The sequence below is a fragment of the Salmo salar genome, chromosome 06, assembly GCF_965601325.2.
Source record: "Salmo salar chromosome 06, fSalSal1, whole genome shotgun sequence".
In the NCBI taxonomy this organism is placed as follows: Eukaryota; Metazoa; Chordata; class Actinopteri; order Salmoniformes; family Salmonidae; genus Salmo; species Salmo salar.
This window is the reverse complement of record NC_138296.1, coordinates 70,380,161-70,524,339: the sequence shown is the minus strand read 5'-3', so window position 1 is coordinate 70,524,339 and position 144,179 is coordinate 70,380,161. Positions and strand designations below refer to the sequence as shown.

Here is a 144,179-nt window from a genome sequence, read left to right as displayed (position 1 = left end):
GTCACTTGAACAAGGTAGGTGGTAAGCACTGCATGGCATAGCAGCACAATCTGAGACTCTGTCCAATCTGAGACTCTTCCCCCCCCCCCCCCCCCCCCCCCCCCCCCCCGGACAACCTAGCTATATCTCTCCTGTCTCCATTTGTCCCTCCACAGAAGTGGTGGCCCAGCAGCAGGCCCTGGAGGTGGTGGTGCAGGGGCTGTCCCCTGAGCAGCAGGTGGAGCTGAGGAACCAACTGGATGAGGTGCTGACCTGTGTGTCTTCCCTCCGCTTCGAGGTGGCTGAGCTCAGGACCGGCCTGCAGGACATCGCCCAGCAGATTATCCAGGATGTCAAGTGAGTGGTGGTGGCCACATGGGTTCACCAAGTGGACACTGAATCTAGGATATATCATGTTTCAGGTTTTTTGTTCAAGACATGTATGTTGAATGTCTCTTTGCTGCTCTGTGCAGGAAGGGTGTTGAGGATAGCCAGAGGGCACGCAGACGCCGCCACATCATCAGCCATCGGGAACGCACTGACTCCATGAGCTCCAGCTCCATCTATTTCTCTGCCAGTCAAGGCGTGTATGGTGGGGAGACCAGCGAGGGAGGGTAAGATCAGCATGGACTGCAATCACTGCATGGGATAGATAGCATTGTAAGAACATGAGCATAGGGCTATTAGTCCAAGAGCCACCCACCAAAAAAGGCTTAAGAAAAGGCATTCTGTGACCCAGAAAACAACCTCAGTTTCAACATCATTACATATATAATTTTATGAATATGAACACTGTGTGGTTCAAACTTGTAAAAGTTGCACGTTAAATATTAAAGCAAAGGTACAATTTTGAAATCATAGTGCATTTTGGGTAATTTCCCCTAGCAGCAATGAGGTTGCCATGTTACACCTTGGTTGTAATTGTTACGCACATTTTGTTGTCCATGCTTGCAGAAAGCAAGGTATGTACCGGACCTGAGGAATCCGAAATAATACGAGATAAAAAGCTGTTTAAGCTGCTAAATTGATTTTTCTCAGATGCCAGAACAGGGCTTTATGTAGCTGTTGTGACCTTAAATGTTTTGTGAGCTGTATTATTTAGAAAACGTTGTGCTGTCTTTAGTTTGGCTAGCAGGCAAGACAATGATGTCCCTTGTAGGCTAAATACACCTGCCAAAATGTCTTAGATTAACTGAGAACCACTGTATATGGTTAAAACATTTATTTGTTTTGGGGTTCAACTGGATCAGTAAAGGATCGGTAACGTGTTGCTTGAGCTTATGCAAGGATGAGCACTGATCTCACATGGTTCTGTGAGGCTGTGTGCAACAAAAGTAACCAAGGTGAAACGTGGCAATGTCGGAACATTGCTAGGGAAATTACACAAGATGCGCAATGATTTTGCGACAAAAAATCTTCACTTTTATTAAACATAACTAATGTGCAACTTTTACAAGTTTTAAACAGTGTTCATATTCATAACATTACCTATGTAATGTTTTTGACATTTTGCAGTTTTGTTTCCTGGGTCACGAAACAACACCATTTTGGTGGGAGGCCCTTGGACTATACTTTTGTAGCGACCTTAACTGTCTGCCAATACTGTCTCAGGTACTCCACCGCCAACGCTGAGTCAGACTACACGGATCGGGACACGGATCGGGAGACCGACAAGGAGGCGGAAAGAGAGCCGGATGAGGAATCCGATGAGGACAAGAGCTGTGCCACGACCATCACTCTACGCCAGGAGGACTCCCAGGAGGAGGGAGAGGAACCACAGGAGGAAGACGAAGATGATGATGACGAAGAGGAGGAGATGTTGGAGGTGATGGCTGAAGTGCCAAGTGGGGAGTTGGCATTACTCCTGGCCCAGAGTGATATCCTTCATACGGGTGACGCTAGGCTGAAGGCAGAGGGCTTCCATCTGCTCCTTGCCAACAAGCTACAGGTCAGCCCAAATGAAAGGAGCCTGAGAATGTGGATCTTTTGTGGCAAATTTTGTTTTCATGTTGCTGAAGTTGTTAAAATATTTTTTGGTTCAGTCTAGCTACATCTGTCATATTTTTTGTTTTTTTGTGATACCAGTATGGCGACAGCAGGGAGTTTCTATGGCGACTGGCCCGTGCCTACAGTGACATGTATGATTCTACCGAGGACAAGCAGGAGAAGAAGTCATATGCAGAACAAGGTAAAGAAAACATTTGATTTTGTAGTGAACTCTCACTTTAACACGCACTGTCAGATGGTTTGCTTTTGACCTTTGATCTATTCTCCACAGGTCGTGAAGAAGCAGAGTTTGCTCTAAAGAAGAATGGCCTGAATGCGGAATGTCACAAGTGGTGAGTCACTGAAAACCATCAGATGTTGTGCTGACCCTTTACAAAGTGGTAAGGTATATATTTTTTATCTCTTTCAATACTCCACAGGTTTGCTGTTCTCACAGGCCTTACCTCCCAATACGAGACTATGCATAGCAAACTGAAAAGCAGTCACATTCTAAAGGTGTGTTTTTCTAACTCTATTCAGAATCCTATTGGAATAATGTCATCCAAGTCCTCCGTTCATAAAGTCATCTATATCAGAAAACAATTGTGAATGTCAAGATCTGCACTTTCCTAAAATGTTGTAAACAGTAAACAATGAAAGTGACTTTTGTATGCACTATTCACCCTTCCTTTTCGCTAGGAGCATTTAGACCGAGCGATTGCCCTTAGGGACGATGACCCACTGTGTTTCTACCTATTGGGGCGCTGGTGTTATGAGGTAAGCAGAACAAGCTTTTTATCCCAAATCCTTATCTTGGGACTTGACTTAAAAACAACAACCATACAACCAGTCCTATGCTAACTAAAACGTGCCGCCGTGTTCCCTATCCTTTTTCCTCTGTAGGTTTCCACTCTTGGCTGGCTGGAGAGGAAGGCGGCAGCTGCCTTGTATGACAAACCACCAACATCTACTCTCGACGACGCCCTTGGAAACTTCCTCAAGGTACTTAATCAGTTGCCCAAAGCCAAATCGACTGCTAGCCTCTATACAGAAGAAAAAAATAATTGAAATGTTTTGTCAGTTTCATTTTTTTATTACACCTTGTTTGATTTCAGGCAGAGGAGCTGAACCCAGGATTCTCCAAGACAGTGAGACTTTACATCGCCAAGGTATTGGAAATACAATTCTGTCGACAAGATCAATTAAACAGTGAATTTCTCCAGTTTGTAACTAGTGTAAAAGTTTACTTTTCTGATCCTCTGATTGTCCTCTTGGTTGATTTCTAGTGTCACAAGGAGCTGGGGAATGTGTCGGAGGCCAAAAACTGGGCCCTGTTGGCGTTGAAGATGCCTAGTGGCTCCAGTGAGGTAAGCAGACATTTCTTTGAGATGGAGACGAGCACACCTGGTTAACTTTGCTAGGCAGCACTTACCTTTCTTTTCATTCTTTAGGAGGAGGATAGTGCTAAGTTGGAGGCAGAGCTGGGAGCCTTGATTGACAAAGCGACTGAGCTCTCTCTCGACGGTGGGGACAAATAGGGCAGGACACAGCAGTTGCCACTGGATGACCATTGGCAAACTAGTCCGCTCATCACAGGCCACCCAATCAGCTGTGTACTAGAAACATCTACCGACAACTTTCCCTCTCAGTACGCCAAGTAGATATTCAACTTCCTATGTCACTGAATCGATATGGAGTGAGCTATTTATATTGCAGTCACATGACCACTCAATTGAAGTCAGTACCTTTTTCAGAATGATCTTTGCCTTTCACTTCCTTTTCACAAATTTACTTAACATGTTATGTTTTCAAAGCACTTTCATCTAACCGGTACTACTGTAATTTAGCATGTTTGTTTCTTGCTAGTGTTGTTGACCAAATGTGTGCATTGTGTGGAGAGTAACTTAGATCGGACTAATCCCCCTGTACAAACATCAGCCCTACCGTTGTTTAGATGGTGTTGTGATACAATGTTGACAACTTATCCTAAATGTAAAATCAAATTGGATCAAAACATGTCCTGACAATCATTTGGCCTCACAGCTCATATAGATAGCATGATTATTATAAGATTTAGTGCATAATGTTTCAATGAACTAAGCACAAGCCCAGTCTTAAGTCCATGTAATAGCATTTTAGAAGAAGCATGGACCCTTAGGTTATCTACTTTATTTAATTCCAGAGTGTTATGCTGCCTTTGATTTGTTTGAGAAAATGTTTACCTTTTATTTATTTTTGTTTGTTAAAGATAACGTTTACTTGGCACTCATTGCATTTATATTCCTCCATTTGTTGGTTTCAAGAGGGCAAGTTATCGCTTAACATTCAAATACACATTCCTGTAAGTGAGATTGTGTTCGCAGTCAACTTACCTGGTAAAATAAAGTCCTTTAATGGATGTCATGTTGTAATCTTTCCCTGTGACAGTTGTGAAACTGGCCTGGTTTGAGAAGCTTTTTACTGTACTGATCCCGATACTATAGGAAGGATTTACTTGCAGTATATTCATGAGGACTTCAGTTAAATGCATTCATAAAGTTAATCTTTGTTTATCTACTGTCATACGGTAAGCTGTCGCCAAAAAGGATCAACAATTCTTTGGTATTTGTTACTGGTCATTAGTACAATTGGGAAATGATAGTGAACAAATTAAGTCAATTCAAATAACTTCAGATGTAGACCAGAGACAGGGTATCCTAATGATCAAATGTTTTAATACAAAGCATCTTATACAGAAAGTATAGTTCTGTACTGGTATGTTTACTCACATCTGCTCTTAATAATAGAATAGATCTGATATACAGTGGGAATGTCAAATCCAAGCAATGGTTGTAATGAAGAACACTTGTAGAAAACCCAGACATCCTTGAAAAACCGAAGTCACAATAACACATTTGTTAAATAATAAGTTCATATCCTCCAGTGGACTTAATACAAGAATTATCTTAAGTCTATTGGGTTGGTGAAAAAAATGTCCACACATTTCTGTGAAGCTGAGCTCCCTCTGGTTCTCAAAGCTTCATAGGGCCATACAGATCTGTATACAGTGTTGGCCTAAGCATGTGCATCACTGAGTTTCTCAGGGCAATAGGCAACACTCCATGCAAAGTACCCATTATGGCCAGCATCTCCCATATTAGCCCTTACCTGAGGGAAGTGTACACAGCATAAAAGAGCTGCCATTGTGTAAGTCTACAGTGGCGGGTGAGGGGCATGGCCTCATGAAATACAGCCATGCTCTCACCCCCTGGCATGGTTCCAGCTGAGCTCAGTCCTTGGCATCACCCACCCCGTCTGCGTTGATGGCAAACATGGCTTCAGACTCAGGGAGGCAGGGCGAGTCATAGATTTTGCAGATCCTGGTCTCCCCACGGCCTTTCCTCAAGTACAGTCTAAAAACAAGCAGAGGTTTAGCTAAATTGCTCTAGAACACCAGGGGCTTAACAAGTGGTATGCTATGTTAGAAAGCATTCGAACGTAACAGACGGGGAACAGAATGTAAAAAACTGATCCCCATTCTTTATTCTGCAAAGCCCAATGGAGCTACTCACCGTGTAGTTGACGCATGTGCCATGATGTTGCCCCCGATGGGTTTTTTAGGGTCTGCCGAGAACATAGCAGCACCGTCTACCTGGGCCACCACCTGATTGGTTATCACTACGGCAACGCCAAACTGACAAGGCGAGAGAGACAAAGTTTAGCATTATGACCGTACTGTGAAGAGTTGTGCACACACATAATGGGCCCATAAAGTAGAGTTCAGAACATTACTGACAAACGTATTTTATTAGATCGTCACCAGAGTCATGGATAAGGAATTCAGCAAACAGACAAAGCCCCTGTAATTCTAACCCTGGCCTTACCTCATCTGCTAGCCTCAGCAGCATTCTCAGGAAACGTCCCAGGTGGCCTTGCCGTGCAGCGAGCTCTCCCCTCCCTGAGTAGTCTGTCCTGTAGAGGGCCATGGCACTGTCCACTATCAGCATGGCATACCTGAGAGAGAAGGGGCCATATGGTTAGAGACCTATAGCGTTGCAGACTGGGTGACCAGAGGGTAGTGGCCTTATTCCAGATCACTTCAATTCATGTCATAAACAATACTATCAATATGGAAGGAAAACAAAGGAATGTGAGAAATAGAAAAACATTTGAAGGATCAGAACCCTCAGGAACCGGGTTAAGGGAGGGATAGAGAGATCGAGGGGAGGCAGGGATGGATGGAGGGGAGGGGGGGAGAGTATGGATAGAGGGGGGAGGATGGATAGAGGGGATGGATGAGGGATAGGGGGAGGGATGGATAGGGATGGGGGAAGGATGGATGGATAGAGGGGGGAGGATGGATGGAGGGGATGGATGAGGGATGGGGGAAGGATGGATGAGGGATGGGGGGAAGGATGGATGGATAGAGGGGGGGTGGTCTGACCTAGACTCTGCCATCATGGCTGAGGCTTGGTAAAGCAGCTGGGTCTGGTGGTCTGTGTTAAAGGCCCTAGCGTAGGCTACGTTGTCCAGAACGTCACTCCCAACAAGTCCATACCTAATAAAAAACAGAACATTCTAGTGTGGTACAGTTTTCTGAAGGAAGTACTGCATGTACTATGGTAACTCTCTGAACAGACATAAATTGATGTGTGTTATTCCTGTAGTGGAATAGTGTTCCTCCAAATTTCACTCTGTCAGTGTCATATAACCCAGTAGTTACTCCATTGTTATTATGTTGGTCCATGAGAAAACTCACCTCTCTGCTACAGCCAGTAACCTCTCTGGTCTGAAGGTCCCCTCAGTGTCAATGTACATGGCTTTGCCCTCTCCACCACCCTGGTCAATGGGCAACTGAGTTGGGGGAAAACATTACAGAACAAGAACGCAAACAATGTCCTGAGAGTGCTATTGTCATAAGATGTCAGCAGATGTGATTGGGATGAGATAGGAGTATACAGCCAAGTCTACCTTTGTTAGTGCTAAATAATGTCATGGCAAGTACCTGACAGGTGACTGCAAGGGTGTGGCACAGTTGCGTCTTTCCTGTGCGGAACTCTCCAAACATCTCTGTGATGGAGCCCGTCTCTATCCCACCTGAGAGAGAGTGAGAAAGCCTTTCATACCCATGATAGTGACAAATAAAAATGGGCAAGTGGAAAAACAGTCATGACTAAGGTTCTAAGTAACTGGTAAAGAGACCCCATCCTCACCCTGTAACAGCTTGTCCAGCTCTTTGGACCCAGTGGAGATCTGGATGATTTCAGCTCGGCGTTGGTGGAACTCTGTTGCTGTGGTGAAGCCCATGGGCACTAGTTTGGCAGCTTCAGCCTGAAGGAGTTACCATAGAGGTATAGGAACATCATTCAGTCAATAGCAGGCCTAATATCAGCTGTGGACAACCCAAAATGAGCAGAAAATAAAAACTCAGATTGGTAAATGAAGGTGACCTAACCAGGACTTTGTCTGCTTTGGCCTCACTGATCCCCTTGATGTTGAGCAGCTCCTTCTTGGGGGCATAGGCCACTGCCTCAATGGTGTGGAACCCTGCATCCTCCAGCTTCTTTAGGTCACTGGCACTGATGCCACATTGCTGTGTGGAGACATTGCAAATTACACTACCATCATGCATTTGACGTTTAGATATTTTAATATTGATCATCAGGTCTGCCTAGTACAGGGAATATCCTCAGTCAATATCAGCCAAACACACATCTAATACTGTACCCAGATAAATTAGTATGGGCATAAATGCTCCAACACCTACCTCAAGTCTGCTCAGTGGCTGTGGTCCAAAGCTCTCCTCCTCTACCTCTGCCTCTGCCTCTGCCCTGGCCTCGCTTCTCATAGCCATCTTTTTTTATGGACAGGCGAGGTATGTCTGTTAAGTTCATAAAATAAGTTGTTTTCACAGAGGATGAAACTGAAAGGCATATAGTCGTTTCCTTCTGTGTTAGTTACTGAGGCGCACTCATATGCTATTAAACTTGATCAAGACAGGGTTGTTTCCTTGTTGGAATGGAATCCAAAATTATTCTAGTTAGTTAGTTTACACAACTGGAAATTGCAACTGACTTGCTAACTTAGTCAAGTTATTGATGACTTTTGCGCATCTTATCATCACATAAAAATGTACTTGAACATATAAGACTTAACTAGATAGGTGTTGTAGTGATTATATATATTTTTTACTAACGTTAAATACTGGACTTGAACAGTCTTTGAATATGACCGATATTGTGTTATGAAACGTAGCTAGCTTACGCTATTTGTTCAGCTCAGCCAACAATGAAATGGTCTAGGACTTGGCTTACGTGTACTTCACTAACGCTAACTGAGTTATCCACATTTCGCTCAAAATAGTCGCTAGCTTATGTTAATTTAAAGTGATGAATAGGATGTCCAATGTTACAATAACAGCGTCCACTTACCACCAGTTTCTCTTGCTTTCCTTGAACAAAAATCTCCCGCTCGCAAAATCAACTTAGCTATTGAGCGTGCTACGTAAATACGCTGTCCTTTCACTCGAGGGCTGGGTTTTCACTAGTAACCACAGCCACAAAGTTGGTCAAAACAAAATTCGCTCTTTGGTATTAATTCAAGGTTAGGCATAAGGCTAGAAGTATGTGAGTATGGTTGGGGTTAAAATCAAATTTTAAGAAGAGAAACTGTAGAAATATGCGGGATTTATGACTTTGTGTCTGTGGTAACTAGTGACGACCAGAGCGCTGGGATTCTTCTTCATCTCTAATATAAAAGTGGTCCGCAAACAAACGTTAGAGGTGCATGCCGCCATCTACTGTACCCGGGTGTAAAGTCAATCACAGATCACAGATATTAGAATTGAAGTAACCAAACATTAAATGTCCAATGCAGCCTTTTTATGACAATATCAAATAATTTCTGGGTAACAATTAAGTGTGATTGTTTTTCAATTAAAATCGTCAAATAGAAACAAAAATAGCTTCTGCGCAAAGACGAATTTCTCAACAAAGAATTTTGCTAGGACTGTCTAGGAGTGGTCTGAGTGGGGAGGGGAAAACTAGCTGTTATTGGCAGAGAGGTTTGGAACTCTCTTTCTTATAGACCTATTAACTAATTTACCGCCTGGTAATATCACCAGGCAGGCCAAAACTCCATCCCACCAAAACAGGCTGAAATTTCAGGTGGTCCTTTCAAACAGCTCTTACACTAAAGGGGCATAATTGTCCTTTTCACAATTTGTCAGTATTATTCCAACCTCATTCTGTAGAAATATATATAAAACACAGGAAAATCACATTGTTGACTGCACTGGGCCTTTAAGAAAACCTAACCCTCCTACTCCTACCTGATCCTGCACTACTAAGAAAATAAAAAAGAGCCCTACTAACTTCTAACAAACCCTTCCAACCACATCCAACCTCAATAACCCTACACATGAATCTTTCCCTCTCTTCCACATACAACAATACAATAGCACATGCTCCATAGTTTCATCAACCATATACACCGGCCGTACAGAAACCATTCACATGCTTGACAACCAAATGTAATTACATGTTTAATGTACAATGTCCTAGGCGCAACCAAGCAAACACCACCTCTTCCTTCCTAAACTGACCTTTGAATCTTGGTCCACCAACCTTTCTTTGGAGGGCATATAAATGCCGACGTTTGGCTCGGAGTCCCAACTCTTCTGCCACAAAAAATGGCTCTGATCTTACATTTGGCCTCACCTCTACCCAGTGGAGCATGAATATCAATTTTAACTTGTGTTAAAGCCCTTTTAGCTATATATTTTAGCAACAAGATATAAGATAAACAGAGTAGCAGCAGCTTGTATGTGAGTGAGTGTGCTTGTGTGTAGAGTCAGTATAAATGTATGTGCATATTATGTGTGAATGAGAAGATGATGGAGTGTGAGTGTGTAGGACCCTGTGACTGTGCATAGAGACAGTTCAAAAATAAAGATACAAGGTTAACTCAAATAGTCCGTGTAGCTATTTTGTTAGCTATTAAGCAGTGGTGTTTGGGGTTAGAAGCTATTCAAAAGCCTGTTGGTGTCAGACTTGAAGCACCGGTACCGCTTGCCGTGCGGAAACAGAGAGAATAGTCTATGGCTTTAACGATTTTCCGGGCCTTTCCTTCCACCCTGCCTGATATACACTATACACAAAGGTGAGTGGATTCTGCTATTTCAGCCACACCTGTTGCTGACAGGTATATAAAATCGAGCACACAGCCATGCGATCTCCATAGACAAACATTGGCAAAATGGCCTTACTGAAGAGCTCAGTGACTTTCAACTTGGCACCGTCAACAAGTCAGTAGGTCACATTTCTGCCCTGCTAGAGCTGCCCCGGTCAACTGTAAGTGCTGTTAGTGTGAAGTGGAAACATCTAGTAGAAGCAACAACGGCTCAGCCACGAAGTGGTAGGCCACACAAGCTCACGGAAGGGGACCGCCGAGTGCTGAAGCGTATAAAAACGTCTGTCCTTTGTTGCAACACTCACTACTGAGTTCCAAACTGTCTCTGGAAGCAATGTAAGCACAATAACTGTTTGTCGGGAGCTTCATGAAATGGGTTTCCATGGCCGAGCAGCTGCACACAAGAATAAGATCACCATGCGCAATGCCAAGCGTCGGCTAGAGTGGTGTAAAACTTGCCGCCATTGGACTCTGGAGCTGTGGAAACGCCTTCTCTGCAAAGGGAGGACCAACTCCATATTAATGCTCATGATTTTGGAATGAGATGTTCGATGAGCAGGTGTCCACATACTTCTGGTCATGTAGTGCAGATGTCCTGGATGGCAGGGAGCTTGGCCCCAGTGATGTACTGGGCTGTCCGCACCACCCTCTGTAGCGCCATGCGATCGAGGAAGCTGCTATTGCCATACCAGGCAGTGATGCAGCCAGTCAAGATGCTCTCAATTGTAGAGCTGTAGAACCTTTTGAGGATTTGAAGGCTCATGCCAAACTCCTGATGAGGAAGAGGCGGTATCACGCCTTCTTCAAGACTGCGTGTGTTTGGACTATTTTAAGTCTTTAGTGATTTGGACACAGAGGACCTTGAAGCTCTCCACCTGCTCCACTGCAGCCCCGTCAATGTGGATGGGGGAGAGCTCGCCTCCCATTTCCTTTGGGCTAGGATTTGAAAGTGTTGGGTTCTTTTGTACCTCAATGGCTGGGTTGCATCTCTAAATCAAATTCCTCACCGTGTTTCATTCCCTTGATCTGCACCATTTAGAATCTTTCTCTGCACTGATCTGAAAAAACACAGCGTATATGGAAACAAGCAAAATTCAATGGGCAAGGAGCACTATTATAGCCTATGCTGTTGCTAGTCCTACTCATTACAAATCAGAGACGATGAAGAGGAGACCACTTTAGACTATTGAGATGACGCCATATGAGCATACCAGTATGTCAATGTAATGATCCTGTTGACTTTCCATACTATGAAATAATTTCGGTATGATTGTCAAAACAATATAACACGATCTGTTTCCCCCATTTGCTCATAGAAAGGGTAATGAAGAGCCAAGTTTACAGATATAACTGTTATCCTACAGGGGAGAAAACATGAGTAAAAGTTGTATTAATTGTCAATCATTATTAAAATGTTAAGACAAGGTGTTATTCAAGCGCTTTTCAGTTGTCAATGTAATTCACTCTATTGTTTGATATGTAAATGCCAACTTTTACAATACAAGATAACTATTCCTCCCTTAAAAATGATACAATAATTATCAAAATGTACAGTAGACAACATTTAAAACTATCACATAGATTACATAATGGGGTGTTTCATGAGCTGAAATAAAAAAATCCCTGAAATTTTCCATACGCACAAAAAGCTTATTTCTCTCAAATTTAGTGCACAAAGTTGTTTACATCCCTATTATTGAGCATTTCTCAAGACAATCCATCCGCCTGCCATGTGTGGCATATTGTCTGTGAAGGGGTGGGTGGGGCTGAGGAGTATTTCTGTTAGTAAAAATCCCTTTTGTGGTGTAAAACTCATTCTGATTGGCTGGGCCTGGCTCCCCAGTGGGTGGGCCTATGCCATCCCCGGCCCACCCATGGCTGCACCCCTGTCGAGTCATGTGAAATCCATAGATTAGGGCCTAATGAATTTATTTAAATTGACTGATTTCCTTATATGAACTGTAACTCAGTAAAATCTTTGAAATTGTTGCATTTCTATTTTTGTTCAGTGTACATATTTTCATTCACCACATGGAATATAGCACCATTATTGACTGGAGCTGGTCTCACAGCAGACATTCATACTCTTGATGATCTTGATCAAGTAGTTCTTGGCTGGTGTTACTGATGATACAATGTCCTCCACCTGGTCTTTCCTGTATAGAAACAATGAAAAGAGTGTTACAGTTGTTTAAGGTGCCCTGATGCAACAAAGTACAATCAATTGCCTAGAAACAGAAGTGTGCAGGAGAAGATAAACCTAAGTCTTACGTTGTGTTTCCAATGTGATTTTGTCAGTTCTGCACATGAAGGAGACAGATGGGGTAGGTGGAGGTAACAACTACGGTCATCTCGAACTTGGTAAATGTCTTCAGATTAGAAAACAGGTTTCGAACTCTGATAAAAAGAAAAATGTTTTCATTCAGATATCTATTATATGTATCTATATATAGGAAATGTCCGAGAACGGTCAGTCCCATTTCAGTCAACATACTCTGGTGGTCTGATATGAGGGTAAATGTTCTTTCTATGAGTTGTATTTCTACATTATGGTGTGTGATCCATCTATAATGGCGCCGGAACAGATGCCTGCCGTTTTACGGTCCCCTAACCAATTGTGCGTGTTTTTTCGCATTATTTCTAACTTATTTTGTACATAATGTTTCTGACACTGTCTCTTATGACCGAAAAGAGCTTCTAGATATCAGGACAGCAATTACTCACCCCGTACTGGAAGAATACATTTTTTTTCCTTTAACGAGTCGGACGTGAAGGATTTATTCCAAACACCCGACAAGGCTCTCATCCACGTCATTCACAGAAGAAAGAGACATAGATATCGGTGACATATGTCTGGGTGCCTTGTAAGGATCCGACGGCGAGTGGGTAATCTGCCTTGGAAAATATTTTCCTCGTCATCGACCCTCTGAGGGGAATGTGTCCAAAGTTTCTGATAATTCTGCTTCACTGCTAATATCTGGAAGCACTTTATTATCAATGTTGTCCATCAGGGTGTTGCTCCTCAGTTCATGAGTGCTACCCAAGCAATTCTTCAGAAGTTTCCCAAAATCAGTCACACTATTGCACTCAGTCTGGTTTAGTTCTGACGGTTTGGCCCTTTGTGGGAGTTTAGGCAGGAAACCACCAAATGACATTCGTGATGTAAGGCTTTTACTCTTCCAGTTCAAAGTAGTAGTCATATTAGGTTTGACATTGTGAATAATATGGTCTGCCAATTCAACACTTGCTGGATTCTCAGTCATTAATCCCATGGTTTTAGACCCGTAATCTATAGCTGTTCAAGATTCTGTCTTTACACTGTGTTTGTTGGAAATCCTCGCCAGCTGAGATGAAGGTGCAGTGCAGCTACCCATCACTACAGTGGATTCATTTATCATGCGGCTCATAAGATTAAGTTTCAACTGGAGATCGGCCAAACTCATTCGCCTGGTCTTTGCCTTCTTTGAAGGTACATTATATTTTGAGACTGAAGAGGCAATGAGAGATCTGTCTGGTTTGTTAGGAATACAGAAGCAGTCTTTGTCTTTCAGATCAGGATCATTTATGTCTGCCAATCCATTAAAGTGTTCTCTAAGGTTAGTGGGGATTTCTCGAAGTTGACCCTCAGGGAGAAACAAAGAAATTGCCTTTGTGGTGGATGAAGGGCTCTTCACATCATCATTGGTGGATGCATCATGTTGTTCAATTTGTGTTAATCCATTTGGATTCAATTCCAACAGTCTGGCTCCTTGTCAGTTCCATTTAATCAGAGCCAGAAGATGTTACTACTGCAGACGCTTTCAGCACCTAACTGAAATGTAATCCCACCACGTGCACTCTGCTCTGAGGGAGGAACTATCTGCAGGGTCCCACTCACACTGGATAAAATGTTTCCTCGCACTGAAAGGGTCATGAAGCCCCATCTTGATATTGTCAGACTCAATAACACCGGTCTGACTTCTTGTCATATCCATATAATCTGAATCCAAAAGACTGATGTTGATCGGTTTTGTGACCCACTCCAACAAAATGATTGCCCTTTTCTCTATTGAAATTCGTCTTTGAGATGGTGGACATCCTAGCCAAAGTCTCATTCCCATTGGCAGAATGACAAACATTTTCCCATATCTGTGCAGTGAGAGCTTGAGTCATCTCCATACCATTGCCATCTTCCCCGAGAAGTGTTTTAGTTGAATCCAATGTGCTGACAGATCTTCCTTTACCACCTCGGAGTGAAGGCGTTGTGACACCAAAACATCTGGCGTAAATGACCCCAGTTTGGCTCCTTGTGAATTCCATGTCATTGGTACTAAGTTCTGCTCTATCCTGGCTCTCCTCAAACCTCTCCTTTTGGTTTTTTATTATGTGGAACAATCTGCCCGTGGTCTCATCTGTCATGTTCAGACAATTTCTGTGATCTATAGACACAGTGAGAGATTTGGTCATGTCGATACCAGTCATCCTCTGATAGATGACTGGCTCTGTTGGAAGCTGACATGAAGGAGATACCTTTCCTAGTAGGGTTTTGCATGCAATTGACCACAATGAGGCTTTTGGTGTCGATGGCAACAGTTTGACTTCTAGTTATGTCCATGTCATCAGGATCCAATATGGCTACAGAAACACTGAATCCTCTGAATTTTCCCTGATGCAGAGCCCTCTCCACACTGTGAGCATCATCTGAGAACATGGCAGTCTCCATATGGATGGCACTAAGGATAGACCCAGGTTAAAGTTGGTACTGGGTTTGCTAAGAGAAGGCCTCTCCATCACACAAGAATTGGAATCAATTACAACAGTTAGGCTTTTTGTGATTTCCATGTCATCTGGATCAGAGGATGCAGGTTCCCATACATTACAACTTCTCTGTCCTAAAGTTATCTCCATGTTGGCCCTTCGATCAGAATGAAAGGACATCTCTGTTGTGGGGAACAAGCATTGGAGTGGCTCATTGGTCGCTGTATGGCTGTTGGCCACAATATTTCCAGTGAGGTCCTCGGTCATATCCATACCATTACAGTCTTCTGTAAAAAACACCTCTCTGAGAGGATTTCATGCAGGATAAACTGTTCCTTGTATTCCCTAGTAAGGGGATTTCGATTAGGCCTACACTTTTGAAATCAAAGGCAACTGTTTGACATCTTGTCATCTCTATGTCATCCCAGTTTGGGCATGAGGTGATATGAAAGGTCTGTTGATTTGGCTCAAATGAGATTCTGTTTTTCTTGGGAAACATCCAGGGTGATGATTCACCTTTCTTGGTCAGAGCACACACATTCTCCTGGAGAGGTACATTGAGAGCTGCAGTCATCTCCATACCATGGTCATCATCTGAGAAGATCTGGGTTTAATTGGGATCTGATGTGAAGACCACACTTCTGCTTTCAATGTTCCAAAGGGGATTTGGGCCTATCATCCCAATGGCTTTGAAGTCAATGGCAACAGTTTGGCTCCTGGTCAACTCCATTTCATTTGGATCAGTAGAGACAGATACCTGGCTGAAAGTGCTTCCCCTAAGCCGTTGCTCTTCAGACCTTACAGTTTGTAGACACTGAAATACTCCTTTGCCATCTATCAAAGTTGTATGGCTTTTTGTCAGATCCAACTGATCCAGTTCAGTTTGCATCGTAGATGTATTCATGAAGTGAGGACCTTGCCTTTTAGGGCTAACTGAGGCCACTGTACAGTCTCTCCGCGTTGTCGACAAAGCTGGAACCTGATTCTCTTTATCAACTCTAGACCTGCGCGCATTAAGCGCAGCATGGAAACATTTGTTGTCCGTTTTTTCTGGATGCGATACAGCTCTGTGGAATGCCATTGTAGTTGAGGATTTGGGAGTTTGATTGCCCCTGGAGCCACAAGACTTTCTTCTGGATCTATATCTCTGACTGAGGTGGAAGAGTTTTTAAATAGGGCACAATTCTCTGTTGAGTCCTGGGAACACACAGTCTCACTTTTCTTAATTGAAAAAGTAAAATGTGTCAATAAAACCCAAAACACAGCTAAATGAAGCACTAACCTTTGACGATCTTCATCAGATGACACTCCTAGGACATTATGTTACACAATACATGTATGTTTTGTTCGATAAAGTTCATATTTATATCCAATAACAGTATTTTACATTGGCGCGTGATGTTCAGAAAATGTATTCCCACCAAAACGTCCGGTGAATGTGCACATCAATTTACAAAAATACTCATCATAAACGTTGACAAAATATATAACAATTATTTAAATAATTATAGATAAACTACCCCTGGATGCAACCGCTGTGTCAGATTTTAAAATAGCTTTACGGAGAAAGCACATTTTTCAATATTCTGAGTACATAGCTCAGCCATCACGGCGAGCTATTCAGACACCCGCCAAGTTCGGGGCAACCTAAACTCAGAATTAGTATTAGAAATATTCTCTTACCTTTGCTGATCTTTGTCAGAATGCACTCCCAGGACTGCTACTTCCACAAGAAATGTTGTTTTTGTTCCAAATAATCCATATTTATGTCCAAATACCTCTGTTTTGTTCGTGCGTACAGATCACTTATCCAAAGGCATAACGCGTGAGCGCGGAACCAGAGACGAAAAGTCAAATGTTCCATTACCGTACTTAGAAGCATGTCAAACGCTGTTTAAAATCAATCTTTATGGTATTTAACGTAAAGTTGCGATAATATTCCAACCAGACAATAGCGTATTCATTCAAGGAGAAAAAGAAGGAACAGCGTGCTCGCGTGACCGTGCATATCCAATCCCTTTGTTGCCAGGCAGACCACTCAGTAACTGAGCTCCTATACTCTGCCCAGTGACAGGAGAATGCTCATACCACTTTCTGAAGGCTTTAGACAGCCTTAGGAAGCCTTAGGAAGTGCAACATAACCCCACGGATACTGTAGTTTCGAAAGGGACTAGAAAGAAGAACTACAATTCTCAGATCCTCCACTTCCTGGTTGACTTTTTCTCAGGTTTTTGCCTGCCATATGAGTTCTGTTATACTCACGGACACCATTCAAACAGTTCTAGAAACTTCAGAGTGTTTTCTATCCAAATCTACTAATAATATGCATATTCTAGTTTCTGGGCCAGAGTAGTAACCTGTTTAAATTGGGTACGTTTTTCATCCGGCCGTGAAAATACTGCCCCCTAGCCCAGACAGGTTAATGAATTTGTAAGTACCTACAGTACCAGTCAAAAGTTTGGACACCTACTCATTCAAGGGTTTCTCTTATTTTTTTAAACTATTTTCTACATTGTAGAATAATAGTGAAGACATCAAAACTATGAAACAACACATATGGAATCATGTAGTAACCAAAAAAAGTGTTAAACAAATCAAAATATATTTTATATTCAATGTAGCCATCCTTTGCCTTGATGAAAGATTTGCACACGCTTGGCATTCTCTCAACCAGCTTCATGAGGTAGTCACCTGGAATGCATTCCAAATAACAGGTATGCCTTGTTAATTTGTGGAATTTCTTACCTTCTTAATGCATTGGAGCCAATCAGTTGTGTTGTGACAAGGTAGGGGTGGTATACAGAAAACAGTCCTATTTGGTAAAAGACCAACTCCATATGTGACCCGTTTCAGGAAACTATGCGTATGTCACAATTCACTAATTCACAGGAGAGCCGTTTGAACGCAAAGTGTTTTTTGGCAGAAATGCCTTCTCAAACATGTGAACGAATACAATTTCAAAATTACAAGCTTAGTTGGTTTAGCCACAGAAAAAAACAGCAACCTTCCTGCTAGGCATGATTGGCTGAGATAATGAGTGGGCTGGACATGCCGAGAGATGAGTTTGGATTGGTTTACCATATAACACGCTTCTGTCTATTTGAGCTGGTCAGTATGTTTTGGTAATCCTGTCTAATGCAGCTTATTTAAAAACATTTTTTTTAAATGTATTGTGTAGTAAAAATGCATAAATGTTACTCTTCACTTTCTGGAGGACCAAGTTATGTGGAATTTGAGTATGATAGCTAAGGAGATGGAGAAAACACCTGTCTCCGATTACATCTTCAAACTAAGGGCAACCAAGGCATCCGTGACAGCAGACGCATCCATCTATGATGTATACGGGTAAGCATTGTAATGTCATGAGTTGTGATGATGGTTCATTATTTAGCTAACTAGCTAGCTACATGTCTTAACAAAAGACTCCGCTATGCAAGTATCCATTTCAATAGAATGTCACTGCAGCAACTGTTGATAGACATTTGTTAGCTTCCTGCAGATTCATGCAGGGTAGTAACGTCATGAGTTATGATGTTCATTGTTTAGCTAGTTTGCTACATGTCTTAACAAAAGACTCCACTATGCAAGTAAACATTTCGGGTGAATTTGTAAATTCAGTCGGGCCATCTACTCCGATTCAGAGCACTCTCGTCTGAGTGTGCCAGAGCACAGAATAACTGATGAATTTACGAACACTCAACACCCGTTGAATATGGCCGGTGTCAGTAAACGTCGGCAGAAAAGCTAATAAAATTTTGCCAGCAGCACAGTCACTAACACTCAGGATAACATGAAAACAACCTAACCAGCTCTGCTGGGGCGAGTACAATGGTCAGAGTGGGGTGGCTACAGCCAACAAGTGCTCAGCCTGTGGGAACTCCTTCAAGACTGTTGGAAAAGCATTCCTCATGAAGCTGGTTGAGAGAATGCCAAGAGTGTGCAAAGTTGTCATCAAGGCAAAGGGTGGCTACTTTGAAGAATCTCAAATATAAAATCTATTTGGATTTGTTCAACACTTTTTTGGTTACTACATGATTCCATATGGTGTTTCATACTTTATGTATTCACTATTATTCTACAATGTAGGAAATAATAAAAATAAAGAAAACCCCTTGAATGAGTAGGTGTGTCCAAACTTTTGACTGGTACTGTATATAAACATTGGATAAATGTAGCTGTGCCATCTGAATGTCCAATTTAAAGAACCATTCCATTTTTCAGTCATAGCTTACCCTATTTCTTCGGTGTGAAATATGGAGGGGAGCATTCAACAATGTTTCTATGTCTACATTCACAAATGGAAGGCAAAACAGTTTAAGGCATCTTGGTCACAGAGTGCATTATACAGTGTATACCTAAGATATCAGAGAATCTAGGCCTACCTGTGATTGGTTGAGCCCCATCCTCAATGGAACCCATATGAACGCTTATGTTTTCTGCCACTCTTAAATAAAATTGTGTCAGTAGTAAACACATGAAAAAACACTGACATTTATGAAAGGTTGGATAAAATGAAAGTATTTAACGTGAGCAAGAAGTGCTGGTGGTGTCGGAACCTACGACTTTTAAGTAAAGAACTAACTTAACGTTAGCTAGTTAAGTTGCTCACATAATAACGTAAATGTATCATTTGCCACATACATACCTTAGCAACTTGTTCTCAAACAATTGTAATACGTTAGCTAGTAGCCATCAAAGTTGTTGTTGGTTTTGAATTTAACCGCCCTCCCTTGAGCATGCGCAGTCGGATCAAGTTCTTCAAACTGTCTGGTTTGTGTGGATACAAACGTTATACTGCGACCTCCTGGACGTCAATAAATCTTCATCCACTTTTACAACAAAAGCTGTATAAGCAAGTTTGACTCCACTTGTTATTTTAGCCCTACGTATATGAAGGTAAAATAATGTAATAAGTGTATAAGCATGTAAAGTATGATTTCCACCAGTGGCGGTCAATGCCATTTAAGATGAGGGAGGACTGTCACATTGGATGACTGTCATTCATATTCCATTCACCCAGTTCAATGTAATAGCAATAGGTTTAGGCTACAACATGATACTAACATTTTCCCTGTACCCATAATGAGGTTGCTACAACCTAGCCTATGAATGAAAGTTTACAACGTAGGTGCACACAGGTCGAGAGACACGTTTCAGGTGACAGACAGTAACGTTTGTTTATCCATGTTTGTTCACTTTACAAGTCCACTTTACTTAATGCATATCCAAGGTTGACGGGTGCTAATTCTCTGGAGAGTTCTGTGAACATCAACAGTCATGAACATGTAATTCGGAACAGCACCATCTTCCCGAATTGATAACTTTGACATAATATGAAATCTGATGGGCCCCTTAACCCCCATAAAGTCAGTCAAACATGTTGCAACTATTGACAAAAGGGAATATTAATCATGAATATAGAGAACGTTGTTCCATGTACAATAGATTGAGGAGTGTTCATTAGAAAAGTGGCGGTGGATTTCATGTGGATGATAGTCATGTATAATGATAGATGTTAGTCATTCTAGAGAATAATTTTAATTGAAATGTAGTCCACTCCAGATCAGTTAAACATTCCCATTTACAAAATACGTCTGAACAACTCCAACAACACTCACTGTTCTTGTTAATGACTATTGTCTCACATTAATCAGGACAGCCCTGATCAACAGTCACAAAGTGCTTTACAGATACTCAGCCTATAACTCCAAAGAGCAAGCAAAGCAGAAGCACAGTGACTACCTGGTTGAGCTTGATTAGCATGGGTCCGGGACAAAGTAGCATGCACAGTGAAATCAGGCCAGGGGTCCACAGCTGCAGTCGGAACTCCAGGAGGGGATACACAGAGAGAAGGGGGATTAGTGAAGGCATGCCTACAATCACTCAGGGCCCATAGGGTCAGGTCCCATCAGTCCATATCATTTGATCCATTATGATCTAAAAGGAAAAACCGATCCTAGACATGGCCATCATGGAAGGAGCCTACCCAACAAAGGCAGAGTTGTGTTTGGCAGATCTGAAGGAGGCACAACATTATTTGAATGACAATTCAGTCCACTTGACAATTCAGCAAAATTCTGGATTCTTCATGCTGATGATTTGTACAACTTAAGACATATAGCATTACAGTACAAATAGATGAAAACATAATAATATGGAAGGTAATACAGATAGGTGTTGTCAAGTAATAATGTTACTGCAGATGGCTAGCTCTGTCCATGCTTTTCCTAGAAAATGTCCATCTGATATTATAGTTGATTTTGTTCTAGCTCACCAAAGCAGGCATTTCTCCTCCTCGCTGGTCTGCAGATGCATGATCATGATGTTGTGGCTGTAACATTTAATAGACATTACACCAGAACAACTAGCTAGCTATATCAGATATACATTTTCATGAAAAGCAGCTCATAGCTAGCCAATAAAATGTATATTATTGCATTGGTTCGACATTGATATCTAGATATCTAACTAAGATAAAAGGTGAAATCTCAGATTTGATCTCTGTAACAGTTTGCTGTCATCTCATCTGGGTACTGCAACAACCCAATTGAAGCAACTGCACATCTAATCTTCTCCCCATCCCCTCTTGATTCTACAGGGAGCTAGCCTATTCTCCTCAAAACATCGCTAGCAAGCTAGTCATTTTACCCCTATCTCCATTAATAAATTACCTCGACTAACCTGTACCCCCGTACATTGACTCGATACCGGTACCCCCTGTATATAGCCTCGTTATTGTTATTTTATTGTGTTCCTTTTTACATTAGTTTATTTAGTAAATATTTTCTTAATTATATTTCTTGAACGGTTAAGGGCTCGTAAGTGAACATTTCATGGTAAGGTTGTATTCGGCGGATGTGACAAATAACATTTTATTTTGGTTTGAGCTAACGTTAGTCAACTTCAGCAGAGATCTCATCTTGCTAACAAGAAAAGCCAACCAACTACACACCAAATATTAGGTCTGACCCCATTTAGTCAACTGGTAGATTGTTTGGTTGATATGCTGTTGGTCGAGTGAGATTTTTTTTGTCAAGCAGTTGCTCGGCTGGTTGTTGTCTTTGATGATCTTTTTGGCCTTCCTGTGACATCGGGTGCTGTAGGTGTCCTGGAGGGCAGGTAGTTTGCCCCCGGTGATGCCTTTGGCAGACCGCACCACCCTCTGGAGAGCTCTGTGGTTGCGGGCAGTGCAGTTGCCGTACCAGGCGGTGATACAGCCCGACGGCATGCTCTCAACTGTGCATCTCTAAAAGTTTGTGAGGGTTTTTGGGGCCAAGACAGATTTCTTCCACCAAAACTCACGGACCAGGCAAGGAGGGCATTAATCAGAGAGGCAACAAAGAGACCAAAGATAACCCTGAAGGAGCTGCAAAGCTCCACAGCGGAGATTGGAGTATCTGTCCATATGACCACTTTAAGCCATACACAACACAGAGCAGGGCTTTATGGAAGAGTGGCCAGAAAAAGCCATTGCTTAACTTAAGGATCGGTGTCCCGCTAGCGGGACAACTTCCTGTGAAACTGGAGGGAGCGCAATTCAAATAAATAATCATAAATATTATGGATTTTAAACATTTAGGGACATAAGTGTCTTATATTGGCTGAAAGCTTAAATTCTTATTAATCTAACTGCACTGTCCAATTTACTGTAGCTATTACAGCAAAAACATGCCATGCGATTGTTTGAGGACGGCGCCCCACATCAAAATATTTTTCCACCGGCACAGGTTTCATACATTCACACATAACGATTAAATATTCACTTACTTTTTGAAAATCTTCCTCTGATTTGTCATCCAAAGGGTCCCAACTATAACACGTACTGTCGTTTTGTTAGATAAAATCTTTCTTTATATCCCAAAAAGTCTGTTTAGTTTGCGCCATCGACTTGAGTAATCCACTTGTTCAACTTGCAGAGAAAGGAATCCAAAAATCTACCCGTAAGCTTTCTTTCAACAAGTCAAAATATGTTTCTATTTACTCCTCAGATACCCTAAAATGTAATCAAACTATAATATTTATTTCAGAATATGTTCAATAGGAAACCGATTTTAGCAGGTGCGTAATGTCTTCATGGACCACGCAAACATGAATTTTCAAGACAGTGTCCTTCTACTAAAACTGCTATTTCTTATTCCTTTTTTAAGTTACAAGCCTGAAACCTTGAGTATAGACTGCTGACCCCCTGTGGAAGCCATATGAATTGCATCCAGGGAGCTAATTTTCAATATGACTTGTCTCTTGCATTTCTAAGAGGATGGTCTCTCAACAAAAAAAAAAACATTTCCGGTTGGTTTTTCTTTGGATTTTCTACTACCATATCTATTGTGTTATATTCTCCTAAAATATTTTAAAATTTCGACAAACTTCAAAGTGTTTTCTTCCCAATGGTACCAATTATATGCATATCCTGGCTTCAGGGCCTGAGCTACAGGCAGTTTACTTTGGGCACGTTATTCAGGCAGAAAGTGGAGAAAAAAGGGGCCTAGCCCTAAGAAGATTTATTAAAGAAAAAAATAAGCAAACACGTTTGGTGTTCGCCAAAAGGCATGTGGGAGACTCCCCAAACATATGGAAGAAGGTACTCTGGTCAGATGAGACAAATATTTTGCTTTTTGGCCATCAAGGAAAATGCTATGTCTGGCACAAACCCAACACCTCTCATCACCCCGAGAACCCCATCCCCACAGTGAAGCATGGTGGTGGCAGCATCATGCTGTGGGGTGTTTTTCATCGGCAGGCACAGGGAAACTGGTCAGAATAGAAGTAATGATGGATGGTGCTAAATACAGGGACATTCTTGAGGGAAATTTGATTTATGTATTTTTTTTAACCTCTTCATATAGTGGTTGGCAGGATAATATTTATGAATAATTTAAAACAAACTTCATTAATTTTGTTAATAAGTAGGTACACTAGCTGGAAACGGCAGATTTTTTTTTAATGGAATATCTACATAGGCGTACAGAGGCCCATTATCAGCAACCATCACTCCTGTGTTCCAATGGCACCTTGTGTTAGCTAATCCAAGTTTATCATTTTAAAAGGCCAATTGATCATTAGAAAACCCTTTTGCAATTATGTTAGCACAGCTGAAAACTGTTGTCCTGATTTAAAGAAGCAATAAACCTTCTATAGACTAGTTGAGTATCTGGAGCATCAGCATTTGTGGGTTTGATTACAGGCTCAAAATGGCCAGAAACAAACACCTTTCTTCTGAAATTCGTCAGTCTATTCTTGTTCTGGGAAATGAAGGCTATTCCATGTGAGAAATTGCCAAGAAACTGAAGATCTTGTACAACGCTGTGTACTTCTCCCTTCTCAGAACTGCGCAAACTGTCTCTAATCAGAATAGAAAGAGGAGTGTGAGGCCCCAGTGCACAACTGAGCAAGAGCACAAGTACATTAGTGTCTAGTTTGAGAAACAGATGCCTCACAAGTCCTCAACTGGAAGCTTCATTAAATAGTACTCGCAAAACACCAGTCTCAACGTGAAGAGGCGACTCCGGAATGCTCGCCTTCGAGGTAGAGTTCCTCTGTCCAGTGTCTGTGTTCTTTTGCCATCTTAATCTTTTATTTTTATTGGCCAGTCTGAGATATGGCTTTTTCTTTGCAACTCTGCCTAGAAGGCCAGCATCCCGGAGAAGCCCCTTCACTGTTGACTTTGAGGCTGGTGTTTTGTGGGTACTATTTAATGAAGCTGCCAGTTGAGGTGTCTGTTTCTCAAACTAGACAATATTGCTCAGTTGTGCACCGGGGCCTCCCACTCTTTCTATTCTGGTTAGAGCCAGTTTTCACTGTTCTGTGAAGGGAGTAGTACACAGTGTTGTACGTTATCTTCAGTTTCACACAATCTTTGACAGCCATGAGCTCACATTTATTCATGTTAAGACATGGACCAGCTGCTTTGGAAAAGTAAATCACAAATCACTTCGCATTGAAGCAGTGCGTCCCCTGTCGGAATCACTGATGTAAAAAAAAAAAAAAAGAAAGGCCCCTACGTAATTTCCTGTGTTGATATAACGTGATACGGAAGTGACGTGACCAACATTTTCAAATTGTCTGGCGCGTTCATTGAGCTAGCTGTAACAGAACGGGCGCTTTCTAAAGTAAGTTTTTCTGTTATCATTGAGTACAATATACGGGAAGAAAGCTGATTAGTGTAGTAATAAAACAAAGCTATGTCAGAATATTACCCATTCAGTGTTTTATTCTGTGGGTGTGGAGGTGTAAATTTGAGTTAAATAGCTACGTCTTTCCCTCCTGACAGTTCTGGAGCTGGGATAACGTCACTCTTTTCACACCACTTCGATACAGCTACAACCGGAAAGGATTTTAATAGCAGGTAAGGAGAACATTTTCGCTAACCCTTTTCCAAACCTTAACCTATTTCTCCTAACTTTCTACGTGAATTATCCTAACCTGTTACGAAAGTCACTTCCGGTCGTAACTGTATTGAAGTGGCGTGAATTTATATTTGAGTTCATAGCCAGTCACTAGCCAGCTGTTGGCTTGTTGTGTAATTTGGATATATTTATTGCTAAAAGTTACCATTTTCGTTGCAACACAGTTTGATGGCATCGAAAATTCCTAGATGCGGACAGAATACGTGTAAGTTATTTTCCCTTCAGTTTCTACATTCACACAACTCGCCTCCACCGCAAGCCTCCGGGATTACAGTGTTTTCGGTGTTTGTCTTGTCATTCAACAAAAAATGCAACTAGTAAGCATATTGGTTCATAGCCTGGAAACCCGATATTGAATTCTAGGTCGGGCAGAAATAAGCCTTTGGCTCAGGACAATTCCCCTCACAAACCTCCACAAGCCAGAATATTGACTAAAATTATATTTTAACTTTACCGGTTGTCCGTGCAGTTTGTCCTTTTGCAGATAGAATGTGAGGCATATCCACATGAAAGTATAATTACTTTTTCCCCAATACTCTGGTAGTACATTCAGATTTCTATAACCTGCAGCCCGCGCATAAAAAACGTTCATGTTGTGCACGTGTTTACACGGTTAAGTTGAATTTAATTATGCTTTCCTGTGGATGTGTCTCCCATTCCTATTTTCAAAAGTACCAATCGCAAGTACTGGGAAATTAAAACTTTCCTGATCAAAATGCTAGTTTATGGCTCACGTTGAATACAATGAAATTCAACATCTGTCTCCAGGCTACTTGGCTAATTTTAATTTCGCATTTTGTTCTTTACCTATATCAGGTGTGCGACCTACTGGCAGTGCTGCAGAAATGAAGAGGGCGGCCAATAAATACGTTTTCAAAGAGACTGCTGTACCGTCAGACTTCAATTTCTTTCCAAAAACTGCTACTTTCAAGCCTCTCAGTGAGAATGTACCAAGGTGACTAACTTTCAATTTACAATGGGAAGATAACATCTTGCCTATACATAGTCTTAACAAAGGCTATCTACCTTCTCTTTTCTTTCCAGAAAGAATGTTGTAGCCAAAGTGCATAAAGGGTAAGATACTCTTTTATAAGTTGGGAGAAATACATTTGACAATTACATTCTCATAGCATTCAGTCTTTGTTTTAATAGACCTTCCACCAGATATGGGCAGCAGTCAGAACTCAAGAGCCATAATCAACTTTTACTGGAAGCCAATGAAGAACTGCAGAAAAACCTTACAGAAACACAGGCAAGTTCGTTAAAGGGATGATTCACTATGTTCCAAATGTAGGCTATATGTGAACAAAATGCACTAGGGTTTTTCAATGGGCTATTGAATGGAATGTCTTAGGAAGGAGAATAGTCACTGTTCTCTGTTTGGTTCAGGGCTGTATTGTGCACTTTCACTGTAGTCTGTTATTTTGTAAACAACACAAGCCTTTTTAATTTTGCAGCAAAAAGTTGCCCAGCTGGAGCAACAATACAGTGACCTCCAAGGAACCAATGCAGACATCCAGAAACAACTGAAGGACTGCCATGTGCTACTAGTTGCTGGAAATATTGATCCAGGTAATCATTAGATGACAGGAATTGGTTCACCCTTACAGGTTCAGAGTGTTTATTTGGACAGTTTGGTGAGCTTTCTAAAGATTGCTTTAACCTTTCTTCTGACTTTATTCCTCAGTTTTGGGAGAGAAAATTGGAAAAACTGCACAGCAAAATGAGGATCGACAAAGAGAGGTGGTGGTAAGGTCTTGTTTTTTCAGCCATATTGTTGAACTTCAGTCTGATTACTTGGACTCAAATGTTACTCAGGTCCTTGTTTGCAGGAATCTGGCTTTGTAATTGTGTTTAGTGATTTCTTTCAAATGGATCTCTCCCAACAATGCAGAACGTATCCCAAGATCTGTTAGGTGAACTGCGGACATTTGGTGACATGGCAACAGAAAAAAGTGCACAACTAACAGTAAGTTCCATATGTTTGATTGAAATTAAAGCAGAATTGCCAGTAATCCTGTATGCCAGTCTGTCTAGAGCTGGTTTGCAATTAATTTCCAGGACGTTCAAAAGACCATGAAGGCTCTCACTGATTCTCGGGAGCGTCTGGTGCAGGAGAGGGAGAATTTCTCCTTGGAAGTTGAAGAAATGGAAAAGGCTCTTGAGGAAGCAGAGCAGCTCTTATTGGAGTAGATATTGTATGTGTCTTTGATTTTAATGTAAATGTAATAAACATTGTCTTTCAACTAACTTTGATAAGTAATTTTGATCATTACTACTTGCAAAAGTTGTTTTCACTTAGTCATTTTATTCATCTAGAAGACTGCACATTTTAAAAGCGATTAAACTGTCAGTGTTATTTTGCTTGACTTTTTATTTTTTATTGATTTCGTTCTTGTATATTAAACTTTTCAATGTATCCCATGGTAATTCAGGGCCGTTTCTTGTAAAGGGGAAAAAAGAAGCGATTTCTCCAAGTTTTTGCACAACTTTTATTTTGAAATTCGTTAAACTAAAGCTGCCTACCGGAAGTTAGACGCAAGTCTGCACACACTGCTCGCAGATTGACTACACTAACCCAATAACCCTTTTTTTTTGTCGGGATAGACTGAAGTAAGAAACCATAGCTACATGCGTTCTTTTGTATCTTAAATATCTGTGTTGAATGACTGCATAGCTGGCAATTTACTGTCTTGATCTAGATTACCTTGCTAGCCTAGATTGCCATTGGGCATTTCTAGCTATCTGTAGTTAATGTAATGTAGGTGTCCTGGATTGATGGCAGTCAGGGCACAATTATGGTGCATTCGACAGAGCGTACTGCCCTGTAGGGTCTTGCGGCCGGTGGAGTTGCCATGACGCAACCTAACAGATGCTGGTTAACTACCTACCAGGGATGTGTTAGGGAGGTAGGCAAGAATGCACTTCTATCTTGGTTATTCCTATGCGGTGCCATTCCGACAACATAAAACAAAAAAGATTCTTTCAAAGGACAATTGACTTTCAAAAAAACGTATTCGTAAAGCTCAGGCATTTAAACAGGGTGGAACCTAACAGGGACATTTTGAGCCTAAATTAGATATAAATGTGAGTGCGCAAGATTTAGCTAGCATAATGGTGAACACTTGAACAGGATTAATTTATCTATCGAACAACATTTAAAAAAAAATAAGTAGCCTAACTGGGTGGACATTTGAGCGGGACATGGACTAACAGGTGACAAATGGATACAACTGTGTTTTATAATTATTTAGCTTTGCGCCATAGTTTTCCCAACAAAGAAATTATGACACTTCCTGAATGTGGTGTCATTGTAGGAAGGGGTTTTCTTAAATGGAGAACTACTACAAACTAACAGGGTGCAAAGTCATATCGGGGACATACAGAAAATCTTGAAATAATACAATTTGTATTGATAATACTAACTATAAAAGAGATTTTAAACATTTATTGGCTTCTATTTCTTGTGGCACTTGATTAAATAGCACCTGGAGAACCGCCTACATCCACTGAGACATGGGTTTAAATTGAGATCCATATTTGGTGTTAAGGTAAGGACAGTTGACCTTATTTAAAGCATTTTGTAATCCACATTTTACACCAAATAACAACTGATATTCCATTGGGACAGAAAAGGCACTGCCTAGTAGGAATGACCCAGTTATCTAAGCCAGGGTAAAATTGTAGAGGCAAAGATAACTAGCTAGTTAACCCTTTTCGTCTGTGGTAGAGGGAATCTTTACTTTAATGAATTTAGTTTGTTATATAAGTCGAGGCCACCATCCAAATGCAACTTTGCCTATATTGTGTGGCTAGCATTGCTATCTTAGTTTGCTTCCTAGCTATCCACTTTGTCATGGGTAAAATGGCTATAGCCTATTGCATTTGCCACAGTCTCCAAATGTAGACTTGGCTAAGCTAGAAATGTCAGACATGCCAGTAAATCATTTGTGGATGAGACTGATGTGCCAATGCCTATTTTGTAAAATTATATGCTGGTTTTTGGCAGGAATACATGCTATGGAAATGCCATATAATCACTTACCCAGTTTATAGCCTATGCCAATGTCAAACTTTTTCAGTTGTATGTGTTCTCTTAAATGTCTTCAATGGGTTTTTCATTTGCAGTGCATTCGGAAAGTACTCATGCCCCTTCACTTTTTCCACATTATCTTACGTTACAGCCTTATTCAAAATTTATAAAAATTTATGTTTTTCCTCATCAATCTATACACAATACCCCATAATGACAAAGCAAAAACAGGTTTCTATTCTCTCATTTATTGCAAATAAAAAAAACATATCTTATTTCCGTGAGTATTCAGACTCTCTGCGATGAGACTCAAAATTGAGCTCCGGTGCATCCTATTTCCATTTATCATCCTTGAGATGTTTCTACAACTTGATTGGATTCCACCTGAGGTAAATTCAATTTATTGAACATGATTTGTAAGGGCACACACCTGTCTAAATAAGCTCCCACAGTTGACAGTACATGTCAGAGCAAAACCAAACCATGAGGTTGAAGGAATTGTCCGTAGAGGGCTGAGATAGGATTGTGTCAAGGCACAGGTCTGGGGAAGGGGGACCTTCAATGCTGCAGAAATGGTTTGATACCAAGAACACAGTGGCCTCCATCATTCTTAAATGGAAGAAGTTTGGAACCAACAAGACTCTTTCTAGAGCTGGCCAAACTGAGCAATTGTGGGGGAAAAGCCAGGGAGGTGACAAATAACCCAATGGTCACTGACAGAGTTCCTCTGTGGAGATGGGACAACCATCTCTGCAGCACTCCACCAATCAGGCCTTTTATGGTAGAGTGGCCAGACTGAAGCCACTCCTCAGTAAAAGGCAAAACGGCCTGCTTGGAGTTTGCCAGAAGGCACCTAAACACTCTCAGATCATAAGAAACAAGGTTCTCTGGTCTGATGAAACCAAGTGGGAAATCTTTGGCATGAATGTCAAGCGTCACATCTGGAAGAAACCTGGCACCATTCTTACGGTAAGAAGCATGGTGGTGGCAGCTTCATGCTGTGGGTATGTTTTTCAACAGCAGGTACTGGGAGACTAGTCAGGATCAAGGGAAAGATGAATGGAGCAAAGTACAGAGATCCTTGATGAAAACCTGCTCCAGAGCGCTCAGGACCTCAGACTGGGGTGACGTTTCACCTTCCAACAGGACAATGACCCAAAGCAAACAGCCAAGACAACGGAGGAGTGGCTTCGGGACAAGTTTCTGAATGGCCCACCCAGAGCCGGGCTTGAACCCTATCAAACATCCCTGGAGAGACCTGAAAATAGCTGTCCAGTGGCGCTCCCCATCCAACCTTACAGAGCTTGAGAGGATCTGCAGAGAAGAATGTGAGAAACTTCCCAAATACAGTTGTTCCAAGTTTGTAGCGTCATACCCAAGAAGACTCGAGGCTGTAATCGCTGCCAAAGAGGCTTCAACAAAGTACTGAGCAAAGGGTCTGAATATTTATTAAAATAATTCTGTATGTTTTTGGTGTGTGGGGGGGACAATTTAATTCATATTAGAATAAGTCTGTAATGTAACAAAATGTGGAAAGTCAAGGGGTCTGAATAATTTCCAAATGCACTGTATCCCTTTGAACCTGCTCTTTTCACATTATCATAAAGCAGTGACATCCCTTTCTCTCTACAGCCATTTGTTTTTAACAGCTGCATGTAGGGTCTGAAAGGGGAAGAAGTTTTAATATCCATTCACCCGCTAACTTGGCTTGAAGTCATTATTCTTGTTCCCTGTTGGTTTCCTACATTCCTCATACATTGTCCATTGCTTCCAATTCTTTATCAATACAAACGTTTGAAGAGAGCGCTAATTTTCACGACATCTCTGACGCACCACCCAATGCCTCCAAAATGACCTTGTTTGGCCCTAATGAGAGGGAGAGAAGGAAGGGTGAAACTTGATTTAATGTAATGCTGCCTCATCCTGCTTTCTGACAACATAAATCACACAAGAATGGCTCTGGCTGTGAGGGTCAGCTCTGGTATGTCTATTAGTTATATGTTGCTGTGCTAGTAGAAAACACAGCTTGGCCATTCTAATTGTGGGGCACAGTTAGTTGGGTGCCCCACACTAGTTTGTTGGTGGAAGTGTTTCTATTATTAATCCAGTTCTCATGCCTACTTTACATCATATGAATGTGACCAACAGCTCCCTAGCTAAGAGGGTTTGCTGTTCTGTGTGGGGAAATAAGGCCTAATGGTTGAGAGTTTGGGTCAGAGAAAAAAAGTAATGAAGCATAATTATCACACAACACATCTTTTTCCGAGCTCTTTCCCAAATATGACTAGGGATGGGAATTGCCAGAGGCCTCATGATACGATATTACCACGATACTATGGTGTTTATACGATATCTATTGCTATTTGATGTTCCAAACATATTGCTCTCTATATATCAGCTGCTGAGAGACAAGAAAGAGCCATGAGAGAAATTAGTTTTAATCAGTCATAGATGTAAAGTGCTGAAAACTAGTTGGCTAACTGGAAGAACTAACTAGAGGACAAGCTATGAAGGAAAAATACTTGGTGCAAAAATAATATTCCGATATGTAACTGTATCAATGTTATCCCCATCACAAAATAATCTCCAGGTACAAGATGCTCTTCAATAACATTGAAACTGGGTTTCTATTTTGGGCAACATCTTTGTTAGGCTAAACTCATGTGTATGAATACGAATCTAACTTTGTAAAGAACCAGTGAGAAGGAACACATGTTTTTGTTGATGCAGACATTGAGACATGAGCCTTTCTCTATGGCCTCTTTCCCCTTAGGGCCTAGGGTAGAGGAATGGTTCTAGTACAGCCATGTGGCTTCTCCTCGCTCCCCACATCATTAAAAGAGAATCCCTGAGTCTGAGGCCCAGGAAGCCCCAGTCAGTCTGTTTGCCCATGCACAGACGCCTCAGGATTTACTATGGGAGTAAATTATACAGTCTTTCTCCTGGGGTTGCACACTATCCAGTTCCCGACACTGTTGGTGGATGACCCCATTTTTCACCCCCTCTAGATAAAGATGTTAGGATGAGAATGGCCAGCCTATTTCATCACAGACCGATAGTTGAGAAAACAGAATGGGGTAGGCCTAAATTTAGATCCTGCTCTCTGAACATAATTCTGAAAACTGGGTCTTTGGGCATGGGTAGGCTTACTTTTGTCTCCACTTCAGTCTCTGAAAGAGCTGGAAAGGAAACAACCAGCATCAGCTGAGAAACAAAACGAGTGGATTCTGCATGCAACTCAATGGATGAAGTGGTTTAGTTTCTTAAATGGCCAACATTGAATTCTTATATACATCTAATGTGAAACGGTAGTGATAATGGTTGCAATGCTTTACATAAAGTGTTGTTTTTGCAGTTGAACTTAGGCTATATCAGCTTAAATATGTGTCTTAAGAGGAATGCTGATCCCTTCTTTTCTTCTAGAGATGTTCCCTTATTTTCTCATGTCACTGAAATATGTATTGTACAGTATTTTTGTTATATAGCCTAGCCTTCCAACCAAGGTTGGAGTGCTCCACAGAGAATCCCAGAATACTCCACTGATTAGAACTCTACTTTGTCAATGTCATGTTTTTATCAGGGATTCAGGAAGCCAGTGGACTGAGATCATATGCTGTCAGAACTGGAGGCCAGAGCCCGGAGATTAGGCTACATTCTGACATGGTCTGAGAATTCCCAGTAAGTACCTTTTAATAAGTTAGACACTCCCCCTTGCATGTTTCACATTAATGCACACAAGCCAGTCATGACCTAATAGAGGTCCTAAGGTAGGCTTAGACTTCACAACATTGTTTTATTGTTTAGCGTAATGGAGTATGTTTGTATTTTACTCCTGAAAATGTCATGAATGTTGAATGTTTCATTCAAAATGATAGACTTCTGGAATGGTCTCAGATGATAGAATCCACACAGAATTGAGCAGTTTTCAACAATTCCCACAAGGGGGTGCTCAAATGCTAACTAAACAAAAGAGAGTGAGTGTGTAAGAAGCTATGGTAGAAGGAAAAACACTGCTATGATTTCATATTTCTGGTTGGGGGGAGAATAAATAATTTGCCAAGCTTTGCCAATATTTTTGGCAATTGCATCCTCAACCAATGCATTTGTATTTTTCTTACTTGTTCTTTATGAACATCAAGTTAACTGAACAAACAAAATAAAAATGCGGATAGAAAAACAGATGTGTTCAGCCCTGAGTATTTTATGGAGAAAGGGACAAAAAAAAATGTATCTGCAAAAGGCATAAACTCAGAGATATACTCATGACTGGCTGTAGGGACTGTGAGGGACTTAAGTGAGAGGAGGGGAGCCCATCCTGGCTGGTGGATAGGATAGGGGGGTTAAAGTTTTCCAGACTCAGATACTGGAGGTGGTCCTCAGGGAACTGTGACCTGTTTACTGCCCCAGGCCTTAAAATGCTGCATCCAGGCCACTGAGGCCTGAGTGTCCAGGTGCTATGAAGAAAATGTGCAAATGATGAAGTATGTCAAAGGATAGCTTGTTTTTTTATATGTTGGAAGATGGATTGTGTCTTATTGTGGAATGTCAAACATTAAAATGCCTGTAGTATAATCAATGAATGCATGTTTCAATTATCAGAGGGGGAGTAAATCACCACCAGAGCCACTTATTCTGAAGATTTGTAAGACCAAAAGTTTTGTTTTGAATCTGCTTATCTATTTAATCCGTCAATAGATGTTTTATGAATAACTAATATATCCCGGTGAAACGCTTATGGTTAAATTGAGCAGTTCAGGGCTTTGGAATGGCTCATCCTCATAAAAGACAACTGCAGCTTTGTTGACTGCTGTGTGGACTGTGGCCTTGACTGTAAATTCCTCTTGAGTTTAGCATGCTTGGCCAGCTCCAGCTCAGAATACATATAGACTGTTACTGTTCCTCTGTCTGGACTATCTGAGTGCTGTCCTCTCCTATAGGAGGAGCATCTCGGAATGGTCTCTTTCCAAACCCTGTTCCACCCCTGCCATCCTCGGACAACTGGGATGGACACCTGCTGATGGCCTCATTTTTTTACTGCTGTGTGAATATGCCCCAGTGGCGATCTGGAGCTATCAGCATTCTCAGGAACCTGTCTGCTGAATGTGCTCTTACTGTAATTTGAAATATAAGAAAAGGCTCTGGTGGGTGTCTGTCATTTTCAGTAGGCATCCCATTGAAGTTTAACTTCATTTGTCTAGTTTTGACATCTTCCATCTAGTGGTGACATGGGTAAAACGGACTGGTTGGTTCCACTAAAGGCTTGACTACACTCTTACCGTCTATAACTCATCATTGGCTCTTTCATTTAGATGAGAGAGAGACAGGCGAATCTAACCCCTGCTCCCACTTGAGTCATACACATTGCCTTCTTTAATCTCCCTGTAGAGACGTCAAACTGAAACAGGGCTTGGATTAACCACTTTGTCATTGCCAGGCCCAATGCTGTTGAAGTAAAAGTCATAGTGTAATGTAGAGTTCAGTATTTTGTGTAGTAGAACTGATTGGAATAACTACTGAAATATCCCTTGGTTATTGGAAATATCAAGAATGAGTAAGATTGCATGACTTCATCTGTCAGATGGGACTGAGATTGGAGTAGTTCAGTTGTATATAGGCCTTAGTCAAGTCGTCCTGAAGTTCCCCTGTAAGTTCATGACCCTTCAACTTCAAGCCAGTGGCTCTGGAGGCAAAGCCTACTCTTAGTGATACTTTGACCTCAGCAAAGTAGCTATTGACTGCATGACAAATACATACAAAGTAAGTTGAACGGAAGTCTTAAGTCTGAATCATTTCACCATTCTTTGTAGAGGCTCTTGTCCTGTGATTAAATACAGGTTTGAAGGTAGTGGAACTGGATTGATACATTTTATATCTGATAGTATTATATTCAACTGCCACTCTTTATAGCTGTTTTCCTCTCCTGTCCTAAATGTGGAAGAATTCCAAAGTCCCTTTAACTGCTTTCACATCGACTTGTCTTTAACCTTTCGTTACAGTTTAATGAATTCCTCCATCAAATCTAGTCTGAAGTTTACGACATTCATTTCTACACACTGTCCTCATTACTGAGAGAGAGAGCACCATCTTGTCACCGTCACCTCACTCACCCATAAACCTGTCCTAGCTTGATGATCTCTGTATTAAACTTCCCTTAGCATTCACCTGGTACGATGGCATGTGTGTCGTCAGCAGGCATGCCGGTGGATGGGATGGATCCTGGCATCTACCAGGCTGTACATCACACCAGCTCTATCACTGGGCTTTATGGAGCCCATAATTGAAGCCAGGCTGCTGATAGAGGCTGCTTCTCTGAATCTCCGCTTAGATGGGAGAAATCGATAGTGCGTGCTGTTCCTCAAAAGCCATATGTTAAATATTACTGACTTAACCATTACACTCTGTTCTCAGCTATTTGACCTGGGCCCACAAGATAAAGCAGAGAGAACAACGCATGGCTCTGTCTTTCGCGTTGCCCGGTTCTGCTATCTCAGTCTGCAGCGCAGCTGTCACTGTTTGCATATTTGATATACTGGGGATGCTGAAAAGGAACAGGTGTTGAGTATTAGTTCCATTATTTTATTTCCCCAAAAATGTGGACTGGAGTCAATAGAGTTGTCAGAGCACATTATTGTAATATATGGCAATCTGACTTTTAAATTGACCATTGCTACAAACCATCACCCTCCCCTTTTCTCCAGGAAAAAAGCGGGGAAAATAAATAATGCAGTTCAGGTGGACTGACCTCAAAGAGAGATCAGAAAGATGTGACTCTCTTTGAACCATTTTTTTTTTTTTACGCTTTCAATACGTTTTATATTGATTCCCTGCATGAAATATTCTACCTAAAACTCCGGTAGCAGATATTCTGCTATTTACATTCTTTCAAAGTTCTTGCAAACATATTGGATGTGCAGTAGGTTATTGTTCCAGTATGGAAAGAGCTCTAAAGTGATTTGTCATACTGTACTTGTAACATCTTAATAGGATCATTGACCTCAATGACCTGTGGTCTCACACACACACACACACACACACACACACACACACACACACACACACACACACACACACACACACACACACACACACACACACACCCATACATACATACAGTGGGGGAAAAAAGTATTTGATCCCTTGCTGATTTTGTACGTTTGCCCACTGATAAAGGAAGGATTAGTCTATAATTTTAATGGTAGGTTTATTTGAACAGTGAGAGACAGAATAACAACAAAAATATCCAGAAAAACGAATGTCAAAAATGTTATAAATTGATTTGCATTTTAATGTGGGAAATAAGTATTTGACCCCCTCTCAATCAGAAAGATTTCTGGCTCCCAGGTGTCTTTTATACAGGTAACGAGCTGAGATTAGGAGCACACTCTTAAAGGGAGTGCTCCTAACCGCAGCTTGTTACCTGTAAAAAAGACACCTGTCCACAGAAGCAATCAATCAATCAGATTCCAAACTCTCCACCATGGCCAAGACCAAAGAGCTCTCCAAGGATGTCAGGGACAAGACCTACACAAGGCTGGAATGGGCTACAAGACCATCGCCAATCAGCTTGGTGAGAAGGTGACAACATTTGGTGCGATTATTCGCAAATGGAAGAAACACAAAAGAACTGTCAATATCCCTTGGCCTGGGGCTCCATGCAAGATCTCACCTCGTGGGCTTGCAATGATCATGAGAACGGTGAGGAATCAGCCCAGAACTACACGGGAGGATCTTGTCAATGATCTTAAGGCAGCTGGGACCATAGTCACCAAGAAAACAATTGGTAACACACTACGCCGTGAAGGACTGAAATCCTGCAGTGCCCGCAAGGTCCCCCTGCTCAAGAATACATATACATGCCCGTCTGAAGTATGCCAATGAACATCTGAATGATTCAGAGGACAACTGGTGAAAGTGTTGTGGTCAGATGAGGTCAAAATTGAGCTCTTTGGCATCAACTCAACCCGCCGTGTTTGGAGGAGGAGGAATGCTGCCTATGACCCCAAGAACACCATCTCCACCGTCAAACATGGAGGTGGAAACATTGTGCTTTGGGGGTGTTTTTCTGCTAAGGGGACAGGACAACTTCACCGCATCAAAGGGACGATGGACGGGGCCATGTACCGTCAAATCTTGGGTGAGAACCTCTTTCCCTCAGCCAGGGCATTGAAAATGGGTCGTGGATGGGTATTCCAGCATGACAATGACCCAAAACACACGGCCAAGCCAACAAAGGAGTGGCTCAAGAAGAAGCACATTAAGGTCCTGGAGTGGCCTAGCCAGTCTCCAGACCTTAATCCCATAGAAAATCTGTGGAGGGAGCTGAAGATTCGAGTTGCCAAACCTCAGCCTCGAAACCTTAATGACTTGGAGAAGATCTGCAAAGAGGAGTGGGACAAAATCCCTCCTGAGATGTGTGCAAACCTGGTGGCCAACTACAAGAAACGTCTGACCTCTGTGATTGCCAACAAGTACTAAGTCATGTTTTGCAGAGGGGTCAAATACTTATTTCCCTCATTAAAATGCAAATCATTTTATAACATTTTTGACATGCGTTTTTCTGGATTTTTTGTTGTTGTTATTCTGTCTCTCACTGTTCAAATAAACCTACTATTAAAATTATAGACTGATAATTTCTTTGTAAGTGGGCAAACGTACAAAATCAGCAGGGGATGAAATACTTCCCCCCCCCCACTGTACATACATACATACATACATACATACATACATACATACATACATACATACATACATACATACATACATACATACATACATACATACATACATACATACATACATACATACATACATACATCAGCAAACTGAGAAAAGGTGCTCTGTGAGAGCCCATTAGTGAGGAATGGTGAAAGGTCAGGTCCCCATAGGAATCAGTGGAAGCCATGCTGAGTAATGGCGTGCATATGGAATATGTAACTCACTAAAGAGGCACTTTCAGCACCTTGCATCTGATTTCCAAGTGACTTCAGGGGGCAGGGGTTTTACCTCTTTTTACAAACTTAAAATGAAATATACTTAAGTTTAGAAGTGATTGTGTTTTGCCTCTATTTTCAGAGGAAGTTTATTTCCTGAGGTTTCACAGTTTCACGCTAATGGATATATTTTTTTTGTAGTCATATTTAAAAAAAACAAAAAAAAAAAAAAAAAAATATATATATATATATATATATATATTATACTTTGTTTTTATTGAGAAACACAAAGAAAGTACAAGTAAAGTAAAAGAACACAAAAGATCTGGCAGTTACAGCGCACATCATACATTCATCATATTAGTTACATTGTCATCATCTTTGAATTAGACCATTTTCAAGTACGTAACCCATTTTTCCCAGTATTCCTGACCTCTCTCCTCTTGAGTTCTTAAAGCAAAGGTCATACTCTCATATGGTGTATTTCTTTTACAATATCTATCCATTGTGTCACGGTGGGAGGGTCTTTTAGTAGCAATTTCCTAGTGATAGCCTTTTTACTGGCTGCCAGTAGAGGTACTTTTCTCTATTGTGTAAGTTATCAGGTTTTTCACCCAAGTACAAAGAAATGAATGTTTGTTCTATGTCAAATCCCATTATTTTTCCAATGTTAGATCTTATTTCTCCCCAGTAAGTTTTGATTGCGGAGCAGGACCAGAAGATATGAGAGTGATCCACCCTTGATAGCCCGCATTCTCTCCAACAAGGGTGTAGGGAGCCAGTCTGTTTTGATTTCAGTTTAGGTGTTATGAAGAAACATAACATTCTTCCAACAGAATTCTCTCCATGACCTTGAGTTGGTGGAGTTTCGTTGAGTCTCTAATATGTTCAAACATGTTTCATCAGTTATTTCAATGTCAAGTTCCTCCTCCCATTTCTTTTTATATAGTTTGTAGAATGTTTCTTTGAGGATTGAACAAGTAAAGATTTGAAATCGTTTTTTTGTTACTCCCCAAGTTGTATGCGTTAGTGAATACTTGGATACATTTTTGAGGTGCTCTTGGGTGAATCACTTTTATCTCCCCTAAGAAATAGTGTCAAACTTGTAGGTATCTGTAAAAATGTTGTTTATCCAAGCCATGTTTTTTTACTTAGGTCCTGGAAGTTATCTAGGTCCCCATTCCTTATAATTGTACTGAATGATGTGATGCCTTTCTGCATCCACTGTTTAAATCTGCTAACCTGTGTTGCTGGGGTCGTATGCAGGCCAACTCAGCAGTTTGAGCGCTCTGTCTAAATGATTTTGCTTAACTACCCTAAACCTCGCTCAGATATGAAAATGCGTGACGTAGTCACAAACAAGACCTGTTGGAACCGAAAATAATAAGGGCGCCTATTTCGTCGCTTATACACATCGGTGAAACACAAGTGAAACTATATCGGTCATGCGTGCATATCATGAATCCTCCCCTTGATATGCCTTACTGTCACCCCGTGGTCAATGTGCCATTAATACTTAGTTAATATATATGTTATTAACGTGACACTACTTAATGTGTTCATAAAGAGCACATACTTTTGGCCACTCACCCTTGCTCAGCATTGGGGGAAAATAGGGGAGTTGTAGTCATTGTTTATAGAAATCAATAAACTTAAGGTTGATCGGTCAGTAGGTTGGGTTCAAAAAGCTGCCCTGAGGCTGAGAGCCCTCCATCCTCCTCCCCTTGCTGGCAGCATGTTTGGAACAGGTGTTTGGTGACAGGGTCAAGGATGCATTTTCTGATTACTGTCGCTGGTTTTTCTGACAAAACAGTTGGGTCTATGTGGGTATATGGAGGACCCTAGAGAGGCTTCTGGCCCCAGCAGCTAAAGCATGGAGAGATATGCCCAAAGTCTGTTCTCACTCCCTGTGTGCTGGAGTCAAACATCAGCATCCCATGCACACTTTCAAAATAGCAATTAGCTTGAGTATAGATCAATATGAGATGGCCTCAGTTTGGTGAAACTAATGATGAAGTTACATAGGCTTTTTCAAATCATTTCATTAATATATCATCTGGTAGTCCCAAAATGGCGGAACTCTCAATGAATATCCAACTATTTTTGGTTTTTAAGATATTTTCTGAAAATGTCTGTTCCCAGCAGACCTCTTCAATGGAATTTCTGCACTATACCTGCGTTGTTTGACTGAACCCTCATTCGTTGGTTCTTTATGGCATCCGGGCTGCCCCAGTAATACCATGGAGACCAATTAGAATATGCCTAGTGATAGAATTCAGAAACTGTGTTGATGGAAACATGGTCCTAATGATCATGTCAGAGACCCAACCAAAGCAGAGGCCTCTTCTGCTGTTGGTCTTATCGTGGCCAGACGGGGCCCTAACCTGTTTGCCCTCTCCATTGCTGATTCATAGCCTGAAACTTCTCTTTCATAACCAGGCTCCCATCATTTATCACGTCCTCTACGTTTTCTACTGAAAGGCGTCCAAGAGTCTGAACTCTTAATTCAATAAGAGATAAATTGAAAAAATTTGCAAATGTAAGCCATATTCGCTGGCCAGAACCTAGGAGTGGGATTTTATTCCCCCTCGCTCTCTGTGTTGTAAATCTTCCCAGAGTTCCATGTTCTTGGCTCCAAACAATTAAGAAACTGTTCATTAGACTGACACAAACCAGAGAGAACCATGAGGGTGGGAAGTGGCTCTCTGTACGCAAGACTCTTGGACGGGGCCCAAAGTCCCCCTGAGGGCCTGCTGATTTGGTCACCATGCAGAAGGTGGAACTGGGATGGGAAGGCTTTGGGTTCAGCTTAATCCATTTATTTTGTTTCAGTCAACAGAGACCTTTGTAAAGTCTGAGCCTATCCATACATTGAGTTAAAAGGCACAGCGACTGCCAAGCAAATGATTTAGCTTGCGTTCCATCCCCTCAGAGGAATACTGGTTTTGATAGCAGTAGCCAATATTTTCGTTGAACTGAAGTATTTTATTTAATTGTGGTTTGAAACTGTGTGTTTCATTTCACTACTGTGAGCTGACTGTTTGCTAGAGTTTGATTGATGGACAACCAGAAATGTTTCTATATCAACCAATGGAATTCAGATATTTTTGGATGTGGTTTAGCGATTGATAAAAAGCACATTCAGCAGACAGGTTCCAGTGAAAGGCAACATTTTGGGGGAAAATGGTAGCCCGTAAGGGTAACAGTCACAACTTCAAAGGTCTTCTCTCTTTTTTTAGTACTGCGTTAAACTGATGCTGATTTTGTTTTGGATTCCTGGTGGAACGGCAGCTCAGCCTCGCTCAGTAAAGTGGATGACATGACGTTGCCCAGCGCCCGGCTTTGGGGTTATTTTTTTCGTTAAAGAGGGAGCTCTGGTTAAGCCACAGTCAAGGCCTTGTGTCAGTGTTTACTAAATGGGATTCTCTGGAGCACTGGCAGCTCTTCAATCCCCATTATATGCTCTGTCTGGACCCTGATTGTGTTGTGTAGTGTAGTGTAGTGTAGTGGAGGAGCTGCTTGCTTTCTCCCAGCCCTGAGCTCCAGAGATGGCCAGGTCGTTACTGTAAAAAAATACTGTGTTCTCAATGGGGTACCCTGTTAAATGAAGGCAATATTCATCTCATTCCTCCTACTCCTCCTCTTCCTCCAGATATCAGAATTTGGAGTGAACAGTAAAGGGAAATAGTAGTTTAATGTTAACCTGATAGGATGATGCCTTTTGGCCTTGACTTTAGCTTGACTTTATTACTTCTCTTTCACTCCTCAGTCCACCCATGTCTACGTAAGTGATAACAGGGAAGAACGTCTCATTTCCTCATAGGTGAGGGTTAACGCTGACGGACTGTTCCCTGTTGGTGCCCTTGACGTGGGCTCCTCTAGGTTATCACACCCCGCCTTTGGCATTGCATCTGTTCTCATTAGACTGTTGTGGAACCTTGTAGCCATCTGCAGCGGTTCCTACAGCAGGCCTGACCACCCTCTCTTTTTCTCTGTGGACCTGGCGTGCTACCAAGCGTTAGAACGGGAGACTGGCCTTTGTGATTTGTCTGCTTATACCCAGGCCTGAGTTATGCCATCCCTCCTGTACTGTAAACACAGGGATTGGATGGACCCCTGGAGACCAACTGGGTCACCTCTTTTTTTATTACTTCACAGTGAATCCACAGGTTGCCATTAGCTTGGAAATATGTGCTTCATCTCCAGGGTCAATCACATTCTTATTCATGGTAATTGCGACTTTTTCATTGATCATCCAGTTGAAGACAATGATGGATTAAGATGAGATGATCAAGATGAGTCCAAGATGACATAGCAGTCAGACGTCCTTTGTCCTCGTCTTGTCGTGTCCCGTGTATATATATATATATTTACTTATTTTCTTCGCATATCTTTTTATAAATTTTTTTCTAAAAACTCAACTTCAAAACACTCTCCTGCAACCCGCCTCACCAATTAAAAAAATATATTATTCACCTCAAATCTGAAATCCACAACAGAAGCTAGCCAGAAGCTAGCCAGAAGCTAGCGTTAGTATTCAGCTAACCACGGTTGGCGGTCATCAGCTATCCCTTAGCTCGAATAGCTATCGCCAGTTTTGTTCAACGCGGCTCAGACCAGAGCATACCGAACCTATTTTTCTCTCCATATCCCCGGATTTCTATCGCAAGCTCTGGACATTTACACCTGGATCTTGCAGCTAGCTAGCTGCTATCCGAGTGACTATTGGCTAATGTCGGTCCCAGAGCAAACATCAATTATTTCCGGAGCTAGCCAGCTGAAGAGTTCCAACAGCCACTCCTGGGCTACAATCACCTATCCGGACCCGTTTTACTGCCGATGCGGAGCCCCACCGGGCCTCCACGACTGGACTACCAACGTTATCTGCCCGGGGGAGTTATCCAACTTGGCCCCTCCGTCGCGACGTAACCTGAACGCCCATCTGCGGCCTGCTAATCGTTAGCTGTCTTATCGGCTGCTATCTGAATAGGTCTATTGGACAATTTTCTTGGGCCACTATAACTATTTTGCCAATTGAATTGGTCCCCTCTACCACACGGAACCCCACTAATCTACAGACGGAAACGCACGAGGTGGCTAAAACAGACCTCCCTCCATCTTCTGCCAGCTTGCTACCTATTACCTGGCTAGCTATCTGAATCTCACTGGACCCTTATGATCACTCGGCTAAGCATGCCTCTCCTTAATGTCAATATGCCTTGTCCATTGCTGTTCTGGTTAGTGTTTATTGGCTTATTTCACTGTAGAGCCTCTAGCCCTGCTCATTATACCTTATCCAACCTTTCAGTTCCATCACCCACACATGCTATGACATCACCTGGTTTCAATGATGTTTCTAGAGACAATATCTCTCTCATCATCACTCAATGCCTAGGTTTACCTCCACTGTATTCACATCCTACCATACCTTTGTCTGTACATTATACCTTGAAGCTATTTTATCGCCCCCAGAAACCTGCTCCTTTTACTCTCTATTCTGGATGTCATAGACGACCAATTCTCATAGCTTTTAGCCGTACCCTTACCCTACTCCTCCTCTGTTCCTCTGGTGATGTAGAGGTGAATCCAGGCCCTGCAGTGCCTAGCTCCACTCCTATTCCCCAGGTGCTCTCTTTTGATGACTTCTGTAACCGTAATAGCCTTGGTTTCATGCATGTTAAAACCTGTTGGGGCTAGGGGGCAGTATTGAGAATTTTGAAAAAAATATGTGCCCATTTTTAACTGCATCCTACACATACTCAGAAGCTAGGATATGCATATTATTAATAGATTTGGATAGAAAACACTCTGAATTTTCTAAAACTGTTTGAATGGTGTCTGTAAGTATAACAGAACTCATATGGAAGTCAAAACCCTGAGACAAATTCTAACAGGAAGTGGATATCTGATGTGTTGAATTACTTTTAAGCCTATGCCATTGAAACACACAGGGACTTATTAATCATTTAGCACTTCCTACGCCATCCACTACATGTCAACAGTCTTTACAAAGTGGTTTGAGTCTTCTACTGTGAAAACTGACCGAACGAGAGGCCTGGTAAGTTGGTCATAAGCGGTTGGCCTATACTGCTATGGCGTGCGAGTGCATGTTTGGGCACTCTCGTTCCAATACGTTTTAAAAGAGAATGCAATCGTCCGCCTTGAATATTATTGAAGTTCTAATTGAAAAAAGCCCTAATGATTTATGCTATACAACGTTTGACATGTTTGAACGAATGTAAATATATTTTTTTCCCTCTTTGGTGAAGACAAGTCCGGCAGGCGTCGTTCATTTTTTTGAGTAGCCTACAGGACACGCTAACAACACGGAGCTTTTTGGACATAAATTATGAGCTTTTTCGAACAAAACTACATTTGTTATGGACCTGGGATTCCTGGAAGTGCCTTCTGATGAAGATAATCAAAGGTAAGGGAATATTTACAATAGTATTTTGGATTTTAGATCTCTCCAACATGGCGCCTAGTCTGTATCGCCTAGCCTATTTTTCTGAACACAGCACCTCGTTTATTGCAAAGTGTGATTTCTCAGTAAAGTTATTTTTAAATCTGGCAATGCGGTTGCGTTCACGAGATGTTAATCTATAATTCAAGGGCATAATATTTTACCAATGGTTTCGAATAGTAATTATTTAATTTGTTGTGCTGATTGACTGGCGGTATTGGAGGGAAAATATTTTCTCAACATCAACGCCATTGTAAAATGCTGTTTTTGGATATAAATATGAACTTGATAGAACAAAAAATGCATGTATTGTCTAACATAATGTCCTAGGAGTGTCATCTGATGAAGATTGTCAAAGGTTAGTGCATAATTTTAGCTGGTTTTCTGCTTTTGGTGACGCCTGTCTTTGCATTGAAAATAGCTGTGTGTAATGTTTTATCAATGTACTGTCCTAACATAATCTAACTTTATGCTTTCGCCGTAAAGCCTTTTTGAAATCGGACAATGTGGTTAGATTAAGGAGATGTTTATCTTTCAAAGGGTGTAAGATAGTTGTATGTTTGAGAAATTTGAATTATGACATTTAATAGTTTTCAAATTTGGCGCCCTTGATATTTCACCTGCTGTTGATAGGGTGTACTGGGGGTGGAACGCTAGCGTCCCACCTAGCCCATAGAAGTTAACATTAGAAGCCTCCTCCCTAAATTTGTTTTATTCACTGCTTTAGCACACATTGCCAACCCGGATGTCCTAGCCGTGTCTGAATCCTGGCTTAGGAAGACCACCAAAAACTCTGAAATCTTCATCCCTAACTACAACATTTTCAGACAAGATAGAACGGCCAAAGGGGGCGGTGTTGCAATCTACTGCAGAGATAGCCTGCAGAGTTCTGTCCTACTATCCAGGTCTGTATCCAAACAATTTGAACTTCTACTTCTAAAAATCCACCTCTCTAAAAACAAGTCTCTCACAGTTGCCACCTGCTATAGACCACCCTCTGCCCCCAGCTGTGCTCTGGACACCATATGTGAAGTGATTGCCCCCCATCTATCTTCAGAGCTCGTGCTGCTAGATGACCTAAACTGGGACATGCTTAACACCCCAGCCATCCTACAATCTAAGCTTGATGCCCTCAATCTCACACAAATCATCAATGAACCTACCAGGTACCACCCCAAAGCCGTAAACACGGGCACCCTCATAGATATCATCCTAACCAACTTGCCCTCTAAATACACCTCTGCTGTTTTCAACCAAGATCTCAGCGATCACTGCCTCATTGCCTGCATCCGTAATGGGTCAGCGGTCAAACGACCTCCACTCATCACTGTCAAACGCTCCCTGAAACACTTCAGCGAGCAAGCCTTTCTAATCGACCTGGCCCGGGTACCCTGGAAGGATATTAACCTCATCCCGTCAGTAGAGGATGCCTGGTCATTTTTTTTAAATGCCTTCCTCACCATCTTAAAAAAGCATGCCCCATTCAAGAAATTTAGAACCAGGAACAGATATAGCCCTTGGTTCTCTCCAGACCTGACTGCCCTTAACCAACACAAAAACATCCTGTGGCATTCTGCATTAGCATCGAACAGCCCCCGTGATATGCAACTTTTCAGGGAAGTTAGAAACCAATATACACAGGCAGTTAGAAAAGCCAAGGCTAGCTTTTTCAAGCAGAAATTTGCTTCCTGCAACACAAACTCAAAAAAGTTCTGGGACACTGTAAAGTCCATGGAGAATAAGAACACCTCCTCCCAGCTGCCCACTGCACTGAGGCTAGAAAACTCTATCACCACCGATAAATCCACTATAATTGAGTATTTTTCTACGGCTGGCCATGTTTTCGACCTGGCTACCCCTACCGCGGTCAATAGCGCTGCACCCCCCACAGCTACTCGTCCAAGCCTTCCCCATTTCTCCTTCTCCCAAATCCAGTCAGCTGATGTTCTGAAAGAGCCGCAAAATCTGTACCCCTACAAATCAGCCAGGCTAGACAATCTGGACCCTTTCTTTCTAAAATTATCTGCTGAAATTGTTGCAACCCCTATTACTAGCCTGTTCAAACTCTCTTTCGTGTCGTCTGAGATTCCCAAAGATTGGAAAGCAGCTGCTGTCATCCCCCTCTTCAAAGGGGGGGACACTCTTGACCCAAACTTCTACAGACCTATATCTGTCCTACCCTGCCTTTCTAAGGTCTTCGAAAGCCAAGTCAACAAACAGATTACCGACCATTTAGAATCCGACCGCACCTTCTCCGCTGTGCAATCTGGTTTCAGAGCTGGTCATGGGTGCACCTCAGCCACACTCAAGGTCCTAAACGATATCGTAACCGCCATCGATAAGAAACAATACTGTGCTGCCGTATTCATTGACCTGGCCAAGGCTTTCGACTCTGTCAATCACCACATCCTCATCGGCAGACTCAATAGCCTTGGTTTCTCAAATGATTGCCTCGCCTGGTTCACCAACTACTTCTCTGATAGAGTTCAATGTGTCAAATCGGATGGCCTGTTGTCTGGGCCTCTGGCAGTCTCTATTGGGGTGCCGCAGGGTTTAATTCTTGGACCAACTCTTTTCTCTGTATACATCAATGATATCGCTCTTGCTGCTGGTGAGTCTCTGATCCATCTCTATGCAGACGACACCATTCTGTATACATCTGGCCCTTCTTTGGACACTGTGTTAACAACCCTCCAGACGAGCTTCAATGCCATACAACTCTCCTTCCGTGGCCTCCAACTGCTCTTAAATACAAGTAAAACCAAATGCATGCTCTTCAACCAATCGCTGCCTGCACTTGCCCGCCTGTCCAGCATCACTACTCTGGACGGTTCTGACTTAGAATATGTGGACAACTGCAAATACCTAGGTGTCTGGTTAGACTGTAAACTCTCCTTGCAGACTCACATCAAACATCTCCAATCCAAAGTTAAATCTAGAATTGGCTTCCTATTTCTCAACAAAGCATCCTTCACTCATGCTGCCAAACATACCCTCAAATTCCACCATCCTACCGATCCTCGACTTCGGCGATGTCATTTACAAAATAGCCTCCAATACCCTACTCAATAAACTGGATGCAGTCTGTCACAGTGCCATCCGTTTTGTCACCAAAGCCCCATATACTACCCACCACTGCGACCTGTATGTTCTTGTTGGCTGGCCCTCGCTTCATACTCGTCGCCAAACCCACTGGCTCCAGGTCATCTACAAGACCCTGCTAGGTAAAGTCTCACCTTATCTCAGCTCACTGGTCACCATAGCAGCACCCACCTGTAGCACGCGCTCCAGCAGGTATATTTCTCTGGTCACCCCCAAAGCCAATTCCTCCTTTGGCCGTCTGTCCTTCCAGTTCTCTGCTGCCAATGACTGGAACGAACTACGGAAATCTCTGAAACTGGAAACACTTATCTCCCTCACTAGCTTTAAGCACCAGCTGTCAGAGCAGCTCTCTGATCACTGCACCTGTACATAGGCCATCTATAATTTAGCCCAAACAACTCCCTCTTCCCCTACTGTAGGTATTTATTTATTTTGCTCCTTTGCACCCCATTATTTCTATTTCTACTTTGCACTTTCTTCCACTACAAATCTACCATTCCAGTGTTTTACTTGCTATATTGTATTTACTTTGCCACCATGGCCTTTTTGCCTTTACCTCCCTTATCTCACCTCATTTGCTCACATTGTATATAGACTTATTTTTCTACTGTATTATTGACTGTATGTTTGTTTTACTCCATGTGTAACTCTGTTGTTGTATGTGTCGAACTGCTTTTCTTTATCTTGGCCAGGTCGCAATTGTAAATGAGAACTTGTTCTCAACTTGCCTACCTGGTTAAATAAAGGTGAAATAAAAAAATGGAGTAGGCCTATGTGTTCAAATCATTTTAGCTAAAAACTTTGTTTTTAGAGCTCACTTCTGAAAGTAATATTTTCCTATTTTACTCTGTAATTTTGTTAATATAGAGCAGGTCATTTTGTTTGACAAGAAACTTCTCAAAGGTCACTGGTCACCATCGCTGGTTAATCAATTCAAAACCCTTCTGGTTCATTACATCTGTTGTTTTGAGTGTGGAAACATGAACTTCCTGTTATTTTTGGAGAAACAAATTCTAAGAATATTCTAAAACGTCTCTCCCCATTTTTATTATGGTGGCTTCAAACAATGGGTGTTATTTTTGTAACCATGCTTTGAATTTCATCCCCCAGGACCGCCTCTTTCCCTCCCTCTCTCCGTCCAGAAACAGAACCAGCTTTGTTTTTGTAATGATCACTTAAATGACACTTCCAAAGCTCAAGGTCAGAGCGACTTCCCCTTTCGGTTTGATTGAAGTGGCACCTAGCCACGCTACTGTAGCTAATCAAAAGGATTTATGGAGTGCATCACTTTGGCCTGGAATAAGGGGTGTTTGTTGACACCCTCCTCCAGGTGTTTTGGACGTTTTTTACTCACTATTATTTTAGCTGATAGAAGGCAGCTGGGGAGACCTTCCACTTGTTTGGTTTTAAAGGGGTTGGCAGAATGCGCAAACCTATCCCGCTTATCCGGAAAGTCTGTGTGTAAGCTTCCATAATTACATTGATCTTGAGAGGGTTTTACGACCTGCTGACGCAGTCTATCACATTTCAACATGGCTCTTGTTAACGGCCCCGGTGTTTTGCATATTCCAAGTTCACGTACAACCGCGTGTGCTTCTCGGGTTTCCTGGTAATTGGGATTTTTCACATGTTCCTGAAGTAGAGGACCAGAAGGAGGGAGGATGGGACAGACAAGCAGACTAGGAGTGCGTTTTTGGGCCTCAGAGCGTTGCCAAATGGTTCCTCTCCTTGATTGAGTCAGAGAGACTGTCAGGCCAGAGGCGTGGACTACGAAAACCAGATGTTGACTTCCCACTACGTCTCCATAACCCTAAAAACGGATTGCAGTATAGTCCTAGTATTAGAAGCCTCGATAAAATGCTGTTTCGCAGCATTGTGTAGGGTGCTTTTGTGTTTTGTTTTCTCTTTAAATGCAGGATGCCAGGAAGTCATTATTAGGCCCCCTTATCCAAGGAAATGTATCGTGCCCCTGAGTTTCCACCCGATCTCATCTTTTGGTCTGGTTTGAGTGAACACAACAGCCTGGGACAAAACCCTAAATCTATCTTAGGCACTTATTTGGAATTTATGTGTGATTACTTACCATTAACTGCCTAATAAGTGCTTAGAAGGGTAACGGGAGGAGGATTTATGTCACAATAGAATGGGCGACGGGTACGACGTCTTAGGCCAACTTAAGATGGACGACCACAGTAAATGAAAGTGAGCAGTGAAGGATGGGTTGGATTGAGAACCTTTAGTCAAACACTGCCTCTGGCTGAGCTTCACAGCCCCCTGAGTCCCTAGAGGCAGCAGGTCATTGTTGTGTTCAAATATCCTGACCTTTAGTAATGAGAAGGCAGGTTAGAGGACGACCTGGAAGCGCTTTGTCTGCGTCTCCTGGGAACACAAACACCATCAGTATGCACAGGAACAGCTGCAGGGCGCTCCATGTCAATGAACACGTTGTGACACCTATTTGTAATTTCACTGCAAAGAAATTTGGGAACCCTTTTATGGGAGCCTTGCTGTGTGAAAAAAACAGATAGCTAAGTGTATGTGTTGTGGGAGTGGATAACTGGTAAATCAGTCACTCAAATTTTTGATATTAAACTTGAATCAAACAGTACACATAATGTAGGCCATGACCTAACATTGGCTTCCTAATAGTACATGTGTCATGGTTTGTTGATTGTTCTGGACGTGGTGGAAAAATGAACGCTGGGGCGGTTAAGCTGATAAGTCGTTTGCTTTTTGATGAGAGCTCCGGGTTTGGCAGAGATGTAGATTTGTGTGCCCTTTCTTCAGAATTCCTGTTAAAATGATGTTATGTCACCTGATAATGATATAGGCTAGTAGGCATTGTGAGACAAGAATGGTTCCCAGACCCAATATTTGCTTGTCTGGTAACTCTATTCATGTCTTTATCTTTACAGATAATCCATAGGCAACTTTGCTAATAGCTGTTCCGCCCACTAAAGAATAAAGGTGTGTGTGTGTGTGTGTGTGTGTGTGTGTGTGTGTGTGTGTGTGTGTGTGTGTGTGTGTGTGTGTGTGTGTGTGTGTGTGTGTGTGTGTGTGTGTGTGTGTGTGTGTGTGTGTGTGTGTGTGTGTGTGTGTGTGTGTGTTGGTCTCAAGGTATTTCAGTAGTTCACAGATTCAATACTGGGGATTTAGTTTTAGGGCTGATTTTACTCCAAAGGGTGTCCGCTACTCCCCCTTTTCATCCAGCCATTATTTGATTTGTTTAGAGGATTACTCAGTCTACTTTGGCTTTGGTGTTGCCTCTCCCCACTGTGCTTTCATCACTGCAGATTTCCCATGTTGATATCCCCATGTCATCCGATCCTATTTCTTCCTGTCCTAAAACCCAGTCCCATACGGTGTACAGTGTGAGTTTCAGAAGCAATTTCCATATCTAGCGTGAAATTGAACAGCTGAAATAAGGCGCAGCGCAGAGATGTTTCTTGGCAGCTCTCCAGGAAGGGCAGCGGTTGCTAATCTGCTTTCTGGGCTTTGCTTTTCCCCCTGTCCTTGGTTGTTAAGCACTTTAGGAAAATGCATCTTAAGTGCTCTTTCATGTGTTTTGTTATACTTATTGAGTTTAGCTTGCATGTAAATTCACAGTATGCTCAGAGCAAAAGTCAGCGAATGGAGGGGAGGAAGAGAAGTGCTAGAGTCATTCTTGGCATAGATCCTGGGAGATGTTCTCTCAAGGCTGCCTGCCTGCCTGGGTTTTTGCTCAGTATAGTTGATCCTATAGCAGAGGTTGCTTTGGCTTTTGGAGTTTTCTTGAAAGAAAAACTATTTTAACTTTGATCTAATACAATTGAGATAGACGTCCATGTTGAATAGAATAAGACAGTAAGCCAGCAGGAATCCAAATGTCTATGACTCATTACTCAAATGTAAAACAAAAATGGGAAAATGATCTTTGAAAGCAAAAAGGGGATTACTTTTTCCTCAATGGTAGTCCGTCTTTTCCACAAAAGCTTTCAGGAGTTGATATAGGCATAGGCCTACCTTTACTCAGTGGTGGAGGAGACCAAATACTGCGGCGTCTTCAAACTAAAAACAAGGAGAGTTTTGGAATCTATTCAGGCCATTGGAAACTCCAATGTAAGCAACGCTTATGATTTAGAAGTGAACAGTTTTCTCATGTCATTACTTGTTTTGAACCCCCACCACCTTCATTCTCCTTCAGCAGACTTTGTGATTTGTTATTTTTCTATATTCTTCTGTCCTCCTGGGGTTTTGTTGCCAAGGCAATGGTTGACAAATGCGGCTCTGGGATTTGTGAGGGTATGTATCGGTGGAATGCCTGTGTTAAACATGACCAGAGGATCCTATCAAACCCCGAGGCACAGGAATAAGGGAGACACACTGGTGTCTGAGGATGCCCTTCACTCAATGGAAATGATCCTGTGATAAACAGTCATTGCCCGAATTCCTCCCCTTGTGTTGTCATCGCAAAGGTAAATACTTTGGGTGATGGTTTTGTTGTCTAAATCAACAGGCTTTCTTGCTTAGCTTAAGAGGATCATTTCCCCGAATTGAGCTCAAATGTAAAGAACACTTGTTTTTTCCCGAACGCCCATTTACATCAAACTAAAATGTGTCTTCTCAGAAGAGGATTCATACACAGGACTCAGTGATTCCATGGTTTTGAACTTGCCCAGTGAATTGGAGTGACTCCTTTGGAAATGAGTGCTGACTGTGACTCAAGCCAAGCCTCATTGAAGTAATTGGCTTGCACCATGCTGGGACTGTGCCATTCAGTGACCAGGCAGGGGGAGATGGAAATAATTTGTGAGCAGGATGTATGTGAATTAATTGGGCCTGTGTTTAGGACTTCATCTAAATTAGTATGGAAGTGTTTTACCCTCAAATATCTTAGACACATTTTTGTACCAAAACAGCAGAGACCAACTTAGTTTTGCCGCACGAAACAACTGATGTTATACTGGAATTGTAAAGAAAATGTAGCCGACATAGAGCATTGTCTCTCCTACTACTCTTCAAAAATTGTTCAGCAAACTAGTGCATTTGTTGGTACTTTGGCTTGTCTTTTTGTGATGTAATAAATAAAGCCAGATGTTTTCCTTGTCAAATGCTAATGATGTTCCTTTCCCCTCCTAATACAGACCACATGGTCTATGTTGTAAATAGTAACATGCATAGAACATGCAGGCTACATATCTGGGAGACAGAAAAAAGCATGGAATGTAGAAGTGGTTTCCATAAAAAGTCAGGTTGAACAACTTAAAGATGCACTATGCAGAAATCGCTCCACCATTTCCTACTTGCTAAAATTCACCAAATAAAAATGTGATATACATTTTTTGTACTTTTTTTTTTCTTCACATTTTCAAACAGTCCATTTATATTTTCCAACGGGGCTATACATTTGGGTGAGGTTTTTTTCTCACCTGAGTAGCCTCGTTACACTGCCAAAAATAAAACTAAACCATGTTCAGCGAAATAACAACACAATGTCAAATACAGGTAGCCTAGTCAAATAATTAACATCCAATCACATTAACCGTTAATCTCTCGCAGGAATTCCACTAACGGTCCGTAGGTAGCCAAACGTAGCTGCTGATCATGTTGGTATCTGTACTGATGGCACAAAAGCCATGACAGGGAGACATAGTGGAGTGGTAACGCGCGTGCAAGCAGTTGCTCCCGATGCCACTTGGGTACACTGCAGCATCCACCGAGAGGCTCTTGCTGCAAAGGGAATGCCTGACAGCTTGAAATATGTTTTGGACACTACAGTGAAAATGGTTAAGTTTGTTAAAGCAAGGCCCCGGAACTCTCTTGTATTTTCTGCACTATGCAATGATATGGGCAGTGACCATGTAATGCTTTTACAACATACGCTGGTTATCAAGGGGCAAAGTATGACACGTTTTTTTGTATTGAGAGACGAGACTGGTGTTTTGCGGGTACTATTTAATGAAGCTGCCAGTTGAGGACTTGTGAGGCGTCTGTTTCTCAGACTAGACACTCTTAATGTACTTGTCCTCTTGCTCAGTTGTGCACCGGGCGGGGCCTAACACTCCTCTTTCTATTCTGGTTAGAGCCAGTTGCGCTGTTCTGTGAAGGGAGTAGTACACTGCGTTGTACGAGATCTTCAGTTTCTTGGCATTTTCTCGCATGGACTAGCCTTCATTTCTCAGAACAAGAATAGACTGACGAGTTTCTGAAGAAAGTTATTTGTTTCTGGCCATTTTGAGCCTGTAATCGAACCCACAAATGCTGATGCTCATGTACTCAACTAGTCTAAAGAAGGACAGTTTTATTGCTTCTTTAATCAGAACAATGGTTTTCAGCTGTGCTAACATAATTGCAAAAGGGTTTTCTAATCATCAATTAGCCTTTTAAAATGATATACTTGGATTAGCTAACACAACGTGCCATTGGAACACAGGAGTGATGGTTGCTGATAATGGGCCTATGCAGATATTCCATAAAAAATCTGCCGTTTCCAGCTACAGTAGTCATTTACAACATTAATAATGTCTACACTGTATTTCTGATCAATTTGATGTTATTTTATGGACAAAAAATGTGCTTTTCTTTCAAAAACAAGGACATTTCTAAGTGACCCCAAACTTTTGAACAGTACTATAGGTGAGAGTGGATTCTCGGCCCTCACTTGCATGAACACTAAATAAAGGCACAGACTGTGTGTGGAAAATGATTTAAGACTGAGACTCTCTCCAATACAACCCAACATTGCAGAGTTCTGTGCATCCTTTCAAGCACACCCTTCTCATTAATCTGTGGTGAGTTTTTCACAATTTTCAATAAAAAAATAAGATTTTATATGTAAGATGGTTAAATAAAGAGCAAAATGATTGATTATTATTATATTATTATTTGTGCCCTGGTCCTATAAGAGCTCTTTGTCACTTCCCACGCGCCGGGTTGTGACAAAAACTCTCACTCATTCTTATGTTTAATAAATGTATCATATAGTGTGTGTGTGGCAGGCTCGTGGCACAACATTTGAGAGTGCGCTGACCCTGGTGCTAGAGAGGGGTACGCAGCTGGAGGTTGAATGTTTGAAGGGGTTAGGGACTATGAAAAGTTTGGGAACCACTGGTGTAGAGAATCATTGTACCATCTAAACCACCGTAAAAGACGCAAAAACGGAACTTAAGAATGGGAAGCATAGAAATAGCGCACATAGACTTGTTTTAAATGAGAATGACAGATCTATAACACACTTTTCTATGTGAATTTGGTCAGGTTGCCCCAAAAAGTTACATATTGCAGCTTTAATTGATGTAGAATTGTGGTGAATGTAGACCTAGGCCTATGTCAGAGAGAAGTTCAGGTTTTGGACTGTTAGGTCTACTGTGTGAATTAAGTTGTTTAGAAAATAAGTTAAGTCATTAAGATCTTGAATTTATATTGAAGGAATGTCGAACAATTTGAGGATCTTGAAGACTGCACATTTTTGTCCATTATGGTAATGTCCCTGTGACTTAACGTTTTTACACCAATTTACAGCAAAAAACTAATCTGTCCACATTTCACTTCTTCACTGGCTACAGTTCTCTTGATCTTCTTGTGGCTATCTCAGCACACCTTGGTAATTGGTGATGTGGACCACATGTTGGCTTTCAATAGTGCTCTGTTCAGCCAGTGGCACCAGGACCTCTGGCACCAGGACCTCTCTTTCCCAGGCACATAGTTGTTGGCATCATCGTTAAGGGAGGGAGGGGGAGGAATAGCTTCCTCTCCTCCCCCTTCCTCCCTCCAAACCCCTCTTGGTAGAGCGTTGGTTGGATGGAAAGCTGGCCAGTGGGCAGGCTGTTTTGAAAGATGCTCCACAGCCCTGCTGCTGCCAGTGTCTGTAATCTTCACGTGACCTCCGTGACCTTATTAACTGGGCGAGAGTGGCAGGGCTGCTGTGACCCCTCCTCTTGGGGGTCAAGGTGGTTGAGGCGGGGAGCAGCTATTAGCTTGAGAGCGTCCTGAGGAGAGGCTCCTTTGAAACCCTCAGGAAACATGTCACGTTCTCCTTTCCTTTTCTCCTCCAATTAAAATGATTTTCCTCACTGGTGGTTTTTCAGGCCTGCGAGTTGGGAGTTGTTTTGAATCAGTATTTTTTGGGATGTTTTGTTGGGAATTTTCTTTTTCTGTTGAGTAGGTAGGCTATTTGAGGTCGATTTAGAACGTTTCTATCACAATTCTTTGGAATTGTCGAGGTAGGATGTTTTTGGTTTGTTGGAAAGGTATTTTATATGGGACTGATGGGTTGTTCTTCTTTATAAAGTCTGCTGCATACACTGGCTCAGCTCAGTGTTGGCTTTGTTTGGGGAGCCATAAAACATGTTGTGCCATCAAGTTCAAAAAGGAAGAAGTACAGTATATCACCATTGAGAGCCAGTTAGTCCATCATGATGAGATTGCCAGAGTGAAACTTCCATTAAGTTTTGCTTAGAGACCCTTACATTTCCCAACGGAAGAAAAAACTGTTCTGTTGTGGTTAATTTGGTATTTTTGTCTCTCTTACAGCTTACCCATTGTGAAGCTCTTTCCAATCTGAATTCATGAACAACATCAGTAGGTTGGAGAATATCACTCCCCTGGTAAGGCATTTTACTACATCTTTCTCTTTCCTCTTATACATGAAGCAAAACAATTTACTTTTCAACACTACGCATGTTTGACTGATAAACAGATATAGGTCTAAATCCTCGGAACCAAGTACATACTCAGTACTTTTTTCCTTGACATTTCAATTACTTTTAAAAGTTTTAATCCGTTAGTTAAAATAAACAAACTTGTGTTTACTAATAGTTAGCAGCACTTTGTCTTCAAAGACCTGTTGGATAATAATGATTCCAACTTTAATGTAATCAGACACTGAGTATATATTTTTCACAGTGAATACACTCTGCTTTCCATTGTACCCTCTCCCCCTTTCCCATTCCTCTCTGTCTGGCGTGCCCAGACAAGCTGTCAGTAAAAGTCAAACAAAGGTTTTTTTTTCTGCTCTTGCTACAACTGGGTCAGTGAGAAGCACAAGGTGAACATGTTTACCTGCAGCTCATGCAGGCGGCCCTGCTGAACCACTGAACCTGACTGACACACACGCACGCACGCACGCACGCACGCACGCACGCACGCACGCACCACACACACACACACAGCTACTCTCAGCTTAACATGTTGAAAAACATCCAGAGCCATGTCAAAAAGCCGACAACTGTTACATTTTGCGAGGGGTTTCCCAAGTTCATGTTGAAGACCAGACTGACCACTTTCCTTCTCTTTGACTGTCGCTTTGATTCATAAAGGTGTGTCTGTATGTTTTTGTGTTTGTGTGCGTGTGCGTGCCAGTGTGTGTGTGTTGCGGTCCAATATCTGTGCGTGTATGAAAGGTGGAGAGGAGCAGAATGGAACAGCTGGGTCTGCTATGTTGGCTTGTTTTGTAATGTCAGAGTCTGGTGTTGATTCAGAGCAAAGCTGCATGCTCTACACCTTTCCTGCACAGCTGCAATGATTCTGCTCTTAATAAGGCCCACTTATGTACCCAAGACAAAGCTGGAGGGGACGGGATGGGGGTTAAGGGGTTGGAGGTGGGGGTGGGGGTGTACGTTGGTGGGGGTTGCAGTGCAGCTAGCTAAGTAAAAATATGGCTGCTGCCTGCGAGGAAACCTAGCAGCTGTGTTGACCGTCTCGTCTGACTGCGAAGAAAGGCACTGATTATAAAGTGCAATATTCTGGCAAGGCCGCAGTCTCAGCGAGGAGCAGCTTTGATCATTTAGCATTGTAAACTGCTCCATCATCTAAGGCCTCAGGTAATACCCTGGTTTATTAGCTTATGAAGGGGTTGAAATCTTTATCTACAGTACTGGGCCCTCAAGCACTTTTGATGCCAGCGCTGAAGAATCTTTTTGGTAACGAGCTCAGTGTTTTCCTTATATTCAATTAGCAGCGGCGGGCCGCCAATGCTAAATTGCTATCGCCACTCAAAAAAAAAAATGTTTCAATGTATTTTTTATAATAATTTCTGGGATGGTAAAATGTTTTCAGTGTAAACTTAAATGACTAAAACCAGATGTAAACTATGTAAAAAGTTAAGGGAGCCTATATATTTTTTAAATAAGATAATCTTTGAGAACTAACAATCACCAAAATAGAAACTAGACAGTCAAGGAGAATCTGAAATTCCCAAATTCCAATGTCATGATTTTGTTATAGTGTTTGATTCACTCAGATAGCGTAAGAATACGGCATAATCCATTGCAAAATGTGTAGAATTGCAGGAAATTTTCTTTAAAACAGTGAACATTTGGCCTTGGCCTGTACAACTGTGGCCTTTACTCTTTGCCCCCCCCCCAAAAACAAATCCAAGGGGAAACACTGGAACTTTTGAGTAGTTTGTTTGTGCCCATTTGTGGCAGCTTGGGAGGAAGATATACTAGGTTATTTTAAAGTTTTTATTATCTGTCGATTTTGATACACATTCCTCAGTGCACTTGTTGATGAATGTATTGAGAAAGTATGAGATAGTTGCCAATTGTTAGTCGGCAAGATGACTTTGAGTAAATTGAGTCATGTGTGACCTTCATGAAGGGCCTTGGATGTTTCAGACAAATGGAGCCCTGAGGTAAACTGATAGTCTAGATACCAGATGGCCCACTACATGCTGCCAGAGCTGCTCCTCTCTGCTTTGACATGTTCAAACCCACAAAGCATACAACCTCTCTACCCGCTTCATGAATGATTCAACCCTAGCAGGAGATTTTTTACCTAATGCTCAAGTCACTGCTTATTTCTGGCAGTGATCCCATCTGTGTTGGACACCTCACCGCTGACTCCAGCATAGGCGGTGTAGTGAGTATATTTGTTCAGTAACGGATGCCCGAACTCTGAAACTCCCAGTCGGTCACTCTGATTGGAGTTTTCTTTTCCCTTATTGGGTTCCTTGCCGTCCGAGAGGTTTCATCAAAGGGCAGATGTAGGCTGTTCATAGCTAGGGCAGCACTCTTCCCTATAATTCATTTTGGCTGTTGTTTTGTCTCATCTTTGGTCTATTGTGTTGGCAGTTCTGCTGGTGGTCCCATGTAAACAACTCTGAAAGGGGTTCCCCTCTCCTCCTGTCTCTCTCTCTCAGAGAGCCTGTGCCTCTGGTTTTAATGGGCTAATTGAAGTTAGAGGATGCCTGGTCCTGATGTTGGGTGCCGGGAAGGACCAGCTCTGTGTCTCTGACCCCTCCAGTACAAAGGGACCTTCTCATCCTCCTCTCAGAAAGCTGGGAAGAGTAAATATTTAGCAGGCTGCACAACAATGGCTGGCCCAGAGAGAGAATGAGACTTTCACCAGAACTCATGGCTAAAGGGGCATTTGGCAGAGGGGGGGGACTAGTTGGCTATTTCTGGAGGAGGGTTTTTTGGGGGGAAAGGAATCTCTCAAGCTGAAGTCTCATTTATAGGGCGGGGTTTTCACCAGAACCCACAGCAGCCACTAAGGGGACTTTCTGTCTAAATATATATTTAAGATCTTTCACACTGTTTGAGCGATCAGACATCCTTTCTGTCAGCGCTCTCTCTCCTCTGTTTGGAAAACTCCATCTTTCTTTCTTCCGTTCTTTTACCCCCCTCTTTGACATTCTAACACTGACACAATTGTGTGTGTGTCTCTGTGTGTTTGTATTTGTCTTTTTTTAAAGTAAAGTTACCAGCCTTCCTTTAGACACACTCTGGATGTCCTTTCTCCCACCTCCCCCTCTTCTCTCCTATGTTAGATTAGTTGTTAAGTTGTAAACCTTTGTACACTAGGCCTACATCACAATTAATGCCAACAATGAAAACGGGGGTTCCGCTCTCTATAGGCTTCAGCCGGGTTCCATTGGAAAGACCTTAAAGCAGGTCTTTGTCTCCCGTGCGCCACCAGTGTGACTGACATGAACAGCCCAGAAGACTGCAGGCGACGTAGGGCTTAGTGTGCGAAGGTTGTTCCCTGGCCAGGAGGAGAGGGAGCAACCATGGGGCCCTATAATTCAGATCAACACAGTGATTTACTGTAACTCCTAAATCCTCATAATTTACTGCCATAATTACTCCTCCAAAGGTGTGAAGTTCTTCAACAAAACGCATTGTGCCGGGGTGAATGGGCCTGACCCCTCACTCCAACCGTTTCCACTCCGAGAATCATTCTGGCTGGCACGGTTACGGCTTAGCGCTCGCTGGCTGCCACAGCAGAGAGAGGTAGAGAAAGCCCAGTCCAGGGTCACTGAGCCTCTCAACACTGGGACAGCTCACTTCTACCTGACACAGAGTGGGGGAAAGTAGAAGGGACATTTTGCCATGGTGTAGATGGCAGTAAAAAGAAACTCTAGCAACCATTAAGAACACCCCCCCACACACCCCCACAGGGATGCTGGCCCATGTTGACTGCAAAGCTTCCCACAGTTGTGTTAAGTTGGCTGGATGTCCTTTGGGTGGTGGACCATTATTGATACACACAGGGAATCTGTTGAGCATGAAAAACCCAGCAGCATTGTAGTTCTTGACACAAACCAGTGCGCCTGGCACCTATTACCATAACCCCGTTCAAAGGCACTTAAATCTTTTGTCTTGCCCATTCACCCTCTGAATGGCACTCAAATATAATCCATTTCTCAAGGCTTAAAAATCCTTCTTTAACCTGTCTCCTCCATTCCGACTACACTGATTGAAGTGGATTTAACAGTGGACATCAATAAGGGATCATAGCTTTCACCTGGATTCACCTGGTCAGTCTATGTCGTGGAAAGAGCAGGTGTTCTTAATGTTTGTACACTCAGTGTATATAATTGCAGCACTGAACTTTAATGTTAGGTTGTTAATGATGGATTGCATCATGGAACAGAGGGCAAAGACCAGTCATCACTGGCTAGAATCCTCCAACACTCCTCTCCAAACAAACAATGTCTTTGTTAGAATTCATAACAATGAGTAGGAATCAACACAAAGGGAAATGAATGAAACAAACAAACAGACAGGATGATTATGGAAAATAACAGGCTGGCAATCTGTCTCTTTGTAGGGTTTTTAATTGGTGTGTTGTAATTAGTTCAGTTAAAGCTGTGTTGTTGGTCATGCTGCTCTAGCAGACTAATGGGCTGAGTATGGAGCTAAGTGGGTGCATGTCCACGGCTGTGCCAGCCAGTGGTTTATGAGCCACTCTCATTCACTTGTTCCTTAACACTCTCCCTGCTTGATTATGGATGTGTAGCCTTGGTGGTGTGTGTGTGTGTGTGTGTGTGTGTGTGTGTGTGTGTGTGTGTGTGTGTGTGTGTGTGTGTGTGTGTGTGTGTGTGTGTGTGTGTGTGTGTGTGTGTGTGTGTGTGTGTGCATGCGACACGAACCCGTGGGGGAGGTTTATGAAAGGAAAAAAGCTTCTCCAATGCCGTTTGGGGAGGCATGTTGACCCAAAGCATGATGTAATTCAATAAGCCTGTCACTATCATTTTCCCACTTCTTTTAATGGGCAGGAGTTTAATCCAGGTTCTGTAGCAGGCAGGTCCCCATAATTTTCTCTGGGCGAGGAGTTTTTCCTGCTCCATCCATTTTACTGTCATATTTCACTGTTTATAAATATTTATGCACATAACAGCTAATAAAGTCAGGTCTGACTAGGAACTGGACGGCTTTCCAGTTTTAATTTTGAAGATATTATATAATGCTGGTGGAGACGCCAAAAAGCTGTATCCACCCTTTTTTAATAATAATAATAACAGCTTGTTTTCTCATGTAAAATGAAAATGACAAACAGACCTTCACCCCTATAAGTATGCATATACATACTCTCTTACATACACAAACATACCCTCATATGTCCATGTCTGCTCCGTACCCTGATGTCCTGAAGTGGGTGGATGGATGGGCCGGGGCATTCTATACAAACACAGGGAGTTGTGAGGAGACACCTGTAGCTCTCAAGTCTCTTTCTCCTCGGCTCCTGGTACAGTATCAGTGTCCTTTTGATGTACGATTTGTTATTGGTTTTGGGGCCCGGGGCAGCAACGTTTCAAATGTGTTAAGTGGATCGGCTGTCAGAAAGTTCCACAGCCATTCTTTGTGAGTGATTCTTTTAGTATTATTTGTTTTTACTTTACGGATAGGGACTTTGAGATTAGCCCCCCCCCTTTCCCCACACTGCCCCCCCTTCCCAGCGCACCTCTTCTATCACAGTGAAAAGACACACACACCCCATCCTCCACACCCGCAGTATCAGGGCCACATGTGAATGTGACAGACAGGAGTACACATATGTGAGTATTTATAGTCTACATTTGTCAAAGAGCACATTTATCATGTGGCCCGCTGGTGTCAGTGCTGCGTTCTCATGTCTCTCTCCCTCTGCTGGTACTCAGCGCGACACCCAGCACCTGCACACCTGACACACACACACATTTTGCCTTACATTGATAAATGCACCCCTCACCACAGAAATCACTCTTGAGAACTCGCAATCTATCCAGTCTGGTCCAGGAGAACTCGATGGGCCTAACTTTTCTACAGTCATTTTGTTGTTTGGTCTTAAGATTGTACAGGGAAGAATTTGAAAGGTTTGCTCCATCAAACTTGCGACCCTAGCCATTCACGACATATGGCAGGGATAAGCCTTAAAGAGAGAGAAGTGTTGTGCCTTCAGGGCTGAAGTGATTTTTATTTGGAACCACTTAAGATATTCACCTGTGTATTTTTTTTACATTTATTTAACCTTTATTTAACTAGTCACTTAAGAACAAATTCTTATTTACAATGACAGCCTACCCCGGCCAAACCCGGACGATGCTGGGCCAATTGTGCGCCGCCCTATGGGACTCCCAATCACGGCTGGATGTGATACAGCCTGGATTCGAACCAGGGACTGTTGCACTGAGATGCTATGCCTTAGACCACTGTGCCACTTGAGAGCCCTGAAATTGCTTAATTTGGCAAGAATGGTAAATAACCTCTTGGGCCTTTTAACCAATCATAAAGTGCACAGAGCCGTCTTAGCGTGCCCATAAAAGCATAATTACACCAGTCCAAGACCAGCTTTTTACATTGGTTGCCATTCTTTACTAAACCCTCGTAACGACGTATAGCTGGTTAGCTGCCAGTAGCTAGCTGAATGCCATTACTCAGTCATTCTGGGAAAGGTTAATGCACTGTTCTGTACTGGTCTTGAGGTGTATAGAGTAGTATTACTTAGCTGTGAACAGATCTAATAACTGGGCCTGCACTTACCGTGTAAAAACAAGGTGGGAAAGGAACGAGGTGGGAAAGGAAGAGAGATGTGAAAATCTTATTGTGTTAAAATGTCGACGCTTTTCCATTTTTTTTCAGTTCTGGAGGAGCAGCTGCAGAGGCCTAAGCCCCGTCTCAGTGGTTTACCCCCTCCGTAGGGAGTATGACAGAGTCCAAATGCCAGCTCTGCCCCAACCCTCCTAAAAACAGAGAGACCCATTAGTAAGGCTAATACACACACACACACGCTCTAGCCCTCCCAAACCAGAGTCTCATTAGTGAGGCGAATTCACCCCAACCCCGTCAGAAAGTCTGCTTGTCCTTGGGCCGCTGAGTGAGATGACACAGGATGAAGTCATTCCATTTATGTTGGCACAGAGACCGGGCTGATGCCAGGCCTGCCAAGAGTTCTTGGACACGTCTCACGATGGTGAGAGGGACAGGAACCAAAAGGTTTGTGTCGCAGTACATTGGACCCACGTCCAGCATTGCCTTTGTAAAGCCTGTGTTGAAAACCCCACTGAAATAAGACAGGTGGTGACGTTGAAGAATGCATGACGATGAAAGTTGGGAAAGGTTCCTGTTCATGTCTCCACTCCTAAAGCAACTTTTTTTACATTATTATTTTTGGATAATGTGTGTACCTTATTATCCATAATTTCATTCATTTTGCGCTCTCCCAGTATTTCTGAATGACAGTATTATGTCAGTGGTGTGTGATCTCACACCTAGACTGTTTTGCCACAGAAAATGTAGCGTCATGATTTTTCCTCTCTGTCCGGCACTGTGTGATATACCAACCGTGGAATCAGAGGGTCCCAGAGAAATTTGACATCCCCGTCCCAAAAGGTAGCCATCGGAGGCTGGATTTTGACAGACATCCCCCCCACCCCCTTTCCTTCCCAACAGAGGCCGGAGAGGAGAGGAGAGGAGCTGCCCTGTCCTGTGTTTGTAGAGCAGGGGCTAGGGGGAAGTTTGACTCTGGAAAGCTTTGGCTGTGTTTGGGCAATTCATCAAAGGCTCAGCCGACCTGATGAACAAACGCTAAATTTGGGCTCCTCAAAGAGTCTCTTTCCATTACCCCCACAGGCCAACACCAGCCTCCTCCTTTTCCTTCCCCGTCGGCTCGGCTGGACTGCCCTGTCTGTCTCAGCCCTTCGTTAGCATCTCAGCAAGCCCAAGATCAAACAACAACTCCTTCCTTCCACTGTCACTCTCCTCTAGTGTCTGTAGTGCCAGCCTCAGTTTGTTAGTGCTGTGAGAGCCCCCTTCTCTGAGAGGCTAGACAGGGATTAAAACTGTCATTGACCAGAGGAGGAACTATACCACGTGTCTCTTCTGGCACTGAACGTGTTTTTATGGATCAAAAAGGTGCTTAGGTGGTGGGTGTGGCATGGGCCGTGGCAGGGGCGTGGCAATGAGCATTTTCATTTTAAGCCAATTTTCTGCAATACTACAAATTTCTCCATGGAGCTGAGATGTATTGTTTTCAGTTTTAAAGCTAATTTCCTGCAATTCTACACATTTTGCCATGCAGCTGAGAGAAAATGTTGCAGTTTTAAAGCTAATTTCCTGCGAATCTACATATTATTTTTTATTTTTTAATTTTTTTAATGTATTTTATTTTATTGAATATCCGAAACATACAATATACTTGCAGTGAAGCCGCTAAACTACTACACCATACCAGTCATCCAACAGACTCCCATTAAGAGCGACACACAGAATCATCCAGGGTCAATGCCCTGTTCAAGGGCACGTTGACAGATCTCCCACCAGGCCAAAAAACGTGAACCCGAACCCTCCAAGATCCCCCCACAGTTCCCCAATAGCTGTCCCTCAATCATTCGAGACCCCTCCCACAGTCCCCCCCCCCCCACAAGAAGAAAAATTAAAATTAAAAATACAATTAATTCCATTCCCCACCCCCAAAAACCCTCCCAATGCACCAACAACCAAGAGAATGAACTAAAGAGAAAAAAATAAAAAGACAGAAGAAAACAGCAAACAACAATGCAACATTTTTTTAAATAATAAAACATTTAAAACAAAGGACATCAAGGACAACTCATCATCATAACAGCAATGCCAACTGTATATGTTTGTGTGCATGTCTGGCACTATTACATGTATGTGTGAGTTCTTGTATGTTTATTTGAATGAGAGTGTGTATATATGCATGTGTACAAACACCTGCACGGCATCAGCCTCAGGCAAACCGGCATTAGTGGTAAAAAAAACTGCCCCTCAGTGTCATTCAAACGTACTATTTAAGTTTTATTTTGACTTTATTTTTTTAATTTTATCTTTGACCATCATTCTATCTCCCGCACAGCAACTCCACTCCCACTTGTCTCCAATTCCACATCCCAACCCTCAGCTTCCCTCAGCCCATCCCATCTATCTCTGCTGGCCACCCACTTCGGGTTTCTACGCAACACATATCTTTCAACTATGCTGTGATGTTTAACGTACAATTTCAATCTATCTAATCGAATAGAATCCACAGATTGCGAGTTGAAGATAAATACTTTTACTAAGAGTATTAGTAATTGACTGACCCGGTCTCTCCAGATCTCCTAACAGTACTATTTCTGGGGTCAATTTTAGATCAATGCTATGCATTTTCAGCCATTCCTGAGCCTGAGACCAGAAACAGGCTACCTGAGGGCAATACCAAAATAAATTGTCTATTGATTCTGTATCCTCACAACACAATCTGCAGAGCTTCAATGATTTTATGCCCCAAATATTCAACATTTTGTTGGTGGCAAGAATTCTATATAATAATTTTAGCTGAAAAGCACCAAGTCTTGCGTTGTTTTATATATCAACTCATACACCCTGTACCATGGAATTGGTACATCAAAAATCTCTTCCCAACTATTTTGCAATCTGTATGGCACAGTTGTCAACATCCTGGTCCTCAAATTAAACTGGTATACTTTCCTATTTATGCTATTTTTATTCCTCCATCAGTTTTAATCCTTTATATTGGGCAGACAGACCAGTTCCCTACCTCCTCCCGCTGCCACCCGCCTCCTCTATTTTTGGGGTAATGCTGTAATCAATTGGTTGTACTCTTGGATTGAGCAGATCTTCCCGTACAAGTCTGATAACTCCATGAAGGACATAACTCTACTATGCCAATTTACAATATCATTTAAGAACAAAATCCCCTTTTCAAACATCTTTCCCATAAGTACAGGTATTTTATCAACCAGCACATTTGAGTTCAGCCATAATATTTGTTCTATCTTTTCAGGGAAAAATTGTAGCCAGCTCTGCAATGCTTGTTTGAAAAAGAGAGATACTTTGAAAAAAGTATAATTTTCAATGAATCGAAAATGAGACATGGCAATCTGCACAAAGGCAAAAAGGCCATTTTTAAACAATGGATGAGCTTTTCTTACTATCTACTTGAGAACCATTTAGGGTTCAAGTACAACTTTTGAATAAGTGAAGCTTTTAGAGGTTTAGTGCTTTTATATTTAATAATCTCAACCCACCCAATTCATATTCATTATATAGATAGGCACGTTTTATTTTGTCTGGTTTAGCGTCCCAGATAAAGCTAAATATTTTTTGCTCATATGATTTGAAAAACGAATCATCAGGAGTAGGCAGCGCCATAAGTAAGTGAATAAACTGAGATATGACTAAGGAGTTAATCAGGGCAATTTTTCCATAAATAGACAGGTATTTACCTCTCCATGGTTGCAGGATCTTGTCTATTTTTACAAGTTTTCTATTGAAATTCATTATGGAGAGCTTATTTATATATTTTGTCATATGAATACCAAGTATGTCTACTTCACCATCAGCCTGTTTTATAGGTAAACTGCAGGGTAATGTAAAAGTTTTTTAAAGATCCAATACGTAATATTGTACACTTATCATAATTATGTTTTAATCCAGAGAGTACGGAAAAGTTATCAAGATCTTCAATGAGACATTGCGGACTTAATATAAAACTTGAGTCATCGGCATACATGGACACCTTTGTTTTTAAGCCTTGGATTTCTAATCCTCTAATGTCCATATTCTGCCATGGAGCTGAGAGCTGAGATTTTTTCATTTTTTATTTAATATTCTGCCATGGATAATGCTGTTTTGCTCAAACATAATATCAAAATGGATACTGCTAAATTGATTGTTTTGTGAATTTTCAATTCTCCCTGACTGTCTAGCTGAATATTATTATAATAGTTTTTTTTACACAACACTTAGGTGGCCCGCCCAAGAATTACAATGGCAGAAAAATCCCTGCACTTGAGGAGAAGAGGAAGAAAAGGGATAGAGGTGGAGAGAGAGAGAAAGCCGAGGGTGCACTGCCGCTGTATGTGAAAGGAGGACAAAGGCCCAGTCCAAAGCCCTGACACCATGTGAAATCCTTTGTAAAAACAACTGTAATTAGAAGGCAGAGCCTGCTTTTGTGCCAAAGGGCTTTGTGAGGGTGGTACTGGTGGGTTGGGAGGTTACTTCCCAGTCCAAGGCTGGAGTAAGGCTGAAGAACAACCCTCTGTTAATTGGGTTCTAAGAATCCTTTCCCCTTGTCTTCTGAAACATACACATCTAGGTTTTTTTTTTGGTGTGTGTTCTGGGATTGTCAAAGATATGGCCTAGCAATTCATTGTGCCCCAAAATAAGTTTGTTCTTGATCATCACGATAATAGGCCTATTCCATCCTTAGAGGACTTGAAAGGAAAGAACAAACCATTTATCAGCAAATGACAAAAATGTCACTCTTCTATCAGTCTGTCAAAGTGAGTATAGAACAGGTGCTTGTGATCTCATCTACACCTCCAAGCTGCCCATCAACACCTCTCAGAGGAATGTAGATTAGCATTACGGCCATCCAGCTACACCACCCCGGTATCTCTTTAATTTCAAGGTTTCTCCAGCCTTTTTTCATGTTTATCTTCTCTTCTGGGACATGAAGCAGGTCATATGGCTACAGCATGTAGCTGGTTGGGGTTTCACTTTCTCCTGCTACTCCAGCAACTCCTTGCACTTGTTCTTTGGTCCCTTGAATCTCCAGCTAGACAACGAGGATAATTCAGCACAAAGGCTATTCTTCTAACTGTCTGTGGCCATAGGGAGAAGTGAAGCCTCAGTTTGTGTGTATAAAGTTTAGTGTACTTTAATAAACGTACAGATTTAGGCCCAACCTAGAGTGTTCTCTTTAGGCCTTGTCTAACTCTGGCAGTAAGTCCTGGCCATCCCTGCGGACTTGGGGAGTGTTAATCGGGTGGGAGATGTCCGTCCTCACTCTGGAGGTGTCAGAGGTATTTGGTTTCCCTTGGTTTCCGAAACGTAGACTCACAGAAGCCACATAGCAATGTCAGCAATGCTGCAAGATGAGAGCGATACTACCCCCCCCCCCCCCCCATTACCACATGCAGGGGTAACTGCAATGCACAATGGGGTTGTAACATTATCTGACGGATGGTTCCTGCCTGATTTCAGCTTTCACGATTGCCTATTAGGTCACCGTAAATGTGCTTCCAAATCAAAACGAGTTGGATCATGTTTAATTTATAGCAGGAAACCTTTTGTGCAGTGCATGTTTTTTCTCTCAGCTGTTTGAAGTTTTATGTCCATGGAATGTGCAAGAGGGAGCGGCTTTGGCTCTTTACCTTGGGCATTTGTGCTGCATTTTGTTTAAGCGTAGGCCTAAATGTATTCTGCATCTGTGCAAACCTGAACGTGTATCTTTTGTAAGGGATCCTTCAGTTGTCCTACAGTATTTTCTGTCACCCTAGTACTTTCAATATTGCTTTGACCCTTGCATTTAGGAAGTACAAGCTCCAATAGAGCAGGCTATTGCAAAACTTTATCACATTTCCATTGGTGCGCCAAATTATAACAGGGAACATGAAACAGAAAACCCGTTCTTACAACTGTCTTACTCCAAGTCCATTCCTGGAAGTGTTTAGAAACCTCTCTCTCCTTTTTTTTCTTTCATTGTTGGCTGACCCCGTCAGTTTGATGAACTGTGGGTGATCAGTGCTGGGACCAGTATGCTTTGATTACAGCTTCATCCCGTTACTGTGCCCTTTGATGTGGTTTCCCTGCAGTCCAGGGCCACAGTGGCCGCCAGCCAGCCTCTTGTTATTTCAAAGGGGGCATCCTCGCTCGACTCGGATGGCCAGGGCTGACCAGGCAGATGACCACCACAGGCATGGCTGGATATTGATACACCAGGCTTTAGTGTGATAATCCTAGCCACTCATGAGGTTTAATGGGGCTATAGGCTCTGCACTTCAACCATAAAGCGTTTATTCACACTGAGCTAACTAGCCCGTAATGCAGTGGTTCCCAAACTTTTTCACTCAGCCCCCCCTTCCAGCATTGGCGAACATCCCCCGCTCCCCCGCGCACAGCACTGTTCATGACACAAACTGTTTACACCCCTCGTTGATGGAGAGAATTGAGCAGATTTCAAGCTTATTTTCTGCAACTCTACACATTTTGTCATTGGGTGCAAAGAACATTTAGCAGTTTTGAAGCAAATTTTCTTACCATTTTATACATTTTGCCATGTCTAATGTGTATTCCTGTGATATTTGAGTGACTAAAAAATTACAACATGGACATTTCTGACAAGTTATGTCTCTCTAAGATATGTAATGACTGACATGACAAGAGGAACTGATGATGCACTACCCAATTTCTAAATGACACCCTGTGCATTCTACTATTACAACTTTGAAGAGTAAGTTTAAAGCCGGACTGAGGTCCCCCTGCGCCCCACAGGTTGGGAACCACTGCTGTAATGTACACTCAACTGTATATGAATAGGTAATAATCATGTTTGGTCACACGCACAGGCTTTGTTGTTGAGTGGGACTTTCTTGGTACTGTGTGATGTAATTTATTCAAATTGCTTGTTATTATTTTCTTTGTGTCTACAGTAACCTACATAATGTAGTGTAGGCCTACTGTATTTTTGCTTTGCAAGTAGGCTTACGTTAGGCTATATTGTTTTTGTTGGCTAGTAATCACTTAAACAGGGTGTTTATCGAAAGATTTGTGTTGGATGTTCTGCTAGGTTAACATTAGTATAGCTCATTGAAACTACAGATGTACATAACAAACCACAATGTAGGCCTATACAGCAGTTAGGACTCAATGAAAGTTGACCTGAAAGTTTGCTGCTGGTAAAGAATGGTAAACACAACTGTTCTAAACAAAGAAAACCTAGGTACTTTCCTTGGAGCCAGCACCCTACTGCAGTGCATATTATGGTGTGCTATATGAACTGTGTCCTGATGCTGGCGGACAGCTGAAATGAAAGCCAGGTATAGCCTCTCCCTTTCCATGATTCCATGTGAGGAATAACCCACCCCGCTGAGCAGAATGCTCTGAGCACAGAAAGTGTCCAAAGATTTTCCAACAGTCCGGAAGACGAGCTCTTTCCATTTTTCATCTTTTCAATGTGGGAAAGATTGTGATATTGCATGGTGGTGTAATGGAGACATGCAACATGGGCACAAAATGTTCTTGAAATAGTCCAAAGGATATGGTAAACATTTTATTGTGTGGCGGCGGCCCAACTGTTGGTTGGGTATGGTTTTATCAGAAAGTCCACAGTGTGTTTTGAATCAAACCACAGTTATTTCAAGGGAATGGGCAGGGCAGAGAGGTCTGACCTAAAGGGAGGTCTGAGCAGAAGGGGAGTATATTTTAGGGAGTTATTACATTATAGGACCCAGCCAAAAGACAGAACACAGCTGGACTGTAATCTTTAATTTGGTGTAGGCCATGACGTGGGTGGAGTCATAATGAAGTGTTTTGAGGTAAAACAAAAAGTTGTATTGATACCAAAACCGTGATTATTTCACGACTTAATTTTATTGGTCAGTTTCATTTGTAAACTTGGTGTTAGGTCATTATTCTCTCTTACACATCCCTCTGGCTGGAAATCCGCGTTATAATGCGCATTACATTTAAAAGTATAATTTCCAATTGAGCCGACATACAGTATGCAGCGTTTATCTTGAATGCAGATAGGCGACAAAGCGCGATCGGATTGAATCCTGGCCTTAGAAACCTCTCAATAATAGTCAGTGATTGTCTGAATAACATCCTAAATAAGCTGCTCAGAAGATTTTCATTTTCCTGTCGTGATTATGAAATAAATCAGACTCATAACACATTGTTTCTAGTCTAGTTTGTTTTGCTGTTTACTAGCTAGTAGCCTCGTCGAAAAACGACGTGATTTTAAAGGTATGGCAACGCGAGACACATGCCGCGTTCAGAACAACTGAGAACTCGGAACTGAGAACTGGGAAATCTCCAACTTCCTACTTCAGTGCATTTGAAATAACTGGGAACTGGAAAAAAGGTGCTGAGATTGAGAAAAATCGATTATAACGGTAATCAAACTCGGAGTTCCAACTCCAGTCCCCCAGTTGTTTTGAACGCGGCATAACTAGCTAGTGATGGTAATACTACTACTGATGATGATGATGATGATGCTGGACCTCCGTTCTTCCAGCTGCTGTGTGCTGCAGAGGCCTTGATTGGGTTAAAAGTCGACAAGCATCATCACGAACATCCTATCAGTGGGCTAGTGCGCAGTCCCACACCCAGACCACCGCCTGCGTTTACGGAGACAGGGTGCATGTATGTGTCATTCCGGCAGTCCGCTTCTCAGTGAGAAACGACCTTCTTTCGCCGCGACGTGTTGCTCTCTTTCTGAGTGTTTTGTTAAACTAGTGGTGGATACTGTAAACGTAATCCGTTTTCGGTTAATACATTCAATTTAGACGAGCACGAACGAAACGCAGGCATCCAGAGCTTGAACACTTCGATAAGGTACCGTATCAAAAATTCGTTAAATGTCTGCTGTGTATCGATCCTCTGAAAAAATACTGTTTTAAAATCCATAATCTTAATGGTTATACATGTATATTTGTGTCTTGTTCCAACTGTTTTGGCTACTAAAGTGGGAGTTTAGGATACGATATAGATAGCGGATTCCTTCTCCGCTGTTACAAGGTATTGGAACGAAATAATGAAAAGTGATGTTTCGCTGAATGGGATGCACCGGTCTTTTGCTGAACGCTGGTGTAGATTCCTATCGGAATGTTTTTTTAGACGCGTTTAGCCTCATCATGTAACCTACATAACTTTAGTTGATCAACATTATATTTGGTAGGCTAATATGGCCATACATCGACATAACAGAAAAGCTTATTCAGTGTGACCGCAGCTTAGTTAAAACGTTAGTGGTCACGCAGCCTACTTTTAAAGTTGAAACAAAACGAAATTTTACAAAAAATCATTTAATATGGTTTCATATCTCATAGTGATGCAACATTGTAGTTTATTTTCTTATTTAATCCTAATGCTCTCTCTGGAGCAATGTATTTTAATACATTATGGCTAATGTATAAAATAGAAAAAATAAATATGCTGCTTGTCTTCATTTCAGCTTCACATTGATTGGTCAAGGCATGATGACGGTATGACACCAAACCAGCTTATTTACCTATTTAACTTGATACAATGCAGTAGCCTTGAGCGAGAACGCCATATAGGTATGTAAAACCCAGCTGTGGAAATGGGCCAAAGTTTCAGGCTTGTCATAAGCTGCTCAGACACTGTTAGAATATGAATGTCAAAGTCCTCAGTCCTCTCAGGCATGTACTTGTAGTTTCCAGGATACATTCTGTTATTAGGCGGAAGTTATTAACTGTCTTGACTGAGTCCTTTTATTAATGATTGTCCTATTAGCTTTAAATAAAGGGATGAGGTACTTTGCCTCCTGCTGCATACCTCGTAGTTGCACAGGTTCACCCCAAATGAATCACAAACTCAACATGAATGCAGAAAAATGCATCCGTTATTCTAAACCTTTGCAGTTTCCACAAACCTCATTGTGTCGGTCGTAAGCATAGTGTGACCGTCAGTTCTTAAAACCAAAATCTGTAACATCCCAGTGTTTGCAGATACACACAAAAAAATGTATATATAAACAGTTTATTAATTAAATAATTGTTAAGGACATGTCGTCAGTGTTCCTTTTTAGGACAGTCGTTCCACACTGTAATATGTCCGTTGTTTCCTGAGGGGTACAGACCCCTGTTTGTGTCAGACTACAGACTGGCCTAGATGTCTCACCTGGATTTCAGCGCTCAGTATTGGAGCCCACACAGCCATCTAAATTCCTGTGGCCGTGGAGCAATGTTAAAGGAAGATGTGTACAGGTAGAGAGAGGGACGCAACTGATTTTTTTAGCCAAGCATAGTCATGTTTTTCATATCACAGTTCATATCACAAAGATCCAGGCTACTCTCTTAAGTCTCTTTTTCATACTTAATCATTTCATTGCCAGCTTTTCAGCTTTTCTATCATTGTTGGTAACTTGTGATTTTTGGGAAACTAAAAACGTAACCTTCATTTCCCCTGCACTGCCTGCTATTCGGAGCCCTTCCGACAGAGCGAGATTGAAGTTCTCCTTCCCCCCCCCCCATTCCCACAGCTCTGACTCGACTGGGCTGTCAGTCTCATGTTACCCCCTACCTTATTCATGTTGAGGCATCGCAGAACACATTCATTCACATTCACTGCATCACGGCTGTTTCCCTGCATGGAGAAAAGATTTTCCTAGAAGGCTATATTATATATCCTAATGGGTGTCGGTTGAACACAATCACATCCAGTTTAGTTTGGCATCAATATATTTGATGTAGCCTACGATTGTGTGTGTGTGTGTACTGTGTTCGTATGCGATCACATGGAGCCAAGCCGAACTTGGAGAAATGGGTCCGTAGTGAGTTTGAGGGAACGTAATTTGCAAGAAGCTGTGTCATGTGTAAAGTTTGTCTTGACAGATGTGAATATTTTAAAATGCAAAATTTCTACAAGGTACGGTAAAGAAAGTAGCCTTTAAAAAAGTTGCATAGTTTATCAAATAGGAAAATAAAGAAGAATAGAAGCCACATTCAGTAGATTTGTTTTTTAAGGCAATATTTATGCGTTATGATATGGTAGTAATAATGTGTTGTGATGTACAGGGGGATTTTCTGCACTGCAGTACATTTCCATCTAGTGCAGTTCCATGTCTATCTCTCGGTCCTAGGCGTGATGTGGATGAAGTAGACCGTACTGCGTGGGAACTAGTGAGAAGTCGTTTTTTTCTCCCCACCTCAGCCTTTAGTTATTGTAGGGAGATGAGGTTCTCTCAGGACTCCCCGTCACATTGACTGAGAGAGATGTATTTATCTGGGTTCACGTCAAATCTGTTTCAGCGGGGGTTGGTGTTTGGTAACCTTCCAACTTAACAACCAACCATAACCGTGCATTACCTGTGAAAGGCAATTCACTACTTAAAAAAAAAAATCTTACTCCAAAATGTCCCAACTGAAGTCATTTTATATTACACATAGCCTGAAAGTATTCTGTAGTAAGAGTCATAGGGGCTGAAATGCTAGCAACTTGAACACTTGAAGACCTCTGTTTTAATCTTATTCTGTTGGAAATGTTTCATACTTTTCATAATGTAGAAATAGCCTATCTCATGCTCCCTGAACAGAGTCTGCCAATTCATACCCTATCGTGTCGTATCCATACCTTATAAATCACACTATTCAGACAAAAATGGCAGTGAGGAAGGTAGAGAAATATGGTAAAGTGACTAATATTTCCCATTTAGCTTTAATTCAGAAAATCAATGAGGATTGATCACTAATTAACTTTGTGTTGCTTGTATCTGTTCCCAGTCTCCTCCTGGCCTAGAAAGAACAAGTTAATTATCTGTTTTCCTGACTGGTCATTGCATTCTGTTTTGATCTGAGTTTTGAGTGTGAACCCTTGTACTGTTTACTGTCTCATTCTCTCCCCTTCGCCCACGCTGCTCCCTGGCTCCAGGCCTCCTTTCCTCTCGTTGCCCCACTCAGCTCAGCTCACCAGCTCTGTGTGAATAGAGTCAATGTTCATCTGAATGTCAACATGACTAGCTACAGTTAAGAGCTAACTATTGGCCTGTCTGCTTTACCTCCCCTTTTCCGTTTATGTTCTGCAGAGGAGTGGCAAACACTGCACCAGGCCGGCAGGAGGAGGGCGATGGCCCTGAGTGACGCCAATGGTGACCTCCTGCTCCTCAGCAATGGCAGCCTGTCACCCAGCGTCACCACGACGGCCAGCGGCCCAGAGGCCAGTGCGAGCCTCAGCAGCACGGAAAGAGGGGACGTCACCGTTGTTTCCACACCCAGAACACAGCAGAGGCAGAGGCACCAACCAAGGCCAACACCACCGCACAAGGAGCCCCAGCAGAGATCCAGAGTGAGTCAGAATGGAGGCATCATCAAGCAGAACGGTTCCCTAAGGGCCCCTTCCTCTTCCTCCACCTCCTCACACCTCACAGACTCTCAAAGGTTGTCCAAGCTCCTGCCCTCCACAACTTCCTTCCCCTCTTCTCCTCCGCTGTCTCCACCTCCCCCGTGCTGCCACCGCTGCCCATTCCATCCCCCCCTGTGCTGCCACGGCAACCAGCAGGAGTGCCACATCTTCCAGACCCATGCCCCTGCCCTGCCCCTTCAACCGGGCTCCTGCTGCCTGCAGGCCTCTCCTCCATCCCTTTGTTTACACCACCGCTGGCAGGAGCACCTCCAGAACCAGCCCAATGTGGCTGGCCTCAGGTACGTGTGTGATGACTGTGTGTTTCTGTGTGTACGCCGGTTCGTGCTTCTCTCTGCCACGGGGTGGCCTTAGGCATATCTCTATTACCCTGCCTCTCCAACAGAAGCCCTTTCATTGCGTTTCCTTGCTGAATGGGTGCTGACTGAATGCTTACTAACATATCACAGTATTTAGGGATAATGTTAGGGGTGCTATGTAGTACCATTATGTACATGGCTGTTTAAGAATATGTACATGCATGTAACTGTAGCCTTGAATTCTTCCCCAGAGGAATGTGTTTTGAGTCAACTGTTTATGTAGGGTGGGTTTTCAGTTTTGATAGTGTGATATCTGAAACATTTTCAACATTTGACATGGTTAAATAGTAATTTTGCATTACACCATGTCAGTCATGTAACTGCTTGCATGCTACAGAATTGGACCCTGTATTGAGAAATCAATACATAGTTAGAACTGCCCTTTTCTCCTAACACATATCTAAATTCAGCTCTATAATCCCTCTGCCTGCCTGTTGACCCATGCCTGATTGTTCTGTTGTGTGGAGGTCAAGGTGATTTCCTAGGGAGATAACCTGTGGTCCCAGGGGTGCCAACCCAGCAGATGCAGGGAGGAGGAGGGGTCAGCCATCCAGGCACCCAGGGAGCACAATACCAGCCCCAGAGCCACCCCCTCTGCACCCCCCAACCCCAATGAAAGAGAGCTTTGAGAGCCCCAGGGGCTGCAGGGCCGCTGTCCCTCCTCAGGCCCCAGCCTGTCCCGTCAATCCACAGGGACTGTCCCCCTGGCCTCTCCCAAGCCTCCGCTCGCTCATCAGCATTGAGGCTCTTCTAGGACAGGTGCTGATGGTCTGGGTGTCCTTTCATGGTCTGGGTGTCCTTTTTCCAAGGCAAACACAATGCAGACAGTACAAACACACAGCTCAGCCAGACGAGATAATCTCTACAAGTATGTCTGGCCGGGGACAGAGGTTTCCTCCATGCAGCATCTCCCTGTTGTCATAACTCAAATCATTTTGCGTATTTTAACCCCTGTAACTGCCATTTCCTGCAATCTAGAACAAACAAAAAATTGCCATTAGGGTGTGGTGTCCGGCCTTAAATTATAACAAATAAAGTAAAATATATATATATGTACACATATATACTTACTGTTCAAAAGTTTGGGGTCACTTAGAAATGTCCTTGTTTTTGAAAGAAAAGCACATTTTATGTCCATTAAAATAACATCAAATTGATCAGAAATACAGTGTAGACATTGTTAATGTTGTAAATGACTAATGTAGCTAGAAACAGCAGATTTTTTTAAATGGAATATCTACATAGGTGTACAGAGGCCCATTATCAGCAACCATCACTCCTGTGTTCCAATGGCACGTTGTGTTAGTTAATCCAAGTTTATCATTTTAAAAGGCTAGTTGATCATTAGAAAACCCTTTTGCAATTATGTTAGCACAGCTGAAAACCATTGTTCTGATTAAAGAAGCAATAAAACTGGCCTTTAGACTAGTTGAGTATCTGGAGTATCAGCATTTATGGGTTCGATTACAGGCTCAAAATGGCCAGAAACAAATAACTTTCTTCTGAAACTTGTCAGTCTATTCTTGTTCTGAGAAATGAAGGCTATTCCATGCGAGAAATTACCAAATAAATCGAAGATCTCGTACAACGCGGTGTACTACTCACTTCACAGAACAGCGCAACCTTGCTCTAACCAGAATAGAAAGAGGAGTGTTAGGCCCCGCCCGGTGCACAACTGAGTAAGAGGACAAGTACATTAGAGTGTCTAGTCTGAGAAACAGACGCCTCACAAGTCCTCAACTGGCAGCTTCATTAAATACTACCCGCAAAACACCAGTCTCAACGTCAACAGTGAGAGGCGACTCCGGGATGCTGAGTTCCTCTCTCCAGTGTCTGTGTTATTTTGCCCATCTTAATCTTTTCTTTTTATTGGCCAGTCTGAGATATGGCTTTTTCTTTGCAACTCTGCCTAGAAGGCCAGCATCCCGGAGTCGCCACTTCACTGTTGACGTTGAGACTGGTGTTTGCCGAACATACACAGTGCATTCGAAAAGTATTCAGACCCCTTGACTTTTATCAGATTTTGTTACGTTACAGCCTAAATGTAAAATGGATTAAATTGTTTCCCCCCCTCTCATCAATCTAAACACAATACACCATAATGACAAAGCAAAAACAGGTTTTTAGAATTTTTCGCAAATATATAAAAATACAAAACTGAAATATCACATTTACATACGTTTCAGACCCTTTCATTAGTTCTTTGTTGAAGCACCTCTGGCAGTGATTACAGCCTCGAGTCTTCTTGGGTATAAAGCTACAAGCTTGCTAGACCTATATTTGGGGAGTTTCTCCCATTCTTCTCTGCAGATCCTCTCAAGCTTTGTCAGGTTGGATGGGGAGCGTTGCTGCACAGCTATTTTCAGGTCTCTCCAGAGATTTTCGATCGGGTTCAAGTCCAGGCTCTGGCTGGTCCACTCAAGGAAATTCAAAGATTTGACCCGAAGCCACTCCTACGTTGTCTTGGCTGTGTGCTTAAGGTCATTGTCCTGTTGGAAGGTAAACCTTCGCCCCAGTCTGTCCTGAGCACTTTGGAGCTTGACTAGTCTCCCAGTCCCTGCCGCTGAAAAACATCCCCACAGCATGATGCTGCCACCACCATACTTCACCGTAGCGATGGTGCCAGGTTTCCTCCAGACGTGACGCTTGGCATTCAGGGCAAAGAGTTTATTCTTGGTTTCATCAGACCAGAGAATCTTGTGTCTCATGGTCTGAGAGTCCTTTAGGTGCCTTTTGGCAAACTCCAAGTGGACTGTCATGTGCCTGATTGGTGGAGTGCTGCAGAGATGGTTGTCCTTCTGGAAGATTCTCCCATCTCCACAGAGGAACTCCGGAGCTCTGTCAGAGTGACTATCGGGTATTTGGTCACCTCCCTGACCAGGCTCTTCTCCCCCGATTGCTCAGTTTGGCCGTGCGGCTAGCTCTAGGAAGAGTCTTGGGGGTTCCAAACTTCTTCCATTTAAGAATAATGAAGGCCACTGTGTTCCTGTCAACCTTCAATGCTGCAGAAATGTTTTGGTACCCTTCCCCAGATCTGTGCCTCGACACAATCCTGTCTCGGAGCTCTACGGACAATGCCTTTGACCCCATGGCTTGGTTTTTGCTCTGACATGCACTGTCAACTGTGGGACCTTATATAGACAGGTGTGTGCCTTTCCAAATCATGTCCAATCAATACAATTTACCACAGGTTGACTCTAATCAAGTTGTAAAAACATCTCAAGGATGATCAATGGATACAGGATGCACCTGAGCTCAATTTCGAGTCTCATAGCAACATTTCGAGTCTCATAGCAAAGAGCTTTAATTTTACGTAGTGGCCAGTCCACAAGGTGACGCATTTAGCAAGTCGTTTTCTCCGCCTTCCTGCAAACCACAGACTGAACTATATTTTACACTGGAGCCATGTAATGCTTTCCTTAATCATTTATTTACTTTGTGTATTTTGTTATTTATCTCCAACTCCACAGCATACAAAATAGAAGATAAATATTGCAGTTGTAATTATTTACTCATGTCAGCTCCTCTTTATAGTTACGGAGAGGTTCATTTGTGTAAGACTATCTTTTCGCCTGGAAATTTCCTACCGAATTGAGTTAGATCCCTGTATCTTCATTAGAGAAATGTCTTCTGTGGCTGTGAGAGATTAGGTATATACTCGTATCAGGTGCCGGTGTGCGCACAGCAAACTCCATCCACGCACATTAGGCAGTTGGGTGGGCAAGGTGTGGCAAAGGATATCATTGCAGCCATTTGGATGCATTCGCTGGCATCTGTGGCTTTCGTAAAAAAAATAAAAAAATATTCCGTGTCTGAATAAAGAGCTGATGTTCCTCAGCCACTGTATTTAGTAAATAGGTCCCTCTTGTTCTGTGATGACAGGTTTGAATTACAGGCCGATGTTGAGTTGCTCTCAGTTCCAATCCCCTGTACAGTAGTATTGTGTCTCCAGAGAGATTGGAGATGGAAAGATAAGAGGGAAGGATAAGCCTGGCTGTCTGGTACACAGTCTCCGAGTCCCTGACTGGCCCCAGACGTTCAGGGCTTTGGGCCTCTCCTTTTACCGTCGTGTTGGAGCACAGTGCGCCAAAGAATCCCTCCTCGCATGGAGGGAGAGGCTTTTTAATGCCTTGGTAATTTGAGGGTACGCAGTCAGACAAGATCGTGTCAAATATCAATTTGATCTCAAAGGCTGTGATCCGTGAGATTAGGCAGGGGATTACGTGTATGATTACAGCACTTGGCCGTTACGCCCTGCTTTATAGAGGCCCCCTCCTCTTCCCCCTCCCGATATAAGGTTGCACTGGAGTTTCTTCCTCAGGCATTTCAGGCCTTTGTGTGTTTGTCCAAGAACTACACATTTAGGAACTACAGTATATAACTCCTGTTGAGATACATGGAAAGTATTAATCCACCCATTGTAAAATTATAGTCTCTCTTTCTGTGTGTATGTGTTTTACTCTGAGAAGTAAATGGACTTATCCTTGAATGTCATGTCCAAAATCCACTATTAAGGAAAAGGCCAGCTCAGCAGATCTGTTGAGAAGATGAAGGATCTCTCTGTCTGGGTCTGGGAAATGCATTAAGATTGGCAGTGCCTGAATGGTAAGATTATCCTTCATGGTGACTTTTTTTTTATTTTTTATGATTTGAGGATCAGGGGGAAACAGTCAGAGCAGAGGATGAGTCTGAGTCTGTGAACTTGAAGTCAGTCAGTCAGTCAGGCGTTTGACTGCAGTTAGCCTCATCTCAATAGGTTTTCAGGTGTTGGTTTCTTCCACGCCTTTAATTGTCTTGATAGAACACTCTCAAGGCACCTTTCAGCTCTTGCTGCTCTCCCAGAGAGAGAGAGAGAACGAGAGAGCTGCATCTACCTGTGCTGCCGAGACTGGCCTGACCTTCCAAGGCTGAACAACCCCCAAAGAGCCCGCTGACACTGAACTATTCAGGGTCATGTCATGTTTGTAACCTCTCCCTTCACACTCCACTCACCCGGGGAAGGGTTTTGCCCATGCGTTGCTTCCTGCTACAGTACATTCATGTTATTGTAGCGGCCACAAGTTTGGATTGGTTTCATGCTTTCTCAGATAGCAGGCATATTTTTATTATCTCACACGTGTTTGATTTTGTACCAAGTACCATTTTTTTTGTTTCCATGGTGTGCAGGAAAACCTATAAAAACATGACACCTCATCCAGCTGGAATGTTTCATCATATTGGATGAATTAAAAAAAATCCTATCAGTTGAATACGCAATTATGACTAGGGGCCATATATGGAAATATATGGAAAATCAAGGCAGAAAAGCCTTGATATGAATGCATAGACCATCTTTTTTTTAAATCACGCCTCAGATATCTTTTACCCAGTGAGAGATCATTTTTGGAGACATTAACTAATATGCCAAGCTGTCTGACAGCTGCAAGCCCCAACCGGCCAGGCGGCCTGAAATTGATCTTTGTGCTATGGATTTCAGGGTGTCAGTTTGACAAGGCTTTGCACATTATCAAGAATAACAACTGTTTGCTATGCCTGCTGCGGTCTGAGGGGGCCTGGAGTCCTGGACCTCGATGTGAACCCCTGTGAAGTAGCGGCAGGGCTCTTCACGCTACCGTTTTATCCATTTGGCCCATTAACCACTGTACAGAGACATCCATCACGCCCAGCCTCAGCCTTGACTGATGAAGAAGCACCCTGGTGTCTCTGGGGAGATCAGGGGAAAGGAGAGATGAGCACTGCCTGCCCCAGGAAGACACAAAATATGAGGGAAGGAGGGAGGGAACCACCCAGTTTGCTTCCAGAGCCTTCCATTGGCTTCTTAGAACAGGTCTGCATCTATGTGGAGTGAGTTAAGCACAGGCAGTAGTCTAGTACACCACAGCACACCCTCCTGATCAACGTGTGTGTGTGTGTGTGTGTGTGTGTGTGTGTGTGTGTGTGTGTGTGTGTGTGTGTGTGTGTGTGTGTGTGTGTGTGTGTGTGTGTGTGTGTGTGTGTGTGTGTGTGTGTGTGTGTGTGTGTGTGTGTGTGTGTGTGTGTGTGTGTGTGGCAAGGATTTAGCCTGCTACATGAGTACAGGGAGGAGCTCCACTGACAGACAGGTCAACACTACCCTGTTTCTGCCCTCAGAGTTGCTATGTTGTACATAGTGTTTTTACCCCATGCATACCTTTACCCAGGATCAACCGAATTGGGCCAAAAAGCTTCTCCCCCCCCCGGGACAATTTATCACCTGCTTTAACACTGAGACACTTCTGCCTGTTGTAAAACTTGAGAAATGGGACCCTACTGGCCTCTTACTTCAGCAGTTAATTTGCTGGTGAAGTTGACAATCTGGGTCTCTTAGAAGCTTGTAAGCCGCTTTTGTTGATTTTAGACGTTTTCACCTGAAGAAACCCAACTTAATGCTCTCATCCACGGGTTAGGGAGTGAGAGGGCTTCGGGGGGGTGAGAGTGATTCGGGGGGGAGGGGCAGCTGACTCCCGTACATGCATGGAAAATAACAGGAGGGGTGAGCTCCCAGTGCCCCTGCTCCAGACTGCTCCAGTCCATGCTCTATACTGTATGGCCCCTGAGCATGGGGCAAAGCAAAGCCCATAAAGGTACCCACCCAAGCCATACTATCCTATAAACCAGGATCAAAGCTGGATCTGAACAGCACTCTGTCATAACTTCAAATTTGGTTGCTCTTTTTTCTTTCTTCTTCTGGTAGAGAGAGCAGTTAGTGAGGCTTTATTACTGGTCTTCTTCTGGTAGAGAGAGCAGTTAGTGAGGCTTCATTTCTGGTCTTCTGGTAGAGAGAGCAGTTAGTGAGGCTTCATTACTGGTCTTCTGGTAGAGAGAGCAGTTAGTGAGGCTTCATTACTGGTCTTCTGGTAGAGAGAGCAGTTAGTGAGGCTTTATTACTGGTCTTCTGGTAGAGAGAGCAGTTAGTGAGGCTTCATTACTGGTCTTCTGGTAGAGAGAGCAGTTAGTGAGGCTTCATTACTGGTCTTCTTCTGGTAGAGAGAGCAGTTAGTGAGGCTTCATTACTGGTCTTCTGGTAGAGAGAGCAGTTAGTGAGGCTTCATTACTGGTCTTCTTCTGGTAGAGAGAGCAGTTAGTGAGGCTTCATTACTGGTCCTCCCACGGCTGACTCGGCTCCCTGGGGATTAGGCCTAATGGAAGATTTGATAACTTTTGTAATGCTTTATAAATAGTTACTAGCATGTAGTGTGATCCCGTATAATGCCCTTTTAACAGCCTGTCCTAATGGTATTTAAGTTGAGGCACAATCCCTCAATCATGTATGTGCAGAATTGCATTGTATATTTAGTTTATAATGGTTCAAAACCAGTCTTGAGAATACACTGTACTATTCTTCCTGGATTCAATTAATATTCAAACATTTAACATAACAATGCATGCAGCTTGATGTACTAACGTCATTCTGATATACTGTAGATGTGAAGGTTCTTATGAATCACTTCGTTTTTTTCTCTTAGTTTCTTCAGCCTCTGCGCACTTGGTGAACATAGCTAATGGTTGGAATTTTCCAGCTCGGCCACCCCCCCCATCCTCACACTCACTCTCTCAGCTCAGGGAGGACAGGTCAGACTTCATTACTGGCCTCTAACTGACGCTCAGCCCCAACAGCCGCTGGCCCTGGTCTGCAACTCACCAGACGGCTGTGTCACCAGACACTTCCAAGATGTCACAGCGCCGTCTCGCCAAACCCTCTTTGTCAAGAGCTGCGGTTAGAGCTGGAGAGCCTTCAGACACTGTGGCCTTAGATGGCCCGGAGAGAGCAGAGAACATGGATAGAATAGTATAAAGAGGAGGTGGGAGGGATGAACATGTATCTCTTTACACAAAAGATACCCTGATATCTCTGTGAGATCAGTCCCAGGACAACAAACGGGCGTGCTGGATCAAAGAGACCCAGGCAGGAGCTAGAGGCACTGCTGTGCTTGAAACTGGATATTGTAGGTAAACAAAGAGGAATATGTGGTGCTTGGGCTGGGCTTTTTACATGAGTTTACCTTTCTGTCTAGACATGTATGCACCTGATCACGTATCAAGTCTTAATGGAGGGCGTATCTTGAAATTGGGCCAAATGATGAGTAAATAAGAATTTGCCTAGTTAAATAAAAAATGTAATAAAAAAATGAGGGGGAGGTTTCTCTCAAAATGGCCGCCACTACAGGCAGGGAACTCTAGCCTGGTTACCATTCTGTTTAACTGCTCTAGCCAGCATGACAACTGCAACAGAGTTGGCTAATGCAGCAACAGTGTGTCAACTAGGGGTGGGCAGCTCATGTCAATCATGCGAAACTCCCAGATCTCGTACCAAGCAGCTTCCAGGACTTAATAAGTTGTTGGACGTCTTCATAAAGGCACTGGGAGAGGAGTTGATGGGTCAGCACAGCTGCTTGCCATTGGTTCCGCTCCTTGACTTTGTGCAGTAGAGAAATCCCGGTCATGCAAGAAGCAAATGGTAACACAGCCTCCCGTCTTGCAGAAGCCCGGTCCTCAAGGTCTGAATGCGGATGTTGGATGTGATGTGTTGGGGCTGGTTGGGCTGGCAGCTGAAAGCTATTGGTTCCACTGCTGGAGGTCTTGTGCAGCCTATTGTACCGAATGTGTTCAGCAATAGAGACTTTGACCTGTTGTTCTGCTACAGGAATAGGCCAACATGCAACACACTCATCTAGTACTGCCTCCTGTTGGATCTGTGTCAAGACTGACATGAAGTCCATCATAATGACTATGAAATTAAAGGTATTGGTATTGGTGGTATATTGTAGAAATTATTGCTAAAACCGGTTAAACTGCTCATCATGGATCTAGTCTATTGAGCAAATAACTTATGAACACCATAAGCAACTACATTAATAATTCATGACATGGACATACTTATTGACATAATGACTTATCGGTATTGGTAATTCGCCCTGCTCGGCCTAGTTGACAATGTCTGTTGGTTGGTGCAGTGCCGGGTTGGTGCAGGGTTGGTGAAGGCATGTGCAATACCCATACATTCTTTGGGGTTGGTTCTGAAGCCCCTGGACTCAGGGGGTTAAGCTGGTTGCTATAGAGGGAGCGAGGCCACAGGATAATAAAGACATCTCTTGGACAGCTTGTAACTATTGGCTACAGTGTTGAAATCTGGCCTGTATGTCTGGAATTTGTACACGCCCATATTTCAATCCCAAGAATGTGGAGATGGCAGCTGTGACCTCCAGACCCGCTGCACTGGCTGATGTAGCTGTCCGTTTCCCTTCTACAAACACACAAACAAACAAACTGCGCAAAGACTTATTATACAGCAATAACCTCTTATTCAGACTCACATTTTCTCATACACGCTTGCATCCAGAGGCCTTGTTCTCTCCCCAAAATAACTATCAGAGACCTGTGCTGTGTAGATAGCTTGTAAATACAGTTTTACGAGCTTGTAAGAATTAATACTGTACCTCATAAATCTATTTAAGGTGTACAATGGAAGTTGATGAGCCCTGACTTTGGTGGCTACTCCCTGATGATCAGTACTTTTTTAAAACTCAACATTTCACTACTGTATGTTATGCCTATGATATTGTGCTGATATTTGTATTTCACCCTCAAGCCACTCTTACAATTCCATAACTTGAACAAGACTTTAATTGTGTGCAGTGTTCCAGTTAGTTTTAATCACAGGAGCAAATAATTGAGAGTTGACAGTAATTGGGCTGACTTGAGTACTTCATGCAGCCCCTTATTACAGAATATACGCTGTGTCTGTTAGCAGTTTCCCCCCCTCAGCTCTGTAACCCCTGACCCCTCTCTCTCCTCCCTTCACTCCACCACACGTCAACATGGCCACCGCGGCCTGACCTGGCTGCTGCTCCCAAGTAACTTTATTAATTAACCCTGTGATCCATAAACATTCCCCTTTCGGGTAAATAGAATAACATTTAGGAAGGGTAGCTGTTGTAAGTTTGTGGAAGAATTGTGGGAGTTTGTTTGAAGGGGACTGGGATCAGAGGAGGGGAGGAAACCTGACTCTGTGGGTTGTCATCCTGCTGGATTTAGAGCCTGTGATCATCAGTCAACGGATTTCTCCTCCCCACCCCAGCACCTCCTCTCTTCTCCTTTAGCGGATGTTTTTTCAAGGACATTAGTCTGCGTTTCTTCACATTACTACTCCCATTGACAGATTGGAAAAAAGAATTGAGACACAAAGCTGATATTTTTAATGTCAACTTCAATTCATATTCTAGGCCTATACTTTTTTTTTTTTGTTTTTAAAGATGTAAAAGTTTGCTTCATGCAAAAAACATGCTTGAAATAGTATCTGAGGATTCTGATGTCTGTCGTAAATCCAAAGTATAGGGCTACCTCTGTTTTAGACATCTTCTTATTCGTCTGAAATGTGGTCAGGGTTCGGAAAGTTGCAAATAGATCCAAAACAGATCGCGCAAATAAATAGGCAGCCGTGCTTTTTTTGATGGCTCCACGAGTAAAGATGCTTTATGAATCCAGTTCAACAATTTACAATAACTCTCCTTCGTTCTGGACCATATCTCCATCCCGAATTCCGCCGTTCGAGGCCCGTACATGGAAACTAACAGACAGCATAGAATAAATGAAGTTACAGATTTTTCCTTGGCAAACAATGCTAACTTAAGGTAGGGGGAATGTGTTTTTCATTTGGTATTGTTAGTATCAGGCTCTCGCATTTTAAAAGGTTGAATCACTGTCTACTTGAATGCAAAAAAAAATAGCAAAGAGTTTCACTCCAAGTTGGTAGTGTTAATGGGACTCAACTTGTGTCTACAATATGATGATTGTTCAAAGTCTGTGCCGTACAACATCTGGTTGTCATATTAACATGTCCAGCTAACTTTAAAGTGGATTTACTGCCTCCCCAGAAGTTACCCTGTGGTGAAAAATTCCTGCCAATAGCTTTTGTTCATCTGTGCTTCACAGTGCCATGGCAACCACTAATTATAGCATTCCATGGATTCCCTTTTAAAGGGGAGAAGGAGGAAAAATAGCCACCTCCTGGCACCTGTGTGCGTGCACTGTGATTGGCTAATGCAGAGAATCGTCTGAGCTCACTTCCCTGTTTTGGAAACTGATTTCCTTGTTTACGTTTCTTGTGTAATCTTACCTTGTCCATGATGTGGGCTGTGAGTTCTGTGCCAAATTGTGACCGTGGTAGTGCAATACTCATGCAGGTTGCAGTGAATAGAAGATTAGAATGAGGATGAACATGTCAAGGTTGCAGTGTAAAGTAATAATGTCTGTCGTCCCTAGGACATAATGTTAGGACAGTATGTCCACAGTTCTAGAGATTTCATAGCCACCAGCCTGTGTGTATGTGATCATGTGAGTCTGTCACTGCCATTCGCTGTCAGTTTGACCATTCAGAGTATACACTGAGTGTACATAACATTAGGAACACCTCCCTAATATTGCGAGTCACCCCTTTTGCCTTCCAACAGCCTCAATCCGTCAGGGCATGGATTCTACAAGGTGTCGAAAGTGTTCCACAGGGAGGCTGCCCATGTTGACTCCAATGCTTCCCACAGTTGTGTCAAGTTGGCTGGGAAACTGTTGAGTGTGAAAAGCCCACACTCAAACTGGTGTGACTGGCACCTACTACCATACCCCGTTCAAAGGAACTTAAATCTTTTGTCTTGCCCATTCACCCTCTGAATGGCACACACACACAATCCATGTCTTAGTTGTCTCAAGGCTTAAACTAAAGGTCGACCGATTATGATTTTTCAACGCCGATACCGATTATTGGGGGCCCAAAGAACTCGGATACCGATTAATCGGCCGATTTATTTATTTATTATTTTTTTATTTGTAATAATGACAATTACAACAATACTGAATGAACACTTATTTTAACTTAATATAATACATCAATAAAATCAATTTAGCCTCAAATAAATTATGAAACATGTTCAATTTGGTTTAAATAATGCAAAACAAAGTGTTGGAGAAAAGTAAAAGTGCAATATGTGCCATGTAAGAAAGCTAACGTTTAAGTGCCTTGCTCAGAACATGGGAACATATGAAAGCTGGTGGTTCCTTTTAACATGAGTCTTCAATATTCCCAGGTAAGAAGTTTTAGGTTGTAGTATTATAGGAATTATAGGACTATTTCTCTCTATATGATTTGTATTTCATATACCTTTGACTATGGGATGTTCTTATAGGCACTTTAGTATTGCCAGTGTAACAGTATAGCTTCCGTCCCTCTCCTCGCTCCTACCTGGGCTCGAACCAGGAACACATCGACAACAGCCACCCTCGAAGCAGCGTTACACATGTAGAGGAAGGGGAACAACTACTCCAAGTCTCAGAGCGAGTGACGTTTGAAACGCTATTAGCGCGCACCCCGCTAACTAGCTAGCCATTTCACATCGGTTACACCAGCCTAATCTTGGGAGTTGATAGGCTTGAAGGGGGGGGTGGGGGGGTGGGGGGGGGGCATAATTTGTGGAAAGTTCCAACAGGAATCTGTTCCAAAAAACGTAAAGTAAAAGGTTGCCAACCAACAACGCATACAAACCTAGCTAACTAGCTGCCGAATAGGCATCAACTCACCAGGTAGCTTATTCTTAATGTTTGTCCATAGGCAACCAGAGTGAGGACAGACATTTTTCGGAATAAACGTGATGAGTGAAAAACGCAATGAAATAGAGCACTCCCTACCCGGTATCTTATTCTGCCACTATACAACTTTGTATGCGTTGTTTTTTGGCAACCTTGTTATTTACGAAGTTTTTGGAATAGATTCCTGTTGGAACGTTCCACAAATTATACCCACCCGGGTTGAAGTCATAAACAGCGCAATGCTTGAAGCACAGTGAAGGGCTGCTGGCAAAACACATGAAAGTGCTGTTTGAATGAATGCTTACGAGCCTGCTGGTGCCTACCACCGCTCAGTCAGACTGCTCTATCAAATCATAGACTTAATTATAATTATATAATAAACACACAGAAATACGAGCCTTAGGTCATTAATATGGTCGAATCCGGAAACTATCATCTCGAAAACGAAAGTTTTTTCTTTCAGTGAAATACGGAACCGTTCCGTATTTTATCTAACAGGTGGCATTCCTAAGTCTAAATATTCCTGTTACATTGCACAACCTTCAATGTTATGTCATAATTACGTAACATTCTGGCAAATTAGTTCGCAACGAGCCAGGCGGCCCAAACTGTTGCATATACGCTGACTCATGCGTGCAATGAATGCTAGAGTTGTGACACAATTTCATGTTAGTAGGCAATATTAACTAAATATGCAGGTTTAAAAATATATACTTCTCTATTGATTTTATAGAATTGAACATTGATGTTTATGGTTAGGTACTTTGGTGCAACGACAGTGCTTTTTTCGCAAATGCGCTTGTTAAATCAACACCCATTTGTCGAAGTAGGCTGTGATTCAATGAGAAATTAACAGGCACCGCATGGATTATATACAACGCAGGACACGTTAGATAAACTAGTAATATCATCAACCATGTGTAGTTAACTAGTGATTATGTTAAGATTGATAGTTTTTTCTAAGATACGTTTAATGCTAGCTAGCAACTTACCTTGGCTTCTTGCTGCCCTCGCGTAACAGGTAGTCAGCCTGCCATGCAGTCTCCTCGTGGAGTACAATGTAAGGCAGGTGGTTAGAGCGTTGGACTAGTAACCGAAGGTTGCAAAAACGAATCCCCCCTGAACAAGGCAGTTAACCCTCGTTCCTAGGCCGTCATTGAAAATAAGAATGTGTTCTTAATCTGACTTGCCTAGTTAAATAAAGGTGTCAATAAAAATAAAAAATATATATTAATAAAAATAAAAAATTAAATTAAAATCGGCAAATCGGTGGCCAAAAATACCGATTACCGATTGTTATGAAAACTTGAAATCGCCCCTAAATAATCGGCCATTCCGATTAATCGGTCGACCTCTAGCTTAAACATCCTTCTTTAACCTGTCTCCTCCCCTTTAGCTCACTGATTGAAGTGGATTTAACAATTGACATCAATAAGGGATCATAGCTTTCACCTGGATTCACCTGGTCATGTTTCTGATGTTTTATACATTTGTTTTTTTATGGCATATGAAGACATCTCCACCTCGGGCTGGGCGGTATACTGTATTTTACGATATACCGGTATTGATGCACGGACCAGTTTGGGTTTTTACTTTACTTTCTATAACGGTATTTGAATGTTTGGTTTGTTAAATGTGATACGCCGTGTGTAATGTCAATTTCTATAGTTTACTTTGCTACTTGAGTCATCTCTCTCCATGCCGCTTTCCACACAGTCCTAGCCCCGCCCCATCATTCAAGGAACAGATGTGTTGTTCCTCGACCACAAGACACTTGCATTAAGTCTGCATGGTCAATGCAGCGATTGCATCAATGTTGATGACAACGATGCTGTTTTCACTTTGCGTCTTAATATAAATTCACTAGCGTTCTATAATTACGCTATTAGTTTGTGTTTCTTACATCTGCAAACAGCTAGTTTGTATTTTCTTAGCAAGATGGGCCTAAATCTTGTTAGCCACTAATTGTAGCCACTAATGCTAATCGCTAGCTAATAAATGTACGGAGTCAGAGCAAACGGAATTAGCTATACAGCCTGATAATACCAGTGATGGTGTAGACCTAAATCAGCATGTTGTTTGAGCAAATGTATCTTTTAAATCAAAGAGGAATACGTGACACAACAATATGTTAGCTACATGAAGTAGCTAAGACAAAACAGTCAATGTAGCCAAAGATTATAGGATCCCTAGGAAACACTTGTCAACACTTTGGTTCCTACCCTGTCACAATAACTCCTCCCTGGCATTTTCATTCGTTGTCATTTCTAACACTGTATTCAAAGTGCCCACTATTATACAGTGCCTTCATAAAATATTCACATCCCTTAACTTTTTCCACATTTTGTAACGTTAGACCAGCCTTATTCTAAAATTGATTAAATTGTTTTTATTCCTCAATATACACACAATACCCCATAATGACAAAGGGTTTTTAGACATTTTTGCAAATTTATAATAAAACAAACCCTGAAATATTACATTTACATAAGTATTCAGACCCTTTACTTAGTACTTTGTTGAAACACCTTTAGCAGCGACTACAGGCTTCAGCCTTGAGTCTTCTTAGATCTTCTCTGCAGAACCTCTCAAGCTCTGTCAGGTTAGATGGGGAGCGTTGCTGCACAGCTATTTTCAGGTCTCTCCAGAGATGTTCGATCGGATTCAAGTCCAGGGTCTGGCTGGGCCACTCAAGGAAATTCTGATACTTGTCCCGAAGCCACTCCTGCGTTGTCTTGGCTGTGTGCTTAGGGCCGCTGTTCTGTTGGAAGGTGAATCTTCACACCCAGTCTGAGGTCCTGAGAGCTCTGGAGCAGGTTTTCATCAAGGATCTCTCTGTACTTGCTCTGTTCATCTTTCCCTTGATCCTGACTAGTCTCCCAGTCCCTGCCTCTGAAAAACAGCCCCACAGCATGATGCTGCCACCACCATGCTTCACCGTAGGGATGGTGCCAGGTTTCCTCCAGACATGACGCTTGGCATTCAGGCCGAAGAGTTCAATCTTAGTTTCATCAGACCAGAGAATCTTGTTTGCCTTTTGGCAAACTCCGAGCGGGCTGTCATGTGCCTTTTTTACTGAGGAGTGGCTTCCGTCTGGCCACTCTACCATAAAGGCCTGATTGGTGGAGTGCTGCAGAGATGGTTGTCCTTCTGGAAGGTACTCCCATCTCCACAGAGGAACTCTGGAGCTCTGTCAGAGTGTCCATCGGGCTCTTGGTCACCTCCCTGACCAAGGCCCTTCTCCCCCGATTGTTCAGTTTAGCCGGGCAGCCAACGTTAGGTTCCAAACTTATTCCATTTAAGAATGATGGAGGGAACTGTGTTCTTGGGGACCTTCAATCCTGCATAATTTTTTTGATACCCTTCCCCAGATCTGTGCCTTGACACAATCCACAATCCTCTACGGACAATTCCTTCGACCTCATAGCTTGGTTTTTGCTGTGACATGCACGGTCAACTCTGGGACGTTTTTATAGACAGTTGTGTGCCTTTCCAAATCATGTCCAATCAATTGAATTTACCACAGCTGGACTCCAATCAAGTTGTAGAAACATCTCAAGGATTATCAATGGAAACAAGATGCACCTAAGCTATGTTTCGAGTCTCATAGCAAAGGGTCTGAATACTTATATAAATAAGGTATTTCTGTTTTCTAAATTTAATACATTTGGTAACATTTCTAAAATCCAGTTTTCGCTTTGTCATTATCTGGTATTGTGTGTAGATTGCTGAGGATTTTGAATTTATTTAATCCATTTTCGAATAACGTAAGACAATTTGGAAATGTCAAGGGGTCTGAATACTTTCCGAAGGCACTGTATTCTAACTATAGAATAAGAATAATTGTTTTATTTATTGTTATTTTTGTATTATTTATTGTTATTTATTATTTATTTATTGTTATTTGTTGTTGTTATTTATGGTTTTATTTATTATGATAAAATGGCGCCGGAAGAAATGGCAGCAGCTTTACAGCCGCCCAACCAATTGTGTTATTATGTGGGGTTTTTTCGTGTTATTTGTAACTTATTTTGTACATAATGTTTCTGCAACCATATCTTACGGCAAAAAAGAGCTTCTGGATATCAGGACAGCGATCACTCACCTGAGACAAAGATTTTTTCTACAACAAAGACGACACACAAGACATTCTCCAAACACCCGACTGGACCGAAATCCCCGTTATTTGCAAGAGGAAGCGACGCAAGTACAGAGGACAAAGAGCCGGATGCCTGGTCAGGACCCGGAGAAGGCGACTGGGAAAGCTGCCGTTACCGTCAATACTACTCGCCAACATGCAATCATTGGACAATAAATTAGATGAGGTACGATCACGAATATCCTACCAACGAGACATCAAAAACTGTAATATCCTGTGTTTCACGGAATCGTGGCTGAATGACGACATGGATATTCAGCTAGCGGGATATATGCTGCACCGGCAAGATAGAACAGCACACTCCGGTAAGACGAGGGGGGGAATAAGGAAATAAGCAAACAGGAAACCACTCACCCAGAGGCGGCGCTCCTAGTGGCCGGAGACTTTAATGCAGGGAAACTTAAATTAGTTCTACCAAATTTCTATCAACATGTTAAATGTGCAACCAGAGGGAAAAAAAATTCTAGATCACCTGTACTCCACACACAGAGACGCGTACAAAGCTCTCCCTCGCCCTCCATTTGGTAAATCCGACCACAACTCTATCCTCCTGATTCCTGCTTACAAGCAAAAATTAAAGCAGGAAGCACCAGTGACTCGGTCTATAAAAAAGTGGACAGATGATGCAGATGCTAAACTACAGGACTGTTTTACTATCACAGAATGGAACATGTTCCGGGATTCTTCCGATGGCATTGAGGAGTACTCCACATCAGTCACTGGCTTTATCAATAAGTGCATCGAGGACGTCGTCCCCACAGTGACTGTACGTACATACCCCAACCAGAAGCCATGGATTACAGGCAACATTCGCACTGAGCAAAAGGGTAGAGCTGCCGCTTTCAAGGTGCAGGACTCTAACCCGGAAGCGTAAAAGAAATCCTGCTATGCCCTGCGACGAACTATCAAACAGGCAAAGGGTCAATGTAGGGCTAAGATTGAATCATACTACACCGGCTCTGACGCTCGTCTTATGTCGCAGGGCTTGCAAACTATTACAGACTACAAAGGGAAGCACAGCCACGAGCTGCCCAGTGACACGAGCCTACCAGACGAGCTAAATCACTTCTATGCTCGCTTCGAGGCAAGCAACACTGAGCCATGCATGAGAGCATCAGCTGTTCTGGACGACTGTGTAATCACGCTCTCCGTAGCCGACGTGAGTAAGACCTTTAAACAGCTCAACATACACAAGGCTGCGGGGCCAGATGAATTAACGGGACGTGTGCTCCGGGCATGTGCTGACCAACTAGTCCCTGTGCCCAAGATCACAAAGGCAACTTGCCTAAATGACTACAGACCCGTAGCACTCACGTCAATAGCCATGAAGTGCTTTGAAAGGTTGGTAATGGCTCACATCAACACCATTATCCCAGAAACCGTAGACCCACTCCAATTTGCATACCGCCAAAACAGATCCACAGAGGATGCAATCTCTATTGCACTCCACACTGCCTTTCCCACATGGACAAAAGGTACACTTATGTGAGAATGCTATTCATTGACTACAGCTCAGCGTTCATCACCATAGTACCATCAAAGCTCATCTCTAAGCTAAGGATCCTGGGACTAAACACCTCCCTCTGCAACTGGATCCTGGACTTCCTGACGGGCCGCCCCTAGGTGGTGAGGGTAGGTAGCAACACATCTGCCACGCTGATCCTCAACACTGGAGCTCCATAGGGGTGCGTGCTCAGTCCCGTCCTGTACTCCCTGTTCACCCACGACTGCATGGCCAGGCACGACTCCAACACCATCATTAAGTTTGCAGACGACACATCCAGTTGCAGAGGGAGGTGTTTAGTCCCAGGATCCTTAGCTTAGTGATGAACTTTGATCAATGATTAGACAGCCTATAGGGAGGAGGTCAGAGACCTGGCCGTGTGGTGCCAGAATAACAACCTATCCCTCAACGTAACCAAGACTAAGGAGATGATTGTGGACTACAGGAAAAGGAGGACCGAGCACGCCCCCATTCCCATCGAAGGGGCTGTAGTGGAGCAGGTTGAGAGCTTCAAGTTCCTCGGTGTCCACATCAACAACAAACTAGAATGGTCCAAACACAACAAGACAGTTGTGAAGAGGGCACGACAAAGCCTATTCCCCCTTAGGAAACTACAAAGATTTGGCATGGGTCCTGAGATCCTTAAGATTCTACAAGTTGTGTCACTGCCTGGTACGGCAATTGCTCGGCCTCTGACCGCAAGGCACTACAGATGGTAGTGCGGACGGCCCAGTACATCACTGTGGCTAAGCTGCCTGCCATCCAGGACCTCTACACCAGGCGGTGTCAGAGGAAGGCCATAAAAATTGTCAAAGACCCCAGCCACCCCAGTCATAGACTGTTCTCTCTACTACCGCATGGCAAGCAATACCGGAGTGCCAAGTCTAGGACAAAAAGGCTTCTCAACAGTTTTTACCCCCAAGCCATAAGACTCCTGAACAGGTAATCAAATGGCTACCCGGACTATTTGCATTGTGTTTGCATTGTGCCCCCCCCCCCCCAACCCTCTTTTATGCTACTGCTACTCTCTGTTCATCATATATGCATAGTCACTTTAACCTATTCTACATCTACTGCCTCAATCAGCCTGACTAACCGGTGTCTGTATGTAGCCTCGCTACTGTATTTAGCCTGTCTTTTTACTGTTGTTTTATTTCTTTACTTACCTATTGTTCACCTAACACCTTTTTTGCACTATTGGTTAGAGCCTGTAAGTAAGCATTTCACTGTAAGGTCTACACCTGTTGTATTCGGCGCACGTGACAAATAAACTTTGATTTGATTTATTTCCATTCCAAAAGTGTCAAATAGCATTTGCAACATTTGGTTAAAAATGATCGTGCAGCCGTACGTGGCAGTGTGGAAATGATCTCAAATGAGTACAGGAAATACAGAAATGTATGAAAATGCTGGATATTATTTTTGGATAAAGTTGAATTGAACAGTATAAAACAATCGGAATCGAGAATGACTCATTGAAATCACCTAGAATGAATGTGTTGTCACCCTAGGGTCGTGCACTATTCAAAGCAAAATGTAGAACTTTTATTATTCAAAAACATCAAATATATTCAAATACCGCCATACCATCCAATTCTTTTAAAATACCGTGATATGATATTTTGGCTATATCGCCCAGCCCTATCTCCGCCCCACCTCTACCCTCCCTCCTCTCCCCATGTCCTCACCCTTCTGGCCTTGCTCTTATCTGTCCTGTGGGCGTATCTGATTCCCTCTGACTCGTGCTTGCACTCTGCGGCCCGTAGGCTTCCCACTGATCTGGGAAGGTGCTGATGGGAAGTCCAGACACATGCAGAGCCGCTGAAAGCTTCTTTTGGCAACGGGGAAGCCCAGTGCTGATCCTCTCTGTCTGTGTTTATGGCACAAGAGAGATCACACTAATGGGACTCTAGTCCTCTAAAACTATTACCTCTACTGGTTCTTCATGCACTGCAGCACTGTGTGGGGCTTTGTAGGTTAGAAACACAAAGCAGACCTAAAAGAGATTGACATTGATGTTAGTCTTGTCTAAACCGGTTAGTGTCAGAGATTCTTCAGGCACTACATGTGTGTGTGGTTTTTGAATACATTATCTAAAGAAAGATTGATTGGATTTTTATTTATTTTTTAATGAAAACAAAAGGTTCACCAAAAAGAGGTCACCGTCCCCTGAGGGTATGTAAGTTTGAATAGAGCTAGTTGTTCCACACAAGATGTGTGCTGCATTGCTGCTCAAAAACCTTTCATGAAAAAACATATTCCCCCTGCACGGATGCCGAGGCAAATCTGGTTTTGATTGGATTTTGCTTTGACTTTTAAATGTAAATCTGATTTATCTCTCTTTTGTTTTTCAGCCCTGCAAGGCCTTTTCGGTTCCCAAAAAGGTAAGATCTGCCAAAAATATATATATATATTTTTATTATTACGAAAGCTCTCCTCTCGCTCTCCTTGAGTCCATCAAAACCCTGCCGAGCTGTCATTCCTGTGTAGTGAATCATCACAGTTATCGATGTGGAAAGGGCTCTCTGTGCCTGGAACCTGCTAACCACATCCCATGCTCCTCTACAAGACATGCCTTCCCCTGAGTTTCCCTCAAGTCAGAACACTGAATATACTTAACAAATATCTACATGACGATTTGACAAAATCAATAATGGCGTTTTAATGAGCACCTTATACTCTTTTGGATATTCTACTAGTGTATCAATGTACCCTTCTTTTTTTTGTTTGGTTATCAGTATATATAATATTCATATAGTTATAAAGCCATCAGCTTTGTGTTTAATCAATACTTGATCTTCATCTCCAGCTATGCAGAGCTGATTGCTGATTGGCCAGTGGTGGTGCTAGGGGTGTGTACAGTCCTCATCGTGGTGTGTGCCCTGGTGGGTATTCTGGTGCCAGACCTGCCAGACTTCTCAGACCCCTTACTGGTGAGTAGTACATTCCAATCGAAGGAAGGCACAAAACTTTCTCCATAGAGAATACTGGACTTTATTTTGATCAAGATTGAAAACCTTGTGTTTCTGGCACACCAAAATCATTATTTGGGTGCATGTGGAGTCCAAGATGTCGTAGGTCAATTTCCTGGTGAACTAAAAAGATGTCCTCTGTTTGTCTGTTTCTTCAGGGATTTGAGCCACGAGGCACGGCCATAGGCCAGCGATTAGTCACATGGAATAACATGGTGAAAAACACAGGGTACAAAGCAACCCTAGCTAACTACCCATTCAAGTATGCCGACGAGCAGGCGAAAAGGTAACAAAGCCGAACTCACAGATCCTGTCCATTTAATGTCATCCTTCTAACCCTTTAGTGACACATGTATTGATTCAACATCCCTGATGAAGGGGGCTGATCAGGATCAGGCCTCAGGCCATGAAATGGAGTGATGGATCCTGCTGACAGACAGAAACAGACAAGCACACACACTAAATCTCAATCCCATCCTGCAAGAGGATTGGTGGGGGGGGATTGTTCAATCCCCGGCCCATCTCCATTACTCATCTTGATCACTGGGGGGGGGGGGGAGGGGGGGGGTCAGGCCTGTCAACAGGACTCTCTGCATCATTCTGCCTCGGCCACTCAGTCTCCTCTAACAGACTCCTGATTAAAGGAATAATGTCTCTGTCAGATGATGTGTCCCTGAAACCCCTGCTCATCACAATGAGATTGCAACGTGATAGTGATCACTTCACCGATTATGATATAATCACTGGCTTTGTAATCGTTTAAACGGGTCGGTCTAAACCCGTTTCCTTAATTTGTTTTAAGAATGACCTTTCAGTACTCTTTGGTTACCATGTGCAAATCTCTGCTGTGTGTTTGCTTTAAGCGGATTCAGTCTCATTCTGTTATGTGGATCTTCAAGGTAACTTAATTGTAATGTATGAAGTGTTAACAGTGCAATCACACCATTACTTTTGTATTCCAGTCACCAAGAGGACAGGTGGGCTGAAGATCACTTTGACAGAGATAAAAGACAAGCTGACTGGGACTTCAGTAAAGACAGTTTCTTCTGTGATGTCCCAGGTACAAACTCATCACGCTTCTCCTGTTTCAAGTGTTTGTCTAGTAAGTGTTTGACTGACTGAATGTTTGACTGCGATGAAATGCTAACCGGATGCTCTTAATGTATGTGCAGGTGACAGATACTCCAGATTAGTATTCACATCTGCAGAGGGGAAGAACCTTTGGAATATACAAGCAATTAAATCCATGTGCAATTTGGACAATACACGGGTAAGTGGAACAGCACTGTTGATGATGTGCCTCAGCGTTTGCTCATGTCAAATTGTGCCATGTTAATGATTTTTAAATGCCTGAACTAAGCCCCATCATATTAGAAATTGTATGTTGGGAGTCTATGCTGCCTCAGGCTGGAACTAACCCAACTTCCTGATATATTGGCCTTGTCTCCTGTTATGGTCTCCTTGGGTCAATAGTTATGTTCTAGTCGTACTCTGTTCTTATATCTTGTTGTGTTGTCCCCAGGTGCGCTCCCATCCCCAGTACTGGAGCCTGTGCCAGCGCACCACCGACGCCTCCTGCTGCCCCAGCTGGACCCTAGGCAACTACGTGGCCATCCTCACCAACAAGTCCTCCTGCCAGAAGATCACAGAGCGTGACGTGTCACACACCCTCAAGATCCTGCGCTCCTGCGCCAAATACTACCACAACGGAACGCTGGGCCCTGACTGCTGGGACATGACCACGCGCCGGAAGGACCAGTCCAAGTGCACCAACATCCCCCGCAAGTGCACCAAGTACAACGCCGTTTACCAGATCTTCCACTTCCTGGTGGACAAAGACTTCATGAGCCCAAAGAACACCGACTACCTTATTCCTGTCCTGAAACACGGCATGCTGTTCTCCCCCACAGAGAAAGGGGAGACCATGATGAACATTTACCTGGACAACTTTGAGAACTGGAACTGCTCGGACGGTGTCACCACCATCACGGGGATTGAGTTCGGTATCAAACATAACCTGTTCCAGGACTACCTACTGACGGATACCGTGTATCCGGCCATAGCCATAGTGATTGTGCTGTTTGTCATGTGTGTGTACACCCGCTCTGTGTTCATCACCCTGATGACCATGATCGCCATCATCAGCTCCCTGATCGTGTCCTACTTCTTGTACCGCATGGTGTTCGACTTTGAATTCTTCCCCTTCATGAACCTCACGGCCCTCATCATCCTGGTGGGCATCGGGGCAGACGACGCCTTTGTCCTCTGTGACGTGTGGAACTACACCAAGTTCGACAAGCCCAATGCTGAGCTGTCGGAGACGGTGAGCATCACTCTGCAGCACGCCGCCCTCTCCATGTTCGTCACCAGCTTTACCACGGCTGCCGCCTTCTACGCCAACTACGTTAGCAACATCACCGCAATCCGTTGTTTTGGCGTTTACGCCGGCACGGCCATCTTGGTTAACTACATACTGATGGTGACCTGGCTGCCGGCCGTGGTGGTGCTCCATGAGCGTTACCTGCCCAACATCTTCACCTGCTCTCAACCTCCCCCACAGCAGAGTGGGTTCTGCACTCTCTGGGCCAACCTGTGCCAGAAGGCCAGCAAGTGCCTGTTCACCGTCTCCGAGGCCTCCCGAATCTTCTTTGAGAAGGTGCTGCCCTGCATCGTGATCAAGTTGCGCTACCTCTGGCTCTTCTGGTTCCTGGCCTTCACAGTGGGAGGGGCGTACGTGGTGTGTGTCAACCCCAAGATGAAGCTGCCCTCCCTGGAGCTCTCAGAGTTCAAAGTGTTCCGCTCCTCCCACCCCTTTGAGCGCTACGACGCAGAGTACAAGAAACTGTTCATGTTTGAGAGAGTCCACCATGGGGAGGACTTGCACATGCCCATCACCATCATCTGGGGGGTCACCCCTGTGGACAATGGGGACCCCCTCAACCCTAAGAACAAAGGCAAGCTTATGCTGGACAACACCTTCAACATCGCCAGCCCAGACTCCCAGCTGTGGATCCTCAACTTCTGCCAGAGGCTAAGGAACCAGAGCTTTGTGTTCCAGTCGGAGGAGCAGGACTTCACCAGCTGCTTCATTGAGACCTTTAAGCAGTGGATGGAGAACCGGGACTGTGAAGAGGCCTCGGTCTACCCTTGCTGCAGCCAGTCAACATTCCCCTACAAGCAGGACATCTTTGAGCTGTGCATCAAGAGGGCCATCATGGAGCTGGACCGCAGCACCAGCTTCCACCTGGACAGTAAGACCCCCGGGCCTCGCTTCGACATCAACGACACCATCCGGGCCATCGTCCTGGAGTTCCAGAGCACCTACCTGTTCACACTGGCCTACGAGAAGATGCACCAGTTCTACCATGAGGTGGACACCTGGATCCAGGAGGAGCTGAAGAACGCCCCGGCCGGGCTGAATTACGGCTGGTTCGTCAGCAACCTGGAGTTCTACGACCTGCAGGACAGCCTATCGGATGGCACTCTTATCGCCATGGCATTGTCCGTGGTGGTGGCCTTCGTGGTCATGCTCCTCACCACCTGGAACATCATCATCAGCCTCTACGCCATCCTCTCCATCGCGGGTACCATCTTCGTCACGGTGGGCTCGCTGGTTCTATTGGGCTGGGAGCTCAACGTGCTGGAGTCAGTCACCATCTCAGTGGCGGTGGGTCTGTCGGTGGACTTCGCCGTACACTACGGAGTTGCTTATCGCCTCGCCCCTAACCCCGACCGTGAGGGGAAAGTCGTCTTCTCCCTCGGCCGGATGGGTTCCGCTATTGCCATGGCGGCGCTCACCACGTTTGTCGCCGGGGCGATGATGATGCCGTCCACGGTGCTGGCCTACACCCAGCTGGGCACATTCATGATGCTCATCATGTGCATCAGTTGGGCCTTCGCCACCTTCTTCTTCCAGTGCATGTGCCGTTGCCTGGGCCCCCAGGGCACCTGTGGACAGATCCCCCTGCCCAAGAGGTTTCAGTGCCAGGCTTTCAAAGAGGGCACCACCAACGTCCCCTCGCCCCAGGGCAAGCATGGCACCAAGTACCAACTGGACAGTCGAGGAGGGGAGGTGGAGCATGAGCATTACGAGTTGGAACCTTTAGCTTCAAACCCTAGGAATGAGGAGAAACCTGCAGAGGAACAGGGGGCGTGCACCCAGCTCTATAATGGAATAGCCCCCCACTCTGCCCTCTGCACACACATCCCCTTTCAGAGCAAGGCAGAGCCCGGCAGAGAGCCCTGCTCTGAAAAGGGACTGGGCACACTGGTTACCAAACCCAGATCCAAATGCCAGTACTCTCATAACACAACCTGCACATGTGGGGACCCCCCTCCTCCTCAGCAGTCTATGGGTATGCAGTGGACCTCCCACCCATGCACCCAAACAACCCAGGACTCCCCATGCCCCACTCCTCAGTTCCCCCTCACAGGCAGCCGTGCCAACAAAGGCCAGAACTTCCTGTCCACTCTGGACGCCGTCTACAAACCCATAGATTGCCGTATGAACTATGTACACTGTCCCCCAGCCCACTTCCACCACTGCACCCCGGGCAGGATGCCCAAACAGGGCCCTCACAGCTGCCACCTCAGAAGCTACTGTGTTCACACTGTCCACGTCCTGGGTGGCCTCCCCAGGGACCAGAGCTCTGCCCCAGACCCATCTGGGCTGGAGGATTCACACCGGACTGGAGGGTCCTCTGGCCCTGGTGACAGTCCTAACACCCCAGCTCAGACTCAGACTCAGACTCAAGGTCCTCCTGCCTCCCCTCTGGGCTGCACGTTAGCCCACACACACCAAGGCTGCTGCAGGATCAACCATGGAACAGTAAACGCTCCAAGCGTGGATAATAATGTGTCCACCGCAACGCAAAAGGGCGCTTGTCATAAGATGCACAGCAACCAGGAGAAGCTTGAAACTAGTACTACTCCCATCACACAGGAAGAAAGTGTTGACAAGTGCAAACAGAACCCCAAAAAGGAGAGGGCATCCTCAGCCTCTCCTAAGAAACTCTACTGTTTTAACAGAACTTTGAAGGTAAAGTGCAATTCTGTCGAGTTTAATGTGCCAAAAGCTGAAGCCAATGTGCCTGCTCTTGCAATAAATTCAAAACCCTTATCTGAAAGTTTATGTTGACAGCAAATAAACTTATAAGATAATTCTGAAAGACTATATCTAAAGAGTAAACATTTGTCATATCAAGCTATAATGTGCAGTGTCCCTGTGCAATTAAAGTGCTTGGTATATTTCATAGACCAAGTGCCTCATGTCTTTCATCTAAAAGTATGGTCCTATATGTTCTGTGATTACTGTATCTACTGTGCAGATAAAATTGGTTTGATCAGTCAGATGTACTGTTTTTGAGTACACAGTAAATATGTGGTGTGTTTATGGAGCTCTAACATGTCTAAGGAAAGGTGAACCATTTACTTTAGTCTCTAAGAACCACAGGCCTTCTTAGTTAGACGTCTGTTTCACGTTGCCACATGCCTCTCGGTCCAATATGAAAGATGTACTCTATGATTATAAAGTCATTTTAACCCGATTGTCTGTTTTTTCCCACTGCTCCTATAGTATGAAATGAAAGTATCTCAAGGTTTTGTTCAAAGGGCATGGTTTGGAATAACAAATGGTACACCTGTTTCATTGTCTCACTCCCGCTGGCGCCTTGAGAAGATTTGCTCTGTCTGGCCTGAGGCCACAGTGCTATGCTGGGCTCTCATACATCACACAGACGTTTGATTTGTAATCTCCACTCCCCAAGAGCCTGCATCACATTCCAAGCTGGTCATACACTGTAAGTCTATGAGAAATGCTGACGTCCTACAGCAGGGATCCTCAACTAGATAAAAAAGAAAATATTGAGCGGATGGTAAGGGGACCGGAACATAATTACAAATTAATTGTAGACTGCAAATTGACCGCAAGAAGCCCAAACAGATATAATATTTGACTAAAACACAATAATTTGAAACCTTGCTTACATTTGGATATAATCACATCTCTATTATGCGTGGGAATACTTGGGAACAGATTTCCTAAAATAAAATCACTTGGAGCTGATTTTCTGGTGTGGGCGGGGGGATAAAACTATCCGCATGCCAAATTCCCTGTTGGGGAACCCTGTTATAGACCATCCACACCCCTCATCCACAGTCATTTTCTGACAGTGACCAAGGACGTATGTGAAAAGGGCATGAATATCAAAGATAAACTCTGAAACCCAACAATAGTATAACACATATGGGTCCTATCATTTGATTTTGTAACATATCAATTACATGCTATTTTATTACCTTTCTCAGAATCTTTGGCTGCCCTTTGTTAACTCCATCCAATAAAAAGTATCCTATTCATTTACAAATTCCATTCATTCACGAATCCTGTGTTTTATTTGCTCTTCTGGCTCCTGCCATCCATCCCCCCTTCTAACAGGTTTCCCTGGTGGTCCAAGATCCTGGCCAAACCTTCTGCTACAGAGCATACATATATATTAGACCGGGCTCTGCAGGCCGTATGACTCACTACAGCACAGCATACAGATTTATAATTACACTTTCATTCTTGAATTAGTGTCAGATGCGCAGCTCTGAACTTGTATCGTAGGCTACCAGACGCCTGTAATTATCTGTGAGAGAGACACCAAGCTGGCACTGTAGTCCATCTCCCCTAAGTCTCTGACACCAACACCCCCTCAAAAAAAAAGATCAGCAGCAACTCTTAACTTTGATCAGGGGTACAATAAAACTATGACATATTGTGAGCGAGGAGAAATTCCTCTAGTGACTGCTAAGTCCTCTCTAATTACTCCCTCTCTCTTGCACACTCTCAGGCAAGGGTCATACAGGAACTAGGCACGGACATTTCTTAGCTCTAGTTCCAGCTAATACATATCCCTATCCCTGTTCAGCCTTGCCAATTACTGAGGGATGCAGATGGGATTTGAGGTCACTCATAGGTGTGATTGTTCAAACCTCTCACCTCGCGCTACCTGGAAGCTTTTCAAAATGACATGTCTCCTGTGTAAGCTTGCCTTTGTTTAACTAGCCCCAATGTTTCTGCCTCCCTGACCCCTGCCCTGAGGAATGGCATCAGTAAAGAACTCTGATGATCTTTGCCTGATAAATGGTTACATTGTAACCGGGGGTTGACACCTCATATCTCAAGAAGAATACCTTCAGACTACTCAGTCTATATCATGAAGGGCTAGCCGTTAGTCTGTATACTCCGAATATTAGGCAGAGAATGATGTGTGATAAACCTACAGATAAGTACCAAAATAATGGAAACACTTGAGTAAATGAGGGATGCACAGTATATTGAAAGCAGGTTCTTCCACACAGGTGTGGTTCCTGAGATAATTAAAGATGCATTATGCAGAATTTTCTCCGCCATTTGCTAATAGTTTGCCTAATTTCAGTTTTTGACAAAACAAGCAAGTACAGTGACAGTGTTTTCCACCATCATCAACAAAACACCAAATTATGGAACATCTTGTGGAAGAATGCTGTCGCATCTCTCCAATAGAGTTCCAGACACTTGTAGAATCTATACCAAGGTGCATTGAAGCTGTTCTGTCTCGTGATGGCCCCACGCCCTACTAAAACACTATGTTGGTGTTAACTTTATTTTGGCAGTTATCTGTATATTGCCATGACTTGGGTTGATTTAACCTGGTATTTCATTGTGCACAGCACATTAAAATGAGTCTATGATGCACAGCTGTACCCTGAAGTTCACCTTACATAGCTTACAGTGGCTTGCTAAAGTCTTCACCCCCCTTGGCATTTTTCTTATTTTGTTGCCTTACAACCTGGAATTAAAATTGATTTTTTTGGGGGGGGGTTGTATCATTTGATTTACACATCATGCCTACCACTATGAAGATGCAAAATATGTTTTATTGTGAAACAAACAAGAAATAAGACAAAAAAACTGAAAACTTGAACGTGCATAACTATTCACCCCCCCCCCCCCCCCCCCCCAAAGTTAATACTTTGTAGAGCCACCTTTTGCAGCAGTTACAGCTGCAAGTCTCTTGGGGTATATCTCTATAAGCGTGACACATCTAGCCACTGGGATTTATGCAAATTCTTCAAGGCAAAACTGTTCCAGCTCCAAGTTCTACTGGTGTACAGCAATATTTAAGTCATACCACAGATTTTCAATTGGATTGAGGTATGGGCTTTGACTAGGCCATTCCAAGACATTAAATGTTTCCCCTTAAATCACTCGAGTGTTGCTTTAACAGTATGCTTAGGGTCATTGTCCTGCTGGAAGGTGAACCTCCATCCCAGTCTCAAATCTCTGGAAGACTGAAACAGGTTTCCCTCAAGAATTTCCCGGTATTTAGCACCATCCATCATTCCTTCAATTCTGACCAGTTTCCCAGTCCCTGCTGATGAAAAACATCCCCACTGCATGATGCTGCCGTTGATGCTTCACTGTATGGATGGTGTTCTCCGGGTGATGAGAGGTGTTGGGTTTGCACCAGACATAACGTTTTCCCTGATGGCCAAAAAGCTCAATTTTAGTCTCATCTGACCAGAGTACCTTCTTTCATATGTTTGGGGAGTCTGCTTTGCAGCTCCTTCAGAGTTATCTTTGGTGTCTTTGTTGCCTCTGATGCCCTCCCTGCCTGGTCCATGAGTTTTGGTGGGCAGCCCTCTCTTGGCAGGTTTGTTGTGGTGCCATATTCTTTCCATTGTTTTTATAATGGATTTAATGGTTCTCCATGAGATATTCAAAATGTCAGATTTTTTTTATAACCCTGATCTCTACTTCTCCACAATTTTGTCCCTGACCTGATTGGAGAGCTCCTTGGTCTTCATGGTGTCGCTTGCTTGGTGGTGACCCTTGCTTAGTGGTGTTGCAGACTCTGGGGCCTTTCAGAACAGGTGTATATATACTGAGATCGTGTGACACTTACATTGCACACAGGTGGACTTTATTTATCTAATTATTTGACTTCTGAAGGTAATTGGTTGCAACCGATATTATTTAGGGGCTTCATAGCAAAGGGGGTGAATACATATGCACACACCACTTTCTTTTTTTTTAATTTTTTCATTTCACTTCACCAATTTGGACTATTTTGTCTATGTCCATTACATGAAATCCAAGTAAAAATACATTTAAATTACAGGTTGAAATGCAACATAATAGGAAAAAACGCCAAGGGGGATGAATACTTTTGCAAGGCACTGTATATAAACTTTCTGGTATCACAAATGCACTATTTTCATAAAATTGGCTGCTCTTGCAATCGCATAGGAAGCGTCTACCAGGGGAGATAACTTGAATAATGTAGAACTTTAAACTGCAGGTGAGATATAGCTAGAAAAACAGGTGACGGAGGCAGGAATAATATCCTAATCCTTTATCCCTCTGCTCTCTCTCTCTCTCTCCTCACGCTGGCAAGGCTACACCAGTGTTCCAAGTGCAGAAAACACCTGTTTCCGAAGGGTCAATTGGGAAATAGGTCCTCTCCCCTTCCCTGCCTTTCCTTTCCTTTTCCTTCTGGAATGTGAAGGCTGATCCTCTGGCGGAAACATAAGATACGTCCCTGAACCAAACACTTACAGCCGGAGCCCCAGGGGTAGATGGGAAAGCAGTTATGCTCTATTAAAACTCCATGCTCTTGATGGCCACTCGGGCCCGTCTTTCTCTCCGAGGACAGACAGCACTCAGAGAAGTTGACTGTAGATGCTCCATCAACTCCTTCACTAACACATGGCCTCTAGCCTGGGTTGGGTAGGCCACCAGTACCTAAATGTTTCTGCAGTCAGCAAGTACAGAAAACTGGAAGAAACAGGCCTATGTGGCCTTAAATGGAAATGTTTCAATATTATTTTCCCTTATCCCCTTCCGAAATAGAGATAAAAATCAAAGGTACCACTGTGCGTCACTACTGACCTCTGTTTTGATATGGGCAATTCCATGGTAACAGAATTACACTGACTCAGATTTTTCACTTTAAAATAACAAAAAAAACATTGATTTCAAAGTTTAACAAACCATATAACTCTATGCACAAGGACTACTTTTAACAGTTTCCACTGAAACTTTTACAAAAACACATTTACAGGAAGAACTGTGCAGATACAAAGTTTGGCAACAGAATAAATCTGAGGGAGATTTTTCAGTAATTCTGTTACCAAACCTTGAATCTGTGTAAATTGTCCAATTAGTCATTGTGCATAGGGTTTCATGGTTTGAAATCCATTGTTTTTGTTTGGCACACATTTGAAAGTAAAAAATCGGAGTCTCAGCGTATTTCCGTTCTCGTGGAATTGCCCCTATGTATATGCCCCCCCCCCCCCCGCCCTCCCAAATCCCATACACACAAACACCATACAAACCTACAAACAAACCCTTAAAAACACATTGCGTAAGTTTACCACCAAGGGGGAAAGTGAGGCGTTAGAGGGATTCGCATGAGAGCTCCTGTTATACTGAACTGATGGGCTTTATATGACCCAGACTGGATGCACTGTGTTCCCTGGTCTTAGGTCTTCACCATGGGTGCCTTTATACACCAGGTCAGCTCACTGTAGATTGGCCACTCCAGTCAATGGATTTCACCTCAGCTTGCACGGAAAGAATATTATATTTGTTTTAACAGAGGTCAAATATTGGCTATGGTTAGGGGGCAGTGTTTATTACATTTTCCTGTGAGGGGAATCTGACCGGCGTGCGCCTGTGTTCCACAAATACTACGTATCCCTGAAATAACTTGAAAGGGGAGACCTGCAGTTTATTTACTTGGTAAATATTTGCTAATCTTTTTAAATTGAGTTCTAGGGTCCTTGAAAATAGAGGTCTAAACATGTGTGGTGTTAATTGCCACAGGTCAGGAGAGGTTTCCGTACGTAAGTCCCAAACACTGTGACTGCTGAGAGAGGATGAGTTGATTCTCAGCTCCTCCTTACTTGGATCCCAGATAGAGTTGCTGCTGCTTCAGCAACAGCTAATGGAGATCCGAATAAAATTCAAAAAAAGTACTTACAGAAGGAAGTTGCTCTGTCCAGTGGCATCCTGTTTTCAGACATACACTCTATATTGAGGAAATAGGGAGGAGATAGGGGATTAAAAAAAAACAATGACTGAACAAGTGAAAGAATGCATACAGTATAAAAGTTCACAGAATTATTCAAGTTTATAAGAGTAGTGCTGTTGAAGTGTTAATTGTTTTAATTAAAAGTAATAATAAAGTAATGATTATATTACAATGTGTAAATGTATAATAGGAGACAATTGCAACGTACACACTGCAAAACACACTAAACAGGTCATATTTCACAGGACCAAGATTGGTGAATACAGGTTGAGACTGCCATCTAGAGGTAAAAAAGGAGCTATGCCAAAATTCAGAGGACCCTCCCCATTCAAATGCAATTTAAATTGGTCACATACACGTGTTTAGCAGATGTTATTGCGGGTGTAGCGAAAATGCTTGTGTTTTGACTGCAATCAATATGGTAACAATGATTTACTCTTGTACAGACAAAAAATGTCATATTTCAAAATACAGTTCACAATACAGTGAAGGCGCAGTGATCTAAGGCACTGTATTTCAGTGCTTGAGGTGTCACTACAGACACCCTGGTTCGAATCCAGGCTGTATCACAACTGGCAGTGCTTGGGAGTCCCATAGTTCGAATTGGCAATTGGCCCAGCGTTGGTTTCCATGTGTTTCATTCCATTTGGTTCGTTCTGGACATTATTATGAGCTGTTCTCCCCTCAGCAGCCTCCTGTGTTTGTAACATATAGTAAGAATTGGATTTGTAACATATTATAGGAATTGCAACAACAAAAAATGTGAGCACCACTTTCAAAACTACTGCCTGAAATTATACAAAAGTTGGAGAGTCTTTAAGTTCCAACTGCTTGCATATTTACAAGTGTGATATCACCATTGTTATCTTTGGCTGTGTCCTTTTTGATCTTCCTGTTGTTAAGAATCTTGGACATAAGCTTCTCATAGAATCAAATCAAATCAAATGTATTTATATAGCCCTTCGTACATCAGCTGATATCTCAAAGTGCTGTACAGAAACCCAGCCTAAAACCCCAAACAGCAAGCAATGCATGTGAAAGAAGCACGGTGGCTAGGAAAAACTCCCTAGGAAAAACTCCCTAGAAAGGCCAAAAACCTAGGAAGAAACCTAGAGAGGAACCAGGCTGTGAGGGGTGGCCAGTCCTCTTCTGGCTGTGCCGGGTGGATATTATAACAGAACATGGTCAAGATGTTAAAATGTTCATAAATGACCAGCATGGTCAAATAATAATAATCATAGTAGTTGTCGAGGGTGCAACAAGCACGTCCGGTAAACAGGTCAGGGTTCCATAGCCGCAGGCAGAACAGTTGAAACTGGAGCAGCAGCACGGCCAGGTGGACCGGGGACAGCAAGGAGTCTTCATGCCAGATAGTCCTGAGGCATGGTCCTAGGGCTCAGGTCCTCCGAGAGAAAGAAAGAAAGAGAGAAAGAGAGAATTAGAGAGCATATTTAAATTCACACAGGACACCGGATAAGACAAGAGAAATACTCCAGATGTAACAGACTGACCCTAGCCCCCCAACACATAAACTACTGCAGCATAAATACTGGAGGCTGAGACAGGAGGGATCAGAAGACACTGTGGCCCCATCCGATGATAGCCCCAGACAGGGCCAAACAGGCAGGATATAACCCCACCCACTTTGCCAAAGCACAGCCCCCACACCACTAGAGGGATGTCTCCAACCACCAACTTACCGTCCTAAGACAAGGCCGAGTATAGCCCACAAAGATCTCCGCCACGGCAAAACCCAAGGGGGGGGCGCCAACCCAGACAGGAAGACCACGTCAGTGACTCAACCCACTCAAGTGACGCACCCCTCCCATGGACGGCATGGAAGAACACCAGTAAGCCAGTGACTCAGCCCCTGTAATAGGGTTAGAGGCAGAGAATCCCAGTGGAGAGAGGGGAACCGGCAAGGCAGAGACAGCAAGGGCGGTTCGTTGCTCCAGCCTTTCCGTTCACCTTCACACTCCTGGGCCAGACTACACTTAATCATAGGACCTACTGAAGAGATAAGTCTTCAGTAAAGACTTAAAGGTTGAGACTGAGTCTGCGTCTCTCACATGGGTAGGCAGACCATTCCATAAAAATGTAGCTCTATAGGAGAAAGCCCTACCTCCAGCCGTTTGCTTAGAAATTCTAGGGACAATTAGGAGGCCTGCGTCTTGTGACCGTAGCGTACGTGTAGGTATGTACGGCAGGACCAAATCGGAAAGATAGGTAGGAGCAAGCCCATGTAATAGGAGCAAGCCCATGTAATAGAACCATTCTATGTCCTGTGTGTCCTCCGGCCGCTGTAGATACTCCCTCTTCTGGACAAAGGTCCTAATGGCTTCGCATTTCATCAGTCCGTAATGGGGGACTTTCCCCACGATCACCATGATGAGAAAATCTCTGAGCTCCTCCAGCATCCTGCTCGGAGCCAGGGCAAAGGCCTCAAGGCACCAGCCGTCCTTAAGGAACTCTTTAGACACGATACACACAGTCTTCCTGCTCCCCCATATGGCGTCCCTGATGTTGGACAGGTGATCTTCATCTGGGATGAAGTCTCTGGCCTCGAAGCAGCAGTGGAGTATGTTGCACTCCGCCAACTGAAAGTCAAGCTTCTTCAACAGGGCAGTTTCTACCCCCTTGGGGTCATTGTTGCTGAAGCTTAAGTAAGCGTCCTACCGGGGCCCATCAGCAGGAGGATCCTTCCTAGGGCCCTCCAGGATCCTGGCGATCACCTTTTTGTAAACTTTGAAGAGGTATCCACGGAGATGGGCTAAAACAGTCGTTCCGACGGTGATCAGGGCTGAGCAGACGAAGTGCGTGAGCCTCAGCTCCTGAACCAGCCCCTCGTCATTCTACTCACACGATATGACTGATGTATTCAACAGGCTGATGCCATGGAGATTTGAGGGAAAATCACAGCTGAATTCATCCACGCCAGGGTCTGGAAAAGGCACGTTAGTCCCGTTCAGCCAAGTCAGAAAGTCCTCCAGGCCGCAGTCACAGTGGAATCGATTCCTATACAGGTTGATCCAGCTGAGAGAATGGAAAGCCGCTGGGTCAGGAGAGGCCAGGAATTGTAAGAGAGGTGAAGTGTTTTGAGAGTCTCTGGGAAAATGTCTGGTTGGAGGTATGTGAGGAAGTTGAAGTGGAGATCTCATCTCTTCCAGAGAGATGAGGCCTTTAAATATACCATCTGGGAGAGCCTGCAGGGAGTTCAAGCTTAAATCCAGACTAAAAAGGTTGCCAAGATTTTCAAAAACATGCAAACACTCTCCCCGTGCCCATATCACCTGCAAGGCGATGTTCCTTAGCTCAAGCAGCTTTAAATAGTTCACAGCTGGCACTGAAATATTATTGTTAACGGTGCACCACTTTATGAAGTTGTTACCATACCAGAGAAGCTTAATGTGCATTCATTTAGCTAAAACAATGTATACATCCTCTAAATTAGTTAACCTGTTGTTTTGAATATTAAGTATGATCGTACTATCAGCAAAGCCAGCGAGGCCCTCTAAGGATGTGATCTTATTATCAGTCAAATGAAGAAGTTGGATGTTTGGGAGTGGTGCAAGGTAACCATTTGTACCTAGATCACGAATAGAGTTTTCTGTAAGATCAAGGACTTGCAGGTGTGGAAGTCCTGTAAATGCCTGATATCCCAATGCACCAATATGGTTGTAGGATAAATCTAGTTCTAAAATATTGGGTAGATTTTCAAATGTGTAAGAATAGATTTCCCCTATAAGATTGTGTGACAGGTTCAGCCATTGTAGATTTTCAAGGCCAAAAAACTCACCCCTGTCAATCTTGTTAATTTTGTTTTGGGCTATTGTTATGTCCTGTACCTCTCTCAGTGGATTGAATACTGCATATTGCAAAGTAAAAATAAAGCATTTGGACAAATCTAGAATCTTGACACCACTATTCTTGAAGCCCTCAATGTTTGCCTGTCTGGGTCTTTGACGTTGCTGAAACAAAATTATTTCCCCATGGTGCTATGTTCCAGAATAAGATGGGGAATTTTGGTCCCTCGGATTGCACTGAAAAACTGTTTTGCCTTGTCCACATTGAATCCATTGGACGGTAAGTCAAGTATCTCCATGGACATGTTCCGTAAGCTGTTTTAATTAGTTCTCCGCATCCAGTGCAAGCGGGAGGGATTGTTCATTCCACTACCGAACTGTCCCTAATCAAAACGAAACAAAACGGCCTAAACCCAGCTGTCAGAAAACACAGAAAATTTAACTTTTTTCAATGTGTCAATCACTCTCGAGTCATCTGGGACCCACGGGCTAAGCCCAAGTGACTACTAGGAGGGCACTTGAACATTCGTAGTGTCATTCCAAAAAGTGATCAAATTCAACATCTACTCACAGACTCCAACCTTGACTTCCTCTGCCTCTCAGAGACATGGCTCCATAAAAACTCTCCATGGGCTGCTTTGATTGTGCCTGGCTACAATGTTTTCAGGAGAGACATGGTTGAAGGAAGAGGAGGGGGTCTGATGATTTACATTAAAGAACATATCCGATGTAAACAAATTGAGTGGTCATGTGATAATGAACTAGAATGTATTGGCCTGAACGTTACACTGTCTCCCCAAATGTCCTTTACCCTTATTGGAATGTATAGACCACCTTCCACCAAAAGTGTGTTTTTTGATCAGTTTAATAACATGCTTAGGGAATGTGATTTTGGGAAGGAGGTCATCTTAATGGGAGATTTTAATATTAATTATGAAGACAAGTCTTGTAGGAAAACCCTCAAACGGATCACTAATACCTTTGACCTTACACAGCTCGTTAAAGGGCCAACCAGGGTGACTTGTTGCTCTAAAACACAGATTGATTTGGTGTTCAGTAATAAACCAGAGAGAGTGACTAAATCATTCAATATGGTTACTGGGCTATCTCATCATAATTTGACACTTATAGCCAGAAAGCTGTCTAAGAGCAGATTTAAGCTCTCTACTGTTAGAAAGCTGGATCAACTAAGAATACCGAAGAGTGAATTAAACTATTTTGAAAACGCAATTAATGGAATTAACTGGAATGATCTCTTGTCCATGTCACGTCCTGACCAGCAGAGGGCGTAATTGTGTTAGTCTTGGTCAGGATGTGGCAGGGGGTTTGTGTTTGTTAAATGTTGTGTGGGTGATTGGACTCCCAATTGAAGGCAGGTGTGTTAAGTTGCCTTTGATTGGGAGTCCTATATAGGAGTGTGTGTTTTTCTTTGGGGTTGTGGGTAGTTGTTCTTGCATTGCGTTTCGTGTGCCTGCAAGACTGTTCCTGTCGTGAGTATCATTGATTGCTTTTTCCCTGTGGATGCTTTACTTTTGTTTATTGAAAACTATGAGTATCCACATACCCGCTGCGCCTTGGTCCATTTTTGAAGACAGCTGTTACAGTCCTATACAGACGTGGAAGCTGATAGTGAGGTTTTTCTATCCACAATCCAGGCTACAATAAATGGTTTCCTAAAGAAAATCAAATCCAAACCTGGCCAAAAGAGCACTCTTCCTTGGCTAAATGGAGAAATTTGGAAATTGATGAAAGAACGAGATTATGCTCTAAAAACAGCCCTAAAATTCAAATTAGAGCATGACAGACGTAGGTTTACCATGTTGAGAAATAAGGTGACGAAAGAAATCAGACAGGCCAAGGCAAACTTTTTTATTAACATAATTGGTGAGGCAAAGGGAAATTCTAAATTGATCTGGGAGAATCTAAAAAAGTTAACAGGGAAAGACCATAGTAATGATGCAAAAAGACTAGAAATCATGGTGAATAACAATCTAACACAGGATGCAGTCGCAATAGCCTTCAATTCCTACTTTATTGACTCTATCAAGGTACTGACACAGAACCCCTCCACTGGTTTATTGGGCTCAGTGCTAGTGAATGACGCTCAACCTCTCTTCATCATAAGGGAGGTTTCTGAGTCAAAGGTGAACAAGGTGATTAGCTCACTAAAGAACTCTAAATCTAAAGATGTGTTTGGGCTGGACTCTACCTTTCTTAAAAACTACAAAGAGTCACTCATTGGCCCCATTACTAAGGTCACCAACACATCTATTGGTCTGGGGGTGTTTCCAAGGGTATGGAAGTCAGCCATAATAACGGCCATCTTTAAATCGGGCGACCCTGCTGACGTGAGTAACTACAGGCCCATTAGTATACTACCTGTGGTGTCGAAGGTTGTTGAAAAGTGTGTAGCAGAACAACTGATTTCCCACCTCAACAACAGCCCCTTCACATTACACTCCATGCAGTTTGGCTTCAGAGCGAAACACTCCACAGAAACGGCCAACTGCTTTCTTCTGGAAAATGTGAAGTCCAAGATGGACAAAGGGGGCATTGTTGGGGCTGTGTTTCTGGACCTAAGGAAGGCTTTCGATACTGTTTACCATGAGATTCTCATCACAAAATTGTCCAAGTTGAACTTTTCCCCCGATGCCTTGAGATGGATGAAATCATACCTTGAAGGCATAACTCAGTGTGTCAGAGTGAGCAATGAGCTGTCGCCCACTCTTAGCTATGATGTGGGCGTGCCCCAAGGGTCAATACTGGGGCCCCTCCTGTTCAGCCTGTACATTAATGATCTGCCTTCTGTCTGCACTGGGTCTGAAGTTCAAATGTATGCAGATGATACAGTGATATATGTGCATGCAAAGAGCAAACAACAAGCTGCACAAGAACTCACTACTGTAATGGTCCAGGTTACAAAGTGGCTCAGTGACTCGTGTTTGCATCTCAATGTGAAAAAAACTGTTTGCATGTTCTTCACAAAGAGGGCAACAGATGCTACTGAGCCAGATGTCTGTGTCAGGGGAGAAGCTCCAGGTGGTATCTGCTTTTAAGTACCTTGGCATCATACTTGATTCCAACCTCTCTTTTAAAAAGCATGTGAAAAAGGTCATTCAAATAACCAAATTCAACCTAGCTAATTTCCGATTTATACGAAATTGTTTGACCACAGAGGTAGCAAGACTGTACTTCAAATCGATGATACTCCCCCACTTAACATACTGCTTGACTAGTTGGGCCCAAGCTTGCTATACAACATTAAAACCTATTCAGTCTGTCTACAAACAGGCTCTCAAAGTGCTCGATAGGAAGCCCAATAGCCATCATCACTGTTACATCCTCAGAAAGCATGAGCTCAATACACCGACGCATGTCTTGTATTCAAGATCCTAAATGGCCTGGCTCCCCCTCCACTCAGTATTTTTGTTAAACAGAAAACCCAAACATATGGCAGCAGATCCACAAGGTCTGCCATGAGAGGTGACTGTATAGTTCCCTTAAGGAAAAGCACCTTTAGTAAATCCGCTTTCTCTGTGAGAGCTTCCCATGTCTGGAATACACTGCCATCAGACACACAACTGCACCACATATCACACTTTCACAAAAAGCATGAAGACATGGCTAAAGGTCAATCAGATTTGTGAACATAATCACTAGCTGTGTATTGCCACTTTCCATGTTGTCTGTTGTCTGTAACTTGTGAGGTGTGGAAACACTGTTGTTTTTATGGATTTTGTCTTGTTGCTTTTTGTTCTATGTTGCTCTGTCTGTATGCTACATCTTGCTTGTCCTATGTTGCTCTGTCTGTATGCTATGTCTTGCTTGTCCTATGTTACTCTGCGTGTGCTCACTGTTCAATGATTGTCTATATTGTAATTGTTTTTAATAACCTGCCCAGGGACTGCGGTTGAAAATTAGCCGGCTGGCTAAAACCGGCACTTTTACTGAAACGTTGATTAATGTGCACTGTCCCTGTAAAAATAAAATAAACTCAAACTCAAGGGATGTCTGCATATTTTCCAGTCAAAGCCACGTGGAGTCATACTATTCAGTTGGATGCTGCTCAAGTCAAGGAGCTGAAAGTGTTTGACTTGAAAGCCAAGCAAATCATCCTCACATAAGCTTTTCATCCTGTTTAGGGTAACATTTAGCTCTTGGAAATCTCATGTTCACAAAGAACAGTGCAGGTTGAATTCCTTTCATCTGGTTACCATACAGATCTAGCGATACCAAGGAGACCAGGGGTCTGAGATAGTCACCTTGTAAACACAGATTCAGTCAGGTCACAATTATATAGAGAGAGAGTTCAGGTTAGACAGTCCCACAAACCCATTTGGTTCGATCTGTAAACCTGAGTTATGTCCTAAATAGAGCTTTGCCAAGTTTGCCAGCCTTTGAAAGGTGTTAGTTCTTATAATAAGCCCATTTCCTCGTTGCCAACTGAGGTCCAGTTCCTTTAACCCTTCAAGCCAAGAGAATGATGTCTCATTGATCTCACTGTAGTTTTCACTCATATACACAATGGTAATGTATGGAGGCAGCAGAGGGACCTGATGTAGAGACTGGCTGGTGCAAGCTGCTATAGAGCAATATAGTGGGCATCTTGGGGTGTATTTCACCACCTGCAGATAGACTCCAAAGACAGCCAGCAGTATAAGGTTCCTCATCATCCCCCTGACAAAGTAGAAAATAATGCAAATTATTACAAAATAATTCAAATGATTGTTATGACATTACAGGGCTACAGTCCATAAATGAATTTGTTGGCTGTATCAGTCTTAGAGTATCCGCTTCAGATGAGACATCCTTGGCTATAGCGAATTCACATTTAACTGTCTCTTTGAAATATCCATAGTCCACAGTTTCTGTCCCAACCTGATAATGAAAATACTTTATTTGTGTGCTGGGTACACAGCCTTACTCTAGTCAGGTGTCACAAGGCTTACATAAGGATGTTTGTATTATACGAATGAATCACTTCTACCCCCAAGTCAGTAAACCAATGAGAGTGCCTTGGGCAATATAATTATGGCTTCGTTTGATGTGGCTGAACGATTATCATGAGACCTATTATGTGGCCAGTAAAATTGTTTTAAAGGGGCAATCTGAGATTCAAAAACTGTGACACTCTTTTGGCAAACAACTGAGGGATGGGGCTGGAGAAATGTAACCACTCTCAAATAGAGGGTACTATGAATGCAAGGACTGACCATCCATTGTAATTACAGTTTTAACCATGTTTTGAAGCTATTTATTTGGGGTTCTGATGGGGTAAGACAATTTATAAAATACAGTATGTTCTTCAAGAATCAGAAAATGGATGTAGGCCTACCAATCCCAGTTTCCCCCTTTAAATGTACCTAATGAGGCTACAATTATTTGACATTTAATAAAGTTGTCATCTAAAGAACTGTGAGGTCTTAATATGACAGCAATTGTTGCAGACTGGTGCATCAATGAGTAAAGTTGTCTTTGGGCAATGTAACCATTCAAGTAGGCATAGGCCAATAATCTAATTTGTTGAAGTGAACTACGACAACCAAAAGAAATGTTCTCTGATATCTATCAACAACTATACATGATTATGCACTTAGAGTAAACAGTAGGCTAAAGGTAATAGTTGTGGCTTACCTAAATACGCGTCGTCGAGCCTTTGAGCCTGTTTACCGGATAGGCTATTCCAGTCGCAGATACTGTAACTCGACGCACTGTTTTTCATTAACTCCTCCCCTGAAACTGACTGAAATGTTCTTATGCAACCATGTTTGAGAGTTAATTACACAATAATCTGACTGACTTTAAATTCAGTTTTTATAGTCCAGTGGTCTTACAAGTTCAAACCGTCCTCTTGAAACACAAAGGGAAAACATGTTTTCCCTCTGTGTCAACATGTTGTGCAATATTGTGTCAATTTTCCAAATAACTGCAACATTTCTGCTTTACAGACCACCAATGAGCTGACATTGCAAAGTTGTAGAAGTTCATCATGTCCAATTGAAATTCTGTAGCTTTCAATGCATTACATTGCTATTACACATTATGCTAATTAAATGTGTAGAACCAGGGGAACTTGTCTCAAAACTCCATATAGTAATATACAATCCAAAAACCTGGGCTACTTAAAGACCCACTCCCATAAATGTGGAATTGGAATACTAGAATGGCCATGGACCATTCTGATAAAGGTCAGCCATCTTGGTCAGGGAGTTGGTTAACCATGGTTTGCCAGTGCTGTGATAAGATATTGTGTAAAATAATGAATTTGAAGAATGCACAGTCTTGAAGGAGTACCCACATATGCTGAGCACTTGTTGGCTGCTTTACCTTCACTCTGCGGTCCAACTCATCCCAAACCATCTCAATTGGGTTGAGGTCGGGGGATTGTGGAGGCCAGGTCATCTGATACAGCACTCTATCACTCTCCTTTTTGGTCAAATAGGCCTTACACAGCCTGGAAATGTGTTTTGGATCATTGTCCTGTTGAAAAACAAATGATAGTCCCACTAAGCGCAAACCAGATGCGATGGCATATCGCTGCAGAATGCTGTGGTAGCCATGCTTGTTAAGTGTGCTTTGAATTGTAATTAAATCACCAACAGTGTCACCAGCAAAGGACCATCACACCTCCTCCTCCAAGCTTCACGGTGGGAACCACAATGAGGAGACCCTCCGTTTACCTACTCTGCGTCTCACAAAACCACCGCAGTTGGAACCAAAAATCGCACATTTGGACTCATCAGACCAAAAGGACAGATTTCCACCGGTCTAATGTCCATTGCTCGTGTTTCTTGGCCCAAGCAAGTCTCTTCTTATTAGTGGTGTCCTTTAGTAGTGGTTTCTTTACAGACATTCGACCATGAGTTGGCAGGTAGCCTAGTGGTTAGAGTGTTGGACTAGTAACCGAAAGGTTGCAAGATCGCAATCCCTGAGCTGACAAGGTAAAAATCTGTTGTTCTGCCCCTGAACAAGGCAGTTAACCCAGAGCTCCTAGGCTGTCATTGAAAATAAGACAACTGACTTGCCTAGTTAAATAAAGGTTAAATAAATAAAAAATGAATGCCTGATTCACAGTATTAGTATACAGTATATACTGAACAGTTGATGTTGGAGATGTGTCTGTAACTTGAACTCTGTGAGGTGCAATCTGAGGTGCAGTTAATTGCTGATTTCTGAGGCTAGTAACTCTAATGAATTTATCCCCTGCAGCAGAGGTAATTCTGTGTCTTCCTTTCCTGTGGTGTCCTCATGAGAGCCAGTTTCATCATAGCGCTTGACAGTTGTGGAAAAAGTACCCAACTGCCATACTTGAGTAAAAGTAAAGATACCTTAATAGAAAATCACCCAGTAAAATACTACTTGAGTAAAAGTCTAAAAGTATTTGATTTTAAATATACTTAAGTATCAAAAGTAAAAGTAACAATCATTTAAAATTCCTTATTAGGTACATTTTCTAGTTTTTATTTTATTTTACGGATTGTCAGGGGCACACTATAACACTCACACATAATTTAGAAATGAAGCATTTGTGTTTAGTTAATCCGCCAGATCAGAGGCAATGCGGATGACCAGGGATGTTCTCTTGATAAGTGAGTGAATTGGACCATTTTCCTGTCCTGCTAAGCATTCAAAATGTAACGAGTCCTTTTGGGTGTTCTGGACAATGTATGGAGTGAAAAGTACATTATTTTCTTTAAGAATGTAGTGAAGTAAAAGTTGTCAAAAATATAAGTAGTAAAGTACAGATACCACAAAAACTACTTAAGTAGTACTTTAAAGTATTTTGTACCAAAGTACTTTACACCATTGGCGCTTGATGGTTTTTGCGACTGCACTTGAAGAAACTTTAAAAGTTCTTGAAATGTTCCGGAATGACTGACCTTCATGTCTTAAAGTAATGATGGACTGTCGTTTCTCTTTGGTTATTTGAACTGTTCTTGCCATAACATGGACTTGGTATTTTACCCAATAGAGCTATCTTCTGTGTACCACCCCTACCTTGTCACAACACAACTGATTGGGTCAAACGCATTAATGAGGAAAGAAATTCCACAAATTAACTTTTACCAAGGCACACCTGTTAATTGAAATGCATTTCAGGTGACTACCTCATGAAGCTGGTTGAGAGAATGCCAAGTGTGCAAAGCAGTCATCAAGGCAAAGGGTGGCTACTTTGAAGAATCTCAAATATACAATATTACATTTTTTATTTATTTAACCTTTATTTAACTAGGCAAGTCAGTTAAGAACAAATTCTTATTTACAATGACGGCCTACCAAAAGGCCTCCTGCGGGGACGGGGGCTGCGTGTCACGTGCTGACCAGTAGAGGGTGTAGTTGGGTCAGGACGTGGCAGAAGAGAAGTGTGTAGGTTGGTTTGTTTGTTTGGTTTATTTTGGCCGTGTGGCTTCCATTCAGGCACAGCTGTAGAGGGTTATTGCTGATTGGGAGTCACACATAAGTAGCCTACTTTTCCTTTGGGGTTTGTGGGTAATTGTTCTTGTTACTGTGTTAACCTGTTAGGGCTAGGGGGCAGTATTTACACGGCCGGATAAAAAACTTACCCGATTTAATCTGGTTATTACTACTGCCCAGAAACTAGAATATGCATATAATTATTGGCTTTGGATAGAAAACACCCTAAAGTTTCTAAAACTGTTTGAATGGTGTCTGTGAGTATAACAGAACTAATATGGCAGGCAAAAACCTGAGAAGATTCTGTACAGGAAGTACCCTCTCTGACCATTCCTTGGGCTTCTTGGCTCTGTTTATTGAAAATGTAGGATCTTTGCTGTAACGTGACACTTCCTACGGCTCCCATAGGCTCTCAGAACCCGAGAAAAAGCTGAATGATGTAATTCCAGCCACTGGCTGAAAAACTTTAGCGCCTTTGTCCTCTGAGTAGACCACTTAGAGGCCAATGAGCTGAGGCGCGTGCATGGGGCGACACCACGTTTTTAGTTTCTCTCTCTTTGTACTAAAACACAGATTCCCGGTCGGAATATTATCGCTTTTTTACGAGAAAAATGGCATAAAATTGATTTTAAACAGCGGTTGACATGCTTCAAAGTACGGTAATGGAATATTTAGAAATGTTTTGTCACGAAACGCGTCGGGCGCGTAACCCTTATTTACCCTTTCGGATAGTGTCTTGAACGCACGAACAAAACGCCGCTATTTGGATATAACTATGGATTATTTGGGACCAAACCAACATTTGTTATTGAAGTAGAAGTCCTGGGAGTGCATTCTGATGAAGAACAGCAAAGGTAATAACATTTTTCTTATAGTAAATCTGACTGGTGAGGGCTAAACTTGGTGGGTGTGTAAATAGCTAGCCCTGTGATGCCGGGCTATCTACTTAGAATATTGCAAAATGTGCTTTCACCGAAAAGCTGTTTTAAAATCGGACATAGCGAGTGCATAGAGGAGTTCTGTATCTATAATTCTTAAAATAATTGTTATGTTTTTTGTGAACGTTTATCGTGAGTAATTTAGTAAATTCACCGGAAGTTTGCGGGGGGTATGCTAGTTCTGAACGTCACATGCTAATGTAAAAAGCTGTTTTTTGATATAAATATGAACTTGATTGAACAAAACATGCATGTATTGTATAACATAATGTCCTAAGATTGTCATCTGATGAAGATTATCAAAGGTTAGTGCTGCATTTAGCTCTGGTTTGGGTTTATGTGACATTATATGCTAGCTTGAAAAATGGGTGTCTGATTATTTCTGGCTGGGTACTCTGCTGACATAATCTAATGTTTTGCTTTCGTTGTAAAGCCTTTTTGAAATCGGACAGTGTGGTTAGATTAACGAGAGTCTTGTCTTTAAAATGGTGTAAAATAGTCATATGTTTGAGAAATCGAAGTAATAGCATTTCTAAGGTATTTGAATAACGCGCCACGGGATTCCACTGGCTGTTACGTAGGTGGGACGAAATCGTCCCACTGGCCCTAGAGAAGTTAAACGTGACAGGACTGTTTTGGTTGTCTGTTTATTGTTTTGTATTGTATAGTGTCCATTTGATCATTAAATATATGATGAACACTAACTCCGCTGCATTTTGGTCCACTCTCTCTAAAGACAGCCGTTACACTGGGATTAAAAATAAAATTAAAATATAGGACAAAAAACACAATACGACAAGAGATACCACAACACTACATAAAGAGAGACCTAAGACAACAACACAGCATTGTAGCAACACAACACGACAACAACATGGTAGCAACACAACATGGCAGCAGCACAACATGGTAGCAGCACAAAACATTGTACAAACATGATTGAGCAGAGACAACAGCACAAAGGGCAAGAAGGTAGAGACAACAATACATCACGTGAAGCAGCCACAACTGTCAGTAAGTGTCCATGATTGAGTCTTTGAATGAAGACATGGAGATTAAACTGTCCAGTTTGAGGTTTTTTTTGCAGCTCGTTCCAGTCGCTAGTAGTAGTTCCAGTCGCTAAATTAGAATGACCCCGGGATGTGTGTGCTTTGGGGACTTTTAACAGAATATGACTGGCAGAACAGATGTTATATGTGGAGGATGAGGGCTGCAGTAGGTATCGCAGATGGGGGGAGTGAGGTCTAAGAGGGTTTTATAAATAAGCATCAACCAGTGGGTCTTGCGACGGGTATACAGAGATGACCAGTTTACAGAGGAGTATAGAGTGCAGTGATGTGTCCTATAAGGAGCATTGATGGCAAATCTGTTTGCCAAATGGTAAAGAACATCTCGAGAGCACCCTTACCTGCCGATCTATAACTTACGTCTCCGTAATCTAGCATGGGTAGGATGGTCATCTGAATCAGGATTAATTTGGAGAAGGACGGTGTACCATCTAGCCATACTACTAAGTACTTGTATGAGGTGACTACCTCAAGCTCTAAACCCTCAGAGGTAGTAATCACACTGATGGGGAGAGGGGCATTCTTCTTACCAAACCTTTGTTTTGGAGGTGTTCAGAACAAGGTGAAGGGCAGAGAACGCTTGTAGGACACTAAGATAGCTTTGTCGTAAAGCATTTAACACAACATCCGGGGAGGGGCCAGCTGAGTATAAGACTATCATCTGCATATACATGGATGAGAGAGATTCCTCCTGCCTGAGCTATGTTGTTGATGTAAAGTGAGAAGAGCGTGAGGCCTCCAATCGAGCCTTAGGGTAATCCCGTGTTGACAGGCCATGGCTGAGACAGCAGATGTTCTTATTTTATACACTGCACTCTTTGAGAGAGGTAGTTAACAAACCAGGCCAAAGACCCCTCAGAGACACCAATACTCCTTAGCCAGCCCACAAGAACTGAATGGTCTACCGTATCAAAATCTTTGGCCAATTCAATAAAAATAGCAGCACAACATTTCTCAGAATCAAGGGCAATAGTGACATCATTTAGGACCTTTAAGTTTGCAGTGACACATCCATAACCTAAGCGGAAACCAGATTGCATACCAGAGAGAATGTTATAGACAGTTGATCATTGACAAGTTTTTCCAACCCTTTTGATAAACAGGCCAAATAGAAATTGGCCTATAACAGTTAGGATCAGCTTGATCTCCCCCTTTAAATAAAGGACGCACCATTGCTGCCTTCCAACCAATGGGAACCTCCGCAGACAGGATAGACAGGTTAAAAAGGTCAGAGATATGCTTGGCGATGATAGGGGCAGCAATCTTAAAGAAGAAAGGGTCAAACTATCTGACCCGGATGGTTTTTTGGGGTCAAGTTTAAGGGGCTTCTTTTGCACCTCGGACTCAGTGACCACCTGCAGGGAGAAACTTTGTAGCGGGGCAGGGGAAAAAGAGGGAGGAGCATCGAGGCTAGTCGTGTTAGAAGTGGTGGGAGATGAGGAAATGTTGGGATGGTAAGGAGGCATGGCTGAGTCAAATAGGAATCCTGACTTAATGAAGTGGTGATTAAAGAGCTCAGCCATGTGCTCCTTGTCAGTAACAACCATATCATCAACATTAAGGGACATGGGCAGCTGTGAGGAGGAGGGTTTATTCTTATTTTCCAGAACTTCTTCGGGTTAGACCCACATAGAGAGAACTGCTCCTTAAGTAAAAATACTTTAAAGTACTACTTAAGTCGTTTTTTAGTGTATATGCACATTACTTTACTATTTATATTTTTGGCAACTTTTACTTCACTACAGTCCTAAAGAAAATAATGTACCTTTTACTCCATACATTTTCCCTGACACCCAAAAGTACTCGTTACATTTTGACAGGAAAATGGTTCAAGAGAACATCCCTGGTCATCCCTACTGCCTCTGATCTAGCGGACTCACTAAACACAAATGTTTTGTTTGTAAATTGTCTGAGTGTTGGAGCATGCCCTGGCTATCCGTCAATAAAAAAGAAACAAGAAAATTGTGTCGTCTGGTTTGCTTAATATAAGGAAATGGAAATAATTTATACCTTACTTTATATACTTTTTTTTTTGTTGATACTTTGTATATTTTAGCAATTATGTTTACTTTTGATACTTAAGTTTATTTAAAACCAAATACTTTTTGACTTTTACTCAAGTAGTATTTTACTGGGTGACTTTCACTTTTACTTGAGTCATTTTCTATTAAGGTATCTTTAGTTTTACTCAAGTATGAACATTTAGTACTTTTTCCACATGGACATTTAAGCAAAAAAGTAAATTTTCTGTGCACCATGTCATCACGCACTGGTTTTTATCCTCACCAAGTCTATTTCAAATCAAATGTATTTATAAAGCCCTTCTTACATCGGCTGATATCTCAAAGTGCTGTACAGAAACCCAGCCTTAAACCCCAAACAACAAGCAATGCAGGTGGAAAAATACCACTGGTGGGAAAATGCAGATATTTTCCTTGTGCAGATTCTAGAATATTCACACGAAAAATCTGTTGCCAATTGGATGGAAACCAAGCTATAGTCAATGAAAAAGGGCTGACTATTAAGAGATAAGGATAAATAAGCGTCATCAAAAAGCAGCCTCTTTCATAGTCCACAAGGGGTCACACTTCACAAAGGATTGGGTATTGTGGTAAGAATGTAAAAGACGCACAAATAATGACAATTTAATATACACTACCGTTCAAAAGTTTGTGGTCACATAGAAATGTCATTTTTTTTTAAAGAAAAGCACATGTTTTCCTTTAAAATAACATAAAATGGATCAGAAATACAGTGAAAACATTGTTAATGTTGTAAATGACTATTTACAGCTTCATTAAAGACTGGTGTTTTTCTGGTACTATTTAATGAAGCTGCCAGTTGAGGACCTGTGATGCGTCTGTTTCTCAAACTAGACACTAATGTACTTGTCCTCTTGCTCAGTTGTGCACCAGGGCCTCCCACTCCTCTTTCTATTCTGGTTAGAGCCAGTTTGCGCTGTTCTGTGAAGGGAGTAGTACACAGCGTTGTACGAGATCTTCCGTTTGTTGGCATTTTCTCGCATGGACTAGCCTTCATTTCTCAGAACAAGAATAGACTGATGAGTTTCAGAAGAAAGTTATTTGTTTCTGGCCATTTTGAGCCTGTAATCGAACCCACAAATGCTGAAGCTCCAGATACTCAACTAGTCTAAAGAAGGACAGTTTTATTGCTTCTTTAATCAGAACAACAGTTTTCAGCTGTGCTAACATAATTGCAAAAAGGGTTTTCTAATGCTCAATTAGCCTTTTAAAATGATAAACTTGGATTAGCTAACACAACATGCCATTAGAACACAGGAGTGATGGTTGCTGATAATGGGCCTCTGTACGTCTATGTAGATATTCCATCAAAAATCTGCCGTTTCCAGCTACAATAGTCATTTACAACATTAACAATGTCTACACTGTATTTCTGATCAATTTTATATTATTTTAATGGACAAAACATGTGCCTTTCTTTAAAAAAAAAGGAAATCTCTAAGTGACCCCAAACTTTTGAACGGTAGTGTATATATAAAATAACAGATTATACATTTGCAAGTCATAGGCCTACTTTGTTATTGGCTTTGGTCACTTAGACAGAGCTGAATTTTCAGTAATGAGATGCTTATGGAGCCATTACATTTATGATAGGTTTACTACAACTGTATGAAATAAAAATATAAAACATTCAAACATCTGATTCTCCTTTGTAGACGTGTAAAAAAGTCATGACAATGAAAATGACAAAGTTATCCAACAAAATATTGATTGTCCTATATCAACTGTCTGTCAAATGATAATGTTTTGTACTTATCCATTGTGACTTGTTGCAAATCGTGATTACCAAAATCTTGGCTTTCGAAAGCAATGTCTAAATTACCTCGGCGTTTTAGTATCAGGTGAATAAGTACAACCATCACAAAAATAACAACGACAATGCATACTATAATTCCAAGAAGACCCCCAGCCTTTACAGTGGAAGGGCGCTCAGTTGGATGCTTGACAAATGGTGTAAATGGTATGGTAAAACCTGAATCATTTGATGCTTCTCTCTCAACACAATCATTTAAACCAACCAAGTCGAATCCCTCATCACAAGAACACAAGTAACCTCCATACGTATTTGTACAATTATGATGGCACTCACCCATCTCACATTCATCTATGTCAACACAAATTGACTCCCCATTTTTTTCATCGAGTAAGTAACCATTTGGACAGTTGCAATCATGTGGTGTACTTGGGTCACATTCTGCGATACACTCTGCTAAACAAACTAATTGGCACCGGTTGGTGTCTTCTGTCATTCTTTTGAATCCATCCCAACAGGAGCAATTGTAACTGCCTATTGTGTTTGTGCATTCGTGGTCACATGGACCCATGAAGCATTCATCTTCATCAACGCATTTGTCATTTTCAAACACATATCCCTTATGGCATTCGCATTTAAATCCACCAACAGTATTCACACACTTAATGTTATGTCCCGGGCACTGTCTATTATCGATACAATCATCAATGTCTTTGCACTCCTTCCCATCGTCTGCCAGTGCATACCCATGGTGACACATGCAAGTGTAGCTGTCATCTTTTTTTTGGCAGAGATGTGCGCATCCTGAGTCAAGGCAGGGGTCATTTTGCGCATCTTCACATGTGACGTTATTGTCCTGGAGAGTTTTTCCAGGTGGGCAGGTGCATACAGGTTTAGTATTAACTGAGGAACAGTCATGCTCACAGCCACCTTTGAATACCTCGCAACTCCACGGTGCTTGTAGCCACTGTTCAGATAGACAGATATACTTCGACCCGATGGATTTGATCGTTGCAGTGGTTCCGCGGGGTAATGTCAGTAGGTTCTCTCCCTTGAATCCCAACGGGGTCTCATACAGAACTGAATCGTCCCCTTTTACAATTACATGCTGGCAGGGACTGTCAAGTTTATACTCACAAATAAATCCATCTACTTTATTATCGCATGGTTGTTCCTTCCACACAAAGTCGTATTTTGATACCGAAATACATTTTGAAGAACAGACATCATCAAAGCTCCCCCAGTTCTGGAATTTGGTTTCATTACCTCCAGTTATCCACCTGTACCCTCGTAAAAACGATGCTTGGTCGGGGCATTGCCCGCTTGGCAAATGTAAACCAATCCAATAATCTCCTGTATGAATACCAAGTAATATTAATAGGATGCTATGTGATATCAAAGAGCGAACTGTCATTAAATATCCATTAATATATTCCTCACAACGTTTTTGAGCTGTTCCAAAGTTAGCTTGGTCCTGGAAAACGGCAAAGCACTGCTTCCCGATGCAGTATCCGACACCGGGGGCTTCCCCGTTCACTCTCAACAGGAACGTCAGGGCAACGAGTATTACTACTGTATCCGTCATTTTTTTAAATCAATCTCCTACGCCTCAAACTAAATATAACAATTTCGCATATAATTTAGATGTAGGCTACTCGTCTATCAGGCATGGTTTGAGTAGCAGAATGAACGTTAAGACTGCCGATAACTCCCATTTATATAAGCCTCCCTCCATGTTTTCGATTGATCAAGGAAGGAAGTTCCTTTCTGGATGGCGTAGTTGCTGACCAAGAACAAACAAGTTCTCTCTGAACCTGACTATCATGCCAAACATCCAGCCACTGGGTAACAGCTGGGTGAATCAACATTGTTTCCATCTAATTTCAACCCAAAATATCAATGTGTTGAGGTTGAATCAATGTGGAAAACTAATTAGATTTGCAAAAAGTAATATTTTCACCCAACCATTAACTAAATCTAACATGGCGATTTTTTTTCACGTTGAATTGACGTTAGTTGACAACTCAGCCAAATGTAAATCAAACCTATACATTGAACTGACACGTGCACACACAACACACACACGAAATGTATATTTGTAGTAAGCTATAGTCAAATTATGCACATATGGCAAAACTAGCATTTAAATAAGAAACACATTGAAAACACATCAATGAAATTAAAAACGTAGATAACATATTTCAGTGATATGCAGCCTAATTTTCTCAGTTCTCTCCTTGTGTTTATGTGGTTCTCTCATGAGAATACCTATTGGGCAGCCAAATGGCACATTCTGAGCTATTACAAATAGACATGGGGACACGAGGACAAACACATTCTTCATGAGGTGATTTAAACACGTTTTAGGATATATTTGAATACATGAATTCTGAATAATATCTTATTATACTTGATATTCAGGAACAACTGTGATTATATTGACAACATACACTACATGGCCAAAAGCTGACTTAGAACTGGTGCGGACCATGGGAATCCGACTGTTTACTTAACATAGCTGGGTTTAATTAAACAGTCGGATTCCCATGATCCGCACCAGTTCTAAGTCAGCTTTTGGCCATGTAGTGTATGTTGTGTGTGGAATTTCACTTCATGGAATTTCTTCACTTTGACATTCAGAGCACTGGGCAGAAATCACATCGCGACACCCCTTCAAAGTAGTGGATTCGGCTATATCAGCTAAATTCCCAATCTGGCCCTCGTACCATCATTGCCACCTAATAATCCCCAGTTTACAAATGGGCTCATTCATCCTGTTGCTGTAAATGAGAATGTGTTCTCAGTCAATTTACCTGGTAAAATAAGGGTTTGTCACGACTTCCACCGAAGTCGGTCCCTCTCCTTGTTCGGGCGGCGTTCAGCGGTCGACGTCACCGGCTTTCTAGCCATCGCTGATCCATTTTTCATTTTCCATTTGTTTTGTCTTTGTTTTCTACACACCTGGTTTCTATTCCCCAATTACATGTTAATTATTTAACCCTCTGTTTCCCCCATGTTTGTGTGCGTGTTTTTTTATAATGTTCAGATCGTTACTTGTTGGCTGGTATTGTTTGCCGGGTTCGTTATTACGCCCGTTATTTAAGAGTGACCGGTAATTTCACGCACCTTTAGTATTTGTTTTATACTGGTGCTGTTCGTGGAATAAATTACTTTGTACACTCATCATTCCAACATTCCAACAAGTCAGTTCGTCAAATGTCTGCCCTGCTAGAGCTGCCCTGGTCAACTGTAAGTGCTGTTATTGAAGTGGAAACTTCTAGGAGCATCAATGGTTCAGCCTCAAAGTGGTAGGCCTCACAAGCTCACAGAATGTGACCACTGAGTGCTGAAACACGTAGCGCATAAAAATTGTCTGTCCTCGGTTGCAACACTCACTACCGATTTTCCAAAGCAACGTCAGCACAAGAACTGTTCGTTGTGAGTTTTATGAAATGGGTTTTCATGGCCGAGCATCTGCACACAAGCCTAAGATCACCATGCGCAATGCCAAGCGTCGACTGGAAAGGTGTAAAGCTCGCTGCCATTGGACTCTGGAACAGTGAAAATGCCTTCTCTGGAGTGATGAATCACGCTTCACCATCTGGCAGTCCGACGGACGAATCTGGGTTTGGCGGATACCAGGAGAACGCTACCTGCCCCAACGCATAGTGCCAAATGTAAAGTTTGGTGAAGGAGGAATAATGGTCTGGGGCTGTTTTTCATTGTTCATGGTAGGCCTACAATGCATACAATGACATTCTAGGCGATTCTGTGCTTCCAACTTTGTGACAACAGTTTGGGGGAAGGCCCTTTCCTGTTTTAGCATGACAATGCCCAAGTGCACAAAGCGAGGTCCATACAGAAAGGATTTGTTGAGATCGGTGTGGAAGAACTTGACTGTCTGCGCAGAGCCCTGACCTCATCTCCATCGAACACCTTTGTGATGAATTGGAACACCAACTGCGAACCAGGACTAATCGCCCAACATCAATGCCCGAACTCACTAACATGCTGACCACACTGCCTGTGTTACGTGCGTGAGCAATGCAAAATAAATGTACACATACATGTTATTCAATAATTTCATCCAAACTGCTCGCGCGCGTCAACGAGTGTTTGCGTAGACAGGTGCTAAAATAGAACGTGGTTCTATTTTTGACGCTTAACGCGTTGCAAGTCCCGCCTCTCCCATCTCCTCATTGGTTTTTAGGAGCATATACCCACATGGGTGATTGCAAGATGAACTGAGGTCCACAGTCCAGTCCAGTTGGTGGTGGTAATGCACCTTAAAGATGTTTGCCAACCACCAAGTCCGAAGAAGAAGAAGAAAAAGACAACGACTGAAGGAGGAGATATTACTAGAAACTAACTAAGTTCCCCCTTTTATTTGTGGATTAATTGTCAGAGAACACACGATTTTGTGTGACTCAAAATGGGCCAAAATTCTACAAAGATCCAGGAAAAAAAAGGACCATTTCAAGTAAAATAACAACCCAGTGTTTACATCCCAGGACAAATGAGCTAGCAACAGCAAGCTAGCTAGCTAAATGGCCATGAATGTTTCATGTGTTTCAACCTGTCCCCAAATGAATATAGTTGGTTCAAAGTTCGTTTTGATATTTCAACCTGTGTGTCCTGATTGCATCAGGACAAAATCAACACGTGTGCGATTGTGCACATGGACGCACGTCCCTGGTCTAGTCAGCATGTTATGCTCTTGTGGCTGAATGGAAGCAAGTCCCTGCAGCACTGTTCCAATATCTAGTGGAAAGCCTTCCCAGAAGAATGGAGGCTGTTATAGCAGCAAATGGGGGAGCAACTCATGATTTTGGAATAAAACATTCGATGAGCAGGTGTCCACATACGTTTGGTCATGTAGTGATTCTGGGTCTCTCTGTTTATTTGGGAGGAGTAGGAACATAATCACTCGTGGGAGGGACCTTTCCCAGGGGGAAAGTGTGAGTCATGAGTTACACATTGTGCTACAGGACGTGGAAGGTGGGCTCACTTCCTCTAAGGCCACCCCACAATTCACGGTAGCAGTTGATAGAAACGGCATGCTATTTCAGCGTCTCCGTATTTCCTTTGAAAAAAATGGATGAAGTGAGAGGAATGGGGTGGAAGTGAGGTGGCTTTGGCATTCGGGGAAGCAATCTTTTGTTCATGCAATGGTAACAAAATCTGTCTAACCCGCTCATTTGATTAGGCCTACTGTGGTCTTCATGACAAAAAGGTCGTCACGATGAAGACCATTACGGACATTGTATGATAAGTAGTGGCGTTTGTGAATTATTGATGGCTTCTTGATATACCTGGGGAAAAAAATGTTCTCTATTTTGCATATCTATTTGATAAAACTTACTAGTGAAAACTTCAAGATGTGTCTGCAGCAGAATGTTTATTTTGGGAAAATCAAAGATATCCAGAACGGAAGAAACAGTGCCTGTTCTTTCCAACACTTACTTGGCTTGTGTTTGCATAGCCACATTCTGACGCAGCCAGTTCCGACATTGCTGGTGCCACCAATAACATATCTGAAGCATATCATTGAGTAAACAGTACCTCAAAAGGGACCAGTTCTTTGTAGCCACAGGGTACAACAGTCTTTTATCTGTGATGGAGGAAATGGGAGGTCTTCCCCTGCAGGGTGTAGCTGGGCATGAGGAGAAAGGGAGGAGGTCTGTACCGATAACCTTCTCTGTGCAACACACCCTCTCAGGAGTGATTTCTCTCTGAATAAGCATTGACAGAAGAGGCCATAGATAGCATGGGTGAGATGAGATGGCTACTCCCAACCAACTCTACATTGATGATAACCTTTATGGAAATGGTCGAAATGACCTTGAAAAAGATTCCCTCATGTTGTTGTCAATGGAAAACTATAGAGTGTGGAGGATGAAAGAAGACATTTATATATTTATTAAAGAATATATAGACATGCCATATTGAAAACTTGAAACTTTACAATTTTGTCTTAACAACAGCATTGCATTTTAGGAGCATCAATTTGCAATCTGCTCATAACTTGCAGTTATGTAATTTGACACACATTTTCCACAGAAATGTACCATGTGTAATGAATACATGAAAAGTCTTACTCACTCACGTTTATGTTGGGATTGTCAAACCCAGCAACCACGTAATATGATTCTAGCGAAATTCTTCTCAAAATGATTTGGCATGCCTCATGCTATTGCTAGTGGACCCAACCCAGCCAGTCATATTTTAGTATTCTGTCTGCCACAGCCTAAGCTTACCTTGCTTTGCTTTGTTGACCCTCTCTGAACCTCTTAACCCTCTGCCTCAAGGAACTCACTGTGAGGATATTGTGTTTCGCTGCCTGAGAGGCACAGATAATAATCGTAGTGTAAATCATGTCCTGTGTTAGAACGGGAGGAAAGGTAGATCCACCGGCAGGAAATGGCCTCACAGGACTCTTAGATCATATCACTCCTTCACAGCTCACTTAAGTTTAAACAAGAAAAATACCATGCATCTTCATCAAAACCCCTTTAATAGTTCAAAATACACAATCTAGACTCAAACGAAAGTGAGTTTTGAAAGATTGTGGTTAATGGACAACAAATTCCATCTCTTGGGTAGGCTGAGTTCAAATTTCATCCCTGGGGGTTTGAGTCTCAGAATCCGGTCATTATTTATCTTTTCCTAGATCTCAGAGTGAGACTGTTCAATGGAAGGAGATGGACGGAGACATAGTGGATGTTCAGTTAGAACATACCCTGTGGTGGAATGTGTTTTCAGAGACAGCTAGCCCTGAGATTGTAAAATAGGGCTTCTCCAATAGGAAAATCACACAGACCCTCTAGTTCTTGCCAGATTTCGTTTACTACTGAGAAAATAACTGAGAGGTTTGGTGTACAACAGGATGGTTTTTTGACCTATGTATAAACACATTGGAATGTGTTTCCAGCAATTGTTTAGTGTCACTCAGTACATGCAAAGAGAAGGGATCTTTAAATCAGGCTGATAGAACTCCAGGGACAGGAAAACAAACCCTGACATGTCGTAGCCTTTGCCTTCATCCTACCTACACAGACTACTGGTAGTTGCAGGCAAACCCATGTAGTAACTTTGCGAGTAACTTTCGGTAGACAAGTAGATAGAGGTGTAGGATCTTAATTTGATCACTCTTTTGTTGCTCAGAATCTTCCTGCACAACAGAAAATGCTAACTTGTTGTGTATTTGAGTTTTTATAAAACTTCTAAAGTTTGTAATTTTCACTTGATTTGCCCTAACGAAAAATGTATCAATCCCAACAAAAATGTCCATTATTTATAATCCACATAATAATTCACATTATTTTCCTGTTGTAGCAAGCTGGCTCAAATTAAGATCTTACATCTGTTAAACTGAGTTCTGAATAATTTAGTTTGTAGTCTCGTAGTTAAAGCGCCAATCTGCAGTTCAAACAATGTAACCACTCTCCAATTCATAGACAGAGCTATGGATGCAGGGACTGGCCTTCCATGGTATGACAATTATAGTTTTAACCATGTTTTGAGGCTGTACAGTATTTGTATGTTTACATGCACACACACAGAAAACACAGGCAGGCAGGCAGGCAGACTGACACAACACAAACACACATTACACACCACACATTCACACTCACACAGACACACTTTTACACTCATCATTTGCTGCTGTTGCTCTATTCTTTATTTTACTCTTATTATTATCTATCCTGATGCCGTCACTTTACTCTGCCTTCATGTACATATCTACCTCAAATACCTCGGAGCTCTGCACATTGACCTGGTACTGGTACTCCCTGTATGTAGCTCCACATTGACCTGGTACTGGTACTCCCTGTATGTAGCTCCACATTGACCTGGTACTGGTACTCCCTGTATGTAGCTCTACATTGACCTGGTACTGGTACTCCCTGTATGTAGCTCCACATTGATCTGGTACTGGTACTCCCTGTATGTAGCTCCACATTGACCTGGTACTGGTACTCCCTGTATGTAGCTCCACATTGACCTGGTACTGGTACTCCCTGTATGTAGCTCTACATTGACCTGGTACTGGTACTCCCTGTATGTAGCTCCACATTGATCTGGTACTGGTACTCCCTGTATGTAGCTCCACATTGATCTGGTACTGGTACTCCCTGTATGTAGCTCCACATTGACCTGGTACTGGTACTCCCTGTATGTAGCTCCACATTGATCTGGTACTGGTACTCCCTGTATGTAGCTCCATTCTTGTGTATTTTATTCCTCGTGTTAATATTTTATTTTTAAACTCTGCATTGTTGGGAAGAGCTGGTAAGCAAGAATTTCATGGTAAAGTCTACACCAGTTGTATTCGGCGCATGTGACAAATAAAATGTGATTTCATTTGGTTTGCATTTACATTGTTTACAAACATTGGTTCTAAAACAAGCATATATTTTGGTTTCTGATGGGGTACGACAGTTGAACTAGGCGCATGAGGCATTTATAAATTAGATACTTCAAGAATCAAGGGGTATAAATAATTTATTTAAAAGTTAAAAAATGATGTACCGATCCCAATTTTTCCCTGGTATGTTTACTAGCCTCTTCAAAGGACTTTAACTTGCAACCTTAAATCAATGCTTACTAGATCCAAGCAGTGTCACACCATGTTCAGGTTTCTCTTGCATTAGACATGACTAAAACCCTGAGATTTTCCTGACCACATAAACTGAACAGGAATAGCCTATAACTAGGTCCCTAACAATGTTTTTCCTGGGCAGGCAATTCTTTCCCCATTGACATTCATTTCCCTGGACATTACATAGTCATCATTAATGAGAATATTTCTCCTCAGCCTTCCTTGCTGCACACCGTTCCCATCCGCCCTGAGCTCTGCGCATGAGGGACAGGAATACACCTACTGTAAAAAAATATTCCTTCCTCAGGGCTGGCCAGTCTGGCATGGTGACAGGAATATTATGAACTTGAGGCAACCCCTGTTACAATAACAAACACACTGTGTATACAAAGTATGTTGACACCCCTTCAAATTGGTGGATTTGGCTATTTCAGCCACACCTGTTGCTGACAGGTGTATAAAATTTGAGCACGCAGCCATGCAATCTCCATAGACATACATTGTCAGTAGAATGGCCTTAGTGAAGAGCTCAATGACTTTCAAAGTGGCACCGCCATAGGATGCCACCTGTCCAACAAGTCAGTTCGTCAAAGTTCTGCCCTGCTAGAGCTGCCCCAGTCAACTGTAAGTGCTGTTATTGTGAAGTGGAAACATCTAGGAGCAATAACTGCTCAGCTGCGAAGTGGTAGGCCACACAAACTCACAGAATGGGACCGCTGAGTGCTGAAGTGCGTAGCACATAAAAATCATCTGTCTTCAGTTGCAACACTCTGAGTTCCAAACTGCCTCTGGAAGCAACATCTGCTTCCATCTGAACTGTTCATCGAGAGTTTCATGAAACGTGTTTCCATGGGAGAGCCACCACACACAAGCCTAAGATCACCATGCGCATGCCAATCGTCGGCTGGAGTGATGGTAAGCTTTCCGCCATTGGACTCTGGAGCAGTGGTAATGCTTTCTCTGGAGTGATGAATCACGCTTAACCATCACACAGTCCGATGGATGAATCTGAGTTTGGCGGATGCCAGTGCCAACTAAAGTTTGGTGGAGGAGGAATAATGTTCTGGGGCTGGCCCCTTAGTTCCAGTGAAGGGAAATCTTAATGTTTCAGCATACAATGACATTCTAGATGATTCGGTGTGGAAGAACTTGACTGGCCTGCACAGAGCCCTGACCTCAACCCCATCGAACACCTTTGGGATGAATTGGAATGTCAACTGCGAGCCAGGTCTAATCGCCCAACATCAGTGCCTGACCTCATTACTGCTCTTGTGGCTGAATGGAAGAAAGTCCCTGCAGCAATGTTCCAACATCTAGTGGAAAGCCTTCCCAGAAGAGCGGAGGCTGTTATAGCATCACATGGGGGACCAACTCCATATTAATGCCCTTGATTTTGGAATGAGATGTTCGACAAATGGGTGTCCACATACTTTTGGCCATGTAGTGTATGACTGGACATCAGCTGGACCCTGCACAACACTTCAACTCTCAAGTAGGAGATGAGGGGCACTCATAGTCCAAACAACACATCATTTCAGATGCTAGAAAGTCACCATGCACAAACACCAGCACTCAATGGTTTTCGACAACTAAGAATAACATTCTTATGATATGGCTGGGAATGGTCAAAAGGCTGTACCAGATCCTGTATGTTTGTCACAAGACTAGTGGATTGAAGAAGTGAAACGTTCTATTCCAATTATTTGGACATGTTTGCATAAATATGACCTGTCATTCCATAACGCTTGACCCCTCTCCGTGTACACCTGGGAAGATTTTGCCCTGAACAGGGAGGCCTAGTTAACCGCTATGTAACCCACATTCTAATTTTTTGTAAATGTATTCAAAATAAACAACTGAAATCACATTTATATAAGTATTCAGACTTTACTCAGTACTTTGTTGAAGCACCTTTGACAGCGGTTACAGCCTCAAGTCTTCTTGGGTATGACGCTACAAGTTTGGCACACCTGTATTTGGGCTGTTTCTCCCATTCTTCTCTGCAGATCTTCTCAAGCTCTGTCAGGTTGGAGGGGGCACGTCGCTGAACAGCAATTTTCAGGTTTCAGCAGAGATGTTCGATTGGGTTGAAGTCCGGGCTCTGGCTGGGCCACTCAAGGACATTGAGACTTGTTCCGAAGCCACTCCTGCATTGTCTTGGCTGTGTGCTTAGGGTCGTTGTCCTGTTGGAAGGTAAACCTTTGCCACCGTCTGAGGTCCTGAGTGCTCTGGAGCAGGTTATCATCAAGGAGCTCTCTGTACTTTCCTCCGTTCATCTTTCCCTCAACCCTGACTTGTCTCCCAGTCCCTGCCACTGAAAAACATCCCCACATCATGATGCTGCCACCACCATGCTTCACCGTAGGGATGGTGCCAGGTTTCCTCCAGACGTGCCCCTTGGAATTCAGGCCAAGGAGTTCAATCTTGGTTTCATCAGACCAGGGAATCTTGTTTCTCATGGTCAGAGTCCTTTAGGTGCCTTTTTGCAAACTCGAAGCGGGCTGTGATATGCCTTTTACTGAGGAGTGACTTCCGTCTGGCCACTCTACTATAAAGGCCTGATTGGTGGCATGCTGCAGAGATGGTTGTCCTTCTTGAAGGTTCTCCCATCTCCACAGAGGAACTCTGGAGCTCTGTCAGGGTGACCATCGGGTTCTTGGTCACTTCCCTGAGCAAGGCCCTTCTCCCCCGATTTCTCAGTTTGGCCAGGCGACCAGCTCTAGGAAGAGTCTTGTAGTCCATGCCCCGACGATTTGAGGCTGTTCTGAGGGCTAAAGGGGGTGCAACTCAATATTAGGAAGGTGTTCCTAATGTTTTGTACACTCAGTGTATATGGAGGTGTGCATGCAAGTATGTTCACGTGTTTGCTATGTGTGTTAAAACCTGTTAGGGCTAGGGGGCAGCATTGACACGGCTGGATAAAAAACATACCCGATTTAATCTGGTTACCACTCCTACTCAGTAACTAGAATATGCATATACTTATTACATATGGATAGAAAACACCCTAAATTTTCTAAAACTGTTTGAATGGTGTCTGTGAGTATAACAGAACTCAAATGGCAGGTCAAAACCTGAGAGATTCCTTTACAGGAAGTGGCCTGTCTGACCATTTCTGGAACTTCTTTGCCATCTCTATCATTTACTAAGGATCTCTGCTCTAACGTGACACTTCCCACGTCGTCCATAGGCTCTCATAGCCCGGGAAAAAAGAGAATGTCGTCATTCCAGCCCCAGGCTGAAACACATTATCGCCTTTCTCAAGTGGCCCATCAAGAGACACTAGCTTATGCGCGTGACCCCGACCGCCCCCGCCTTTGGGATTTTTTCCTCTGTTTGCCGAAAAGGAGATTCCCTGTCGGAATTTTACCGCTTTTCTACGAGAAAAATGACGTAAAAATTGATTTTAAACAGCGGTTGACATGCTTCGACGTACGGCAATTGAATACTTTGAATTTTATTGTCAGGAATTGCGCCAAGCGCGCGACACTTCTTTACTATTTCGGATAGTGTCTGGAACGCACGAACAAAACGCCGCTATTCGGATATAACGATGGATTATTTTGGACCAAACCAACATTTGTTATTGAAGTAGACGTCCTGGGTGTGCATTCTGACGAAGACAACAAAAGGTAATGACATTTTTATAATAGTAAATATGATTATGGTGAGTGCTAAACTTGCCGGGTGTCTAAATAGCGAGCCCGTGATGCCTGGGCTATATACTTAGAATATTGCAAAATGTGCTTTCACCAAAAAGCTATTTTAAAATCGGACATATCGAGTGCATAGAGGAGGTCTGTATCTATAATTCTTAAAATAATTGTTATGCTTTTTGTGAACGTTTATCGTGAGTAATTTAGTAAAATGTTAGCGAATTCCCCGTAAGTTTGCGGGGGGTATGCTAGTTCTGAACGTCACATGCTAATGTAAAAAGCTGGTTTTTGATATAAATATGAACTTGATTGAACAAAACATGCATGTATTGTATAACATAATGTCCTAGGGTTGTCATCTGATGAAGATCATCAAAGGTGAGTGCTGCATTTAGCTGTCTTCTGGGTTTTGGTGACATTATATGCTGGCTTGAAAAATGGGTGTCTGATTATTTCTGGCTTGGTACTCTGCTGACATAATCTAATGTTTTGCTTTCGTTGTAAAGCCTTTTTGAAATCGGACAGTGTGGTTAGATTAACGAGAGTCTTATCTTTAAATGGCTGTAAAATAGTCATATGTTTGAGAAATTGAAGTAATAGGATTTTGAAGATTTTGAAAATCGCGCCACAGGCTGGCAGTGGATGTTACGTAGGTGGGACGAATTCGTCCCGCCGGTCACATAGAGGTTAAAGAAGCAGGCACTTTGTTTTAAAGCAAAGCATGCTGCTTTTATAGGGTGACAGATAAATTAGTTGTTACAAAAACTAAACCGCCAATGCTTGTCCCTGAGTTTGATATGGTCTTGTTTCCTAAACACAACACACTGGTTATTTTCCCTGTGTTCATGTTCTCCTGCTTATCTCAAATCAGGAGGAACCTGCAACCCTGTCCACACCCCAGCCCAGACACTGTCCTGCTGAGAAATACACTCTGCTTTTACAAGCCAACGCAAAGGGGGACTTTCACTTAAGAGTCCTCTGACTTTCCATGACTCTGCGTGAATAGTTTTACGTTTGATGATTCAAGTCATATGGTGCTGTTTCACTCAAGTTCCAGACCGCTTTTTATGATGCCAACTAGGTTCTGTTTCAACAGATTACTTTTTGCTGTTGTATCTTGTCACATGCGCCGAATATAACTGGTGTGGACCTTACAGTGAAATGCTTACTTACAAGCCCTTAACCAACAATGCAATTAAATTTTTTTTATCAAAAAGACAAAAAATATACTAAATTAAAGAAAATAAAAAATACCTAAAAAAATATTATAAAATAAATAAAAAATAATAGTTACAAATAATTAAAGAGCAGCAGTAAAATAACAATAGTGAGGCTATATACAGGGGGTACCGGTGTGGAGTCAATGTGCGGGGGCACCGGTTAGTCGAGATAATATGTACATGTAGGTAAAGTTATTAAAGTGACTATGCATAGATAATAACAGAGAGTAGCTGCTGATGCAACCAGTCAGGATGCTCTCGATGGTGCAGCTGTTGAACCTTTTCAGGATCTGAGGACCCATGCCAAATCTTTTCAGTCTCCTGAGGGGGAATAGGTTTTGTCGTGCCCTCTTCACAACTGTTTTGGTGTGCTTGGACCATGTTAGTTTGTTGGTGATGTGGACACCAAGGAACTTGAAGCTCTCAACCTGCTCCACTACAGCCCTGTCGATGAGAATGGGGGCATGCTCGGTTGTCTTGTCATTGTTGGTGATCAGGCCTACCATTGTTGTGTCATCGGCAAACTTAATGATGGTGTTGGAGTCGTGCCTGGCCGTGCAGTCATGAGTGAACAGGGAGTACAGGAGGGGACTCAACACACACCCCTGAGGGGTCCCAGTGTTGAGGATCAGCGTAGTGGGTATGTTACCTACCCTTACCACCTGGAGCGGCCCGTCAGGAAGTCCAGGATCCAGTTTGTCCAGGTGGGAAAGGGCAGTGTGGAGTGCAATAGAGATTACGTCTTTTGTGGATCTGTTGGGTCGGTATGTGAATTGGAGTGGGTCTAGGGTTTCTGGGATAATGGAGTTAATGTGAGCAATGACCAGCCTTTCAAAGCACTTCATGGCTACAGATGTGAGTGCTACGGGTCAGTAGTCATTTAGTCAGGTTACCTTTGTGTTCTTCGGCAACATGTTGAAACATGTTGGTATTACAGACTCAGTCAGGGACAGGTTGAAAATGTCAGTGAAGACACTTGCCAGTTGGTCTGCGCATGCTCGGAGTGCACATCATGGTAATCCGTCTGGCCTTGTGGCCTTCTGAATGTTGACCTGTAGGCTCGTGTCACTGGTCAGCTCTCGGCTGTGCTTGCCTTTTTGTAGTCTGTACTAGTTTGCAAGCCAATCCACATCAACAAGCGTCGGAGCCGGTGTAGTACAATTCAATCTTAGTTCTGCATTGACGCTTTGCCTGTTTGATGGTTTGTCAGAGGGCATAGCGGAATTTGTTATAAGCTTCCAGGTTAGAGTCCCGCTCCTTGAAAGCGGCAGCTCTACCCTTTAGCTCAGTGCGGATGTTGCCTGTAATCCATGGCTTCTGGTTGGAGTATGTACGTACAGTCACTGTGGAGACGGCGTCATCGAAGCACTTGTTGATGAAGCCAGTGACTGATGTGGTGTACTCCTCAATGCCATCAGAAGAATCCCGGAACATATTCCAGTCTGTGCTAGCAAAACAGTCCTGTAGCTTAGCATCTGCTTCATCTGACCACTTTTTTATTGATCTAGCTACTTGTGCTTCCTGCTTTAATTTTTGCTTGTAAGCGGGAATCAGGAGGATAGAATTATGGTCAGATTTGCCAAATGGAGGGCGAGGGAGTTTTGTACGCATCTCTGTGTATGGAGTAAAGGTGGTCTAGAGTTTTTTTCCCCCTTCTGGTTGCACATTTAACATGCTGGTAGATATTTGGTAAAACAGATTTAAGTTTCCCTGCATTAAAGTCCTCATTATCTAGGAACGACGCCTCTGTATGAACGTTTTCCTATTTGCTTATGGCGGTATACAGCTCATTGAGTGCGGTCTTAGTGCCAGCTTCGGTCTGTGGTGGTATGTAGATGGCTACGAAAAATAGAGATGAAAACTCTCTTGGTAGATAAGCTGGTATACAGCTTATCATGAGATACTCTATCTCAGGCGAGGAAAACCTCAAGATTTCCTTAGATCTCGTGCACCAGCTGTTGTCTACATATATACATAGAGTTTTTAATGTCCCGTTGGTCGTTTAATCTTGCTCGTAGGTCATCGATTTTATTTTCCAATGATTGCACGTTGCCCAAGAGAATGGATGGCAGTGGGGGTTTACTCGCTCGCCTACGAATTCTCAGAAGGCAGCCCGACCTCCGCCCCCTTTTTCTCCGTCTTTTCTTCACACAAATGACGGTGATTTGGGCCCATTCCCGGGAAAGCAGTATATCCTTCACGTCGGACTCGTTAATGGAAAAAGCTTCTTCCAGTTCCTGGTAAGTAATCGCTGTTCTGATGTCCAGAAGTTATTTTTGGTCATAAGAGACAGTAGCAGCAACATCAAGTACAAAATTAGTTAAATAATAAGTTACGAACAATGCAAAAAAACAAACAAAATAAAACAGTTGGTTAGGAGCACGTAAAACATCAGCCATCCTTTCCGGCGCCATTCTACTATAGAGTAGACTATTGTGAAGGCAACGTTACATTTACCTTTAGAAAATAAACTGAAGTCTTAAAAATGTCTATGTTTGATGGCAATATTCCATAAATTAAGACATTCTGGAAATGGTCCATAGGCTTGTTACTGGGAATGTTGTGGTTATCTGTAAGCATTGTTGTCATCAGGGATTGCTTCTGTCTGCCGTGCATCATCTTGCTGTGTGCCAGTGGACACATTTCGTCTGATCGGGTCTGATCAGGAGCAGTGAGTAAATAGTGAGTATGTATCTGATGATGTCACAGAGGAGGAAAACCCACAGATTGCATGTGTAACTAGCCTATACAGATGGTATTATGACATCTTTTAGACGTCACAATGTGGATAAATCATTCACGAATTGATCATCATCAGAATTTGGCAAGTACAGCCATGCTTATTCTCCTACTTTCTCACTACAGAATATGTCACAGTGCCTTTTGCCACAATGTTCTTTTCCACTCCACTGGCGATTTTGTCAATTTATGTCACACAAGACTCATAGCAAGATTAAGATAGTAATAACAAGAAGTGTGTAGTCCAACTGTGGCCAAACGACTCCTCTCACAGACCAATCCTTGGTTACAAGGGATTGACAATTCAACATTAATCCAATCATTTACACTTAGGGATCTACACCGTCTCACATTTGGTCCAAAAACATGACTGAATAATTACATAATTTTCGTCTGCATTACCTGTCATCTTTTCTGTTTACGAGAATGTACATTGGGTTGGTCAGTGATTCAGTATTGCTTTGGGCACTAGGAGGAAAATGTGATTAGGTACAGTATATATGTTTGGTGTGCCTTAGACTTAATAGATTATTACACTCAAAGTTTATGACATAAGAGCATTCTATATTCACTTAAGTGCACAATATGTTGTACTCCCAAATTGTTTATGTCTTGACGACTTGATTGAAACCCCATTAAAACTTTAAACAATGATTTCCCCCAATGCTCTCGTTATTTTAGCTCTGACTTGAGATTTCCATTATATTGTGTGTGTGGAGGGAAATGGCCATCTTGGCCTGACAATCACATTTTCATTTCCAATTAATGTCCTTTGGGTGTTGTCTTTGGCAATGACAAGCAAACCCATTGAAACGTTAGAAAAGTAACCTTTTTATATTTTCTGCCAGTGTTCCACCCTGTCACTCGCTGCCCTCGCAGTGCCAAAGACCTTGAGCCTGTAAGCTGAGTGATTGTGCCATTTCTGGCAATACAAAAAGTGACAATAGTATTTCAATACTTGTTAGTCAACATGCTAAGGGTCAGAAAGTTAATGAAGTAAGCCACCTCTTTCCTCACAAAGTCTCCAGTCACATTAAACTTGGCCAGTTGGATGTGCTTTATTAACTGATGATTGGAGAGGACATTGTGTTTTGTACATATTACACCACATCCTCAAGCATCCCTATGCCAAGGTGTTGTTTGCATGGGCATGGAAGCCAACCTGTATTGGGGGTGATAAAGATGAAAATAAAATGCTCAACTCAATAAATGTTATTTTTTACTCATAATATTTACAGATATTTTCCAGGAGCTGACAGGATGATTGAGTCCCCATTGTTTAAAACGTTGACCATTGATACTGTGCCCCCTATCAGAATATGCTTTATGTAATATATCCTGCAACTGTATTGACAGAATGTTAACACACTTACAGTAGGGTGTTCAAATGTAAATGATTTATTTTTCAAAACAAAAAAATAAAAATAATAATCACGATCGTGAACAGGAGTAGCAAATCACCGAGCAGTTTCCTGCTAGTCTACCGTCTGTTTATTTATACGAAAAAAACTACTCTCTGAAGAACAGAGGTTAGTGACTTGGCTCAAAATTGTCTCCATATAAAATGTTCAAAATACCAGAGCTTTGGAAATGATTCCATGCAGTCTAGATGCATATCTGAGCTTCATTCATCCCTGTGTTTCATTTTGTGACTAAGAAATCAGTAAGGGGACGGAGGAGACCAATAACAGAATTTGCCCTAATACCGTGTTTCAAGCTAGAATATGGTAGTATCAGCCAATTTGAATCTGGAACCTGCTATTTGCTCTCATTAAGTTATTTTTTAAATGACAGACTTCAGATCAGCAGCCTAACGTTCCTTGTAAAGACATTTTAACTACAACTTCACTGAAGCGATTATGGTTGAATTCCTGTTACCGTTGCTTCCATGCTGCCTC

At 42.7% G+C, this 144,179-nt stretch overlaps 4 protein-coding genes and 2 pseudogenes across 10 annotated transcripts in view; 3 read left to right on the top strand and 3 right to left on the bottom strand.

The window, feature by feature from the left end:
* The window catches only part of rmdn3 (regulator of microtubule dynamics 3), a 4,316-nt gene extending 502 nt beyond the window's left edge, over positions 1-3,814 (top strand). Inside the window, exons 1-12 of the mRNA XM_014205359.3 lie at positions 1-14; positions 156-336; positions 453-593; positions 1,591-1,927; positions 2,065-2,167; positions 2,258-2,318; positions 2,406-2,481; positions 2,665-2,742; positions 2,869-2,967; positions 3,081-3,134; positions 3,252-3,332; positions 3,417-3,814. The exon at positions 1-14 is cut by the window's left edge and continues 502 nt beyond it. Of these exons, the coding sequence (XP_014060834.1) occupies positions 1-14; positions 156-336; positions 453-593; positions 1,591-1,927; positions 2,065-2,167; positions 2,258-2,318; positions 2,406-2,481; positions 2,665-2,742; positions 2,869-2,967; positions 3,081-3,134; positions 3,252-3,332; positions 3,417-3,503 (1,312 nt within the window). The 3' untranslated portion in view covers positions 3,504-3,814. The remainder of the gene's footprint in view (positions 15-155; positions 337-452; positions 594-1,590; positions 1,928-2,064; positions 2,168-2,257; positions 2,319-2,405; positions 2,482-2,664; positions 2,743-2,868; positions 2,968-3,080; positions 3,135-3,251; positions 3,333-3,416) is intronic.
* An 836-nt stretch (positions 3,815-4,650) lies between these two features.
* Positions 4,651-8,619, bottom strand: LOC106607888 (DNA repair protein RAD51 homolog 1). The gene is made up of 10 exons (XM_014205360.2): positions 8,376-8,619; positions 7,712-7,825; positions 7,400-7,537; positions 7,158-7,275; positions 6,950-7,041; positions 6,704-6,798; positions 6,389-6,502; positions 5,829-5,958; positions 5,517-5,638; positions 4,651-5,357 (listed from the first exon to the last, which is right to left on the bottom strand). Exons 2-10 carry the CDS (start codon positions 7,796-7,798, stop codon positions 5,234-5,236), a joined length of 1,020 nt encoding a protein of 339 aa, XP_014060835.1. The 5' UTR covers positions 7,799-7,825; positions 8,376-8,619; the 3' UTR covers positions 4,651-5,233.
* Positions 8,620-24,880: 16,261 nt separating this feature from the next.
* LOC106607886 (uncharacterized) lies at positions 24,881-27,527 on the top strand. Of its 4 annotated transcripts, XM_014205353.3 has the most exons (10): positions 24,881-24,980; positions 25,142-25,216; positions 25,442-25,482; positions 26,094-26,232; positions 26,322-26,351; positions 26,430-26,529; positions 26,735-26,849; positions 26,965-27,026; positions 27,172-27,246; positions 27,339-27,527. In XM_014205353.3, the coding sequence occupies exons 3-10, from the start codon at positions 25,446-25,448 to the stop codon at positions 27,468-27,470; spliced, it is 690 nt and encodes a 229-aa protein (XP_014060828.2). In that variant the 5' UTR covers positions 24,881-24,980; positions 25,142-25,216; positions 25,442-25,445; the 3' UTR covers positions 27,471-27,527. The 4 variants fall into 4 exon arrangements, with proteins under 4 accessions (XP_014060828.2, XP_014060830.2, XP_014060829.2 ...); XM_014205355.3 differs by lacking the exon at positions 25,442-25,482; XM_014205354.3 differs by lacking the exon at positions 25,142-25,216 and having other exon boundaries at positions 24,908-24,980.
* Positions 27,528-27,805: 278 nt separating this feature from the next.
* LOC106607884 (protein dispatched homolog 1) lies at positions 27,806-103,360 on the top strand. 3 transcript variants are annotated; one of them, XM_014205349.3, is made up of 10 exons: positions 27,806-27,890; positions 32,891-32,988; positions 56,317-56,390; positions 75,064-75,679; positions 96,369-96,398; positions 96,824-96,947; positions 97,145-97,272; positions 97,949-98,046; positions 98,159-98,256; positions 98,509-103,360. In XM_014205349.3, the coding sequence occupies exons 4-10, from the start codon at positions 75,105-75,107 to the stop codon at positions 102,121-102,123; spliced, it is 4,668 nt and encodes a 1,555-aa protein (XP_014060824.3). In that variant the 5' UTR covers positions 27,806-27,890; positions 32,891-32,988; positions 56,317-56,390; positions 75,064-75,104; the 3' UTR covers positions 102,124-103,360. The 3 variants fall into 3 exon arrangements, with proteins under 3 accessions (XP_014060824.3, XP_014060825.3, XP_014060823.3); XM_014205350.3 differs by lacking the exon at positions 27,806-27,890 and adding an exon at positions 27,972-28,828; XM_014205348.3 differs by lacking the exons at positions 27,806-27,890; positions 32,891-32,988; positions 56,317-56,390 and adding an exon at positions 71,610-71,852.
* A 4,554-nt stretch (positions 103,361-107,914) lies between these two features.
* LOC106607632 (toll-like receptor 5) lies at positions 107,915-112,458 on the bottom strand (annotated as a pseudogene).
* A 1,000-nt stretch (positions 112,459-113,458) lies between these two features.
* On the bottom strand, positions 113,459-117,918 carry LOC123743480 (toll-like receptor 5; annotated as a pseudogene). Its single transcript, XR_014392724.1, has 2 exons — positions 117,484-117,918; positions 113,459-116,526 (listed from the first exon to the last, which is right to left on the bottom strand). The product of XR_014392724.1 is annotated as a toll-like receptor 5 (transcript).
* Between the last annotated feature and the right edge of the window lie 26,261 nt (positions 117,919-144,179).

Coding starts and splice junctions, on each gene's coding strand:
- LOC106607888 (XM_014205360.2), bottom strand. CDS start 7,798: ATGGCTATGAGAAGCGAGGCCAGGGCAGAGGCAGAGGCAGAGGTAGAG. Junction 5,959..6,388: donor GCCATGATGGCAGAGTCTAG/GTCAGACCACCC, acceptor CTTCTCTCTCAG/GTATGCCATGCTGATAGTGG. Junction 5,639..5,828: donor TGCTGAGGCTAGCAGATGAG/GTAAGGCCAGGG, acceptor TCGCCTTGTCAG/TTTGGCGTTGCCGTAGTGAT.
- LOC106607886 (XM_014205353.3), top strand. CDS start 25,446: ATGGCATCGAAAATTCCTAGATGCGGACAGAATACGT. Junction 25,483..26,093: donor TAGATGCGGACAGAATACGT/GTAAGTTATTTT, acceptor TACCTATATCAG/GTGTGCGACCTACTGGCAGT. Junction 26,233..26,321: donor CTCAGTGAGAATGTACCAAG/GTGACTAACTTT, acceptor TTTTCTTTCCAG/AAAGAATGTTGTAGCCAAAG.
- LOC106607884 (XM_014205349.3), top strand. CDS start 75,105: ATGGCCCTGAGTGACGCCAATGGTGACCTCCTGCTCCTCAGCAATGGC. Junction 98,047..98,158: donor TTTCTTCTGTGATGTCCCAG/GTACAAACTCAT, acceptor ATGTATGTGCAG/GTGACAGATACTCCAGATTA. Junction 98,257..98,508: donor GCAATTTGGACAATACACGG/GTAAGTGGAACA, acceptor TGTTGTCCCCAG/GTGCGCTCCCATCCCCAGTA.